At 41.1% G+C, this 144179-nt stretch overlaps 2 protein-coding genes across 5 annotated transcripts; one reads left to right on the top strand and one right to left on the bottom strand.

The window, feature by feature from the left end:
* The first annotated feature begins 65358 nt into the window (after positions 1-65358).
* On the top strand, positions 65359-109385 carry neil3 (nei-like DNA glycosylase 3). Of its 4 annotated transcripts, XM_063049450.1 has the most exons (11): positions 65387-65512; positions 65880-65927; positions 70102-70229; positions 74946-75080; positions 77315-77528; positions 79390-79464; positions 81924-82090; positions 87997-88169; positions 88836-89274; positions 93128-93302; positions 109187-109385. In XM_063049450.1, the coding sequence occupies exons 4-11, from the start codon at positions 74959-74961 to the stop codon at positions 109367-109369; spliced, it is 1548 nt and encodes a 515-aa protein (XP_062905520.1). In that variant the 5' UTR covers positions 65387-65512; positions 65880-65927; positions 70102-70229; positions 74946-74958; the 3' UTR covers positions 109370-109385. The 4 variants fall into 4 exon arrangements, with proteins under 4 accessions (XP_062905519.1, XP_062905518.1, XP_062905520.1 ...); XM_063049449.1 differs by lacking the exon at positions 65880-65927 and having other exon boundaries at positions 65359-65512; positions 89016-89274; XM_063049448.1 differs by lacking the exon at positions 65880-65927 and having other exon boundaries at positions 65359-65512.
* Positions 109386-109445: 60 nt separating this feature from the next.
* On the bottom strand, positions 109446-142018 carry LOC134347190 (N(4)-(beta-N-acetylglucosaminyl)-L-asparaginase-like). Its single transcript, XM_063049452.1, has 9 exons — positions 141839-142018; positions 130595-130748; positions 129735-129847; positions 120934-121046; positions 120674-120791; positions 116172-116247; positions 114496-114603; positions 112740-112873; positions 109446-111114 (listed from the first exon to the last, which is right to left on the bottom strand). The coding sequence occupies exons 1-9, from the start codon at positions 141954-141956 to the stop codon at positions 111020-111022; spliced, it is 1029 nt and encodes a 342-aa protein (XP_062905522.1). The 5' UTR covers positions 141957-142018; the 3' UTR covers positions 109446-111019.
* Positions 142019-144179: the final 2161 nt, after the last annotated feature.

The raw sequence follows: 144179 nt of genomic DNA, 5'->3' as shown, positions 1-144179 counted from the left end.
TTGCTTCTGGTCAGAGGTGATGGCTGAGAAGGGGTAACCTCGGGATATTTTGAGATTTGCTGTTTCCAGCTGGATAATTTTCCCCATTTGTTGTGTTGCTGTCCTGTGATCTTTTTAAAAACTGGTTCTGATATAACTTTCTTCCAGAATAATTCACCGGGCCAAGATATTCAGAAGTATAAAATTGACTAATGCAGAATGCAATCAATCACTGTCTTTAATCTGTCAGTATAAAGTTGCTGCAATTGCATTTTTATGATTGCATCTGGGCACATTCTGTGAAAAACCAATCCACAGCTAGGTATAATAATGAACATTTATTTAGCTCAATGATTGTTAGGCTGTGGCAAGATTAGTTTCCATCTGCTGTGTCTGGTCCCAGTGGCCTCCTTCGCCAACTGCATTCATGACCGTACTCTTCTGATTACTTACAAGAAGGATAAAATATGATTCACTTCACATGGAGTCTTCTTATTTTATGATCTACACAATCTATCCTGGTTATTCATGTGTAAATATTTCATAATCTTTATTCCAGGCAATTTTATACTGCCTGTCGTTCCAATTAAAATGTTAAAACACAGTTCAGAAGCAGGCCTCAAGAAGCAAAATGAAATGTAATTAGAATCATATACTACGTCACTGTTATTTTGCTCTCTGTTTGCACTAATTTAATGAAATTTCTATTTCTATATATTTCTTACTGTAACTTACAGTTTTCGTTGTTATGTATTGCATTGTATTGCTGTCACAAAATGACAAAGTTCAGGACATATGCCAATGATATTAAACCTGATTCTAATTCATAGTCATGTAGCAGAGAAGCAGATCACCGTGTCATGATAACCCTCACATGCCTATCTATACCAATCCCATTTGCTCCAGAGCCAACCATGCTCTAATGTTTGTTCTGAGGGCACTTCCTTCCACGACTTCCTTAGATAATGCATTCCAGATTGCAACCACCTTCTGGGTGAAAAGGAATTCTTCTTAGAACCATTCTAAACCTCTTACTCATCACCTTAAATCTATTCCCTTTGCATGGAGAAACTTCAGAAAGTTGTGGACACAGCTCAGCACATCATGGGAACCGGCCTCTCCTCCAATGGACTCTGTCTATGCTTCTCGCGGTCTTGGTAAAGCAGCCAATATAAGCAAAGACGCCAGCCACTGCAGAATTTCTCGCTTCTCCCCCTTTCTATCAGCAGAAGATACAAAAGCCTGATGGGAAAGGTCGGGGGGAGAGGGAAGAGAGACTGCCTGTGGTGGGAGGGGTCTTTTGTTATGTTAGCTGATTTACTGAGGCAGTGAGAAATTACAATAATAAAATAATTTACCAATTTCTGGTCTTTAACACTTCAATCAATTTTCAACCTTTATTTCTTTGCAGTCTCTGTCAATTTGAGCCAGTATCTGGCGCCATTGCCTCTATTGGGTTCTCAGCCAAGCAATCCTTTCTGTACCACACTGTCCGCTAAAAATAAAAGTGAGGTCACATCTTCAGAGCCTCCGCCCGGCAATGGCAGAGGCAGATGATGAAATTTATCTTTGCCTTCAGTGCACTTCCACAACCTCTGGTTGATTGAGGAAGAGTGTATTCAAACATCAGGAAATCAGGATTGGCACAGCTTTTGAGTTTTAACATGCACTAGTCTCTCATACAATTCTCAGTCCTGGACTACCTACATGCAGACCTCATATACACCAACTCTGTTTCCTGCAAATTCAACAGAAGGATAGGGAAACAAACATCAGTGGCTTCTCCCAGGTCAACATCCGCAGTGTTTGGGGCATAGCTACACTCATACTTGGTCAAGTGACCGGGCCACGTAGTTTTTGTGCTTGACATCAGATTCGCAGATCAGACAAGCTCTGTCATGTGAAGAAAGCATCAGGTGAAAAGAGAAAAAGATTCAAGGCTCAGACTCCTTGTAGAAATGTAACGTTTCCATTAAAGCTGGAACCTCATGAATGGACCTTTTCTCCAATGAAGATGAATTCTTGATCTCCTAGTTGACCTTGTCACCGCTTTTGCTCTTTATTTGTCGACCTGCGCTACACTTTCTGGGCAACCATAACTCCAAATTCTGTTTGTTTGTTCCTTTTGTACTACCTTAATGTATTTATGTGTGAAATGACCTCTATGAATGACATGCAAACTAAAGATACTCACTGTGCCTCAGTACACATGACAATAATAAGCCCATTAACATTTACAAGTATCCATTTGAAGAGGACAAGAAGCATTTGGCACAGTATTGAGAACCTTCAGTTAATGCACTTTGAACACACAGAGGTCCTATTGAAAGAGCAGATCTCCTCACAAACATACACTTCCCTGTCCCACTGGACCACCAGTAGTCCCAGTCATGGAACGGGCTGCAGTTCCTACATTGGCTTTCGTGGTGACCTCAAAACACCCAAAGACCAAATGACAGTAAACCATCCATTATGCCAAATGACAGTTTAAGAAGAAAGAGGATTCCATGCAGACTATTGAAAGTGCAGGTTAGTTGCGCTGGATATTTTCCCTCATTCTGCATAAGACCATAAGTTAGAGGAGCAGAATTAAGCCATTTGACCCATTGAGTTTTCTACGCCATTTCAACATGGCTGATCCACTTTTTCTCTCAGCCCCAATCTCCTGACTTCTCCCAGTATTCCTTCATGCCCTGATCAAATAAGAATCTATCAAACTTTGCATTAAATATACATAAAGACTTGGTCTTCACAGCCTCCTGTGGCAAAGAATTCCAGACTTACCACTCTCTGGCTAAAGAATTTCCTCCTCATCTCTGTTCTAAAAGGATATCCCTCTATACTGAGGCTGTGTCCTCTGGTCTTAGACTCTCCCACCATAGGAAACATCCTTTCCACATCCACTCTGTCAAAGCCTTTCACTATTTGATAGGTTTCAATAAGGTGATCCCTCATTCTTCTGAAGCCCAGAACCATCAAACACTCTTCATATGACAAACCATTCAATCCTGGAATCATTTTTGTGAACTTCCTTTGAACCCTCTCCAGTTTCATCACATCCTTTCTAAGATAAGGGGCCTAAAACTGCTCATAATACTCCAAGTGAGGCCTCGGCAGTGATTTGTAAAGTCTCAATGTTACATCCTTGCTTTTATATTCTAGTCCTCTTGAAATGAATGCTAACATTGCATTTGCCGTCCTCACCACAGAATAAACCTACAAATTAATGTTTAGGGAATTCTGCATAAGGACTCCAAAGTCCCTTTGCACTTCAATTTTTTGTGTTTTCTCTCCATTTAGAAAATTGTCAACACTTTAATTTCTTCCACCAAAGTGCATGACCATATAGTTTCCAATACTGTACTCCATCTGCCATTTCTTTGCCCATTCCCCTAATGTCTAAGTCCTTCCATTCATCAAAACTACCTGCTCCTCAACCCGTCTTCATATCATCCGCAAACTTTGCGAAAAGTCATCAATTTCATCATCCAAATCATTGATATGCTCTGGGCTCATAGCTTGTTAAGCAGCCTCAGGTGTGGCACCTTGTCAAAGGCCTTATGAAAATCCATGTGCACAACATCAACCAACTCTCCTTTGTCTATATTGCTTATTTTTTCAAAGAATTACAACAGATTTGTCATGCAAGATTTTCACTTGTGAACAATATGCTGACTATGACTTATTTTATCATGTGCCTCCAAGTACCTTGAGACCTCATACTTAATAGTTGACTCCAACATCTTTTCAACCACTGAGGTCAGACTAACTGGCCCCTCTGCCTTCCTGCCTATCCTTTCAATACAATGTGTATCCTTTGACATTAAGCTCCTAGCTATATTCTTCTTTCAGCCATGACTCAGTGATGCCTACAGTACCATACCTGCCAATCTGCAACTGTTCTACACGTTCATGTTCTGTATACCACGTGCATTCACATTTAATACCTTCAGTCCTGTATTCACCCTTTTCGATTTTGTCCACTTTTTACATTGCAACTCACCCTGTTGACTGCAACTTTGCCCTATCAACAGCTTCTCCTCACTACACATTGCTTCTGTTTATAAACCAGCTCTCTCATCTTCCTAGTTCTAGCCTCACTAGCACATGGCACGGGTAGAAATCCTGACATCACAACCCTGGAAGTCCTGCCCTTTAACTTAGCATCTAACTTTATGAACTCCCTATGCAATACCCCGTCATTTTTTCCAACCATGTCATTGGTACCTACATGGACCATGACTTCTGGCTGTTCACCTTCCCACTTAAGAATGCTGAAGACTCAGTCCAAGATATCCCAGACCCTGGCACCCAGAAGGCAACATACCATCCGGGAATCTCATTCTTGCCTACACAACCTCCCGTCTGTTCCCCTAACTAACAAATCACCACAGTGTGCCTCTTCATCCCCCCTTCCACTTAATATGGTGACACGCGAGTACCTATCCTATCTCAAGTCTGTTTTACAGTCATGTAATCCATTGAGAGGTAAAATCCCTCTTTGCCAACCATGAGAGTGCACAATAAACTAAATCAAACATAAACCCACATGTGTTACATTTGTAACAGAATAGTTTACTTTCTATTCTCATTGTTCAAATGTAAATAAATAGAAGAGTGTAATTAAATACCACTTAAGAAAACAATAGCACCAATAAATACTTGAAATGTTTTGACACTATCTTTGGCAGAACAAGTGTTTTTTTTTGCCTGAACATTATGTGGGACATTCAATAGGCTGCTGATACTGAAGACAAAGTGCAGCTGCACAAACACCCTCAGCATGAGGCAAAAATCACGGACCACTGTGGCAAAACAAAGTTTTTCCAAATAACTTATTTGATACCTGCTATAATTTTCCATCCATATTCACATTTATTTGAAGTCGTCATCGTCATGGTGGCTATCCCTCGAGGTCGAGGATGATGGTCTTCGTTCTGAAGAAGTGGCCCACAGAGTGAAGACGCCTATGCATGTATTTGTTTAACGTGTACTTGATGTTGCACTCCAAGAAGCACACGATACTTCACAAATCAACCAACTGATTCCAATGGCATGGAAACCACGACGATTGGAGCTGATGGATTTGTTGCAGCCTTCATCCGCCTTCACAGCCGTTGAGTTCAAAGTAACTTCGTCCGCCTGTTCCACCATTGAGGTCTTGGTTGGATTGTTCTTTGTCAGGGACCTCACCCTCGACCTTACTGCCATGGGTGACCCTACCAGGAGCATAGCTCCAGACGGCATTGCTCTCGGGATCACAGGACCACACAAGCTTCTCCACCACGACAAGGTGACAATCCATGGAGAAGATTATTTGAAGTGCTCTGATATAAATCTGGGAAGCCTCCGAAACTAGGAACAACAGCTAATTTCAAATTATTTCCAAGCTTGCTTATTTCTTGGCCTTATGTGAGAGTGTGATTTGCAAATTTGCAAATGAAAGACCTGTATCATCAAGAAACATTGGTCAGTTTAGTAGTTCCCTCAAAGCAGCATCCACTATGCAAGGAAAGGAGGGAAGGACAAGGTTGTTTTTTTCCACAATGATATAGTGAAGACATGATGTCATTGGTGCACCAAAATCCAATTCAGTAATTTACTAAGAGATTGACACAAATTTCTTTCCCTTGAGCACTGGAGGTTGAGGGCTGACATTATAAAGATATACGAAATCATGAGAATTGATGAGATGGACTTTTCTTCCTTTTCTTTTCCCAGGGTAGGCGACCTGAAAACTGGAGGACATACAGGATTATGCAAAAGCCTTAAGCACACATATATAGCCAGGGTGCCTAAGATTTTTGCAAGGTACTGTAGTAATTTTATGTATTGCACTGTACTGGTGCCACAAAAAAAAACATGTCATAATAAACCCGATTCTGATTTGGGTCTTTGTTGTGGACTGAGAGTGGGAAGGGGACAAGGAGTGGGGAATCAAGATTGGGAAAAGGGGAAGGAAGAGGGGAGGGAGCAGGAAACTCCCAAGAGACATTCTGTAATGATCAATAAACCATTTGTTTGGAATCAAATTACCTTGCCTGGTGTCTCAAGGATGGGTGTGTCTGCACCCGCACTAACCTCTGCCCTGGAACTCCTCTGCCACCTGTCCCATGCCCCTCCTGTGGCATACCTTTGCCATTCCCAATATCCTTTGCTCCTGCAGAGTTACAAACTTGTTCTCTGCTCCAACGTTGACAAATACAGTATTCTGCAGAAGTCTCAGTCACCCTTGCAACACATATATATGCACCTAAGACTTTTGCACAGCACTGTATATTTAAGATGAGAAGCGAAGCATTGAGAAGAGAGCTGGGAGGTTGCTTTTTCACACCAAGGGAGGTGGGTATATGGAATGAACTGCAGAGGAAGCTTTCATAAGGTACAATTACAATGGTTAAAGACACTTAGATGAATACATGGACAGAAAAGGCCTGTAGGGATTTAAGATAAACACAAGCAAGTGAGTCGATCTCATGTAGACATTTTGAAATGGCGGATAGGACTGAAGTATCTGTTTTTGTGCTGTATAACTTTAAGGTACTCCAAGTAAGTGTTGTTACTCAAGATTTGATGCCAAGCTTCAAAATGCAATATCAGGGCAACTGAACAAGGCTTCATTAAAGGGGTAGGATTAGAGCACATTCTGAAGGGGAATAGAGAGAAGGAAAAGCAGAATGGATTGGGAAGGTCAATCACAAACAAGAGAAAATCTGCAGATGCTGGTGCAGCAGAGGGAGGGAGGTGATAGGCTGGTGAGATGAGGTGAGAGGGGAATGGGTAGGGGGAACGGTGACATCGTGACAGTAGAGGAGGACATGAACTGACATGTTGGAATGGGAAAGGGCAGTGGAATTAAAATGGCTGGCCACAGGGATAATCTACTTTTTCCTTGTATATGGAGTGTAGATGCTTGGTGAAGCAGTCTCCCAAACTGCGTCAGGTCTCACTGATACACAAGAGGCCATACCGGGAGCACCAGATATGGCAGATGACGCCTACAGACTCACAGGTGAAGTGGCGCCTCACCTGGAAGGGCTGTGAAGGGCTCTGAATGATAGTGAGGGAAGGGGGTGTAGGAGGAGGTGTAGCACTTGTTCCACTTGCAAAGATAAGAGCCATGGAGCTCAGAAAAATTGAGGGCTATGGGTAACCCTAAGTAATTTCTAAGGACATGTTCGGCACTGCTTTGTGGGTCAAAGGGCCAATATTGTGCTGTAAGTTTTGTATGTTTCCATGAGGGAGATCACTGGGGAAGAATGAATGGACAAGGGAGTCCCATGGGGTGTGATCCCTGCAGAAAACAGGAAGTGGGGTGGGGGAGGGAAAGATGTGCTTGGAGGTGCGATCCTGCTGGAGATGGCGGAAGTTACAGAGACTTATGTGCTGTACCGGAAGCTGGTGGGGTGATGACGTAGATAGGGAGACAGGTTAACTGAGCACCTATGCTCCATCCATCAGTAAAAGAGGGATCTCCCAGTGTCACTGATTGTAATTAACTCCACTTCCCATTCTAATTCCAACATGTCCATCCATGATCTCCTCTACTGTTGTGATGAGGCCACACTCAGGATGGAGAGCAACACCTTACATTTTGTCTGGGTAGCTTCCAAACCGATGGCATGAACATTGAATTCTTGAGCTTCTGGAAATGCCCCCCCTTCTCCATTCCATATTCCCATTTCCCTCTCTCACCTCATCTCCTTGCCTGCCCATCGCCTTCCTCCATCTGGTGCTCCTCCTCTTTTTCCTCTCTTCCATAGATTAATCTTATCAGATTACCCCTTCCCCAGCCCTGCATCTCTTTCACCAATCAACTTCCCAGTTCTTTCTTCACTCTTCACTCCCCTCCAAGTTTAAACTATCACCTTATAGTTCTTCCTCCTCTCCCCCACCCCCAACTTTCTTATTCTGACTCCTCATCTTCTTTTCCAGTCCTGATGAAGAGTCGCAGCCCAAAATGTCACCTGAACTCTTTTCCATAGATATAGTTTGGCCTGCTGAGTTCCTCCTGCATTTTGTGTGTGGTACAAGGACTGGGAAGGGACTCCCAGAGTTTAGGGACTTGGCAGATGAAGGCAAGACTGTCAGTAGTTGTGATTATATTTGAGGATTATAAATGACCTGCCCTGGGCCAGGAACACAGATGCAATCACAAGGAAGGCATGTCAGAGTTTTTACTTTCTTGGAAGGTTAAGGAAGTTCTGTGAGTCACTAATCACTCTAACAAACTTCCACAGATGTTCTGTTGAAAGTATTGTGACTAGTCCGATACTGTAATTTAAATGAACAGGGATGTAAGAAGCTGCAGAAAGGACTCCATCATTGGTATTATCTACATGAGACACTGCCTTAAAAAACAGCTCCTACCATCACAGATCCCCACCATCTAACCCATGCCATCTTCTCTCAGCTATTATTAGGTAGGAAGTACAGAAGCCTGCAGTCTTAAACCACTAGGTGTGAAAACAACTTCTTCCCTTCAACCATTCAGCTCCTAAATCAACCTGCACAAACCTAATCAACACCTCAGTATGGTAACACTCGAACCACTTTGTCCATTACAATGCAATGGGCTTTTGTTTTCGTTTTGTTCTATTGTGCTGTCTCTTGTATAATTTACGTTAAATTCATGTGTTTCTCATGAATATTGTCTCTGAAGTTAATTAATTAATTTATTTTTATTGATTTACAGTGTGGAACAAGCCCTTCTGGCCCTTCAAGCCACACCAGCTAACGACTCCCGATTTACTCCTAAGCCTAATCATGGGACAATTGACAATGATCAATTAACACCCAGAGGAAACCCACCTGGTCTCAGGGGAAAACACACAAACTTCTTTCAGAGAGCGGTGGGAATTGAACGCAGGTTGTTGGTACTATACAGCCTTGTGCTAACCAGTGCACTACGGTGCTGCCCCGATCGCCTGTGATACTGCTGCAGGTTGGGTTTTCATTGCACCTGCGTATTCATGCACATCAAAGCTCAAAGTTCGAAGTAAATTTATAATCAAACTCACTATATACCACCCTGAGGTTCACTTTCTTGTGGGCATTCACAGTGAATATGAAGAAATATAATAGCATCAATGAAAGACTGTACACAACAAAGATGGGTAAACAACCAATGTGCAAAAGACAACAAACTATGCAAATGCAAAAAGAAAAAAAGATAAATAAGCAAACAAACAAATAAATAAATATCGAGAACTTGAGTTGAAGAATCCTTGAAAAGTAAGTCCATAGGTAGTAGGAAAAGTTCAGTGCTGGAGTAAGTGAATTTATCCCCTCTGGTTCAAAAGTCTGACGGTTGAGAGATAATAACTGTTCCTGAACCTGGTGGTGTGAGACATGAGGCTTCTGCACCTCCTTCCTGATGGCAACAGTGAGAAGAGAGCATGGACCGGATGATGGGAGTCTTGTCACAACCACAGACTCGGCTGCGCAGCAGATTCAGCAATTGCGCTCGTGAATGTGCACATGTCAGCTAATTATTATTTCATTATGGTGGTATTTAACTCACTTTTTTCATTGTAGCACTTGTCGAGATTTGAGCAAAGCATAGCAATGTTATGCTGCCTGCTTGCATTTGGCCTGGTCTGAGAAAATGAACTATTGAGTCGATTGACATTGAAGACTAGCAGTATTCATTTTATCAACACACACAAAATGCTGGTGGAACGCAGCAGGCCAGGCAGCATCTATAGGAAGAAATACAGTCGGCGTTTCGGGCCGAGACCCTTCGTCAGGACTCACAAAGGATCTCGGCCGGAAACGTCGACTGTACTTCTTCCTATAGATTCTGCCTGGCCTGCTGCGTTCCACCAGCATTTTGTGTGTGTTGATAAAATGAATACTGCTAGTCTTCAATGTCAATCAACACACACAAAATGCTGGTGGAACGCAGCAGGCCAGGCAGAATCTATAGGAAGAAGTACAGTCGACGTTTCCGGCCGAGATCCTTTGTGAGTCCTGACGAAGGGTCTCGGCCCGAAACGCCGACTGTATTTCTTCCTATAGATGCTGCCTGGCCTGCTGCGTTCCACTAGCATTTTGTGTGTGTTGCTTGAATTTCCAGCATCTGCAGATTTCCTCGTGTTTGCATATTCATTTTATACTTAGATATTCCTTTCAGCCACGATGTTGGCATCTAGTTTTCCATTTGAGAGTTTTAGTTAGCAACCCTTTTTGGCCTTGCACTTATTGTTTTCTTTTCCCTTAAAATACTGTTCGCATTAAAGTCTGTGAACGATCGACCCACTTCAGTGTCACTCTCTCTCTCTCAGCACTTGGGACATATCTGAATATACTGACAGCAAGTATCTGACCACACGCAGATGGACCCAACAGAAAGAGACTAGCTGACCTTGGCCCTGAGAAGCATTAGTCAGGTAGGGAACAAGCTACAGGCAATTGAATCTGTTTTGGATGAAGTTACTGAAGCAACGAGACAGATAATCTTGTGCCAACAAGCCTGGTCTCATCTAGAGGATAGGTATCATCCATCACATCATCTGCTCCGCAACTCATCATAGACAGTTGGAGTCAGGTGTCTGCAATTTCTGCTACCACAGCTGCCATTCACAAACTCGCTGCAGACAGCTGGTGTCAGCTAACAGCAATTAGTGTTCTCACCCATGCAATTCAGCAGCCTCTGTCCGTCTCAGTCCCACTCCCAGTATCTCACAAGCCCTCCTTTTCTGCTGCCCTGGCAACTTCCGCCAGTACTGCTCCCACACCCATGCCGGGTCTCTTTGGTGACACTCTCTTTCGGACCATCACAGACTCCCGTGTCTGTACAAGAACAGAGTATTCCACCATGAAGCAGATCTCTGGTGATCCCGATGGCTGCAGAAGTTTTATTACCCAAGGCCAGCCGACCTTCCAAGCCCAGCCTGCTCGTTTTGGTGATGATGCATGAAAACTGGCGTACATGGTCAATCTGCTAGATGGACCTCCAATCAGTCTGTTCAACGCTTTATGGGAACAAGGATACCCTGCAGCCCAGTTGTTCCAACATGTTGTTCTAGAGTTAAGGAGGGTTTTTGACCTTCCAGTATGGGATCAGGAAGCTGCCCACCAACTCCTGGACCCACGCCAAGGCCGAGCCATGGTGAAGGCCTGTACAATCAGATTCCACATGCTTGCAGTAGAGACAGGATGGAATGAGAGATTTCTCATCACTGCCTTCCAGCATGGTCTGAACACAGGGGTCTGGCACAAGATCGCTGTCCGTGATGAGCAGGATAGTCTAGATGATCTGATTAATCTGGCTATTCAAGTTGACAACGGGGTAACTGAGTGGCACAGGGAAAGAGTATTGCAAGCTTCCTACGCTGTCTAGTCACTGTCTTTCCTCACCCTCTTCCTCATCACCCATCAGACGGTCCATGCAGGAGCCTATGCAAGTGAGGCGCATGTGCCTGTCTCAGGAGGAATGAGAGCAGCACAGGAGGACATATTCCTGCCTGTATTGTGGAGATCCAGGGCTTTTCTGGGTGGCATGTCCCGAGAGTCCAGTAAAAGAGGATACCGGTCAGCAGGGGAAAGGAGTCCTGATGGGTTGATTCACTCTGCAGTCAGCTACCCCTCGTTGTATTATGCCTACAGCTTCCTTGTTGTGTGGATTCGAACCCATGTACTTAAAGCATTTATTGACTCTGGTGCAAGCAGGAATCTCATTGACAACTCTCTAGCTCAAAGGTGGAAATTTCCAAATCAGGATTTGAGAGAAAAGATCAATGTCAAGGCCCTAGATGACAGACCTGTGGACATTGGCCAGATCCACCTTTCCATTGAACCAGTCAAACTCGTGCTCGAATGCAACCATAGTGAAGAACTCTCCTTCTATCTGGTTGATTCACTGAATTGCCACTGGTGCTTGGCTCCCCTGGTTATCCCTACGTAACCCATAGATCAATTGGTCTCTTAAAGCACTCCAAGAGTGGGGACCAACACGCCTGTCTACCTGTCAAGGTCCAGTTCAAGTTCCGTTCTACGAATCCCCTCCTGTGTCAACTAAGGATGTGGATCTGTTGGCGATTCTGGCTGAATATGCTGATCTTGAGGTCTCCAGTCAAGACGACCACATCCCTGCCTCTTCACTGGGCATATGACTGCGCCCTAGACCTCCTACCTGGCATTATTCCTCCCCAGGGCTAGCTCTTTTCCCTACTTCATCTTGAAATGGTGGCCAGAGAAGAGTACATCAAAGAGGCATTGGCCTAGGGTTTATCCATCTGTCAACCTCTCCCATAGGAGCAGGCTTCTTTTTTGTGAGCAAGAGAGATGGCAAGCTCCATCACTGAATCAATTTATTATTGTTTTGTATGGCAGGTGATTTTAGAAACAGGGAAACATAGAAAACCTACAGCACAATACATGTCCTACGGCCCACAATGCTGTACCAAACATGTACTTACTTTAGAAATTACCGAGGGTTAACCACAGCCCTCTATTACTCTAAGCTGCATGTACCCATCCAAGAGTCTCTTAAAAGAACCTATTGTATCCGCCTCCACCTACGTTGCATGAAGCCCATTCCACACTCACCACTCTCTGCATAAAAAACTCACCCCTGACATCTCCTCTGTATCTACTTACAAGCACCTTAAAACTGTGCCCTCTCATGTTAGCCATTTCAGCCCTAGGAAAAAAGCCTTTCACTATCTACACAATCAACACCTCTCATTATATTGTACACCTCTATCAGGTCACCTCTCATCCTCCATCGCTCCAAGGAGAAAAGGCCAAGTTCACTCAATCTATTCTCATAAGACATGTTCCCCAATCCAGGCAACATCCCTTGTATATCTCCTCTGCACCTTTTCTATAGTTTCCACATTCTTCCTGTAGTGAGGTGACCAGAACTGAGCACAGTACTCCAAGGGGGACTTGACCAGGGTCCTATAGAGCTGTAACATTACCTCTCAGCTCTTGAACATGGTTGATGAAGGCCAATGCACCGTATGCCTTCTTAACCACACAGTCAACCTGCACAGCAGCTTTGAGTGCCCTATGGACTTGGACCCCAAGATCCGTCTAATCCTCCACACTTACAAGAGTCTTACCATTAATACGATATTCTGCCATGATATTTGGCCTACCAAAATGAACCACCTCACACCTATCTGGGTTGAACTCCACATGCCACTTCTCAGACAATTTTGCATCATATCGATGTCCCACTGTTACCTCTGACAGCCCTCCACACTATCTACAACAACCCCAACTTTTGTGTCATCAGCAAATTTACTAACTCATCCCTCAACTTCCTCACCCAGGTAATTTATTTTAAAAAAATGAAGAGAAGGGGGTCCCAAAACAGATCCCTGAGGCACACCACTGGTCACTAACCTCCATGCAGAATATGACCCATCTGCAACCACAATTTGCCTTCTGTGGGCAAGCCAATTCTGGATCCACAAAGCAGGATCCCCTTGGATCCCATGCCTCCTTACTTTCTCAATAAGCCTTTCATGGGGTACCTTATCAAATGCCTTGCTGAAATCCATATACACTACACCTACTGCTCTACTTTCATCAATGTGTTTAGTCACATCCTCAAAAAATTCAATCAGGCTCTTAAGGCACGACCTGCCTTTGACAACGCCATGCTGACTATTCCTAATCATATTATGCCTCTCCAAATGTTCATAAGCTGGTGGGAAGATGGCAGCGCGACGCAGCTCGCAGCGGCCTCACTGGTGGTGATGTCTGTTATTTGTCAAGTAGGGTGCCGTGCACAATCCTGATTTGATGGAGACGGACGTGAGAGCACAGAGGAACATTTGGTGAAATTTCTGAAATGTCCGTTTCGCTGCTGCTGCTACTCTGTGGTCCGGAATCTCCGGAGGAGAAGGCACAGAGTCCTCGGCTTTGCTTGTCGCTCGGCGGCCGGGACGGGGTCGAAGCACTCAGCAGAGGATGGTGCTTGGTGTCGGAGGGGCTGGTTGGAGGCTCGAAGTTTTCGGACGGACTCAGAGTCCGCTGCGGTCAGGTGCTTCTAATGGTGCTGCATCGGTGAGTTGGCGGTGCTTGGAGGTTTATGGCGGGGAGAGTTCCTCCCTTCTGCCGCCTGCGTGGGATGATGAGGCTATTGGGACTTTAAGACTTTTTTTTTTACCGTGCCCATGGTCTGCTCTTTATCAAATTATGGTATTGCTTTGCACTGTTTTAACTATATGTTATAATTATGTGGTTTTGTCAGTTTTAGTCTTGGTCTGTCCTGTGTTTTCCTGTGATATCATTCTGGAGGAACGTTGTATCATTTTTTAATGCTTACATTTCTAAATGTCAATAAACGAAAACTGAACAGAAATGATAAATCCTGCCTCTCAGAATTTTCTACATCAACTTATCAACCACTGAAGTGAAGACTCACTGGTCTATAATTTCCAGGGCTATCTCTACTCCCTTTCTTGAATGAGGGAACAAAATCTGTACCCTCCAATCCTCTGGAACCTCTTCCATCTCCATTGATGATGCAAAGATCATTGCCAGAGGCTCAGCAATCTCCTCCTTCGCATCCCACAGTAGCTTGGGATACATCTCGTCTGGTCCCGGTGACTTATCCAACTTGATGCTTTCTAAAAGCTTCAGCACGTCCTCTTCCTTAATATCTATATGCTCAAGCTTCTCAGTCCACTGTAAGTCATCCCTACAATCACCAAGGTCCTTTTCCGTAGTGAATACTGACGTATTCATTAAGTATCTCTGCTATCTCCTCTGGTTCTGTTCACACTTTTCCACTGTCACACTTGATTGTTCCTATTCTCTCATGTCTTATCCACTTGCTCTTCACATACTTGTAGAATGCCCTAGGGTGTTCCTTAATCCTGCTCATCAAGGCCTTCTCATGGCCCCTTCTGGCTCTCCTAATTTCATTCTTAAACTCCTTCCTGCTAGCCTTATAATTTACTAGATCTCTATCATTACCTAGTTGTTTTGAACCTTTTGTAAGCTTTTCTTTACTTCTTCACTAGATTTTCTACAGCCTTTGTACACCATGGTTCCTGTACCCTACCATACTTTCCCTGTCTGATTGGAACATATGTATGCAGAATGCCACACAAATATCCCCTGATCATTTGCCACATTTCTGCCGTACATTACCCTGAGAACACCTGTTCCCAATTTATGCTTTCAAGTTCCTGCCTGATAGCCTCATATTTCCCCTTACTCCAATTAAACGCTTTCCTAACTTGTCTGTTCTTATCCCTCTCCAATACTATGGTAAAGGAGATAGAATTGTGATCACTGTCTCCAAAATGCTCTTTCTACTGAGAGACCAGACACCTGACCTGGTTCATTTCCCAATACCAGATCAAGTACAGCCTCTCCCCTGTAGACCTATCTATATATTGTGTCAGGAAACCTTCCTGAACACACCTAACAAACTCCACCCCATCTAAACCCCTTGCTCTAGGGAGATGCCAATCAATATATAGGAAATTAAAATCTCCCACCACGACAACCGTGTTATTATTGCACCTTTCTAGAATTTGTTTCTCTATCTCCTCCTCGATGTCCCTGTTACTATTGGGTGGTCTATAAAAAAAAAGGAGAATTATTGATCCCTTCCTGCTCCTAACCTCCTCCTACAGAGACTCAGTAGACAATCCCTCTATGACTTACTCCTTTTCTGCAGCCGTGACACTGTCTCTGATCAGCAGTGCCATGCCCCACCTCTTTTTCCTCCCTCGCTGTCCTTTCAGCAACATCTAAAGCCTGGCACTCTAAGTCGCCATTCCTTCCCCTGAGCCATCCAAGTCTCTGCAATGGCCGCAACATCATAGCTCCAAGTACTGATCCATGCTCTAAGCTCATCCACTTTGTTCATGATATTCCTTGCATTAAAATATACACATCTCAAACCATCAGTCTCAGCACATCTCTTCTCTATCACCTGCCTATCCTCCCTTTCACACTGTCTACAAGCTTTCTTGATTTGTGAGCCAACCGCGCTTTTCTCTGTCTCTTCAGTTTGTTTCTCACCCCCCAGCAATTCTAGTTTAAACTCTTCCCCAATAACCTTAGCAAACCTCCCTGCCAGGATCTTGGTCCCCCTTGGATTCAAGTGCAACCCATCCTTTTTGTGCAGGCCACACTTGCCCCAGAAGAGGTCCCAGTAATCCAGAAATCTGAATCCCTGTCCCCTGCTCCAATTCCTCAGCCACGCATTTATCCTCCACCTTACTTTATTGCAATACTCACAGTCGCGTGGCACAGGCAGTAATCCCGAGATTACTACCTTTGAGGTCTTGCTTCTCAACTTTCTTCCCAACTCCCTGTAGTCTGTTTTCAGGACCTCCTCTCTTTTCCTGCCTATGTCGTTGGTACCAATATGTTCCACAACCTCTGGCTGTTCACCTTCTCACTTCAGGATATCATGCACACAGTCAGAAACATCCCAGACCCTGGCACCTGGGAGGCAAACTACCATCCGTGTTTCTTTCCTGCATCCACAGAATCACCTGTCTGACCCCCTAACTCTAGAGCCCCCTGCCACAGCTGACGTCTTCTTCCTTTCCCTACCCTTTGAGCCACAGGGCCAGACTCTGTGCCAGAGGCACATCCACTGTTGCTTCCCCCAGGTAGGCTGTCCCACCCAACAGTATTCAAACCGGAGTACTTACTGTTAAGGGGGACAGCTACAGGGGTACTCTCTCGTATTTGTCTCTTTCCCTTCCTTCTCCTGACTGTTACCCACTTATCTGTCTCCTGAGGCTTCTTGCCTATAGCTCCTATCTATCACCTCCTCACTTTCCCTGACCAGATGAAGGTCATCGCACTGCATCTCTAGTTCCCTAACCCAGTCCCTAAGCAGCTGTATCTCGACGCACCTGGCGCAGATGTGGCTGTCTGGGAGGCTGGGACTCTCCCAGACATTCCACATCCGACATCCAGTACAGAACAGCGACCTCACAGACATACTTCCTATTCCTATTCTTCACTTACCTTGCCTTGACCCGTTATTACCCAAGCCCTATTGGGCCAAAGCCCTCCTTCTCTGACTCCCTCCACTCTGTCACCCACTCCTCTGATGCCCGCTCTTTAAAGCTGTCTTCTTTTTAAATTCTTCCCATCGGTCTAACTCGCTGACATCCACATGCTTGTGCAGTCACGCCTCGATCAAACCGCTGAAGAAAAAATGGCCTCCGTTTAAATTCTTCCCGCTGGTCTACCTCGCTGACACCCACGCGCCTGCTCAGTTGTGCCTCTTCACACTTCGTATTGGGTTTTGTCAAGCCGCTCCTCCAGCTCTTGGCCACATTGATGGACTACGGCAAAGCCCTCTTGTATCTCGGTGAGAGAGCACGTTTGGAAGAGGTGGAGGGACCCTGGGTTGAGGCACCACAGGGGCAAGCTGGAGTTTGTCAGGGGCCTCATCGGTGTAGTGTTTACACTGCTTTTGGCATGTCAGCTTCTGAGTTTATTTGCTGCTGTCCATTTTTTTCCTGGTAGCTGGAGTAAAGCCTGGGAGGAGCAAGGTAGGGTCCCTGATCAAATTTCCACCAGAGGGTGGAGGGGGCGTGTTAGTGCGCCAGTATTGTCACCATTCAGTGTTTTTGTCACAGGAGTTGAGGTTTTTAAAGTTGCCGAAAGACTTTCGGGATTTGCGTCAGGCAGTTGAAGGAGCATTTCCGATTCGTTTACGAACTGGAATGTTGTTGGGCACATTTTGGATACACTTGTAGAATTTTGCTGAAGCTGCTCTTCTACGGGTCTCTGGGGATGCTATTTCACTCACTGTTGGGAGCCATTGGACTGCTGTGGATTTCAGGGCACCTGAGATTGATGATGTTTGTGTGAGCGCTTCTCTCCCAAGTGGCAATACTCGGTGACTGGGAAACAGTGTTAGGCTAGATGTTCGCAGGACTGTATCGACTATCGGCCCCCCGAATAAAATCAATGTGTAGAACAGCTACCTTCTTCCCCTGCTGGCATCTACATTCGAACATCTCCAAGGAGCAACCATATTTTCCAAAATTGATCCGCCCAGTGCTTACAATCTGGATCATATGAGAGAAGGAGATGAGTAGAAGGTGGCTTTCAACACCTCTAATGGCAACTATGAGTACCTTGTGAAGCCCTTTAGTCTCGCCAACGCCCCACCCCCCACTGTTTTCCAGGCCTTAGTTAACGATATGCTCAGGGACACGTTCTCCCAGTTTGTTTTTGTGTAATTAGACGATATGCTTATCTATTCCCGCTCTCACCAAGAACACATCCAACATGTCCACAGGGTTCTTGTACAGCTCCTTGAAAATAACCTGGTGTCATTTTTGGGCTATATGCATACATTATCCAGTGTTCAACTGGACCCTAGTAAGAGGTAGTTAAAGAGTGGCCCAAACCATCTACAGTCAAACAGGTATGGCACTTCATGGGGTTTGCAAACTTTTATTGTCGCTTCATCTGGAATTTCAGCTCTACTGCGGTTTCCACACACGTACTCACCAGGAGGGCCTCTGCGGGATTCCATCTGACAGATGATGCTCACCAAGCATTCTCGGAGTTGAAGTGACGTTTCACCACTGCCCACTGCTGCAACACTCAGACCCATCATGGTCGCGGTGGATACATCGATGTCAGCATTGGAGCCATCCTCTCTCAGCGCTCTTCAGTAGATAGCTGGCTGCACCCTTGTGCTTTTCTTTCCTGGTGCTTGTCTCTGGCTAGCTGAGAGTAATTATGACGTAGGCCCTACATTGTAGGGAACTGGGAACTTCAGTCTGTCGAGGAGGCCCTGGAGTAAAGGCAACGTTAGCTGAAGGGGGCAGAGCATCCTTCCTTGGTTTGGACAGATTACAAGAACCCCTCCTACATTCAGGACGCAAATAGACTCAAATCCCATCACGCCAGGTGGGTTGGCTTCTTCACTTAGTTTAACTTCATCCTCACCCATCATCCTGGCAGCAAGAATACCAAGGCTAAAACTTTCTCCCAGCAATTCAATGGATCTGAGGATAATGGTGATCCAGAGCTCATTGTCCCTTGCTCGTGTATTGCTGCTCCAGTAATCTGGGGAATAGAGGCGGAGGTGAGGGCCACCTAACAGACGGACCCAGGCCCGTGTGGGGTCCTCCCAACCTGCTGCTCGTCCCTGCCATGGTGCGCTCCAAACAGTTGGAATGGGTCACTCCTAACATCTGGCTGGCCATTCGGAATTTCAACGGAACCAGGAGTTTATTATTTTCTTTTCCCTTAAAATACTGTTCGCATTAAAGTCTGTGAACTATCGATCTGCTTCAGTGTCTCTCTCTCTCTCCACACATGGAATGCACTGACAGGCCTTGATGATGAATGCTGCTTCCCTGCGACAATGCTCCTTGTAGATGTTCTCAATGGTGGGAAGGGCTTTACCATTAAGAACTGAACTGTATCCACTACTTTTTACAGACTTTTCCATTTAATGGCATTGGTGCTTCCAAATTAGTCCATGTTGCAACCAGTCAGTCTACTCTCCACCATGCATATATACAATTTATCAACGTCTCACATGACCTGCCAAATCTTTGTAAACTTCTAAGAACATAGAGGTACTGCTGTGCCTTCTCACTTGCTGGAGCCAGGACAAATCCTCTGAAATGATAACGCCAAGAAATTTAAAGCCATTCACCCTCTTCCCCTCTGATCCCCTGATGAGGACTCGTTCATGGACCTCTAGTTTCCTTCTCCTGTAGTCATAATATATGACAATAAACTCAACTTTGACTGTGGCAAATAAGCCAGAAGTGGAGGAGCCAGTGATTTGAAAAGAAGTTTGGATACTTTAAGACTGAAGTATTGCTCATTGAGAATCATCTGGAGTCAGTAAGCACGATAATGAATGAATGAGACTTGGGGCAAGTTAAGGCATGCACTGCAGGGATTTAGTGATCTCTGATTTACAGAGTGAATTCAGACAAATGTCAAATACAAGAGGTAAGTGTACAATAGAAGTGGAATGTTTTGGAGCATTGACCTATGGATGGATCTTAGGGTGCAAGTCGCTAGCTCACTGAAAGTGGCTGCACAAGTAGAAAGGGTAGTAAAAAAAAGGTGTGTGGTATACCTGCCTTCAGCAGTTGGGTCACTGAGTACAAAAGTTAGCAAGAGCATATGTTAGAACAGGCAACAGCAGATTGAGGAATTTCACATGCATATAGGAGCAGAGCTCATTTTAAATAATGATAGCAATTTAAAGGAAATATGAGAAATATTCCAGTAAGAAGATATCCATCTAAACAAGAAACCCAGAGACCCAAATAGATTGTGAATGAAAAAGCAAATGAGGTGAATAAATAGCAACCACAAAAATCAACAACAACATTTGTTTGTCCATCAAGTCAGTGCTGGCCCTTTAGATCCTCTTCCCCGCATATTTCCCTCTGGACTATTCCATACTTACAAGCCCAAAAGTGGCAAACACATCAGAGAATCTGGGAGTAAGTTCGCAGATTGGTGGGGTCACTGAACCTGAGGCAAGACAAACTCATTAAAAGTTGTGTTTGAATGTGACATTGGGAAAACATCATGTGGCAGACCACAGTACATGGGCTTGCAACACTGTGTGTCCAACAGAGTGATCAGCAGCACTGGGGCTCCACAGGGGACTGTCTTGTCTCCCTTTCTCTTCACCATTTACACATCGGACTTCAACTACTGCACAGAGTCTTGTCATCTTCAGAGGTTTTCGGATGACTCTGCCATAGTTGGATGCATCAGCAAGGGAGATGAGGTTGAGTACAGGGCTACGGTAGGAAACTTTGTCACATGGTGTGAGCAGAATTATCTGCAGCTTAATGTGAAAAAGACTAAGGAACTGGTGGTAGACCTGAAGAGAGCTAAGGTACCGGTGACCCCTGTTTCCATCCAGGAGGTCAGTGTGGACATGGTGGAGGATTACAAATACCTAGGGATACGAATTGACAATAAACTGGATTGGTCTAAGAACACTGAGGCTGTCTACAAGAAGGGTCAGAGCCGTCTCTATTTCCTGAGGAGACTGAGGTCCTTTAACATCTGCCGGACGATGCTGAGGATATTCTACGAGTCTGTGGTGGCCAGTGCTATCATGCTTGCTGTTGTGTGCTGGGGCAGCAGGCTGAGGGTAGCAGACACCAACAGAATCAACACTCATTCATGAGGCCAGTGATGTTGTAGGGATGGAACTGGACTCTCTCACGGTGGTGTCTGAAAAGAGGATGCTGTCTAAGTTGCATGCCATCTTGGTCAATGTCTCCCATCCACTACATAATGTACTGGGTGGGCACAGGAGTACATTCAGCCAGAGACTCATTCCTCCGAGATGCAGCACAGAGCGTCATAGGAAGTCATTCCTGCCTGTGGTCATCAAACTTTACAACTCCTCCCTTGGAGGGTCAGACACCCTGAGCCGATAGGCTGGTCCTGGACTTATTTCATAATTTACTGGCATAATTTACATATTACTATTTAACTATTTATGGCTCTATTACTATTTCTTATTTATGGTGCAACTGTAACGAAAACCAATTTCCCCCGGGATCAATAAAGTATGACTATGACTATGTGATAGAGATGCATAGTTATTTACAAAGTTAGAAATGAGAAATGACAAATAGTATGTTGAATGGGAAAATACTGTCAATAACAATATGGCAATGTGCTTCCCTTTCATGGGAAAATATGAAAAGTAGATACGAGTTGATGCTAAATATGGCACACATGCAATTTTAATGATACAAATATGAACAGAATATGCTGAAAACACTGAGCAGATCAGGCAGCATCTGCAGTTTTTCTGTTTTCATTTACAAACTGAGGAAGCAGTTAATTTTTTGGATCCAGACCCTTTTGTCAGAATCATGATGAAAGGTCCTGGAACCGTATGTCAATTCTTTTCACAGATGCTGACAGACTTGCTCACTGCTTCCAGCATTTTCTGTTTATATTACTGTGGCCCTAATGTAACTGGGAATGGGTCCGATTTTTATTTTAAACCCAAATGCATTAGAGAAACAACGTGAACTGAGCTGTTAATGTGTAATAATGCTTCAGATATTCCTTATCGCTGTTCCCTGAGCTTAAGCAGGCCGTCAGAGTGCCGGGAAAGGAATAAAGTCGATTAAAGGACTGATTAAAATTCAGGTAAGAAACGTTGCAGACAATTGAAGCAGTTGGTCTTATACCTGTGAGCAACTCACCTGCTCATACATGTATGGAAGAGAAGTATGTTGGGTAGGGGGAAAAGTTTACTAGAAACAGGAGACTAAATCAATGAATGAAGATAGTCGGATAAAGGACTGGTTATTGGCTATCAAGGGGGAGGTAAAGATTGTTCTGATTAAATTAGGATCTTCATCAGTAACTGATGAATCAACATAATTAAGAGCACAAATAAGCATTCCTTTCCTCAATGTGGTTTTGACATGATGGCCCTATTTAAATTAATTTTTCAAGGTGTGGGTGTCATTGAAAGCCCAGGATTCATAAATGCCCTTGAGAAAGAGCAGATGAACCGCCTTCTTGAACTGCTCCAGCCTTTCTGGTAAAGCTATTCCCATAGTGTCGTTGAATTGCGAGTCCAAGATTTAGATCCAGCAATTTGAAAATTTTTTAAAAATTTTATTTTGTTTATAATTAGTTTGTTTCTCCCTCAGGAGAGGTGTGATAAATTACTGCTAGCCCCATCTGTGTTCTTGGAACGAAATTCCTGGCGGTTCATGATAAACAGACTAAATGAACCAGATGCCAGTTCAGACAATGTCCAGAATATAACATGGAATCTCAGAGATACAGAAAAAGGTTTGGTAATTTGCAAAATCTTTATCTTAGCAGTGTTTGAGAGAAATTAAAAGTGGACAAAACGCTGTTGTTTTTATGTGGATTTTCAAAATCTTCCGATTAATACATTTTTGAACACCCAAACACACACAATGGACTTATATATCATTTTCTGTGTTCTGTAATTACTTTAGATCTGTCAAGATCTGTCATCTCTGTAATTGTCTCTGAACCCTTTTTGGCTTACACATCTTAATAAGCTGTGATTACTACTGTAATTCTTTGAAAAGCACACCATTGCTGCGTGTTCACATGGTTGTAGAAGATAAAATAAGGTGGAAAGAGCCACATGTTACTTTTAAAATTAGTCAGCTCACAGATAAGTTATAGAAGCAGCTCCTGTCTATCAAACATAAACAACACAGTATTACAGAAGGGATAAGAAATTACCATGATAACATCAACTTGCATGGATAAAGCAACTTAAGAGTTAAAATAAAATCACAAGATATTTTATAGTGACTCAAAATCACAACAATTCTCCAGGGCAGAAAAGTAGAAAAATCAGGTTCAAGTTTATTGCCACCCAACCATATACATATATAACACCAAATAAAACAACAATGTTCCTCCTAAGCATGGTGTATACCAGAACATATAACTCACACACAACCCAAAGGTAATATTACCACAAATAAATTACAGATAGAGTGCATTTACAACACAGGTCAAAAAGTAAACAATGGTAGATAGATCAAGGCATTTGGGGGCCAAGTGCAAGATGTTAGGATCTGCCTAGTAAAACAATGCCTACCAATGGTGGGACAAGTAAAATTAGGGATAACTAGGAGGCTAGAGATGGAAGAAAAGAAGAGTCATGAAAGATTGTGGAGATGAATGAAAATACAGGGGATGGACTTGGAGGGAAATGCAAACAAGAACGAGAATGCAATCAAAAACTATTACCTCCTCTCCATGGAGCATGATGGCAAGAGAACTTGTGTTATTGTTTCATATTTAATTAAATGTTAATTTAATGCAAAAGAAAGACTGCACACCTCATAATACAATGCAGACTGAAACAAATTTCATCTTACCACTGACTGCTAATTAAGGTTTGGCATCATTTCACGAGTTTATATGAATAGAGACAATTTTAAATAAGTTTGAAATTACTTCATATTCATCCAAAGGATGTGACTCAGTGCGTCTGTGCCTGAATTTATTCAGCTCTGGGATACTGCTTGTTTCTCAAGGGATGGAGGAATTTGAAAAGATGTCAAGGTGCCTACTCATTCCCTGTTACTGTGAGAAAATTAATACAAGCTGGCTGGTATTGAAACGTGCACCTACAAGATTAGTGCTCAGCCAGGAAGCCAAACCCCAGTCAGAGAGTATGTGAATACTGATGGTTAGGAGGGGAACCATAACCAATTATCCCTTAAAAGCAAATTAACAGGTAGCTTTGATGTTGATAGTCATTATTTGAGAGCGAACGTAATTATATAATGGATGCAACAACATTAATCACAAGTTTGTGAATGGCCTTAGGGCAGTTCAACTATGTGAAGGGTGTGAAAGGAAGGTCATTGTTGTTGCATGTAAAGAATTTTAAAAGTTTTCTGAATGCATAGTTGATCATATTCATTTGCCTTTACTATGGGAAAATTAAGCAGGCTGACTGGTATTTGAAACATGCAAATACAGTTCCCAGCCATAGCAAACCTCAATCAGAATCTTAAAACTGCAGTCGTCCCGTAATTTTTTTCTAGGTAGTAATTTTCTTAAAAATGTTATACTCCGTTGTATTAAGTGGTGACAGACTTCTGAAAGAAGGATTGAAGCAAAAGATCATATTTTCCTCTACTCAAATGGTTATAAACTTTAAGATCATTATCTTCAGAAACAGCCTCAGATGAATATCCACGCCCCCCCCCACCATTTTCCAAAATCATATCTTGTGGTATCTGCAGCCCTTCTGGTTATAAAGGAGAATAATAAGAATACTTGCTGTAATTCATTAATTTCTAAGTATTTGCACAGAAACATGATTAAGAAAACAATTGCATAAAATTTCTTAAAACTACTGAAAATGATTCATGAATGGTTCATGCAGATATAGCTACAGCTGGTATAACTACTGTCCCTCAACTTTAATGATCTGGGTTCAATTCTGTCCTTCAGTGTTCTCTGTACAGTATTTACATAACCTCCCTGCAAGAAATTCCTCTGGATGCTACCGTTCCTAACGTGCCAAAGAGGTGCAATCTGATTGGGTAGTTGGCCAGAGTAAATTGTCCATAGTTAAGGTGGTATGGGAATGTGTGAGGAATAGATTACCACTCGAAAATGCGATAGATCTATCAGTTGGCAAAGACTCAAGTGCTGAACAGGCACCGTGGTAGCATCGTGGTTAGTGCAATGCTATTACAGCTTGGGGCGTCCTAGAGTTCAGAGTTCAATTCCGGTACCTCATAAGGAAACTCTGTATGTCTTTCCCATGGATTGCGTGGGTTTTCTCTGGGTCCCCCAGTTTCCTCCCGCAGTCCAAAGACATACCAGGTAGGTTAATTGGTCATAATAAATTGTTCTGTGAATAGGTTCGGGTTAATTGGGGTTGTAGGACTGTTGCTGGGGTGGCATTGCTCAAAGGGCCTGAAGGGTCTTCTCCCCGCTGTATCACTAAAATAAAAAATAAATAAACCAGTCTCCTTGATGCTGTTTGGAAATCATAATGCATGGGCTCAACTCAAACAGGAACTGTTGACAATTCCTTTCCACCCCACAGATGCTCTTGTCCTAATGAGATCCTCCAGCAGGTTGTTTGCCATTGACCAACACCTGCATAATAAAGATAGGGGCAGATGTTCAAATGATATGGCCCTTAATTTATAATATTTACTTCACACTTAATAAAGCTAGCCATGTGAAAACAGAACACATCTCTGTGTCTGAAGGGAGAAGGGAAATCCCTTTTTAAATGTGGCCAATGTGTATGACTTCATTTAATAAATACTGTTGTTGTTGTCAGTGAGATCACATGAAAGGAGTACTTTATTCACTTTGTTCCATGGAGTTATTGGGCATTCCTTTGTGAAAGCAGTGAACAAAACAATCAGAAGAATGCCTGACTCCCTGACTTTTACATCAGATTTGAAATGACTAGAGCAAAAGTTCAAAATCTACTGCCATGTAAATTGAATCCATAATGCAGATTTAAGAAAAAATAACATCAGTAATGAAGTTATTAAAAATCCATCTGATTCACTAATGTCTCTTCTCTTAGTAGAGGAAGTCCGCCACCATTTTATTGTTTGTAACTGCAGATACAGCAACGTACTTAACTCTGAACCGCTCTTTGAAACAACTTTGCAAGCCAATTGGGAATGGAAATTAAATTCCCGTGACTTCTAGATCCCGAAAGAAAAAGGACTCCTATTTTACACTGCACTCTTAAGCTTACAAAAGTTCTCCATACTGGAATCAAAAGCATGCCTTTTAATGGATTATATAAATGAATACACAAGCTTGATCATCAAAGCATTCTTTGATAAACATAGTATTTAAAATTATTGTATAAAGTTGAAGGACCTAATATGGGTCCAAATGCTCCAAGATGAATTAAACATTTTCAAGGATCTAATGGCCCACTCTGCCATTCGTTGGAAAATTAAGCTTTTGATTCCACAATGTATTAACGTTCACATGCATGCATCATTGTAGGTAATTCCAAGCTTGAGTTTGCGATAAAACACTCAAGATCTTATATATTTTTCAACTGACTTCTAAAGGAAGTACACTTCATTTATCTTTAAATTTTCCATTTGAGTCTGTTCTCTGCTGACAGCTGACACAAAACATTACAAGTTTTATCCCCGCTGCTAAAAATAACCAAATAAAATAAAATATCCTCCAGATGAAATATCATTTGTACAGGCTTCCCAAATGAGTCTGTCTCTTTGCCGTGGGCTATTCTTTCACTTGTAATATTTACTGCACCTGTAAGATCATTAGGGCATCATGTGCTGTCGGTTGAGGCAAATGATTTGTTTCACTTTCAGAGAACTGGGATCCTCTGTGCAGGTGGTCTAGCAGAGTAATGCTCCAAGCAGTGTAAAAACAGAAATAATTAATACTGTGTGCCTTACATGTATATTTACAGGGTGGGGTGATCAAGGAGAGACCGAGAAAGCAGAATCACACACAGTTTCCCGCCCTCCTATGGTCGTTTCCCAACATTCTCCAAGACAGGAGACTAACTTACTTTGCACTCAATCCTCAGACAAGAGAAAATTTGCAGATGTTAGAAATTGAAGCAACACACACAAAATGCTGAAGGAGCTGAGCAGATCAGGCAGCATCAACAGAAAAAAGTACTGTTGATGTTTCAGGCCAAGACTCCTCATCAGGACTGGAGGGAAAAAGGGATGAGGAGTAGGTTTAAAAGGTGGGGGACGGATCGGGAGAAACATAAAGTGATAGGTGAAAGCAGGAGGGGGAGGTATGAAGTAAACAGCTGGGAAGTTGATTGGTGAAAGAGACACAGGGCTGAAGACAGGGAGTCCAACAGGAGAGAACAGAAGGCCGTGGAAGAAAGAAAAGCGGGGAGGAGCACCAGAGGGAGCCGATGAGCAGGGAAGGAGATAAGGTGAGAGAGGGAAAAGAGGATAAGCGGAACAAGTGCTACACCTGCCCCTACACCTTCTCCCTCACTACCATTCAGGGCCCCAAACAGTCCTTCCGGGTGAGGCGACACATCACCTGTGAGCCTGTTGGGGTCATACACTGTGTCCGATGCTTCCGGTGTGGGCCCGTCTATCGGTGAGACCCAGCGAAGATTGGGAGACTATTTCATGGAGCACCTATGCTCTGTCCACCAGAACAAGTGGGATCTCCCAGTGGCCACCCATTTTAATTCCACTTTCCATTCCCATTCCAATGTCAAACCATGGCCTCCTTTACTATTGTGATGAGACCACACTCACGTTGGAGGAACAAAACCTTATATACCGCTTGGGTAGCCTCCAACCTGATGGCATGAACATCAATTTCTCAAACTTCTGGTAATGCCCCCCCCCCCCACCCCGCCCCATCCATCACCATTCCCCATCCCCTTTTCCCACTCTCACCTTATCTCCTTGCCTGCGGATGTACAACAACTCTGGCAGGTTTGCAAGACATCATTTCCTACAAAGCAAAACCCAATAGCATGAATTGCAGCGATGCTTCACTACCAGATGAACTCAGCACCTTCTATGCCCGCTTTGAAAGGGAGAACACAACTACGGCTGTGAAGATCCCTGCTGCACCTGATGACCCCGTGATCTGCATCTCAGAGGCCAATGTCAGGCTGTCTTTAAAGAGAGTGAACCCTCACAAGGCAGAAGGTCCAGATAGAGTATCTGGTAACGCTCTGAAAACCTGTCCCAACCAACTAGCGGGACTATTCAAGGACATTTTCAACCTCTCACTGCTATGGGCAGAATTTCCCATTTGCTTCAAAAAGACAACAATTATACCAGTGCCTAAGAGGAATAATGTGAGCTGCCTTAATGACTATCACCCGGTAGCACTCACATCTACAGTGATGAAATGCATTGAGAGGTTGGTCATGACTAGACTTAACTCCTGCCTCAGCAAGAACCTGGATCCATTGCAATTTGTCTATCGCCACAATAGGTAAAGGCAGACTCCATCTCAATGGCTCTCCACACGGCTTTAGACCACCTGGACAACATGTTCATCAACTCTAGCTCAGCATTTAACACCATTATTTCCACAAACCTGATTAAGAAGTTGCAGAACCTGGGCCTCTGTACCTCCCTCTATAATTGAATCCTCGAATTCCTAACCGGAAGACCACAATCTGTGCAGATTGGTGATAACATCTCCTCCTCACTGACAATCAACGCTGGAGCACCTCAAGGGTGTGTGCTTAGCCCACTGCTCTACAGTCTATATATACACGATTGTGTGGCTAGGCATAGTTCAAGTATCATCTATAAATTTGCTGATGATAGAACCATTGTTGGTAGAATCTCAGGTGGTGATGAGAGGGCGTATAGGAGTGAAATATGCCATCTAGTGGAGTGGTGCCGCAGCAACAAACTGACACTCAACAACACTAAGACGAAAGAGCTGATTGTGGACTTCAGAAAGGGTAAGATGAAGGAACACATACCAACTCTCCAAGGGATCAGAAGTGGAGAGAGTAAGCAGCTTCAAGTTTCTGGGTGTCAAGATCTCCGAGTTCCTAACCTGGTCCCAACATATTGATGAACGCAGCAGGCCAAGCAGCATCTATAGGAAGAGGTGCAGTCGACGTTTCAGGCCGAGACCCTTCGTCAGGACTAACTGAAGGAAGAGTGAATAAGGGATTTGAAAGCTGGAGGGGGAGGGGGAGATCCAAAATGATAGGAGAAGACAGGAGGGGGGGGGGGATAGAGCCGAGAGCTGGACAGGTGATAGGCAAAAGGGGATACGAGAGGATCATGGGACAGGAGGTCCGGGAAGAAAGACAAGGAGGTGGGGGTTGACTCAGAGGATGGGCAAGAGGTATATTCAGAGGGACAGAGGGAGAAAAAGGAGAGTGAGAGAAAGAATGTGTGCATAAAAATGAGTAACAGATGGGGTACGAGGGGGAGGTGGGGCCTTAGCAGAAGTTAGAGAAGTCGACGTTCATGCCATCAGGTTGGAGGCTACCCAGACGGAATATAAGGTGTTGTTCCTCCAACCTGAGTGTGGCTTCATCTTTACAGTAGAGGAAGCCGTGGATAGACATGTCAGAATGGGAATGGGATGTGGAATTAAAATGTGTGGCCACTGGGAGATCCTGCTTTCTCTGGCGGACAGAGCGTAGATGTTCAGCAAAGCGGTCTCCCAGTCTGCGTCGGGTCTCACCAATATATAAAAGGTCACATCGGGAGCACCGGACGCAGTATGTCACCCCAGTCGACTCACAGGTGAAGTGATGCGTCACCTGGAAGGACTGTCTGGGGCCCTGAATGGTGGCAAGGGAGGAAGTGTAAGGGCATGTGTAGCACTTGTTCCGCTTACACGGATAAGTGCCACGAGGGAGATCAGTGGGGAGGGATGGGGGGGACGAATGGACAAGGGAGTTGTGTAGGGAGCGATCCCTGCGGAATGCAGAGAGAGGCGGGGAGGGAAAGATGTGCTTAGTGGTGGGATTCCGTTGGAGGTGGCGGAAGTTACGGAGAATAATATGTTGGACCCGGAGGCTGGTGGGGTGGTAGGTGAGGACCAGGGGAACCCTATTCCTAGTGGGGTGGTGGGAGGATGGAGTGAGAGCAGATGTACGTGAAATGGGGGAGATGCGTTTAAGAGCAGAGTTGATAGTGGAGGAAGGGAAGCCCCTTTCTTTAAAAAAGGAAGACATCTCCCTCATCCTGGAATGAAAAGCCTCATCCTGAGAGCAGATGCGGCGGAGACGGAGGAATTGCGAGAAGGGGATGGCGTTTTTGCAAGAGACAGGGTGAGAAGAGGAATAGTCCAGATAGCTGTGAGAGTCAGTAGGCTTATAGTAGACATCAGTGGATAAGCTGTCTCCAGAGACAGAGACAACACCTTATATTCCGTCTGGGTAGCCTCCAACCTGATGGCATGAACATCAACTTCTCTAACTTCCGCTAAGACCTCCCCCTCGTACCCCATCTGTTACTCATTTTTACGCACACATTCTTTCTCTCACTCTCCTTTTTCTCCCTCTGTCCCTCTGAATATACCTCTTGCCCATCCTCTGGGTCAACCCCCCCTCCTTGTCTTTCTTCCCGGACCTCCTGTCCCATGATCCTCTCGTATCCCCTTTTGCCTATCACCTGTCCAGCTCTCGGCTCTATCCCTCCCCCTCCTGTCTTCTCCTATCATTTTGGATCTCCCCCTCCCCCTCTCAAATCCCTTACTCACTCTTCCTTCAGTTAGTCCTGACGAAGGGTCTCGGCCTGAAACGTCGACTGCACCTCTTCCTATAGATGCTGCTTGGCCTGCTGCGTTCACCAGCAACTTTGATGTATGTTGCTTGAATTGCCAGCATCTGCAGAATTCCTGTTGTTCCCAACATATTGATGCAGTTATAAAGAAGGCAAGACAGTGGCTATACCTCATTAGGAGTTCGGAGAGATTTGGCATGTATATAGATGTAATGCGGAGAGCATTCTGTCAGGTTGCATCACTGTCTGGTATGGGGGGGAGGGGCTACTGCACAGGACCGAAAGAAGCTGCAGAAGGTTATAAATCTAGTCAGCTCCACCTTGGATTCTAACCTACAAAGTACCCTGGCCATCTTCAGGGAGTGGTGTCTCAGAAAGGCAGCGTCCATTATTAAGGACCTCCAGCACCCAGGACATGCCTTTTCCTCACTGTTACCATCAGGTAGGAGGTACAGAAGCCTGAAGGCACATACTTAGCAATTCAGGAACATCTTCTTCCCCGCTGCCATCTGATTCCTAAATGTACATTGAACCTTTGGATACTAACTCACTTTTTTTAAAAAATACATAGTATTTCTGGTTTTGCACGATTTTTAATCTATTCAATACTGTACTGTAATTTATTTATTCTTCTTCTATATTATGTATTGCATTGAACTGCTGTTGCTAAGTTAACAAATTTCACGTCACATGCCGTTGATAATAAACCTGATTCTGATTCATCTCCTTGCCTGCCCATCGCCTCCCTCTGGTGCTACTCGTCCCTTTTTCTTTCTTCTGTGGCCTCTGTTCTCTCATGTCAGACCCCCCCCCCCCCCGCCAGCCTTGAATCTCTTTCATCAATCAACTTGCTAGCTCTTTACTTCATCCCTCCCCCTCCCAGTTTCACCTATCACCTTGTGTTTCTTTCTGCCCTCCCCCACTTTCTAAATCTACTCCTCAGCTTTTTTTCCTCCAGTCCTGCTGAAGGGTTTCAGTCCAAAATGTTGATGGTACTCTTTTCCATGGATGCTGCCTTGCCTGCTGAGTTCCTCCAGCATTTTGTGTGCGTTGCTTGTGCTCTATCCTACTAGTTTGTTCACCACTTTTTACTATGCACCCCCTTCTCTGAAATATCTATTTTCCACTTCAGCATCTAAATAAATTTTGATAAAGTCTGGAACCTGGGACAAAAACATAGGCATAAATTCAGTCTTCATTTAACATGGTACACTCAACATCATTTAGATCAAGTAACTGATTGTGGACTTCAGGAAGGGGAAGTCATAAAAACACATCCCAGTTGTCATCAAGCACTCAGCAGTGGAAAGGGTGAGTACCTTCAAGTTCCTGGGTGTCAATATCTCTGAAGATCTATCCTGGACCCAACATATTGATGTAATTGTGAAGAAGGCATTACAGCGCTATATTTCAGTCGGAGTTTGAAGTGATTTGGTAGGTCATCAAATACTCTATGAAATTTTTACAAGTGTACCGTGAAGATCATTCTGACTGGTTACATCACTGTCCGGTACGAAGATGCAAGTGCACAGGATGCAAAAAAGTTGCAGAGGGTTGTAAACTCAGTTAGCTCCGTCACGGATACTAGAATGAACCATGAACCCTACCTCACATTTTTCTCTCCTTTAGCACTACCTATATATTTTTAATATATTTATCATTGCAACTGATAGCATTTTTATTGTATTGCAGAGTATGGCTAATTTAATGACAAAGCAACAGTGTAATTCCCAGTCAGTGCAGAGATGACCAGGCAGAAATACTTCACCTTTGGTAACGTCCTTGTAGCTCTTCCTTGCCTGTTCCTGGCTCTCCAAATTATGGTTGCTCCTTATTACCAGATTATATATCCCTGAGGTATTCATACAAGTGCAGAAGAGCTTAATATCTAAATCACAAGATGATCAATCCAGAGGTCAAATCACTGATGCAGAAAATATGCTCAAATTCCCTCTGAGACTGTGGAAATTATATTCAAGTACTTTATTGAATCTATATTAAAAATCACCATTAATCATAATGATCAAGAAATGACAGGATTGGCATTAAAACACATCCACTTCACTAATGTTCTTCAGAGATGGAAATGTGCTGCCATTGACTTTAGCTTGCTTTTGTAGCTGTCTCTTCAGTTGACTGACATTTAGCGACAGACAAGATATGTTGGCATCAGCAATGAGGTACGTGTGTTGTGAAAAAAATTAAAAACTTTTAATGTTATTATTAGGGGATTATGGAAAAGTGTTAAACATTGACCTACCAGCATTACATTGGATACAAAGCAAGTCTACATGTTGATTCTCTCCACCACCCTGCCACTCCAACAATTTTAGCATCATTGCTCTGTGTGGGCAGCAATTTACTGATTTACTGGGTTGTGCATGACATCTTCATACTCAAGACACAGTCAACAGTCCTTCAGTTTTGGTCTTCTCAAGCTTTGCAGTGGCTTTTGGTACAATGTGTTGCAAAGTCTTCTCTGCATGTATAGCAGGGAGGATTTTCAAGATGGCACTGAGCTGCGTTGTCCATCGGGTTTGTGACTCAGACTTAGTTTATTAGGTTTGTGGGGATGGTTTTGCGAACAGCATTCAAATAAACGGTTCATATGAGCTGAGTGAAAGGTCAGGGGCAGTAAATGAATTGGTGGAAGGACCGGTGGTTAAACTCAGGTCAGTGCTGAGAATGAAGGCCAGTGGTCCCCAAAGACAAAGGTTTGAGGTCCAATGACTCCGAGAATATCGGCTGATAATTCCCAAAGTCAGCAAATCTCAGGGATTGGAACCCCAAGGTGAGTTGGCGGGCCCTGAGATCAGAAGTTCATGTTTGATAAGTCCTGGAGTCAAAGCCTGAGGTTCACAAGTTCAGAGGTTGAAGCCTGAAGGTCGAAGCCCCTAGGCTGGCAAGCTGGGTGGCATGAGGCCTGATGTCCAAGAGTTTGGGGCCACGGTCTGGAAGTCAAAGACCAAAAGTGGCTTATCCTGGGGTTGGAGGTCCAACTGCTTGTGTGGGTAGGAAAGGGTTTGTTCTGTTGTTGTTGATTGTTGTACGTTGATTACATGTTGTTCTGCTGAACATTGCGGGCACCTTATGTTGGCACCAGAATGCATGCCAACACCTGCAGGCTGCCCCCAGCATTCCCAGATTGTTTAATTTTTTTTAAACACAAGTGACACATTTCAGTGTATTTTTTGATGTACATGTGATTAATAAATAAAATATGAAATGTGTGGCATTTAACAATGTGAAAAAAACATGGGTTAGATTTTACTGGAGCAAGTTATCTTCCATGTGATCTATCAGATAAGTGGTTAAGTTACAGGACCAGCATCTATGAAGCCTGGAAAATTGATCCAGAGATGAGTTCAAACCTTACTATGTGAGGTGGGGAATTTAAATTCAAATAATTAAATATCAAACAACAGGAATTCTGCAGATGCTGGAAATTCAAGCAACACACATCAAAGTTGCTGGTGAACGCAGCAGGCCAGGCAGCATCTCTAGGAAGAGGTAATTGATTAAATATCAATTTCGTGACATAACACTACTGTATTGTCAAAAATAACTGGCTTATTAATGTCCTCAGAGTTCTGACATTCTTATTCAAACTGCTCCATCTGTGAGTCTAAGCCTACTAACGTGGTTCACTGTTTACTGCTTCCCCATTTGAAAATTAGAGATGGACAATATGAACAAATAAGTCAGTTAACTTAGCATATTCATAATTTCTTCCAAAAGCTATAGCATAAAATTTAACGATTTGTGATATCCTTATATTTTCTGTACAAAGGGTGAAGCGTCAGTTTAAAAACAGAGACACCACCAAATTCTATTATTTTCTTTGAATAGCTAATCTTGCTAACAGTCATGAGTTATTTTTAAATTCTGATGATAAATGAATGCTGAAAACTGAGAAACTGTATCTGAGAAGCATCATAGCAACACAGATTAATGAGGGAAGTATAATGAGAGCAATTTTAACAAAAACTATGAAAGTCATAGTTTTCCTGAGAGCATTTTGTTTTTTGTGCTTAATCATATTACGAATCTTATCTTCTGTTTTAATGCTCAGTTAATACAAAGCTATAGGTACAAGCCAAGTGAGTGCCAAATCCATTGTGAATGATCAAATTGTCTGCTTTCTGTTTTATACAGCTGATGGCCTGTTTTGATTTGGAGTTAATATGAATTTTATACTTTGTGTTTATCATTTATAGAAATATAGAGGCAGAGTATTGAAGAAGGGCCTTAGTGTATAAAACAGATACCCTGGGAATGCCTTCATGTGAAAGAGTTAGAGAGGTTGAAATTTTCAAAGTGCATTCAAGAAGGCTTTTGGAAGCAGAATATGAACACTCCTACTACAGAACAGGCAGTACTGTACCTACTCATGGGAAGGTATCCATGCAAGTTGTTGGAGTGTCAGCATGAGAACATTTCGGCAATGGTAACAAAGATTCTAGGTAGTTTTGCAGATGCTGGAAATCCAGAGTAACACATACAACATGCTAGAGGAATTCGGGAGGTTAGGCAGCATCATGGAGAGGAATAAACAGCCTATATATTTAATGGGATCTTACAACCAATCATATCTTAGCCTTACCTCCCTCACACCTCTCCACTTTCAACCCTCCCCACTAATCTCCCTTCTGGCACTTATCCCTGAAGATGAAAGAAGTGCTACATGTGCCTATTCACTTCCTCCATCAACTCCTTTCAGAGCCCTAAACAGTCCTTCCAGGTGAGGTAAGACTTCACCTGCAAATCTGTTGGGGTTGTCTACTATACCTGGTGCTCCTGATGCAGTCTCCTCTACATTCATGGGACCAAGCATAGATTGGGAGACCACCCTGTTGAGCACCTTTGTTCCATCCACAATCATTTTAATTACAATCTCCATTCCAACATATTGGTCCATGACCTCGTCTATTGCCACAATGAAGCCAGACTCGGGGCAAAGGAGAAACACCTCATATTCCGTCTGGGTAGCCTTCAACCTGATGACATGAGCATTGATTTCTCTAACTTCTACAATTTTTCTACCTCCTCCTTCCCTCTTCTTCCATTCCCAACTTTGGCTCCCCTCTTACCTCTTCTCTTTTTCCTCACCTGCTTATCACCTACCATGTCTCCACGATCCACTCTCCTTTCCTATCAGATCCTTCCTTACTTAGCCCCTTACCTTTTCCACCTACCACCTCCCAGCTTCGCACTTCAACCTCCTGTCTCCACACACCCAGCTTCATCTATCAACTTCTAGCTTGTACTCCTCCCCCCCCCCATCTTCTTATTGTCTTCTTCCTCCTTCCTTTCCTGTCATGATGAAAGGTCTCGGCCCGAAACATCGACTGTTTAATCCTTTACTTACATGCTGCGTGACTTCCTCCAGCATGTTGAATGTGCCACTTGTAAGTGAATCCACATCTGACTTGTGTGAGTCATTTAAGAATGAAATAGTGACTGTTTTGAGTCAAAGTTTTAGGCTTTCCTACACTGGGAAGATGACTCTGACTGATAATCTTATCTCATCATTCCTTTCCTTTACACAATTTACTTAATTTTTTAATTTATAGTTATTTTAAATAATTTCACTGTACTGGTTCTTTAAGGCTGTTGTAGCTAGGGGTGTAATGGGGATAAGCTCCCACTACCTATTAAATTCCCCCTATGGCGTGCCTCTCAAATAGCCTCTGATAACCAAGTTCAACTCCTGGCCTTCACTAATGGCTTAGCTACTAAGCCCTGTGGTACTGTTTCTATTGGCTGGAGAAAGGGCAAAGACAGACGACTGGTTCTGGGCAGATGGGGCCCAGCAGCCATGGTTGGTAGCTCATCTAGGAGAAGGAAAACTCTGATCTCAATCCTCCGCTGCCTTTTGACTATATTCACTCATGGGAAGGCTTCAGGAGTAAACCCCGAGGAAACATCTGGAGCTGGAATCCCCTAGGCAGTCCTGCAACTTCTGAATGGCAATTCCTTCAAACAATGCTGGTACCAAATTATATCAGTCTCTCTCATTCCTTTGGATTCACCTGCTCCGTAGAGATGGGCAGCCTGCTGCATGGATAAGTTTGCTCTCCATATCATACTGCCCTGGCTTGCATATTGATTTTGACAGCTAGAACACAACATCCACAGTCAACCCTGACCAACAAAGGGGCATCATCACCACTACAAAGCAACAAACTTCATGATAAATAAGTCAGTGATAATAATCCAATCCCGATGTTCCTCACGATTTGATAAAGGTTACCCCTCAGCTTCCTACTCTCACACACACAACACATAAAGTATACCGCCAAACAAAACAACGTTCCTCCGGACCAAGGTGCACAACACAGTACGTATAACTCTCTCTCTCTCACACACACACACACACACACACACACACAACTCAAAGTATAGCACCAAACAGCCCGAGCCTATCCAATCCCTGCTTATAACTCAAGCCCTCCAGTCCCAGTAACATCTTTGTGAATGGAACCACAAGACATAGCAGCAGAATTGAACTATCTGGCACACTGAGTCTGCTGCGCAATACGTACATCTTTCTCACTGCAATGTACCCTGTACTAACTTAGTGGCCTTCAGAGTTGCTGTTATTTATGACAATTATACTCTTTAGTACCTTGTTAAGGAGAGATAAAACACCTCTGTGTTGTGCAAGTTGCCACCTTAATCAAATTCTAATTCAATTTATCCACCATATTTCCTTACTTCTTATTGCCATTTAGCAACCTCATTTAGTTTCCCAGTTACCATTCAGCTTTAGCAGTGGCTTGGAGGGATGAAGCTCCATACTGTTATTAATGCAAGGAAGTGCTTCAGTCTGAAGATGGAAGCAGCTGCACCCTGTTAATGTTGGGAAAATGCAGCCAGCAACTCTGATCCAAATATTCCACAGGCGAACACAGTAGAGTGATAACATGCTGCTGTGTTTTACATCCAAACAAGTTTCCCTGCCCTTTACAATTAACAGAGAGGCTGCTTAAATCCAATTTGCGAAGTTCTGGGAAAATTTAAGTTCCTTGCCAAGGCCCTCTTCTGGCTCCCAAGTGCAGCAGTAAAAGAAAAATATATCTCACAATGGGAAAGGATCTGTTTGTTTGTTATCAAACAGATGGTGGGTAAAGACAGGTCAGGAATCAGATTGTTCTTACACACATAATTTTGAACTGCACTTATATTTGAGAGAAAGTAATGTTCTCCTTTCAAAAAAGTATTTCAAAATATACAAGTGGATACTGTTTGGTATCTTGTATGAAATCAAAGTGGGGTGGCAGGGTAGTGTAATGATCAGCGTAGTGCTCTACGGTAGCAGCAATCCAGGCTCATTTCCCACTGATGCCTGAAAGGAGATTATACATTCTTCCCATGACTGTGTGGGTTTCCTTTGGGTGTTCAGGTTATCTCTTACAGTCCAAAGAGGTAGCAGTTGGTAGGTTAATTGGTCTTTGTTCATGGGTTTTTTATTGTCACACATGAAGAGTTAGTGAAAATTTTATTTAGTGTGCCATTTATATAGATCATTTCATCACATCAGTACATTGAGGTAGCAGAAAGGAAAAACAATTAAAAATGCAAAATACAGTACAGGTATTAGTTACAGGGAAAGTGCACTGCAGGCACACAAGGTGCAAGTCCATAAAGAAGTCAATTGTGAAGTCATGAGTCCATCTGATTGTGTATGAGGTCTGTTCAATAGCCTAGCAGCAATGAGATAGAAATTGTCCTTGAACCTAGTAGTAAATGATTTCAGCATTTGCACCTTACTGAAATCTGGTTATCGTACACGAATCAAAATGAATGGGTCTTTTAAAACTCGAAGTGTGTAACTAGTAGAGTACCCCAAGAATCAGTTCTGAGCCCTCAGTTATTTATTATCTATAAGACCATAAGATATAAGAGCAGAAGTAGGCCATTCAGCCCATCGAGTCTGCTCTGCCATTCAATCATGGGCTGCTCCAATTCTTCTAGTCATCCCCTCTACACTGGCTTCTCTCCATACCCTTTGATGCCCTGGCTAATCAAGAACCTATCTATCTCTGCCTTAAATGCACCCAATGACTTGACCTCCATAGCCACTCGTTGCAAAAAATTCCACAGATTTACCACCCTCTGACTAAAGTAATTTCTCTGTATCTCAGTTCTAAATGGACGTCCTTCAATCCTGAAGTCTTGCCCTCTTATCCTAGAATCCCCTACCACGGGAAATAACTTTGCCATATCTAATCTGTTCAGGCCTCTTAACATTCAGAATGTTTCTATGAGATCCCCCCTCATTCTCCTGAACTCCAGGAAATACATCCCAAGAGCTTCCGGACGTTCCTCATATGGTAACCCTTCCGTTCCTGGAATCATTCTTGTGAATCTTCTCTGAACCCTCTCCAATGTCAGTATATCCTTTCTAAAATAAGGAGCCCAAAACTGCACACAATACTCCCAAGTGTGGTCTCACGAGTGCCTTATAGAGCCTCAACATCATATCCCTGCTCTTGTATTCTACACCTCTAGAAATGAATGCCAAATGATGGAGGTTAATCTTTAGGGTATCTTGCACAAGGACTCCCAAGTCCCTTTGCATCTCTGCATTTTGAATTCTCTCCCCATCTAAATAATAGCCTGCACGCTTACTTCTTCCACCAAAGAGCATGACCACACACTTTCCAACATTGTATATCATTTGCCACTCCTTTGCTCATTCTCCTAAACTATCTAAGTCTCTCTGCAGGCTCTCTGTTTCCTCAACAATATCCACTCGTCCACCTATCTTTGTATCATCGGCAAATTTAGCCACAAATCCATTAATACCATAGTCCAAATCATTGACCTACATTGTAAAAAGCAGTGGTCTCAACACTGACCCCTGTGGACTGCTTGGCCTGCTGCGTTCACCAGCAACTTTGATGTATGTTGCTTGAATTTCCAGCATCTGCAGAATTCCTGTTGTTTACCCTTTATTCCCACTCTGTTTTCTGCCGGCCAGCCAATACTCCACCCATGCTAGTAACGTCCCTGTAATTCCATGGGCTCTTATCTTGCTAAGCACCCTATGTGTGACACCTTGTCAAAGGCCTTCTGAAAATCCAAGTACACCATGTGTACTGCATCTCCTTCGTCTATCCTTCTTGTAATTTCCTCAAAGAATTACAGTAGGTTTGTCAGGCAGGATTTTCCTTTCAGGAAACCATGCTGGCTTTGGCCTATCTCGTCAAGTGCCTCCAGGTATTCCATAATCTCATCCCTAACAATCGATTCCAACAACTTCCCATCCACTGATGTCAGGCTAACAAGTCTATAGTTTCCTTTCTGCTGCCTCCCACCCTTCTTAAATAGTGGAGTAACATTTTCAATTTTCCAGTCATCTGGTACAATGTCAGAATCAATTCTTGAAAGATCATTGTCAATGGCTCTGCAATCTCTCCAGCTACTTCCTTCAGAACCCAAGGGTGCATTCCATCAGGTCCAGGAGATTTATCCACCCTCAGACCATTAAGCTTTCTGAGGACCTTCTCAATCGTAATTTTCACTTCACAAACTTCACTTCCCTCATACACTTGAATGTCCAGTATACTGCAGGTGTCTTCCACAGTGAAGACTAATGCAGAATACACATTCAGTTTCTCTGCCATTTCTGCATCTCTCATTACAATATCTCCAGTGTCATTTTGTATTGGTCCTTTGTCTACCCTCGACTCTTTTACCCTTTATGTACTAAAAAAGCTTTCAGTATCTTCTTTGATATTAGTCGCCAGCTATCTTTCATAATTCATCTTTTCCTTCCTAATGACCTTCTTAGTTTCCTTCTGCAAGTTTTTAAAAGCTTCCCAATCCTCTATCTTCACACTAGCTCTGGCTTCCTTGTATGCCCTCCCTGTTGCTTTTACTTTGGCTCTGACTTCACTTGTCAGCCACGGTAGTGTCCTTCTTCACTTTGAAGATTTCTTCTTATTTGGAATATATCTGTCTTGCACTTCCCTCAGAAGCCTTGAAGGATGTATCACCACACTCAAAGACAGCTTCTACCCTGCTGTTATAAGATTATTAAATAGTACCTAGTACAATGAGTTGGACTCTTGACCTCACAAGCTATCTCGTTATGATCTTGTACCTTAATTTTTTATCAGTACTGCACTTTCTCTGTACCTACTCCACTTTATTCTGCAATGTATTGTTTTATCTTGCTCTACATTTCTTTGAAGTCGTGAATCAGAGAGCAACATCATAGCAAGCAAGAGCTATTTGAAAGGCAAGTCTCATGGGGAGTCACTCATTCTTTGAGTAGCGAGTGAGAGAGCAGGACAGGAGCAATTTGAAATGAACAAGTTTCATTGGAAGTGAGTTTAAATTGAGCTAATGAGAAAAAGGGGTGTAATCAGTGCAGCAGTTGTGGGAATAGCCATTGTGTGAGTGGGCCAGTGTTAGAGTGGTCAGCCTTTGGCTAGTACAGGTGGAAACTAGGGGGCTGAGTTGTTATCATTTTTTTTTTTGATTGTGGAACTCGGACTTGAGAACATGGAGCCAAAGGTATAAGAATTTTGGGGAAAAGAGGCTGAGTAAGTGATCTAGGTGAGTGTGAAACTCAAAGGTTTCAGACAGAATGCACAGGTAAGAATAGATAAGCTGTTTTTTAATTGCTTGTAAACCCTTAGTCATTAGTTCAGTATAGGGACGATGGTTAAGGCAGTAGAATGCTCCTCCTGTGAGATGTGGGTTTTCAAGGTACCTAACAGTCTCCCTGATGACATTTGTAGGAGATGCACCAAACTACAGTTCCTGACTGATAAGGTCAGGGAACTGGAGCTGGAGCTGAATGTACTCAGGACCATCCGGAATGCTGAAAAACTCATAGGTGTACTGCACTCAGAGCAGACATAATGTAAGGCCTGTCCACTGAATCTATCTAGGTAGAACTCAAAAATAGGAAGGGTGCAATCACTCTGATGGGATTGTACTACAGATCACCCAGTCACCACCGGGACATTAAGAAACAGATATGTAGGAAGATTAAGGAAAGGTATAAAAGCAATAGGGTTGTTGTCATTGGTGTCTTCAACTTCCCTAATATAAACTGGGCCCTTCTTAGTGCAAGAGGTTTAGATGGGGCAGAATTTGTTAGATGCATCCAGTAGGGTTTTTAAAATCAGTTTGTAGATAGTCCAACAAGAAGAGGGGCTGGACTGGATTTGGTGTTAGGTAATGAGCCTGGCCAGATGACCAACTTCACTGGGCGAGCAGTTACGGAACAGTGACCACAATTATTTAAGTTTTAAGATAGCTATAGATAAGGATCAGTATGGAACTTGCAGGAGAGTATTAAACTGAAGCAGGGCAAATTACAAAAGCATTTGTCAGGAATTAGGGAGAGTTAATTAGGAAGAGCTGTTTATGGGCACGCCCACATCCGATACGTGGAGGGTGTTTATACCATCTGCATATACTACAGGGCAGGTATGTTCCAGTCAGAAGGAAGAACAAGTATAGCAAGGTAATAGAACCTTTGATGGAGGTGACCCTGGCAGACTTACCTTGTGTTTATAAACAATAAATTACCTTGCCAGCACTTCTGACAAAGCTTGAATGGATTTTGTTATTGTGCTGAACCTGGCTCACCACTTGTATTACAAAGCCCAATCACAAGTATCTGGCCTGGGTACAGAGGACTGATCTTACTGATCCTCTACAGCTGGAGATGGGTGGCAAGATGAGTTGCAGCTCAACAGCAAATAGGTCTCAGGTGACTGAGTCCCAAGACCATGACCTTGACAGCCTTTAAGAGGAGACAAAGTTTGGGGTGAATTTTCAGAAACAGAATCAGGTTTAATATCACCAGCATATGTCATGAGACTTGTTAACTTAGCAGCAGCAGTACAATGCAATACATGATAATATAGAAAAAATAAAAAAAAATTAAATCACTAGCAGTAAGTATACATATGCACATCAAATAGTTACACTAAAAATAGTACAAGAGCAGAAATAATAAAAATGAGGTAGTGTTCAATGGATTCCATTTAGGAATCGTATGGCAGAGAGGGAAGAAACTGTTCCTGAATCACTGAATGTGTGCCTTCAGGCTTCTGTAACTCCTTCCTGAGGTAATAATGAGAAGAGGGCATGTCCTGGGTGATTGGGGTCCTTAATGATGGATGCCACTTTTCTAAGGCACCGCTCCTTGAAGATGTCTTGGATACTATGGAGGCTAGTACCCAAGATGGAGCCGACTAATTTTACAACTTTCTGTAGCTTCTTTTAATCCTGTCCAGTAACCCAACCCCCCATACCAGACAGTGATGCAACCTGTCAGAATGCTCTCCATAGGATATCTGTAGAAGTTTGAGTGTCTTAGGTGACAAACCAACTTTCCTCATACTGCTAATGAAATATAGCCACTGTCTTGCCTTCTTTATAGCTGCATTAATATGTTAGGACCAGGTTGGATCCTCAGAGATCTTCACACGCAGGAAATTGAAATTGCTCACTCTCCACTTCTGATCCCTCTATGAGGATTGGTTTGTGTTCCTATCCTTTTTGGAGTCCACACTCAGCTCTTTGGTCTTACTGATGTTTAGTGCAATGTTGTTGCGGCAACACTACCCAACTAGCTGGTATATCTCGCTCCTGTACGCCCTCTCATCTCCATCTGAAAATCTGCCAACAATGGTTGTATCATCATCAAATTTATAGATGGTATTTGAGTTATGTCTAGCAACACAGTCATACATATAGAGTAGAGCAGTGGGCTAATCACACATTCCTGAAGTGTGCCAGTGTTGATCGTTAGCAAGGGGATATTAATACCAATCCACACAGATTGTGTCTTCCGATTAAGATCCCATTGCAGATGGAGCTACAGAGGCCCAGGTTCGTAGCTTGTTGATCAGGAATGTAGGAATGATGGTGTTAGATGCTGAGCTATAGTCAATGAACAGCATCCTGACATAGGCGTTTGTATTGTTCAGATGATCTAAGGCCGTATGAAGAGCCATTGAGAATGTGTCTGTCGTAGACCTATTGGGACAATAGACACATTGCAGTAGGTCCAGGTCCTTGCTGAGGCAGGAGTTAATTCTGGCCACGACCAATCTCTCAAAGCATTTCATCACTGTACATGTGAATGCTACTGGATGATAGTCATTAAGACAGCTCACACTACTCTTCTTGGCACTGGTATAATTGTTGCCCTTTTGAAGCAGGTGGAAACATCCGACTGTAGCAATGAGAAGTTGAAGATGATCTTCAATATACACACCAGTTGGTTGGCACAAATTTTCAGAACCTTACCAGGTTTGCCTCATCAGGGCCTGCCGTCTTGTGCATGTTCACCCTCCTGAACAATAACCTGACGTAGCCTCCGAGACAGAGATCACAGGGTCACCAGGTGCAGCAGGGATCTTCACAGCTGTAATTATATTCTCCCTTTCAAAGCAGGCATAGAAGGTGTAGAGCTCATCTGGTAGTGAAACATTGCTGCCATTCACGCTATTGGTTTTAATCTGTGTTTTAAACACCCATGTAGCATTTTTTTTATTCATAAAGCTAAAAATAATTAGTGTCATAAAATTACTCAACACAGAAACAGGTCCTATGGCCCACCTTGTCAACCATGCCGACCATTAAAATCAATGCAAAAAGTGAAAAAAAAATTAAATGAAAACACGCTGATTCTTGCAAATTAGAGTAAACTTTAAATTAAATAAAATAATCTGTAAATTTAGCACATGCGTTTCTTAATCATCATGGGAAAAAGGCCATTGAACTGAATTGAGTCTCCAATTCCCTGTCTTATCTGACTGGTTTAGGACTGGAGACTTGTGATTCATAATAATGGGAAATCTGTCACAACTTAGCTTTGTAATTGGAGTCCATGCACGGTCCAGCAATAGCGCCAGTGATCGATGCTTTCTATCACATGGTAAGAATTAAACTTAGAATGGGTCAGAATCTTTAAACCACCACTGTGCCCAGATGACAAGAGGATAGACTTCTAGATGGCCCTGTTTGAGGGCCGGGCAAATGGCAGAATGAATAAATGTTAAGAGCTCCCTTCAGAACTTTTGATCACAACTAGCACAATTTAGCCTAACAGGCCTCCAGAGATTTGTATACAGGGAAAGGGTGAATAATGAGATAAGTAAATGGCCTGCTATGTTGTCAGAGGTGAGGGAACTACATGGCATTGTACTTCTCTGGCGCCTCTTGTCTTACAGCTGGTCTTGTGTGTTGATTTTAGTGTGCATGAGTGACATTCTACCTTAAACAGCTATTCAGTCTTACGAGAAATGAGACTGAAGAATACACGGAAATATTGGGAAAAAGGAAAAGGTGGAAGTTTCCACAAATCCAATGAATCCATTTCATTTTAGAATGTGCATTCCATGAATTTTAGGGGAGTGAATAATGATTATGGCTATTTCTTCCTGATGTTGTGCCAAATGCTGACACACCCTTCTCTGTCGGTCCCAAATTTAATGACATTGAATGTGTCTTTTAACTGTTAAAGCTTTCTGATCCTATATCGATAACACAAATGGTATTTATGATGACAAGTCTCGTTGCAGTTATGTCAAAATACAAAAATCAAATTATGTAGATGAACTTAACTCCAAACTGAAACTAAAGAAATAAACAGAGCATATCCCTAAATATTGGCTGAGGAATAAGTGTTGGCCAGAATATCATAAGATATAGAAGCAGAATTAGTCCATCTGGCTCATTAAATCTGCTCCTTCATACCATCATTGCTGATCCATTTTCCCTTTCAACTCCATTCTCCTGCCTTTCCCCATAACCTTTCACTCATTGACTAATCCAGAACCAATCCACCTCTGCCTTAAATACACACAATGACCAGGCCACTCACCCGCTATAAGAAACATCCTCTTCACATCCACTCTTTCTAGGCCTTTCAATATTTGATAGGTTTTAATGAGATCCTCTCATGAATACTGCAAGACCTCCACATTCTTATTTAAGAATGACATAAGATCTCTTAAAACTGTCATAGCAGATATTAGAAGTGGCACTAGTGAAAGATGGCAACATCTTTATTCTATCATCAATCAAATAGTTCACAATCATCAATGAATTACTCAGGTTTTAGGAATGGGACTTAAACCCTTGCCAACTTCGAGCCTAAACAAAACTCATAGAATAAATAACAGCAATAATTCGAAGCAAAGAATCTGGATAGTGAGGTTTCTGAGTGCCAGCAGCATGCATTGCAGATCTTAAAGACGTGTGAATTTGTTTCTGGGACAAGATATGCGGCAATGCTTAAAGTTTACCCTAGTGCATTATTAGGCCCTACTCTGTGACTGTGTTATTCGGTATGTTGTTCATCTGAAAACAAATGCTTGCATATGCAACCTTATAATGTCATTGAACTTTAGGAAAAGCTCCTTTAGAAGCCTTAGTCATGGTCAGTTATGTCCTTCCATCTAGTATGTGATGAATTTTCTAACTTTTTAATTATAAATTTAAGCCCCATCTTTAACTTCAGTCATCTCTTTTATCTAAATATTTACTCAGCCTTTAGAATTTACAATCCTCGTTCTCTCTTATTCTCTCATCGGCTCTTCGATGTCAACAATATTTGAATGAGCTGCCCTTGATTTTTACAGCAGTGTCCTTCTCTGATGTGACCGACCAGTTACAATGCATCCTAACCTATTTATACAGGTAGATTAGGTACCCCTGAGTTAATAGGCTCATAAAGATTATCAAGGTAACAATAAACCCAATACAATTTTTTTAAAAGTTTAATCTGCTGTTTGAATATGCAACAGTTTCAGGGTGCAGGAAGCAGAATCCATAATGGCTTTTAATTAGGAAGTGGACAAATATTTGGAAATGAAAACTTTGCAATGCTATTGGAAAAACAAAGAATTAAAACTTAATTGTTTCTAGATATCTACAATTTATCAGCTGGATATTACACTTCATTGAGCAATATCCTGTAGAGAAGTATTTTCAGGAAATAGTGGGTTTTCTTGTACTACGTTAGACCCTTTGCTTTGGTTCATTTAATTAATTCATTTGTCTGTGAGGATTTTTCCAAATGACATCAATATTATTTCTAATCTATCTGAAAACTTTTACAAGGCTTTGGAAAACCTCCGAACATTTTGATGTTATTCAATTCCTGTCGATGTTTTTAATTGGAAAATAGAACTGAATCCATGAAGGTACATAGATGTGGTTATTCACAATTTTGCTAGGCAAAAGCTGCACTCCACACCCTGAATGCACAATATATATTTCATTTCGTTTCAAGTTAATTTTTCTGTGGGAATGTAAAATTTGCTAATACTTATGTTAACCTTAATAGCAAAACAGGATCTTAAAATTTGTCATAACACCGAAAGCATTTCCTTCAATTCACTGGATTGTCTGTTAAAACCAAGATAAGAAAGGAACTAAAACAGTAATTCTGTATTCACACAGAATGCTTATTTGTCTTTCTTATAGGAGTTGATGATATTCTGCTGAAGTTCAAAGTGACATTGCATGAACTTTGTTATTATCTGTTTTTATACTTTCAGAATCCAACCTACATAGAGTCATTGAAAAGTACAGCACAGAAACAGGTTCTTGGATCCATCTCATCCATGCCAAACTATTTAAACTGCCTATTCCCATCAACCTGCACCGGGACCATATCCCTTCATTCCTCTACCATCCATGTACCTATCTAAACTTCTTTTAAATGTTGAAATTGAGTTTGCATGCATCACTTGCGCTGGCAGGTCGTTCCATGCTCTCACAATCCTCTGAGTGAAGAATTTTACCCCATTTTCCCCTTAAACCTTTTACGCTTAACCTAGTTGTATTCCCATCCAATGTCAGTAGAAAAAGCCTGCTTGCATTTACCTTAACTATAGCCCTCATAATTTTGTATGAAGAAGAAGAAAGCCCATAACTCAAAGTGGAGTCATCGGGACGCGGTCATGATGGCGTTTTTTTTAAGCAGGCTTTCTTATTTTTATGAGACCGAGTTGCTAGCTCGACGCTCAACCCTGCATGGATGGAAAGCATGCAAGGGAGTCGGCTGGATTCGAACTCTGGAGCCTTCGCTCCGAAGTCCGGCGCTGATGCCACTACACCACCAGCCGGCTTCATAATTTTGTATACCCCTATCAAATCTCCCTTCAATCGTCTACATTCCAAGAAATAAAGTCTGGACCTATTCAATCTTTCCTTGTAACACAGGTCCTCTAGTTCCAGCAATATCCATGTAAGTTTCCTCTGTGCCCTTTCAACCTTATTTACATCTTTCCTGTATGTAGGTGACCAAAACTGCACATAGCTCTCCAGATTAGGCCTCACCAACATCTTATACAATTTCAATATAATATCCCATCTCCTGCACTCAATTTGTTGATTTACATAAATCTTGGATAAAGATTGACTTTTCTGGACTCTATTACAAGCCTAATATATTTTCTCTCTCTATCTCTCTCATATACTGTATATATATTATGAATCCTCCTCAACGGAACACAGAAATTCAAAGTGAAGCCCCAAAAGCACCAGATTAACCATGGTAAAAATCAGAGATTAGTAAAAATCCACAAAGAGCAATTCAGCACCTTTTTGAACAGCTGCAGCTTGTGAGGAAGGGACTTTTATAATGTTTACTGAACACCAATGAAAAAGTAAGTAAGGATGCTGTGCAAGGATGGGGATTTACAAGTCATGATGTTCCCTGTTCTTGTCCCTTCTACCATCTAGGTGGTAAGTTCACGGGTTAGGCGAATAGGGGTTATCAAAGTACGTATTTTTCATATGGGCATACTCAATAAATCCATGATAGAATAACCATCGTAGAATCAATGAAAGACCGCACCAACTAGGTGTTCCACCAATGTGCAAAATAACAAACTGTGCAAATACAAAAAGAAAGAAACAATAATAAAAATAAATCAGCAATATATAGTCCTGAAAGTGAATCCATAGGTCATGGGGTCAGCCCAATGATGGGGCAAATTAAGCGAGTAAAGTTATCCCCTTTGGTTCAAGAATTATGGTTGAGGGGTAGTAACTGTTCCTGAACCTGGTGGTGTGAGTCCTGAGGCTCCTGTACCTTCTTCCTGATGGCAGCTGCAAGAAGAGAGCATGGTCTGGATAGCGGGAGATCCCTGATGATCGATGCTGCTTCCCTCCACATGTGTTCAATGGTGGGGAAGGCTTTACCCCTGATGGTCTGGGCCGTATCCACTACCTTTTTGAGGATTTTCTGTTCAAGGGCATTGGTGTTTCCATACCAGGCTGTGATGCAGCAGATCAGTATTCTCTCCACTACACATGACAGAAGTTTGTCAAAGTCATGCTGAATCACACAAATTCCTAAGGAAGAACAGGCACTAATTGGCTAAAGCAGTGACTCAACACAAAGACAAACACCATTCTGCAATGTATAAAGGGAGCTAGATAAGCAACACACCTCACTCAAGTACATATGGTCACTAAAATAAATCAACCAAAAGAATCAGCAATGATACCACTTACCTCCCTTTCTGGACTAAACAATGGCCGAAGTACAAGTGAAGGTATGCTTTTAAGGCCACCTGGGGAGGATGGTCCTACGCTACTTCCCATCCTGCCGGAAACAATAGTCACACTTCTCTGCCCCACCTGGCTATATTATGACACCACTCTACACTAAAATTAGACTAGTAAAGATTACTGCAAGTATTGACCAGAGGAAATTGAACAAGCGGTTTGATATTAAATCATACAACAAAATAAATGAATTTCTGAATATTTCTGGCTACGAGCAAATATTTAGTGAAAAAATATGTGCCGTGGTAAAGGTAAGGGAGCAGTAAGGGGTTAACTGTTATCAAATATACTTTATGGAAAGTTTCAGTCTGAGAAGGATAAAGGAAAATGTGAATACTCTGTTAGTTATATTCCAACTTCTTAATATCATGTTGATCTTTCCTTCCAAGACTTTAAAAAGTAGAAACAATTTTTGTTAGGAAGCTGATACACTCTTATGCAATGTAGAGTTCATTGCTCTGCTTAATAGTTTCCTCCTTGGGATACTAATGAAAAGATATAAAGAAAAGCCAGCTGGCTTGTAAACTAGTAAACTAACGCTGAAGCAATGACAGATAATAAGTTGTCCACGGTCTTCCCTTTCTTGCCTCAGGACCTTGCAATATAACTCCCCTTCAAGTTATATGACACATTTTTCAAAACATTTTAAAAATGTTGAATATTTGATGGAGCAGTTAAACTGTAACGTGCATGTTGATTTATATACTAGGTGTAACTATCTGGAAGGCAAAAAGAGAAAGAACGCAATATTTTAACCATAAGAGAGATCGAGACAGACAGGGAGTTCGAAGCATTAACTGCTCCCAATGTGGTCCCCTCTACATCAGCAAGACTGAGCACAAACTAGATAATCAGTTGGCAACGCAGGCCTGAGTTCCTGGTTGCATGCTATTTCAAATCCACTTCTCATTCATAGTCATAGTCATACTTTATTGATCCCAGGTGAAATTGGTTCCCACACTGACCTCTCTATCCTCAGTCATCTCTACAACCAACATGAGGCACAAAGTACACTAGAAGATTGACACAGTGTGTTCCACCTGAGTAGTGGCACGAACATCACATTTTACAATTTCAGTAACCCTCCTACATTCTGCTGACTCTCTTCTTCCAATCCATCTGTGGTCCTCCCATTTTTTGCTCCTTTGCAATACTCCCACCCCACACCAATAGCTCACCATCACAATTTTTGTCCCTTTCGATTCCTGCTTCCATCTACCTACTACCCACACACTTTATGCACCGGATCACCCAACCCCACTCCCGCCCCCAAGCATTGATTCATTTTGATTCATTTAATTATTTTATTATGGCTATTATTCTAATATGGATTTATTGAGAATGACTGCAAAAAATGCCTATCAGTGTTAAGTTCACCTAGCAGTTGGCTTTTTTACACTCAATCCTATTTTTCAGTCCCCTGCCACTCTGAGATGCTCAGTTTACAATCTAAGCCTAAACAGAGGTTATTTGTAGTAAGTCATGAGTTTAACTAGGAGCGTTTCGTAGTAGATAAAACTAGAGCTGGAGATACAGAAACATTTTGGACAAAAATACATAGCAAAAGTAAGGGCACAGCTTATTTTGTGATACCAATATTTTCTTTTGTGCTAAAAAAAATACATGATCTCAGCTTATAACAATAAACTTACTTCATTCAATAGTTCAAAATCCTATTCTAAGATCCTAAAAAATCTCGCACCATGAGCCACACAAATGCATTTTGTGCCTGACTCTGGAGCTACACAGGTATTTTTATACCGCAGTGAAACTTAATTCTTTTTACAAAAGAAGAAATTAATAACCTACGCTGAAATGTCTTTAATTATTTTTAAGACAGTGAAATTTAAGGCAGTATACACTTTCTTTAAAATATGGCCTTTCAAATTAAAATTATCATTTTTCTACTTTAATTTAATTGAATATACACATTATATATACAAAGATACGCTAAAATCTCAAAAATTCAGAATAAAAATGCTTGAATAATAATCAAGTTAGCAGGACAACTCTTCCAACCTCCAAATTCAGGAAATAGACCAATAAAAGACTATAAAAACATTACTGGGTTGATAGAATCTTCTTGTAGATAAGGTAAGGTTAAAATATACAAAGTATATTTGATAGGTATTGGTGCAATGCACCTGTTCAAATGAATTCTCACCAAGATTGACTGATGGTCGAGCACCCAGATCAGGTTTGCCTGGAAACATGGTGGTATGGTTAATACTACATCCTCAGCAACAGAAAGAGGAATAGCATAGCATGAGGCAAAACATATTGTATTATTGAGTTTGTGGTACGTTAAAAGAAAATCTGCTTTTGTAGTTTTTAACATTTTGAAGAAGACTTCTTAAAAGAAGTATGTGGAGCTTAGAAAAAATAGAGGGCTATGCGGTAGGGAAATTCTAGGCAGCTTCTAGAGTAGTTTACATGTCGGTACAACATTGAGGGCTAAACAGCCTGTAATGTGCTGTAGATTTTCTATGCTCTATGTTCTATCTGTTGGGATTTTCAAAGTGTTCTTCACTCTTTTTCCTTCCAGCTAAGTCAATACACACCGGTAAAATTAATCATATTTCCCATCTGTGTTGGATGTGGTACAGGATCAAAGCCATTATGAGTTGATCCACATTAATGATGTGTTATTCCGTGTTTGGAAACACAATGAGGACAACAAACGTGGAAAAGTATGTCTGCAGCTCCCTCTACAGTCACAATTCAGCCTTTCTATCAGGACAATCCTCTGTTTTGGTAAGTCAATATCAACCTTCATCATATAGTGGATACAATGGATTACAGAAACATTGATGAATTTCAACCATGCCATTGACTTTGGACGATGGAGGCAGGAGATCATTAATGGCCTATGCTCCATGGGGAGCTAAGGGCCCGAGAAAAAAAAATTAGTGTTTATACTCTTTCAATTTACACCACAATACCTGGAATTAATTTTTCACACAGCGTTGCAGCTACAGAACAGTTGTCTCATAGCTCAAGTTGTCCAGGTTCAATCCTAACCTCTGCTGCTGTCCACGAGAAATTTGTACATCGGTATTGATTACTGTCACAAGTACTGAGATACCTGTATAGGGAAAAGCTTTTGCTAGCATACCATCCAGTCAGACTATGCCATAAATATGTGCATCAAGGAATTTTTTAAAATGTAGAATATAGTGTTGTTGCTAATGAGAAATTGTTGCACAGATAAAGATATAAAGCGCAAGGGCTCATATTCTTGCTGAACACATTGGCTTCCATCCATATCCAAAAACTCTGCAGATCTGTAAGTTAATTTAACACTGTAAAATGCCCCAACTGTGCAGATAAGAGGTAGAATATGAGCAGAGAGGTAGGAGTTGAAAGAAATATGAGATGGGTAAAATGGGTTAGAGTAGTATTATTGTATTAAGGATCAATATGGATCTTCTGGGCAGAGGGTCTGTACTGTGCTGTTTTAAAGTTATACAAATGTTATTTGGAGGAGAAAAAACTTAACAAAGCCATTGGATTTTGATGCATTTTCTCAGAATACCATGAATTTATTTAACCTATATCTACTGTCATGGTAAGCAGAAGGAACATTCTCCAAGCGATGCCTCACTAATAAACATATGAGTCTTTAATATTATAAGGACGTTTGAAACTAGAACAGAAAATTTCAGAAATGATCAGATTAGGCAATATCTGTGGAGAGAGAAGCAGTTCCTACTTCAGGTTGATGATTTGAATGATCATTGACTTATTACCTATTCCGCAAATATTGAGTGCTCTGCTGACTGTTTTCAACATTTTTTTTATTTCAGATTTCTAGCATCGACAGCATTTTATTTCTAAATTAATGCTCATGATTTATTTATTGATAGGATTGGTTGGACTACAGCGAAAAATAAGGTAGTTATTACTTTTTGAATTATTTGTAGCTTTCTTTATTTTATTACTTTTGTAGAAAACCTTGTATGTTTCTGAAACTCTGGCAGGAAGAGAGAGAGCAGAGCACCGCGCGTGCACAGCCCTCCAGTGAAAAATGATATTGTATCCGTTAAATAGGGGCCGTGGACAATTCTGATTTGATGAAGACGGACGTGAAAGCACAGAGGAACACCTGGAGATATTTCTGAAACGCTCGTTCGCTGCTGTCGTTACTGTGCAGTTGGGAATCTTCTGGAGGGAAGGCCTCAAAATCCCCGGCTTTGCCTGTTGTTGGCGACCGAGATTGAGGTCGAATTGTTCGGACAGAGATGGCGCTCAGTACTCGGTGTCGGAGAGCTGAATCGGAGGCTCGAAGTTTTCGGATGACTCAGAGTCGGACTGTGGTCAGCATGGCAGGGAGAGTTTTTCTTCCTTCTCCCGTCTGCGTGAGACGTGGGACATTTGAGAGACTTTGAACTTTTTACTGTGCTTATGGACTTCTTCATCAAGTTATGGTATTGTTCCACTGTTGTAACTATATGTTATAATTATGTGGTTTCGTTAAGTTTTTTCAGTCTTGGTCTGTCCTGTGTTTTGTGATATCACACCGGAGGAAATATTGTATCATTTCTTAATGCATGCATTACTAAATGACAATAAAAGAGGACTGTGTGTCTTCATAATCTAAAAACTTCCTACTGAAGACGTTAGGTTTAAGAAAAAACTGCCATTGTCTCAATTTTATTGAATGTTGCCAGTTTTTATGGAAATTGGGCCTAAATATTAAGACACAAGACTGGCGACTGTCTATGCACTCTGCATACATGAATCTATCCTAGCCAAATTTGAAAAGCTCGTCTCGCCTGATCAGGTGGTACCAGATTGGAATAATAAGAATAATATCAACATTTAAAAGATTTTTGAACAGGGGCATGGATAGGAAAGGTTTAGAGAGATATGTCTCAAACACGGACAAAAATGAGTAACTTAGATGGGATTCTTGAAGGACATGGGTGATTTGAGCTGTAAGACCTGCTTCCATCCTATGGGACACCATGACTCTATTAACTTAAGTGACAGCAAGGCCTCGAGTGTCAGAGCAAGTTATCTTATAACCATAGAATAGCACAAAAGGAGACCATTCAGCCCATTACACTTACACCAGCCCAAGACTTGTGAGTTCTGAGTTCATGTGTTTTAAAGCATGTTAAAACACCTTGATTAAAATAATAAACAAAACAAGTATTTCAAAAAGCAGTAATTACCTTATTTTTCATTTTAGCACTACAATCCCTTTTGAAATCAATGATCCCAAGGAAACTATGCTAGATCTTCTTGGCAATTCCCAAGCTGCACGCTGGCTGGCAAATCTCAGCCAGTAAATTCAGAATTTATTAGAAATATTGGTAGTTGTGTACGGAACTATTAACATTTGTCAATAAAGTCCTGCGCACTTTGTCTTTACCTTTTAATAACTTAAAATCAGGAAATAATGCAGCATCGTGAGGAAAGCAATTTTTCACTCCAAAACAAATTGGTTAAGGATCACTAAAGTTGATTCTAATTCACGTCAGCTTCTGTTTCCTTGTTTTATAAAGGAGGAACAATTCAGAGATGCAAAAATTAGACTCCAAAACCAAAGAATTCATTAAAAGTCACCTTCATTTTAAACATTGTTTAAACTCTTAAAAGCAAACAATGAACTTTAAATAGACAGTCAGGCTAAATGCTAAAATACAATGGCTTATACAAGTCTAGATGTATTAGGACACTGCCTGGATTAGAGGGCATGTGCTATGAGGAGCAGTTGGACAAACTTGGGTTGTTTTCTCTGAAGTGACAGAGGCTGAGGGGAAACCAGACAGGAGTTTATAAAATTATGAGAGGCATGAACAGATAGCCACAAGATCAAACCTTCCCTGGTAATGCTCCCCATCTCTTCCTGTGCTAAATTGGCAACTGCATTGACGTTGCTTTATGCACCCATGCTGATCTCATAGATTTAATCAACGGTGCTTCCTACTTCCACCCTGCCCTTAAATTCACTTGGTCCATTTCTGATACCTCTTTCCTCTTTCTCGATCTCTCAATCTCCGTCTCTGAAGACAAACTGTCTAGCAACATCTTTTATCAACTACTGACTCCCATGCTATCTTGATTATACCTCTTCCCATCCTGTCTCCTGTAAAATTGCTATTCACTTTTCTCAGTTTCTTTGTCTGCACCGCATGTAATCCCAGGATGAGCCTTTCCTTTCCAGGACATCAGAGATGTTCTCCTTCTATGAAGAACAGGTTTTCCCTTCCTCCACCATTGATGCTTTCATTTCCCAGACATCCGTGTTCACCCCATCTTCCCGCCACATTAACAGGGATAGAGTTCCTCTTGTCCTCACATACCGCACCATGAGTCTCCGCATCAAACACATCTTTCTCCATCTTCAATGGAACCTTACCGCCAAACACATCTTTATCTCCTCCCCCACCCCCCCGCCACTCTCTGCGTTCTGCAGGAATCGCTCCTTTTGTGATTCCCTTGTTCATTCATCCCTCCCCACTAATCTCCCTCCTGGCAAATATCCCTGCAAGTGACAGCAGTGCAACTCTTGCCCATCCACCTCCTCCCTCAACTCCATTCAGTGCTCCTCTGCCTCCTCATTAGTACTGCCACATGTTTCCACCAATGCACTGCCACAAATTGTTACACGTGTAACTATGGTGTAACTGATGTATAACATGATTATTGAATTATATTCTTGTTTCCAGTCCTTGTCCAGCAAATAAAAGCAAGTGTCCTGAGGTCTTAATCATCTTTTTCACTGTCTTCAGTGGTCATTTAGACATGCATGCTAAAAATCCAATGTTCTTGTACACTTGGTAATCTACCATTTATTATCCATTTCCTAATGCCACCCCTCCCCCCCCCCACCCCACTGGTTCCTTAAGGTTGTCATAGCTGGGGGAGTTAGTAGGAATAAGCTCCTACTACCCACTATATACTCCCAAAGGCATGCACCTCAGATCGCCTCTGACAACCAAGTCCAGCTCCTGGCCTTCACGTGTGGCTTAGCTATTAAGCCTGGTGGAACCATTTCTACTGACAGGAGAAGGAGCTATTTGCACCTTAAAACCAGTCACTTCAGGCAAATAGAGTTTGTTAGCCATGGTTGGCAGCTCATCTAGAACAAAAACTCCGATCTCAAACTTCCGCTACCTTGCAGCTATACTGTAAAAGCTTTTATAGATATGTGAAAAGAAAAAGATTGGTTAAGACAAATGTAGGTCTCTTACAGTCAGAAACAGTTGAATTGATCATGGGGAACAAGGACATGGCAGACCAATTGAATAACTACTTTGGTTCTGTCTTCACTAAGGAGGACATAAATAATCTTCCGGAAGTAGTAGGGGATCGAGAGTCTAGTGAGATGGAGGAACTGAGGGAAATACATGTTAGTAGGGAAGTGGTGTTAGGTAAATTGAAGGGATTGAAGGCAGATAAATCCCCAGGGCCAGGTGGTCTGCATCCCAGACTGCTTAAGGAAGTAGCCCAAAAATAGTGGATGCATTAGTGATAATTTTTCAAAACTCTTTAGATTCTAGATTAGTTCCTGAGGATTGGAGGGTGGCTTATGTAACCCCGCTTTTTAAAAAAAGAGGGAGAGAGAAACCGGGGAATTATAGACCGGTAAGCCTGACATCTGTGGTGGGGAAAATGTTAGAGTCAGTTATCAAAGATGTGATAACAGCACATTTGGAAAGTGGTGAAATCATCGAACAAAGTCAGCATGGATTTGTGAAAGGAAAATCATGTCTGACGAATTTCACAGAATCTTTCGAGGATGTAACTAGTAGAGTGGATAGGGGAGAACCAGTGGATGTGGTATATTTGGATTTTCAAAAGGCTTTTGACAAGGTCCCACACAGGAGATTAGTGTGCAAACTTAAAGCACATGGTATTGGGGGTATGGTATTGATGTGGATAGAGAATTGGTTGGAAGACAGGAAACAAAGAGTGGGAATAAACGGGACCTTTTCAGAATGGCAAGCAGTGACTAGTGGGGTACCGCAAGGCTCAGCGCTGGGACCCCAGCTGTTTACAATATAGGAGCAGGGAGGTACTACTGCAGATTGTACAAGGCCTTGGTGAGACCACACCTGGAGTAGTGTGTGCAGTTTTGGTCCCCTAATCTGAGGAAAGACATTCTTGCCTTAGAGGGAGTACAAAGAAGGTTCACCAGATTGATTCCTGGGATGGCAGGACTTTCATATGATGAAAGACTGGATCGACTAGGCTTACATTCTCTGGGATTTCGAAGATTGAGGGGGGATCTGATTGAAACGTATAAAATTCAAAAGGGATTGGACAGGCCAGATGCAGGAAGATTGTTCCCGATGTTGGAGAAGTCCAGAACAAGGGGTCACAGTTTGAGGATAAAGGGGAAGCCTTTTAGGACCGAGATGAGGAAAAACTTCTTCACACAGAGAGTGGTGAATCTGTGGAATTCTCTGCCACAGGAAACAGTTGAGGCCAGTTCATTGGCTATATTTAAGAGGGAGTTAGATATGGCCCTTGCAGCTAAAGGGATCGGGGGGTATGGAGAGAAGGCAGGTATAGGGTTCTTGGATGATCTGCCATGATCGTACTGAATGGCAGTGCAGGCTCGAAGGGCTGAATGGCCTACTCCTGCACCTATTTTCTATGTTTCTACGTCACTCAATCATGGAGAAGGCTTCAGGAGTAAACTCCAAGGAAAATCCAGAGCTGAATCCCTCAGACAATCCTAAGTCAATCTCAGTGCTAACTGAAACACCTGTAACAACGTTGGTGCCAAACTGTATCAGTCTCTGCTGTTCCTTTGGATTCATCACCTGCGTGGAGAGGGGCAACAGCTTGCTCTCCATATTGTACAGCCCTGGCTTGCATATCATGTAGAAAGCTAGGACGAAATATCCATGGTCAACCCCGACCAGTGGAGGGCTTCAATGCCACATCTTCATATTCAAATCTCCAACTGTCCCAGCACACTCATGAACTTTTCATTGACTCATGCAACATGGAAGGTAATTGGTAATTAGTTTATTGTCACATGTACCAAAATACAGTGAAAAGTTGTATTTGCATGCCACGCAGACAGATCATTCCATATATAAGTATGTCAAGGTAGTACAAAGAGGAAAACAAACAGAATGCACAATATTGTGTTAAAGTTACACAGGTAGTGCACAGCACACTCCACAATGAGGTAAATTGATAGGTCAAGAACTCATCTTTGTCATATACAAGGTCCATTCTGAAGTTTAATGACTGTGGGTTAGAAACTCTCTTCGAGTACAGTTGTACACATTCTTAAGCATTCGTAGCTTCTGCCAGATGGGAGAGAAGAAAGAATTACTTGCGTGAGAGGGTCCCTGAATTTGTTGGCTGCATTCCTGAGGCAGAAGATAGTATAGAAAGTGTTAATGGAGGGGAGACTTGTTTTATGATCAACAGCTTGGGGCATTTTGGAGTTCAGAGTTCAATTCTGGTGTCGTCTATTAGGACTTTGTACATTCTACTTGTCAATTGTGTGGATTTCCTCCAGGTGCTCTAGTTTATCCCAGTCCAAAGACATACTGGTTAGTACTAATTATAAATTGTTCTGTCATGAGGCTAGTGGGTTGTTGGGCCGGAAGGGCCTGTTCTGTTCTATTTCTCTAAATGTTAAATTAATTACCATATAATCAATCCACTTTCAAACAGAATTGAATTGCCTTTATTTCTTACATCCTTCACATGCATGAGGAGTAAAAATTGTTATGCTACGTCTCTGTCTAAATGTGCAATGTGCAATCATAGTAATTTATAATAAATAGAACAGTCCATGTAACATAGAGTACACTCAAATCAGCGTGAGTTAATCAGTCTGATGGCCTGGTGAAAGAAGCTGTCCCGGAGCCTGTTGGTCCTGGCTTTTATGTTGTGGTACCATTTCCCAGATGGTAGCAACTGGAATAGATTGTGGTTGGAGTGACTCGGGTACCCAATGATCCTACGGGCCCTTTTTACACGTCTTTGTAAATGTCCTGAATCATGGGAAGTTCACAACTACAGATGCGCTGGGCCTGCGATTGAGGGAAGTACAGCTCCCATACCAGGCAGTGATGCAGCCAGTCAGAATGCTCTCAGTTGTGCCCCTGTAGAAAGGTCTTAGGATTTGGAAGCCCATATCAAACTCTCTCAACCATTTGAGATGAAAGAGGCACTGTTGTGCCTTCTTCACCGCACAGCTGGTGTGTACAGACCACATGAGGCCCTTGGTGATGTGGATGCTGAGGAACTTAAAGCTGTTTACTCTCTCAACCCCAGATCCATTGATGTCAATAGGAGTTAGACCGTCTCCATTCCTCCTGTAATCCACAACCAGCTCCTTTGTTTTTGAGACATTGAGGGATTGTTTTCTTGACACCACTGTGTCAGAGAGATGACTTCTTCTCTGTAGGCCACCTCGTTATTGTTTGAGATAAGGCCAATCAATGTAGTGTCACCGGCAAATTTTATTAGCAGATTAGAGCTGTGGGTGGCAACACAGTCATGGGTATACAGGGAGTAAAGGAGGAGACTTAGTGCACAGTGCTGAGGGCTCCTGAATTGAGAGTCAGAGGGGTGGAGGTGAGGGACCCCACTCTTACCACCTGCCAGCCAGGATCCAGCTGCACAAAGCAGGGTCAAGGCCGAGGTCTCTGAGCTTCTTGTCAAGCCTGGATGGAACTATGGTGTTGAATGCTGAAAAGTAGGCCAAGAACAGCATTCTCACATAAGCATCCTTCTTCTCCAGATGTGTAAGGACAGTATGTCGAGCAGTAGCTATTGTGTCGTCTGTTGATCGGTTGTGATGGAAGCAAAGTGATGGAAGAACCCTAACCCTAACCCTAATATATCAATGAGTAATTTCTCCTTGAAAACATTATCTTGGCCTAGTTTGGGTTAGGACTATTTGGCTTCAAATTTTATCTCTGCTTTGATCCAAAAAAAGACCAAGGAACTGAATTCTAGATCCCTGACATCAACGCATCTTTTGACTGAATGCATCAACAAGGATCAGACTAAAACTAAAATCAATGGGCAACAAGAAGAAAATATTTCAAGAACGGAAGTCATATCCCACGCAAAGGAAAATGTTTGTGAACATTGAGGGTAGATCATCAAAGCCACAGTTTACCACAGCAGGAGATCTCTAGTTCAGCATCCAAGACCAAACCATCTTAAGCTGCTTCACGATGATCTTCCTTCCGTCGGAAGTGGAGTGGTTGATGCTGGTTGCACAGTATTCTATTTTGTCTGCAAATCTTCAATATAAGAACTGGTCAATGCAAAAATACAGCAACATCTAGGCAATATTTAGACATGGTAAATAACACTTTCTCCACAAAAGTGTTAGGGGTGACCATTTCCAACAAGCTTACCTTTGCATTCAATGATATTATTCATCATTGGCTTCACCACCATCAACTACCATTAACCAGAAATTCATTTGGCTAACCACACAAATGCCCCGCAAGAGCAGAGGCTCTTAGTCACAAGACACTGCTCCCATGAATGACTCAATTTAGACACCTCAAAACCTTTCCAACATCTACAACCATGTTAGATTTATGACAGAACATTTTTCATTTACCTGGATTGATGTAGATTTAACAACTCTCCACAAGATTTATGACAGAACATTTTTCATTTGCCTGGATTGATGTAGCTCTAACAACTCTCCACAAGCTCAATATTATCTAGGATAAAGCAGCACATTTGATAGCATTCCACCGTCCCCCCCATTCTATTCATTAATTATTTCCACCACCAATGTGCTTTGGCATCACTGTATACCATCTAGAAAAGGCAGTGCGATTGCTCTCCTAGACTACTCCAGCGGCACCTCCCAAACTCCAATATCAAAACCTCTAATAGCAAAAAATTACCTAAAGCATCAAGCACATGGGAAAGCCAATATTTGCTTTTTACTGCTCCAAGTCATACAGTATATTGACTTGAAAGTTTATTTCTGGCCTATACATTGTGGAAATCATGGCGCTCCCTCGCTACTGGGAAAGCCATGAACAAGGACCACAAAATAAGGGGCCAATCATTTAAAACTGGTGTATGTAGTAATTTGTTCTTTAAGAGGTAGTCAGTCTCTGGAAATCCTCTGCATCTAAGGCTGGTGAACGTCAGATCATTACTTAAGGTGGAGATAGATAAATATTCAAGATAAATAGAGGTATTGATGATAATGGAAGAGAAATTGAGGCCAGCATTAATCAGCCATGTTCAATGAATGTCAGGGCAGGCTAGAGGGGCCTGCTGGCCAAGTGTTGCTACTGTTTTTTTTTTGAGTTTTTGACAGTACTGTAGGAGCATTCAGCAGCAAACTAGACTAATTCAAGAAGCAGCATATCACTCAAGGACAATTAGGAATGCCAAGAAACATTGGTCTTGCTAAAGACACAGAGATCCTGATGGATAATCGACTAAAATGTTCTCCATAAAATCTGCACATCAATAAATATCAATCTCCAGTTACATCCATTTTCTGACATTTGGTTTCATTGCCTTCAGGGAGCCAAATGATGTTCTGGCCGCAGTTTGAGCATGGAAAACATAAATAATCATTCTCTCTTCACCCTTTCCACACACAGGATGGCCAGTCTGGAAAATGTAATGTTATTCCAATATTTTGAACAGAGTTGAGACAAAACTGCTGATATATTGGCTCTGGATTCATTCCAGCTTGACCTGATGCTCATGTTAGGTTCTGACAGTCACATATTTTCCAGAATCAAACATCCTCTCTGTAGTTAAGCATTTTGTCACAGAAAGTACAAAAATGGTTCCAATTATGCCCCAGTAAAACGTATTAATTCAAAACATTGATGCAGAACTGAGAAAAACACTGGTGTGGTACAGAATGAAGTGGAAAGAAGCCAGTCTGACATTAAGCAATATGTGAAATGTTTTAAACAATTGATATAAACAACACTAATTGAAAGTAAATCACTGGAAATCTAATTCTTTAAAATATAATCTTGATTTATGAAACAGCAATAGAAGCATAGATCCAAAGCAAATGTTTTTGTTACCAACTGAAAGACCTACATCCTGATGCATGGACAATGTTATCCTCAAATTGACAAAAACTATTTAATATATTTCAATTTATTTTGTTTGCTGTGAGGTAACTTTAGCTAAGTTCCTGAAAAAAAAACTTAGTAACACATATTGAGGGCTGAAGATGGAGAAAAATAAAAATAAAAGAATTAATTGGCATATATATAATTTGCCAGTTTTCGCAGTAAAATTAAAAATGTAGCTAAAACACTTGCAATTTACATAAAGTAAGTTTACATAAAGTAAGACAACAAAGAGATGGGACTATTTACGTGAGCCGAACAGTTTTTAGCTGGACACAATTTTAGTTCCTAATGACTAGAATATTTTTTAAAAAAGCACAAAAACTATTTAATTTCCATATAAAAATACAAAAAATACATAGCAAGTGCTTTGAAAATGATTCTAATGCATCCCAATTATTTCAGAGTTTGAATATAAATTTGTTAAAATACAATAGTGCAGATAAAATACTCAAAAACATATTTAGAGATTTAACACAAAGTGATCTTGTTCACTTTGCTGCAGGTGTCCTAATTGTTATCAAGGCGGTTTTGCCCTTGTTCTCACTGATCTACTTTGAACCTTAAATTTAAAACCTTAACAATTTAAAAATTGTTATCCTTGCCTTCAACTCCTCAAAGGCCCTGTCTCACCTTTGCCACAGATGCTAATTTGCAATTCTCCTGAATCTCACATTTCATCCAACTCTGTACGCTTATTTCCAAATGTAATTGCTCCATTATTACTAGCTATGCTTTGAGCTGTCAAGCGCCCAAGTATCGAAATTCCCTTCCTAACCAACACCAAAGCCATCATATAAAGATCTCTGCCAAGGTCCCAGAAACCTCTCTTGTCCCTGTAGATAATCTAGGATAAATCCCATCAGAAGTTGGAATGAATCCTACTTAATATTCTTCAGAAATTCAACCTTTCCTCCTTGACTTGAGATATCAGCATACCTCTCCCTGATGTCACTATCCCTATGTCCTTCTCCTAAGTGAATATCTATGCAAAGTACTCATTTAGTATCTCACCCTCCTTCTTTGGCTCCAGCCAAATTCTCTCCTTTGTCTTTGTGATCAAAATCAGAATTATTATCAGATTTATTGTCACTGACTTACATTATGTGAAATTTGTTGTTTTGCAGCAGCAGTACAATGCAAAGTCATAAAAATACTATAAATTATAAAAATATGCATTTAAAAAAAGGAACAAGGTTTATGGACCATTCAGAAATCTGATGGCAGAGAGGAAGGGGTTGGTTCTGAATCAGTGAGTGTGGGTCTTCAGTGTGCTACCCTCTCCCTGGCTAGCCTGTTGTGTTTTGTACATGTGTAAAATGCCTGCGGGTCTCCTTAATCCCAATCACTAATGATATTTCATGGCCTCTTTTAAAAACTTCCAGCTTGGTTTGGCAACATCTCCTCCATCAGCACATGTGCGGCACCTGGTTGTGTGCTTAGCCCGCTGCTCTACTTGTTTTACACTGGCTGTGTGACTACACACAGCTCCAATGGCATTTTCAAGCTTACTGATGACACCACAGTCATAGGTCAAATCAACGTTGGTGACCAATTAGCACATTAAAAATCTGGCTGAGCGATGCCATAACCTCTTACTCATCTCAGCAAGATCAAGGAGCTAATTATTAACTTCAGAAGGAGGGGACCAAAGGTTCATGACAATCCTCACCAGAGGATCAGAGGCGGAGAGGGTCAGCAGCTTTAATTCCTTGGTGTTATTATTTATTCCGAAAAGATTCTATTTTATATTTCTATTTGAAGTCTGCCTTCAAATCTCTTACTATCTCTTCTTTCAGTTAGTCCTGACAAAGGGTCTCGGCCCGATACGTCAACTGTACCTCTTCCTATAGATGCTGCCTGGCCTGCTGCATTCACCAGCAATTTTTATGTGTGTTGCTTGAAATTCCAGCATCTGCAGATTTCCTCATGTTTGCGTTTATAACTCTTCCCAATCTGTCTCATGTAGAAATATCATTCCATTTTGTCTGATCCTTTGTCTCCACCATATCTGTTCCCAGGATGAGGCTTTCCTTTTCAGAACATTCTTTGTCCTTCTTCAAAGAATGGGATTTACCTTCCTGCACCACTGATCCTGCCTTCACCCTCATCCCAGGCATCCACACTCACCCCATCTTCCTGATTGTCTTTATAGAGATAGCATTCTTCTTGTCCTCACCACATCCAACACATCAATCTCCACAACTTCCTCCATCTTCAACAGAACCTACCACCAAACACATCTTCACCTACTCCCCTTCCTCTCTCCACTTTCCACAGGGGATCGTTCTCTCCATGATTCCCTTGTCCACTTGTCCCTCCCTACTATCTCCCTCCTGGCATATCCTTCCTCACCTCCATTCAAGGCCCCAAATAGTCCTTCCTGGTGAAGCAGCATTTTACTTGTGAATCTGTTGGAGTCGTTTACTATATCTGGTGCATTGGTAAGCACCAATGTAGAATGGGGGTCTTCTTTGTCGAGCATCTTTGCCCCATCCTTACTAAGCAGGATTTCCTGGCAGTAAACCATTTCAATTTCAATTCCCATTCCGACAATTCTGCCACAACGAGGCAACTCTCAGAAGGAGCAACACCTTATATTTCATGGGTAATAATGGCATGAACATCCATTTCTCCAACTTCCATTAATTTCCTTCCCCTCCTTATTCACTCATTCCCCATTCTCTTCTCTGCTGCCCTAACGTGTTCCTTATCTCCCATGGTCCACTTTCCTCTCCGATCAGATTCCTTCTTCTTTGCTTTTTACCTCTTCCATCGCCACCCAGTTTCTCACTTTACCCCTTTCCTCATCACCTAGACTCACTGCTCACCTGCCAGCTTGTACTCTTTCCCCTCCGCCACATTCCTATTTTGCCTTCTTCCCCTGAAGAAGGGATTCGGCCCGATACGTCGACTGTTTATTTCTCTCCACAGCTGCTGCTGAGACCCCTCAGAATTATGTATGTGCGCGTTAACAGCCGAGAGTCTCGGTTCCGCCGCCGACTCTGCCGAGCCGTGACTGCGCCTGCGCAGCGGTTGAACAAATTTGGCGGGTTCCGCACCTGCTCCGCCTCCGGTTGTTCCGCCGCTGCTGACGCCGGCATCGCCATGGTGGAGGGACCCGGGTGTGCGCTGAATGGGGAGAAGATCCGGAGCCGTGTCCGGACGGGACAGCGGGTGGTGGGGCTGCGAGGGAGCGCGGTGAGTGGCCGCCCGGCGAGGCCCGGGTGTTCGCGGTCGGTCGAATGCTGAGGGAGACAGGAAAACGGGAGCAGGCAGACTGGGGACACGGGCTCCGGGAAATGACAGGAGCCACAACAGGCAGAGAATGGTTACTGGAAGTTAGAGAAGTCGGCGTTCGCGCTCTCACGTTAGCGGTCCAGGTCGCATAGATTCTTTCGGTGCTGGCCACTTGTTCATGGCTGGTCTGCCTTTGAGTGTAAATAGAGAAAGAGACAAAACATTTCTCTTTCTCCGGCAGCTCAACAGTTTTTTTTTAAAAACTTAACATTTCTAGTTTTATAGAGGGTTATCAATCTGAAATGTTAATTCCGTTTCTCCCAAACAGGCAGTGGGTGATGACAAGAAGCAGGTCCACGGACAGTTTTGACAGCAGGTACAGGCGGTGCATAAGACAATCAAGATGTACATAAAGTGGTTAGCTACTTTTACAAAAAAAAATCATGTATGCTCCACAAGTACATTACTATGAGCAGAAAATTGCAAATAGAGTAATGTAAGTAGAGAAAGTTATATTTTGGCTGTGTGCTTTATAGAGTGAAGACAATGAAATCTAAGAAATGGAGTACTGCTATAATAACATTTAGAATATTACAGTAAAGTGAGTTCACTTTGTTTATTGCACCTTTGATTTCACTTACACCATTGACAAAACCAGCATTTATTGGCCTTTATTTTCACCTGATAAATCCTGTCTTCCTCTATGTACAATGGCTGGAATGGTTGGCCCCTAGGGAGTATTGAAGAACTACTGGTCCTTTGGTGTACCAGTCCAAGGGTCCCTGAAGGCAATAGCATTACTAGATATGGTGGTGAAGAGGGCATATAGGATACTTGCATTATGTAGATCTGGTATAGTATATAAGAACAAGAAGGTTGTGGTGCAACGTTAAAACATTGCGCAAGGCACAGCTGGAGTATTATATACATTTTGCTGGCTATGCTTAGAAGAATGTGATTTCATTAGAAAGGATGCAGTAATTATTCACTGAGACATTGCTTGAAATGGAGTGTTAGTTAAGAAGAGACTGAATTAGGTGGTTTTATTTTCCTTTGAGTGCAGGAGCTGAGAGGGACCTGATAGAGGTACCTAGGATTTGGACTTGGGGTTGATAGTAGGAAACTTCTCCCTATAGCAGAGGGTACATGTTTCAATTGCAGTCTTAGAGGTTTAGAGAAGACCTGAGGAAGAATTTCTTAATCCAGAGGGTGGTTGAAACCTGAGCTCTTATTTTGTGTGGGTAGTGGAGACAAGTATGCTAACAATATTTTTAAAAAGTATCTGGATGATAATTTGAAACTGCTGGGACATTGAAGGCTATGGCCCTAAGACTGGTAAATAGGATTAAATTGAGGGAGAAGTTGTTTTCTTGACACCACTGTGCCGGGGTGATGATATCTTCTCTGTAGGCTGCCTCGTTATTATTTGAGATAAGGCTTATCAATGTAGTATCGTCTGCAAATTTAATTAGCAGATTGGAGCTGTGGGTGCTGACATAGTCATGGGTGTACACACAGTAAAGGAGGGGGCTTAGACACAGCCTTGGGAGGGCTCCTTTGTTAAAGGTTAGAAAAGCAGAGGTGAGGGAGCCCACTCTTACCACCTGCCGGCGATCTGACAGGCAGGGTGAAGGCCAAGGTCACTGAGCTTGTCAAGCTTGGAAGGAATTATGGTGTTGAATGTTGAGCTGAAGTCCAAGACATAAACATCCCTCCTCTCCAGGTGTGCAAGGACGGTGTGCAGACCTGTGGCTATTGCGACCTCTGTCAATCGGTTGTGTCGGTGGGCAAATTGTAGCGGATCTACTGTGGGTGGTAGCATGCTTCAGATGTAGTTCTTGAACAGCCTCTCAAAGAACTTGCTTATTATTGAGGTGAGTGCGACAGGACGCCAGTCATTCAGTCATGTTACCTTGGTCTTCGGGCTTTTTTAGGTACAGGGACAATAGTGTATGTTCTGAAGCAGGAGGGCACTCTCCACTGGGAGAGGGAGAGGTTAAAAATGTCTGCAAACACACCAGCCAGTTGTGCTGCACACACTCTGAGTACCCGCCCTGGGATGCCGTCCAGTCCTGCAGCCTTGCGGCTGTTCACTCATTGGAAACACCTGTGTACTTCAGCTTCAGAGAAGACCAAAGTGCAGGTCGCATCGGCGACTTTCCTTAGGGGCTCAGTGTTGGCTACATCGAACCAAACATAAAAAAGGTTTAGCTCATCTGGGAGAGAGGCAGCGATGTTAGAAACACCACTGCACTTAGCTTTGAAGTCTGCGATGGTGTGCAGACCTTGTCGTGAGCTGCTTGTGTTGTTGCTGGAGAGTTGTATCTAGATCTTGTCCTTTTATTATTTCGCTGCATCGATGACCGCATAGATCGTAGCTGCATTTCTTGAGTTTCCGGTAGTTTCCGGTGAGGAAAACTCTGTGTTGTGCGGTGAGTGCAGCATGCATGGAACTGCTGATCCAGGGTTTCTGGTTTGCATAGACCCTGATTGAGTTTTGGGGGACAATGTCCTCGATGCACTTCTGGATGAAGCTCGTCACCCCATCATCATATCGTACAGGACATCCATTCAATAGTCTTATAACTGAGGTAGAAGCTGTCCTTAAGCCTGGTGGTATGTATTTTTAGGCTTTTGTATCTTCTACTCAATGGGTGAGTGTGAAGAGAGAATGTCTGGGTTGGGGTTGGGTTGGGTGGGGTCTTTGATTATGTGGCCTGCTTTTATGAGGCAGTGAGAAGAGTTAACAGAATCCATGGGATGAAGGCTGTAGTTTTGTGATGTGCATAGATGTGTAGCAATTAGTATACATGTGTACATGATTTACATGGACATAATGGACGTTTGTTATCTTATCCAATTGCTTCAGCAACAGAGTGTAACTTGCTAGATCATTTTTGGGAGATTCACTCAGTCAATTGTATTTCTGTGGGTCTGGGGTCATCCCACAAGGTGGACCAAGTAAGTGTGGCAGTTTAGTAAACCAGACGGGTTTTTTTTTAATAACATCCTGATAGTTTCATGGTCAAAATTATTATTTTTTTAAAATTCCATTTAACTTAAATTACTAACCTGCTATTTGTCTGGTGTGATAGAGGTGTGTCTCTGCCAAAGAAGGTGTAAGGCGCTCCTACTCTCAACTAGCCTGCAGGTCACCCATGGGCAAGGTGTAGCAGTTGCTTAGCCCCTGGTAAAGGTCGTGAGCAAGTGGTGGATGCTGTTATGAGCTGCTGGTGCATATCACAAGTCCTGGTTATATGACCACTGATACAACGCAGATAATCTCTGAAGAGTATTGATAATGGTTGAGGTCACCTGTCTTGTAAATACACTAACCAGAAGATGGTAATGGCAAACCACTTCTGTAGAAAAATTTGCCAAGAACAATCAGCATCATTGAAAGACCATGATCATCCAATTCATTTGACATGAACATAACAAATGACCCTGCTGCAGTGGTATTTAAATTCATGCCTCTAGATCTGTTGTCCAGCCCTCAGCATTACTGGTACAATAATTATACTCTATTCGTGGTTGGTGCAACTGTAACGAAAACCAATTTCCCTTGGGATCAATAAAGTATGACTATGACTAATTTAACCAAGGTGCATTGGTTTCCAGTGCTGGGATTAATTGGGATTGACAAAATCAGTCTTGCTCCTCTTTTTCCTCCTCAGCTTGTCACTATTTAGTCAAGTTTGAGCTAAGGAACAGAGTGTTTCATATCAAGACTGCAAGTAAGCTGGCATAGTAATCATGTTAGATGGCAGTACGGAGCTTCAGGCAGCAGAAAGGCTAAGTGAGGGGTTGACTGGTTTACTGTGTTTCTATATCTCCAAATTTGATATTTGGCTTTAAGTTACTTGTGGCTAAAATGAGAAATGATAGGTGGCTTTGTGGGATGATTCATGCCTTTTAACCACCACATTGAATATAAAATATATGTTTGCTTTGAAAAAAAGCAATAAATGCTAGAAATATTCCACAGGCAGTATTTCAAAGTTCAAAGTAAAATTTATTATTAGACTATGTACGTGTAACCACATACAAGCCGGAGATTCTTTTTCTGTGGGCATACTTGTAGAGCAGTAACTGTAAACAGGATCAATGGACAACAAATTCTAGCAAGAGAAACAGTTTCCTTTTGTTGCCCTTCATCAGAACTGGAAAAGTCCCCCTTCCCCTTACCCCTTCTTTCCCCTCCCCAACTTGCCTACCACTTTTACTTTCCTTCCTCTAGTACCGCACCTCCACCCTTTGTTCCATGGTCTACTGTCCTCTCTGGCAGATTCCTCCTTCAGCCTTTTGCCTCTTTTCCCAGCTTCTCAATTTCTTCCCTTTTATTACCCCTTCCTCCATACACCTACTGTTTCCCCCCCCCAACCTAGATTCACCTATCATCTACCAGCTTCTGTTCTCTTCCTTTCAATCCTGATGAAAGGTGTCGGCCCAAAATGTTGACTGTTCATTTCCCGCAGTAGATGGTAGTTGACCCTCTGAGTTCCTTCAGCATTTTGTGTGTGGTGCATTACCTTTATTGTTTCTTTCAGGTTACTCAGCTAAGTGGACGGAATGATTCCTGTTTGCAAGCAATCGAATTGCTGAAAGGCAAGATTTACACTGGTGTGAAGACACTGGGAAAGGAGCTGTTCATATATTTTGAGAAAACTGCATTAAGGTTGTGTATCTGTTGCAATTTCCTTCTGCCAAATTGGTGGGGGGGGGGGAGATCTGAACTTTTGATTAAAATCTTGGGCAGTTATGAAAAGTAGATTATCTTCATGTGTTTCCCAACCTTTTTTGGTTCAACGCTCCTTCCAAAAACACTTTCATACTTGCGAATGCCCCACTAAAGCACTATCATATTTGCCAACGCCTCTCTTAGATACAATATACTTTCTGGCCCCCCCATAGTGGAAAAACAGGTCTATCACTTGCTAACATGAGAAAAATGATTCTGCTTTAAATTTTTATTTGTCTTTAAACCTAGCTTACACAATACCTGTGTGCTGATATCAAAGCCGCTGTACAATGTGATACTTCAGCTTGATGGTTTTTAGCAAGAGTTGAAATACCTGATTCAAGTGGTGACAGCAAAAGCCTTGAGTCCCCATGCGTAACATTGTCCAAACGGTTTCTCTTTTTTGTGAGTATGTGGTTCACTGCACTGAAGCCTCTTTCATCAAGGTTGGAGGATGGAAATGCAATGAAGAGCAGTTTTTCTCTTCTCCAAAGAGTAGAAAACTTTGTGTGACACTGTAGCCACATACCAATTGTATACCACAAATCCCAACATTTTTGAAAAGCATTTTTGCTGCTTTATCATTCTGAATTTTGATCCTTTCTTCTTGCAAGCTCTCTTCCTTTCTTCTACCTTGCCAAGAAATGGCATAATTACATAGTCAGGAATTTCAAGCTCGTTCAAATTCTTGGATCTATTCTGAAAATCCTTCTTCATTGACTGCAGGTATAAGCAGTACTCTTGCAAATCACCATCTATGAAAAATGCCATGCTTTCCGTGCAGGGAAACTGAAAACATTCTCCTCCCAATGTTTTGCATATATATTTCCAATCTTCTGATAAAAGTGGATTCTGCACTTTTTGCCTGGATTAAATTGAAATTCTCACCTTGTAGTTTCATATTTAAAATATTCATTTTGTCATACAGATCGACTAGGTATGCCACATCTCCATGTGGAATTTCAATCATCTTACCTTGTCGACTTTGAGGAAAAATTCAACCACGGTGTCAAAAAGACCAATGAAACATTGTAAGCAGCAGCCTTTTAACAGCCAACGCTCTTCAATGTGAAGAAGCAAGCATTCAAACTCTTCATTATCTTGGCATAACTGGCAAAATATTCTACTATTTAATGGCTTTGCCTTAATTTTCTTGATAACAGATTACAAGAGTCATGCTTGAAAAAAGTCACTGGCTGAGGTTTTTGGCTGCGGGATGTTAACAATGAATTGCACAATTGATTGAAACAGGCTTGGAATGCCACTAAACCAGTATGGTGGCCTGTCATATATGGTGCTCCGCTGTGTACGTACATCTATTGATGCCTCTGGACACATCTTCAGTGATGTTCCTGGAATCATCAGGTGTTTCGGGTCTTTCAACATCATACAACCTCCTCCAGGTGACCCAGCCCGGGCTGATCAGACCCCAGCTTGTGTCTAGATGGCTAGCTACTTACGACTCCATGGCTCCCCTCTTTTGAGCCAAAGCCATCTTGAGGCCCTCTCTGCCACATCGGTGGTACTGCGGATGGCTCTCCTCTTCCTCTCTCCCTCGATGCCCAAAATGCTGAAGGCTCTAACTAAAGAACAGACTACGAATCCCCTACAACCAACCTCCACTGGGATACTGACAATAATTGTTGTCGTGGCTTGCAGATTCCTATCAACCCCTCCCTTCGCAGTTGCCTCCAGAATTTGGTTAACATCATAATCAAACTGCTTCCACAGTGAAGTCATGTTAGCTGCAGGCCATTTGATCCGCCTCCTGTTAGACTTCATGTTAGAGGGATTAGTTTACAACACTTGGAGGTTCCGGGCACTATGGGGTGACTCCGGGCCTGGCCCCTCCTTCGTCTCACCAGTTTGGATACTTCCACGTTGTGTTGCTCCTGCTCCCGCCAAACACTTCATCCTCGCTTGGTGGATCTTCAAGCCGTGATCGTTCTTGCAGATTTTGCCACATGCACACTGCTTCCTCATCGCCGTTTCTTCATTGCCTAGGTCTGATGTCGTTGTGTCCATCCCAAATGTTGCACAACAAATTATGTTCCTAATTGGAATACTTTTATCCTCAATATACATTTTGAGCTCATTGTAGATTAATTCTCTATTGATATTTGTTTAGCTTTTTACAAAAGAGAACCTCTTGATAAACTTTTCCGTTTTTGACAAACCATACATGTGCCTTTAGTAATACCTTGTTGTCTCGCACAGTTGTCTCATCCAATTGTATCCCAAATTTTGTTTTTTTGTAGCTCTGTGCATAGGTAGTACTCAATGTCTTCACTCATTTTGTCAATACAACAAACTACAGAGTTATTACTCAGAGGAATTGATTTTAAAATACTGGTATCCATTTTGAGAACACTTCTGATGCAGCAGGCATTATTAATCTTTTACCAATTTTATAAGATTTTCCACACATTGCTATCATTTTGGAAATGTTACAAGAAGCTATGACACCACTATCAAAGTCATTTTTAGCTTTCTTGGCAAATGACTTGAGTGTGTAACACTTTTCAAGTGCTTTTACTGTATCTTCTGAACCTGAGTAATACTATAAGTAGCCTTTACAGGGTGTCTTATATGGAAGTGTTCCTGCAACCGTAATGGTTACATGGCTTCATTAGACAGCACAATATCACAAATAAGATACATGGGTATTGCTGATCTGATAGGAATGGAATAAAACCATATTTCAGGTAAGTAACATTGCATTGTTTCTGTTCCTTAGCACGATTAGAATTTCAAGGCTTCTCCGCTTTCAGACTCACGGAGGTTGCGCCGTACATATTTATCCACCATTAAAATAAAAAAAACTAACACAACTGGGAATGCCTATCAGATGTTGACGTCAACAGCAAGTTAACACAGAACAACGGTAGTGGGACACAAAGGAATGGCGAGGCAAAAATGAAGATGACCACAACAGCGAAAATCACATTGACAATGACTCAGATTGGAATCTGAATGTTAGTTGGGAAAGAGCTGGTGTTCGGCAAGCTACCTTTATACTATTCCTGTTGGTGCGTTTGACCGATCATGTAAGGTCTCGTAATCCCCAAAGATAGTTCTTGACTGCATATATGCGGCTAAGGTCACTTCGAACACCTCGAAGAAGCCTCGGGGCTGGCAAGTTCATTGATAGGCTCTATTTCACCATTTTGTTCCAGCCAGTGCTGTATCATTGTGCGACCTGTTTTCTGTAGATCCGTAGAGAAAGTTGAGATGGTGTACCTGACTTGCCATTTGTTAAATTGTATGAACTCGTTCCGTGCTATGAGTCAAGAGGAACTGTTGGGCATCCTGGTTGCTAATTCCAAATAATGTCTGTTGGTTGGATAGTCGGATGAGATTGCCAAGTTTCAGAAGCATTGTGATGACAAGTGCTCACCACCTGCAGAGCTATAGTTATTCTTGTATTCCAGTTGGGCATCACTGATCTACATCCAGACTGACTATATTGATGACATAGTCTGAGATCCCTGAAAACCATTGGTAGCTGTGCCCTAGGTTGTTATTCTTTTACATCTCTTAATTTTTAAGAGGTGTCGCAAATAAAATGAGGACACTTGGAAATTAAGCCATCTACCGAAATACATTAAAACTATGATAACTTGGCCCCCTCAACTTGGGTGCTAGATTGGTATACTTTCTGGACTACCAACACACCTTCTTTTGATATATGTGTCACTGAGTAAAATTTATTTTCCAGTGAACAAAGTGAATTTAAAGCGAACATTGAGAAGGAAGCCATGGTGAGTTTAAACAGGGCATTGGGAGCAGGTCCCAGTGAATTTAAATAGAGCATAGGGAACAGGATCCAAGTGCATTTAAAAAATGAGTAGGAAATGGGGACTTTCTGAGTTTAAAGGGACTGCAGGGAACAGAGCCATGGTGAGTTTAAGAATACATGAAACAATGCCCAGTAAGTGTTGGGGGGAAAGCAGGCAAGTCAAATAGAGAGCCATTGGGTTTTCCAAACTATAAAATAGGAAATTATGGCTGTTTTACTGTAAATGTTAGCTCTTAAAGGAACTTTCATCATTTTGTAGGTACTGGGTGAGACAAAGAATTTCTCTTAGATTTTCATCCTTCAGACGAAATTCCCTTTCTTCCACCATCACCTTCTGCCCATTTTCTCTGTTAGTTTGACTAACTTTTTTCCCATCGGAACTGAGAAAGAAAGAATCTTTCCAAAGATTTTGCCTGAGTTTTCCCACATCTATTTTTGTTTGGGTATTGTTCAATGTTTAGCGTTATGACTCATTCAATGTGAACTTTTAGAATAAGCTTTGTCTTTTTTTGTGCTTCAGACGTCAAATGCTGTTTTAGATTTCTGAAATACAGGAATACTCAATTGGCGTGCGTTCAACTTTCAACTAATTGAGAATCGGACATCAGTCTTTGCTCAGTGGCAGTAACTACATTCAAGTGCTGGGCTGGGTGGGACAAGGCAAGAGGACAAGATCTATAAATCTAATAATCCATGTAGTGTTCTGTTGAAAACTAAACATTTTATATTGAAGAGAGCACCGTTTGCTTAGTGATTGACAAGTACTTTATATTTGATTTTAAAACTCATATATAATATGCAAGAAGATATCTGGTGCATTCTTGATTTGAAGTATCAATTATATATCATTGCAGGATACATTTTGGAATGAATGGTTCAATGCGGATCAATTCATCTGAGAGAAAACACAGCAGTCGAGCCCCAGCAGTCTTGGAGATTCAGCTAACCAGTGATTTTATTTGTTTCTTTGAGTCTACGTTCGATATCAGGTAAGTTATTGGGTATAAGATTTGTGTTTACGTTTATTTTCATGCTTTTAGATTTTGCTCATGATAATCTATTTTGCATTGATCGCTGATAGAAGTGAGTTTCATATGTCATTTCCAGATTAGTTAAAACTTAAAAATAGAATTACATTTACTGTGTACATAATGCACATTTTGAAGCTATTTAGTCAATTGGAACATTGGTTAATCAGGGCAGCTGCTTATCTGGAACAACGTTTAAAGACTGAAAACTAATTGAGAAAATATCTGAGATTCCCTTTGTTTATTTGGGACACTATCCCGTTTAATTGGACTGGAGACTTGCCAAACAGTTTCTAACTAATATCAGTCGTGTGCACCTACGTGGCTGTTAGACACTGTACCGTGCTTAGAGTGAACAGTTATGAAATGGCATCAGTTACATATGTTTGTGTTCAAAAAGCAGTGATTTTCACTGATAGTTGGTGAGAAATAAGCAGCAAGACAATTCAAAACTGTTTTGCGCACTGCAGTTTCAAATATTCAGGCTTGGAGATGCCAGAAACGGCCAGGAGTGAAAAATGAAACTATTTCACTACTTCAACAAGTAGAACTACAAAGTATTTGAAGATATTGGCAATCATCTTGTATGTTACAATAAAAATGAATATTTGGAAGACTCAATTGTCAAAAGCAGTCCATTATCTGCACTGGAAGGGCACTACGAAGACAGTCCATTATCTGCATTGATTTTGTTCATTTACAGTCAATCAACAGTCATGGCAGCGTAACTGGATGAATTTGTCTGTTGATAACTATTAGAAACCAATACACAGTTTTATACCACACAGTATTCGTAATCTTCTAATTTGTTCTGCATTTCATTTAAATTCATTATTTGTAACTCAGTTAAATGGTAGTTTGTCTTTTTATGCCTTTATAATTATATCAATGAGACTGGCTAATTGGGACATCTGCTTAATTGGGCCAAAATGTACTGTTTGTGATGTAGCCCAATTGACTGGAATCCACTGTATTGCATAAATAGAAATGTCATGGGTATTCAGTTAAGTTGCTTTTAGGTGTTGGTTAAGGACTATTTGTTTGGAAACCTACTTTTTTTTTGAAAGTGTTCCAAAAAAGTTGTAACTATTTGAACATCTGATATTTAAGAAAACTGACAACACAGTATTTTTTTCAATGCTGCATGGTATCTGGCCTGGATATTGTCATTAATTCCATAAAATTAATGATCTTTGTAAGATTCAGTTTTAAAATTTGCTTTTCAAAATTGAAATTACTATATACTATCTTTGTCTTAACAATTTGCATATCTCAAAGCTTGCAAAAATCACGTTGTCATTTATTATCAAAGGCTATTTTTGTTGCCTTGCACCTTAGATTAATTAAGTTTTTGAAAGCTGATACAAATCTCTCCCCATTAACGAGGGCAGGGTGGGGTGGGTTAGGTTCCTAGAGAACCCTTGGTTATGCACTAACTTGCGCAGCAGGCAGTTAACTTTTGTGGAGGATAGCATTTGCCCAGCGTAATAAGTCAGAAATGAGTCCGTCCTCTCCCACTTAAGATGCAGTAAATTAAACTTCCTTTTTTTGACCAGCTGAAATGTCCAAATTGAAACTTACTTGTTCATTCATCCAGTGACTATTGTTGCCAGATGGAAGTTCCCAGTTGTCTTTTTTTTCACCCATTTCAACTAATTTATTTCACATTCGTTCCCATCAACCAGGTTAAATGTTGGTGCTTTTCATGAATCTGTATTTTATACGTTTTCCAAATATGTTCTTTATGTTGCTATGTTGAAAATATTTGTTACGTAACAACTGAAATGAAATAAAGCCCTTTCTTATACACTTCTTTAAGTGAATGTTTGCTAATTGGAAGAGAATTTTATTAGGAAATGGTTTGGAGTACATAGTCTTTGGATAAAAATAAAAAATGGTTATAAAAATAAATGTGAAGAGAATTTTGAACATTACTGCTGTTATATTTCTGCTTTTAATCTGAATATTGAGAATTACAGCATTAGTTGCAACCAAATTATGTGTTTTCCTTAAAGTCATATCCAGTTTCTCTGATAACTTGACTGGTTCAAATAAGTTTCTTCTCGGAGGGTCAGACAAACTTTACAATTAAAACAAAAGCATTGCTGCCTAGCTGAGTTTTGAAATTTTGTAAGTTGAATGCTTCATAATAAACATTTTCAACATAATAGGAATATTTTTGTATTACCTGCTAGGAGTACTTCAGAATGTGAGGAGAAAGTAAAAATGATGGAAGAACTGGATATTTGCTCAGTAAAATTTAGTTTTTCCCGAGCTGAGGAAGAGCTAAAGCGACATGGTGCCCGCATGATATGTGACGTTCTGTTGGACCAGGCTGTGCTGCCGGGAGTGGGAAACATCATCAAAAATGAATCAATATTTGACAGTTGCCTTCATCCTGCTATAAAGGTAAAATCCTTGTGTAGCAGATTCCATTTTCTTACTTTTTATTATTTACTCCTAGTCCAATTTCCCTCCTGATTCTGTTGAAAGTTCTTACGAACACACTGTACTTTCACCTCAGCTCAGTCTAGCTGTCTAAGGAAGAAAGTGAGCCATTTGACCAGGACCCTCATGGTAGGCTGATCGACATAATAAAAATGCATGCTATCCACAAAGACTTGGAAATGACAGAGGATCATGGTGCAAGGGTGATATTCTCGCTGGAGGTCCATGATCCGTGATGTTCTGCAGAGATAGGAGCTATGAGTCATAAAATTATAGAGCATTACAACACAGGAACAGGTCCTTTGGCTCATCGAGTCTGCCAATAAATAAATATATATTAATTACTTGGTGGAAAATGTGAACAGGTGATTTAGTAAGTTTGCAAACAAGACAGATGGAGTTGTGGACAGCATAGAGGGCTATCAAAGAATACGGCAGGTTGCAGATATGGGCAGAGAAATGGAGTTTAATCTGAACATTGTGAAGTGTTGCATGTTGGGAGGTCAAATATAAGGGGGAAAGTACTGTATGCAATTAATGGTGGGACTTTTAACAGCATTGTTGTTCTCTGTAAAGGTGCTGCCTGATCTACTGATTGTTCAAATTATTTTAGTTTTCAGATTTCCAGTTGCATTTGTGACGAATCTTTAATTTTCCTATTATCCTATTTATACTATTTTACTATTTATTCAAGTTTCCCCTACCATAACTTCCTTTCCTCATATCTTTTGGCTTGTTTTTTTTTTACTGTGCCTCAATACTATATTTAGAATGTGAATGGATTAAAATGAGAGGTATTTTCCATTTGGTGTGAGAAATACAGAATTGGATTAATTTCTAACAGGTCTAAAGCTATACAACTGATGTTGAATTGATGGTTATTGAATGGAGTGTATATAGTTATAAAATCAATAAACAGTGAATAAGTTATTTTGATTTACTGTATAAAAATAGAATCAAATACTGATATTTTAGTATGACTTCTCGTCCATTAGAATTGGTCCCTGGCACCAATTATTCAGTGCTTCAGAATCTTTCTTGTACTGATTTATTGTGACCCCTGTTAAATTTTACATTTCAACAGAAGATTGTTATTTCTATTTCTTGTGCAATTTTTGTTTTAAGGCTGTGCAAGGACTCTAAAATGGTACAGCATCTTGTTTACACTGTACTAATTTGAGATGATGCAAGAGCGAAGCATCTTTGTGCTGTCTACTATTAATTACCACAGTTTCTTCAGAAGGAATTACTAGAAGGACTAATAATCGGGTCTGTGACCACAGCTTAATAACTAGTGTACACCTTTTGAAGGGAAATTCCACAGTGGTAGAACAGATGCCAGACCATCTGTGTGAGCTGATTTGACCTAGGAAAGTATCAAAATGATTGAAGGTGGGAGAGTGTGAGGACTTCTTACTTCTGATGACACCCTGGTTATTGTAAGTGAAAAAGATGGAATAGTTTTTTAATTAAGCAAGAATTGTAAGTACTTAAATAATAGCATTTCATTAGCAGCTAAAAGGGAGAATTTTGTAGCCAAAGTGTCCATTGTTCATCTTTTTAAATAAAGTGGATTTGAGCAGAATGGAGAATGGATGTCCAAGTACAAGATGACTTTTTCTTTTACTTCACCAACTGACTTTTTATGTCATTTCTATGGCTATCAATTGCACTTTAAGTTGAACTGTTTAGTTATTACCAGGTATTATTTTAAAAAAAACTTAAATTGTAATGCCATTTAGTGGTTTCTAATAAGTTTAACATGAAATATTTGGACTTTATTAAGTAAATCATTAACTGGGATGATTGTTCTTTCTTGCAGATTTGTCAGTTATCAGCTGAGCAAATACGTCACCTTGTAAGAGTAGTTCGAGACTTCACAATTCTCTTTTGTAAGGTAAGAGTATGTATATTTCAAGAAATTATATTGTTTTCTAATTATTTGAAAAGGGTATAATATGTAGTTCCATAGTTGAGCACTTAGTGTAGAAGATGAGGGATGGTTCACAGTTAGAGCTTTCTATACATTTGCCAGAGAATTTGGATCAAAATGCACCATTTTAAAATTATACACTGCATATAAATTATTTTAACAAAAACTTTTTTGGTATTAAAGTACACTAGTGCTTTATATTTTTAAAAACAATCATTAATTAGATTTCCAGAATAAAATAGAAGTAGAGATTTGGTCATTTTTGTTCACTTTTTTTCCCCTTGAACAGCATTACTGCTCTAATATTCCAGAAATGGTTGAGTTTAGTGAAATCAAAACTGTTATTGTTATGAGGTAACACACAAAATTCTGGAGGAACTCAGCAAGTCAGGCAGTATCGATGGAGGGGAATAAACAGCCGATGTTTATTCATCAGGACTGGCAAGGAAGGAGACAGAAGCCAGATGGAGGGAGGAGAAGGGATACAAACTGGCAGATAATGGTTGTACTTCTGCTTTAATAAAAAAGCAATATTTTCTCTGAAACCATCATGTGATTTATGACTTCAGAACCATTATTAATATAATACAATTTGATCTTGCACTGGACATGCGTATTTTGCTTGTCTGCTTTTTTAGAAAAAAAATCCCAACGTGTGCCTCAGTGCCATCTTCTACCATTCAGACAAAGCTCTGTGCGGGCTCATCATCTTTAGCTCTTTTCAATTCAGTGCAGTGCTGTAGTTAGTGTTTTTCCTTTTGTCTTTTGAAAAAGCCACCAATTCCTGAGATAAAACTATACGCATAATGCATGTATAGAAATAATATCTGAATGTGTCCTTCGTCTTTTTCTTTAGTTTTCTTCAAGATCTTGTCCTTGCAGCATTAAATTTCTAACCACATTCAAAGTTCCTTCCAAAGTTTGGAACTCAAAGTTTCAAATGAACACTCCTGCTTCACTTATTTAAAAACTTCAAGCAGTTTTCATAGCTTTAAACTGATGATAATCTTATTTAAGCAAGGATTATGAAAGGCTTTTTAAATATGTCCTATACTGATACAAAAACAATGCATTAAAATTTGCAAAAGCCATTGAACGTGTACCACCAGGCTTAAGATCAGCTTCTATCCTGTTGTATATTAGAATCTTTGACGGATATCTCGTACTCCAAAGATGAGTTCTTGATCTTTCAATCTACCTCCATAAATGGCCCTTGCACTTTATTTGTCTACCTGCACCATACTTTCTTTGTAACTAACACTTTCTGTATTGTGTTTTTCACCTTTTGTGCTACATCAATGTACTTGTATATGGAATGATCTCTGTGGAATGCATGCAAACATTTTTTTTTACTGTACATGGGTAAATGTGAAAATAAACTAATTATCAATTCAGTTAAAAGTTTGCTAAAGAAGATCTTTGCATATTAACAAGTTAAAGCAAAGGTAAGGAAGGTTTGTTGATCACTAAACATTAGGGCAACTCAGAGTTGGCTATTTAGCTTGGGATATCTTGTTCAGACTCTGGAAAAACAATGAGCGGATACAAATTTAAATGGAACATGTGATTTTTTTTAAATATTTGGAGATGCAGTATGCTAACAGGCCATTCCGGCTCAATGAGTCCCCACTGCCCAGTTACACTAATGTGACCACTTAACCTGCTAACCTGTATCTCTTTGGATGTGGAGGGTGGTGGGAACAAGGGCATGATGCGGAAACCCATGTGGTCATGGGGAGAAGGTACAAACTCCTACTTGTAGACAGCAGTGGAATTGAACCTGGATTACTGGCTTTGTTAAGAGCATTATGCTAACTGCTAGACTACAATCCTGCCCCACCATTCTTGAACTTAATTGGTTAAAATGAACAACAAGCTGTTTTGATTTGAGAGGGCAAAGAGAAACTCAAAAAATCATGTTTTTAAATTCAAGCAAACATGGTAAGATTGAAAAATATATTGATTGGAGTCAACTTGGCTAAATTGTTATTGTATGAAACTATAGTGCAGATTGGAAAAAGACTGCAAAGAAAATTGAAAAGGAGGAGTGGTGCTGTTAGTTAAGTGCCAGGTACAATGCAGAGAAATGATCTATATTCAGGAAACAAGGATTATCATTCTTAATTTTTGGATTTCCTTTTACAATTATTAGTGGTTTATTATGTTTATATTAGAGTAAAAGTTTAATTAATGCTCTTGTCAGTTTTAGTCTTAACATTTACTTCCTGTCTGAAGTCCCAACTTTTCCACATGGTATCAAAATTTTCTCTTTGGCGCCAGGACAACTATTGAGGGACAAACCAGAAATCTGCAAGTTATTGGCACAATTTGAGCTCTTATTTTAAACATTGGAAGATGTTTGTTTCTCTCAATCAGTCTGACCAATCTTCTGTTATGGTTTATTTCATTTTCTGTTATTTTAGTGTCAGAAGATTGGGTCTGCCTTGTATAAACACTTCAGAGTTTACAAGCGTTCCACGTGCAGACAGTGCAATGGTAAAATTATTGTCTGCCGCCTTGGTGAGAATAATCGAATGACATATTTCTGCTCGCACTGTCAGACGGAAGATCCCAGCCAAGTTAACAATGGGTATTGAAAATATATATTTTGTAGTAAAATACAACTTTTACCAGACTGAGAGCTGAACTGGGCTGATGTGATTTTATGTTTTTTTAAATATTCTTTCATCAATTTAATTCTGAGGTACAACTTTTATTTTAACTTGGGATGACTTAAATTTTATTGCAAACTTATTTTTCACATGGGATTTTGAATTTACAAACCCCAAAGCAATCTTTTGATTTAGCATCCCTCCATTTGCTTCATCAATATTTTTTCTTTCAGTATAAGATGAGAAGTGAGGATGTTTGCTGATGTTGCATAATGTTCCATTCTATTCACATCTCCTCAACAGATCTATCTGTCCATGCCTGCATACTGCATGACTTGGACAACATTCAAGCATAAGCCTCTACAGCAATGGCTCTACCAAAGTGCCAGGCAATAATCATCAACTTCAAAAAAAATATAACAACTTTGTCTTGACACTCAAAGGTATTATCATGACTGAGTCCATCCATCAATATTTGAGGGGGTTACTAGTGAGCAGAGCATCAACCTCTTATTAGGAAAGCAGTAAGAACAAGTCAGAGTTTGGGTATCCTGTAGCAAGTGACACCCTAAGGTCGCTCTACCTTATACAAGGCTCAAGTCAAGTGCATGATCGAATACTATCCACTTACCTGGTTGAGTTCTGTGCCAATAACTCAAGAAGTCTGAGACATCCCATGATAAAATGGACCACTTAATTGAAACCCCATCAAACTGCCTTAAATGTTCATTCCCTCCAGCATTACTGTACTATGGCTGCCATGTGAACTGTATAGAAGGTTCACTGCAGTTACCTGTCCAGGCTAGTTTGACAGCATCTCCCAAACCTTTACTGTACCTCTATCACCAATAAAGGCAAGGACAACAGACAACTGGGAAAATCTGTACTATCTTGGTCTTGAATTATATTTCACTGTTCTTCATAATTTTCTGGACCTGAATCCTAGAATTCCCTTTCTGAATAACATTGTGGGAGACCTTCACCTGAGATAATGCAGCGATACAGCTCACCATCACTATCCCAACAAAAATAATAGATGGACAGCAATTGGTGGACATAGTCCAATGATGTCCAGATGCCAAAGATGAACATTTAAAAAAAACTAAGTTGTGTAATGGTTTTCAAACTCGTTTCCGTCCTTATTTGTGGTACACACTTTGCTGCATTGACTTACCTTGTTTATGCTAGATGTTTCCTGTCACACTTAGTCTTACAGTGTTGTGGGCGTAGATCTGAGGAAAAAGGCCTGACGTTATTGAGCATTTATCTTGGTGGTTTGTGGTTGGTCTGAGTGTTGCAAGTCTCATTTCCTGAACTAAAAATGTGATTATGATACACCTGAGGAATCAGTTACCCGAAGTCTGACCTAATCATCTTCTGGTCTTTGTCAATTGCTTCCCCAACCCCCACTTTCCCTCTCAAATTCCTCATAGCTATTTTTTTTTAATCTTGGTGTTGAACGATATTGAGCCATAGGATCGAGTGCTGTGTGTATTTTTGGTTTCATTTTCTAGTTGTGACATGATCAATACATCATTCCTGAGCTTACTTTAGGAAGGTTCTAAATCACTGCTGTCCATCTGATGAAAACATTCCCTCTGTGAAGGAGTTGTATAATTTGACCCCATACTTATGTAAATCTAAGTCGTGATGGTGTGAACATTGAAGGAGAACTGGCAAATTAGCCCCTGGTTCCTTTTGACTTTGAAGAAAAGATGGTATTGAAGAGGCCTGGGTGTGTTGCTGTAGTACATCCAGTAGCAAAAGATATGTCATAGTGTTGAGATTAATTGCTTTGACTTGTTTTTCATCTAGATATTTCCCATCCTGCATAGTCCTTAAATTTATGCTTGGTTTTGAGGGGCAATACTCTATGGAGCATTTATCTTGGTGCTTTCTGATAGTAATTTATGGTTTGTCTAAGTGTTGAAGTCACAAGAAAATAGGAGTAGGACACCAAGCCCCTGAAACTTGGTCTGCCGTTCAATGTGATTATGGTTGATCTACACAGGTCTCCATAGAAACATAGAAAACCTACAGAACAATATAGGTCCTTCGGCCCACAAAGCTGTGCCAAACATGGCCTTACCTTAGAAATTACCTAGGATTACCCATAGCCCTCTATTTTTCTGAGCTCCATGTACCTGTCCAGGAGTCTCTTAAAAGACCCTATCGTGTCCGCCTCCACCACTGTCACTGGCAGCCCATTCCATGCACTCACTACTCTCTGTGTTTAATAAAATAAAAACTTACCCCTGACATGTCCTCTGTATCTACTTCCAAGCACCTTAAAACTGTGCCCTCTCATGCTAGCCATTTCAGCCCTGGGGAAAAAGCTTCTGACTATCCACATGATCACTGCATCTCATTATCTTGTACAGCTCTATCAGGTCACCTCTCATCCTCCGTCGCTCCAAGGAAAAATGGCTGAGTTCATTCAACCTATTCTCATAAGGCATGCTCCCCAATCCAGGCAACATCCTTGTAAACCCCCACTGCACCCTTTCTATGGTTTCCATATCTTTCCTATAGTGAGGCGACCAGAACTGAGCACAGTACTTCAAATGTGGTCTGATCAGGGTCCTATATAGCTGCAACATTACCTCTCAGCTCCTAAACTCATTCCCACGATTAATGGAGGTCAATGCATAGTATACTTTCTTAACCACAGAGTCAACCTGCACAGCAGCTTCGAGTGTCCTACCGACTTGGACCCCAAGATCCCTCTGATCCTCCACACTGTCAAGAGTCTTGCCATTAATACTAAATTCTGTCATCATATTTGACCTACCAAAATTAACCACTTCACACTTATCTGAGTTGAACTCCACCTGCCACTTTTCGGCCCAGTTTTGCATACTATCAATGTCTCGCTGTAACCTCTGACAGCCCTCCACACTATTCACAACACCTCCAACCTTTGTGTCACCAGCAAATTTACTAACCCATCCCTCCACTTCCTCATCCAGGTCATTTATAAAAATCACGAAGAGTAGGGGTTCCAGAACAGATCCCTGAGGCACACCACTGGTCACCGACCTCCATGCCAAATATGACCTGTCTAGAACCACTCTTTGCCTTCTGTGGGCAAGCCAGTTCTGGATCCACAAAGTAATATTCTCTTGGATCCCATGCTTCCTTACTTTCTCAAGAAGCCTTGCATGGGGTACCTTGTCAAATGCCTTTCTGAAATTCATATACATACCATCTGGTCTACCTTCATCAATGTGTTAAGTCACATCCTCAAAAAAAATTCAATTAGGCTTGTAAGGCACAGCCTGCCTTTGACAAAGCCATGCTTACTGTTCCTCATCATATTATGCCTCCAAACGTTCATAAATCCTGCATCTCAGGATCTTCTCCATCCACTTACCAACCACTGAAGTAAGAACTCCACTTTCATTTTATGTGAGTTCCTTGTAACCCTTTATCCCTTAAACTCTCAAAGGTATTTCAATCTCCACTCTATATACTGTATATCGATTGATCTGGACTCCGCCACCCCAAAGGTCTTAGAATTCCAGATGTTCATTCTCCTCTAAAAGAAGAAATTTCTACACACTTCTATTTTTAAATGACAAGCCCCATAGTTTTAGTTACTTCCCCTTTGTTTGTGACTTTTCCATTGGTGAAAACATTTCAACATCAATCTGTCAATTCCCTTTAGGGCTGGTGAATGGTCTTACCATTCAAAATGACTTTCCTGAATGCTATTTGGTTTCTTGACAATTACAACTGTAGTCATTCGGAAAGATGGAAAGTTCTCATAGTTTCCTCTTCCCATTCTCTGTCTTTGTCTCGGAGATCGACGTGATTTATCTCAGAAGCTGATGTTACAGCATCTTACAAGAGGGTGAACCCTCGCAAGGCATTACCTTTGTACCTCGTAGGGTTCTGAAAACCTGTGCCAACCAGCTGGCGGGAGTGTTGAAGGACATCTTCAATCGCTCACTGCTGCAATTGGAGGTTCTCACCTGCTTCAAAAGGGTGACAATCTTACCAGTGTCCAAAAAGAGATGGGTGAGCTGCCTCAAGAACAATCACCCAGTGGCACTCACATCTACTGTGATGAAGTGCTTTGAGAAGTTGGTCCTGATTAGAATCAACTCTTGCAAGGACCTGGACCCACCGCAATTTGCCTATCGCCACAGTTGGTCTACAGTGGATGCATTCTCACTGGCTTCCCACTTGACCTTCAATCACCTGGACAATAGTAAAACTTAAGTCAGGCTGCTGTTTATTGACTACAGCTCAGCATTCAACCTAATCATAACCTCAGTTCTAATCAAAAAGCTCTAAAAGCTGGTCCTCTTGAACCTCGCTCTGTCAATGGGTCCTTGACTTGCTCACCTGGAGAGCATAGTCTGCAATTAGAAATATCATCTCCTTGCTGACAGTCAACACTGGCACACCTCAAGCATGTGTGCTTAGCCCATTGCTCTACTCTCTCTAAATCCGTGACCATATGCTTAGGCACAGCTCAAACACCAAGTATAAATTTGCTGTTGCCACAATTATTGTTGGCAGAATTTCAGATGGCGACGAGGAAGTGTACGGGAGTGAGATAGATCAGCTGGTTGAGTGTTGTTGCAACAACAGGCTTGCACTCAAAATCAGTAAGACCAAGGATTTGATTGTGGAGTTAAGGAAGGGTAAGTCGAGAGAACACAGAACAGTCCTCATCAAGGGATCAGAAGCAGAAAGGGTGAACAAGTTCCTGTCGTTAACATCTCTGTGGATCTATCCTGGGTCGAACGTATTGGTGGAATTACAAAGAAGGTATGACAGCAGCTATATTTCATCAGGAGTTTGAGGAGAATTGGTATGTTGTCGGACAAATTTCTACACGTGTACTATGGGGAGCCTTCTAACCAGTTGCATCACTGTCTCATGTGGTGGGGCCACTGTACAGGATCTGAAAAAAGCTGCAGGAAGTTCTAAACTCAGCCAGCCCCACCATGGCCACTCCCCCCCCCCCACCCCATCCAAGACACCCTCAAAGACTATGCCTCAAGAAGGTGACATCTATTGTTAAGGACTTCCATCACCCAGGAGATAACCTCTTATTGCTACCATCAAGGAAGAGATGCAGGAATCTGAAGACACACGCTCAGCATTTCAGAAATAGTTTCTTCCCTTCAGCCATCAGATTTCTGAATGGAGAATGAACTCAGGAACACTTCCCTAGTACTTTTCTCTCTTTTTGCAGTAATTATTTTTTAATATATACTTATATTTTATATTTTAAATTTATATTTTATCAATATATATTTCTATCGCAAAACAACAAATTCACGACAGAAGCCAGTGATATTAAATCTGATTCAATTCGATGTATGAAGAGCCTCATTAAATCATCTTGGCTGGAGCACAGACCATTACACATGTAAATCTTTATTTTAAACTCTTTTTTAATTGCTTTGTCTGTAAATCCAATATACATTAAGTACAATCTGCTAGTGGAGCAGCATTGAGTGGGAGTTAAGGAACTGTCGAAATTTCATTTTGAAACTCTTCATTTTTCATCTCTCAATCCAGCAATCACCTTGGATTAGTGCCTCATTACTGTCCTTGTAGTGACCTTCTTATAGTGACCATCTTGCTTCTCTAATCTCAAAGCTAATGCAAAGTTTTGAACCAAAATGTCAACAATTCCTTTTCTTCCACAGATGCTGCTCAACCCACTAAGTTCTTCCAGCTCCAGTCACTAACATCTGAAGTCTCTTGTATATGCATTAAGCACATTGCATTTGTTAAAGAAAATTGTTGTTCTGACATTTTTCCAATAAGGTGATGGGGGTGGGGTGTGGGCAATATTATTCAGAACAGATTTATTTTAATAACAATGGCACTATTTGGATTTTGAATATCTATTTCTAAACAGTAATTTCCCTAAACGGAATAGCCTGATTAGTTGGACCCAGGGCTCTCGAGATCAATCTATTGATGATACCATTGCCAAGAAAGAAGAAGAGGAATGGACATGTCCACTTTGCACTTTAGTAAATGCACCATCGTCCAAATCATGCGATGCCTGTTTGACGCAGAGACTTGTCAGTAAGTACATGCTGTATTGTGGACTAAACCAATTTTAATCATTATTATTGATTTAACTTCAGTAAAATTTATTTAATGCCTTACCATTCTGTGGCTTTTAGAGAGAGGATTTACTGCTAAGAATGTAACATTATTGGAAATTTCAAGTGAAGTTTCAATTATAGTTTTCATGCTGGATTTTATGTTGCACTATTTATATGGAGAGTGAAGTATTAATGATTATCTGATAATGACAATTTCAATATTTCACCCATAATAGTTTGTAGAGATTATGATAGTCTTAACATTGGTTTCAGCGATTGTTTGGGGAGAAAAGATTTTTTTTAACGTGAAAATGACTTCTGTTATTACATTTTTATTGAGCAGGTGAGACTCTGAACTTTCAGTTTGCAGTGCTTCTTGCTACAACAATAAACAATCTGTTGGAGGAACTCTGGTTCGAGCAGCATCTGTGGGCATGGGGGGGGGGCACTGTTGACATTTCAAATAGAAACCTTGCATTGGACTGCTTGTTAAGCGGTCTACGGCAGCTAAATCAATTAAAATATTTTAAAATCTCCATAAGAAAATTAAAGTTTTACATCAAGTAGGAATAGTAAAATCTAGCTTCATTGCGGTTTTGCAAATTAATTATATTGAATAATATTAACTGTTTTCTACTTTTAGAGGCAGCATCACCTCAGAAGTCTGGTTTTGATACTAATCTCATAAAGTACCAATGTAATAGTTTTGGTAAACCCCTCATAGAATGGAAGCTCAATCGGAAAGCAGCATTTGGCACAACTACACTGGTTCTCACGTCACAAAGGAGTTCTCAAAAGAGTCCTACATTCTGTTTCTCTGCAGACAATGAAGTGAAAGAGAACCCACTATTAACAGATGGGGATCCTTCTTCTTCAGCCTTAGTTAAGAAGTGTCCTGCAAGTGCATTGAACTCTAACATTTTGATAAAAAGCCCCTTTAATAATTATGCCGATCAACCAACCAATAACTCAACGTTATTTAGTTACACCAACCAAAGTTTATTTTTTCACCCTCCTAAAAGACTGAAGAAGGACCATAGTTCTTTTGATTCCAACACAAATACTGCAGTTTCTGTCTTCAGGTATGTCCATTATTCTAACTTTTAAAGTTAAACCTTATGTGCATGAAAGCATCGTAGCAATGTCAGTATTAAAGTTAATTGCTTTTTTTAAAAAAAAAATGGAATGGTATTTAGTATATTTGCAATTTTTGAAAGACAATCCCATCTTTCCTAATATAACTCATCGTCTTAAGCTCCTCTGAATGATGCGCTTGATGCATTATTACATTCATCACTTCACAACCCTATTTTTGGGGAATGCAAATCCATTTAATGTTCTTAGTCAGTGAACTGCTTAATTGACCTCTGAGTAGCTCTTAAAAATTTAAATAGCAAGCAATTTTTCTTCTATGGAAAATAAAGTTTTCACAAATTGTAATTGGTTTGTATTATACAAATAGATGTTGATGTAGTTCTAATTGTGGATTTAGTGTTTTACATGCTGGCATTCAGGTGACAGAATATTTAAAGAATTATTAGAACATGACAGTTTAAAAGATGATGAGTGAAGTAGTAGAATCAGAAACTAGGTAATGGGTGGTGGTGGTGGTACAACAACACTGAAATCTTCATACCTAGCACATAATTAAGTTGGGAAAGAAATCTCAACCATTAGGTGTACAAAGAATATTAGGTGCAGTATTACATCCAAAGAGGAGCAAGCCTGAAAGTTGGAAGCAGTTAGTAATTAAGCAAGTGAGAGCAAGTAAGCTTGAGTGAGTTTATGGAGAATATTTAAAAAAGAAACACAAAAGCATCTATTAATACTTGAGGAAAAAGATTAGTGAACTCCATTCCCATTAGGAGCAAGCCAGATTATAATTTGAAATGAAGACATGGCAGAATGATTGAAAAGGTCAATAGAGACAAGCCTGACATTGAAGGATGATGAATGGTAGTGACATTATTAGTGAAGATTCTTGGGATTAGGATTTACAAACGTTTGTACTTACAACTGGAAAAGAATGGGTATTAGGAATAGTTAAGCATGACTTTGTGTGGGGAAGTCATGTTTTACAAATTTGATTGAATTCCTTGAGGGATGACAAAGGTGATTGGTAAGAATAGGCCAATGAATATTGTCTACACAGATTTAAATGAAACTTTTGACAAGGTCTCTCATGGTAGGCTGATCCAAATATTACGGTACATGGATCCATTGGGACTTGATAGATTGGATTCAAAATTGATTTGGTGATAGAAAACAGAGGGCAATGGTAGAGGTATGTTATTCTAGGTGGAGTTCCCTGCTCAGTAGTCTTCCACAAAGAGCAGTGTTCAAAATATATTAACATTATTTGGATAGAAATGTAGTTAGGCTGATAGTGAGTTTGAGGAGGGCACAAAAATTGGTAGTTAGGAAGGTTGTCAAAAGATTCAGCAGGATATACACCTGTTGATAGTATGGGTAGAGAAATGGCAGATACTTCAATCTGGGGAAGTGTGTGGTGTTGAACTTTTATAGGTCAAATATAAGAAGAAATTAAACAGCAAACAGCAGGACCATAAGGTGCACTGGTACAGAATGGATCTTGGGTGGAAGTGTATAATTCCCTGAAAATTGCAACATAAGCACATAGATACAGATGATTTGCGTAAAAGTCAGGAAGCTGCCTTTCAGCTGTGTAAAGCTCTGGTTAAGCTATGTTTGCAGTCTGGTTGCAGCTTTATGGGAAGGATATGGAGGCTCAGGAGAGGGCGCAGAAGAGATTCACCAGGATATTGTCTGAAATAGAATTGGCTACAAGGTTGGACCACCACATCTTTCCCTCCGCCCCACTGATCTCCCTCCTGGCACTTAACCTTGCAAGCAGAACAAGTGCAACACCTGGCCCTACACGTCCTACCTTTCTACCATTCAGGGCCCCAAACAGTTCTTCCAGGTGAGACGACACTTCACCTGTGAGTCCGTTGAGGTCGTCTATTGTACCTGGTGCTCCCAGTGTGGCCTCCTGTATATTTTGTGTATCGGTGAGATCTGATGTAGATTGGGAGTCCGTCAGAAAAAGCAAGATCTCCCAGTGGCCATCAATTTTAATTCCACTTCCCATTCCAATTCTGACATGTTAGTCCACGGCCTCCTCTCCTGTTGCGATGAGACTACACTCAAGTTGGAGGAGCAACATTTTATAGTCCATCTGGATAGCCTCCAACCCAATGGCACGAACGTCGATTTCTCAAAACTTCCGGTAAAGGAACACCATCCCACACTCTCAATTCCCTATCCCCTTTTCCCTCTAACCTGCCCATCGCCTTCCTCTTTTTATTATTTCTCCCTCTTGGTGCGTCTCTCCCTTTTTCTTCTATGGCCTTCTGTCCTTTTCCATTAGATTCCCCCTTCTCCAGCCCTGTATCTCTTTACTTCAGTCCTCCCTCCCAGTTTCACCTGTCACCTTGTGTTTCTCCCTCCCCTCACTTCACCCTCGAACTCTGACTCCTCATCTCTTTTTCTCCAGTACTGCTGAAGGGTCTCGACCCAAAATGTTAACTGTATTCTTTTCCATAGATGCTGCATAGCCGACTGAGTTCCTCCAGCATTTTGTGTGTGTGTGTGTGTGCTTGGATTGTTTTCTCTCGAGTGTTGAAGACTGACTGACCTTGTGTAGAAGTACATAAAATTATAATGGGCAGATGTACAGTCTTTTAACAAGGGTGGAAATGGTCACGTACTTTAGGGTATAGTTTTAAGGTGAGAGATAGAATGTTTAAAGGAGATTCATGAGGCAGTTTTTCTTTACACAGTGTGAGGTGCTCTCGGAAAGTAGTAGAAACATTGTCTGAGATTGGGAATTTGCAGAATCCGTCAAGGAAAGCAATGGAGGCAAAGTCTTTTAAATGCATTCAAGGAAGAGGTAGATATATTTCCTAATGCTAATGGGATATGGAGTGAAAACAACAACAGTGCTGATGTGAATGTTTGATCATGGTCATATTGTGTATTGGAGACGAGCGGATTAGCCTATTGTTTTCTATGCTAAGAGCAATTATTCTCAATTGTACTATTGTTATAGCAGTGTATTCAAATACACTTAAAATGGATTGTTCTGATAGGATTGTTGGATAGATGATCTTTTATGGTTGACTGACTGACATAAGTTTATTTTCACAATCTTGGAGTGTTCCAAGTATTTCATGGAATATGAAGTTAAATTAGTTCAAAATTTAAGCTGCTGTTGGTTAATTTGGGAAAGGTTTGCTTAACAGCTTCCATCATACAAATATACATTTGTAGGCACAGCTGATCATCTTTTTGTGTGGGCATCTGATATCATTGTGCAGAAATCAAAAAAGAATTTTGACTTGGATAATCTGGAGAAAAACGTATTGAACAAGTGTGAAATCTAGCGGATGGAAGGTTGATGTGGATGTGTTATGCATAATATATCTGAGTTTGTGTTGATGGGTCAAGAAAACTTGATGGGTTTCAAAATATCAGGCAATCTATTGTCAATTAGTGGGATTTAGAAAGAGGATTGCTTACTAGGTCCATTGGCCACTGAGCCACTTGGTGTATAAAAATTGAGTTCCAGCTTTTGATTACTATGTTTTGATCTCTTGATATATGTAGTCATTGATTACTTACATATTACTTAAGTTCATATTTGAGGTTCTAATGGTGCAAGCTTTTTGCTGTTTTTGTTATTGATTTACTAATCTAAAACAATAAAATTTCTACTCCTATAAATATGTAAGTCTACTTCACTTCGGAATCATTTGTAATCCAGGAACTTCTTGCTGCAAAATGGTGATTATCTCTTGCTCTTCAGTCCTACTGGCTGGTTGATATGCAGGCACTACAGTTCCTTAGGTCTAGCTTTATTTCATAGTTTTGATTAAAAAGTAAATTGATATTTAAAAAATCTTCTGTTCCTAGGGACTCTAATAATGTCAATGGTGGTAATGGTCCTGCTTCAAGTCCTAAAATCCCATGTTGTCAAAAACACGGTCATCCCTGTACAGTGAGAGTAGTCAGAAAAGAAGGTGACAACAAGGGGAGGCAATTCTATGCTTGCTCAATGGCTCAAGCTCAACAGTGTAACTACTTTCAGGTGCGTATACTTGTGCACTCCTAAGAAATCTAAATTACCTGCTATCATGAAAGTGTTGTGGCAGTTTAATCATTTGATAACCATAAATATACTGCTTATGCTATGGTGTGTATTAAATCTGCAGTCACTATTCACTTTTGCATTCATGTGCTCTTATCAAAAATGCTGAGTCAAATCCTCACACATATCTGGTGGGTTTTTTTTTGCTGGTCTTGCTGTTGATGAATTGAATGAAGGCCGAAGCGGTTTGCACAATAACAATAGCAAGACCTCCATTTTCAAAGTGTACTGAATGTCTTGTATTTCCAGATATGTATTCATTTTCAGTATTTGGTTGTTACCTGGAAGCCCAGAATTTATTGCCTATACCTAATTGTCCTTGACAAAGTGATAACAGACACACAAGAGACTGCAGATGCTGGAATCTGAAGGTTCATTACTTGCTCCAACAACTCATCCCTCACAATATCTGAGGACCTATACAGATTTTAAGTTGAGGCAAAGATTCCCATGCACCTCCTCTAACATTCAGTGCTTCCAATGTGGTCTCTACTTCATCAGTGAGACCCAGTGTAGACTAGGCAACTGATTTTCAAAGCACCAGTGTTTTGTCTGTCACGAATATCTCAATCTCCCAGTTGCATGCCACTTCAACACTTCCCATTCCCACGTTGACCCATCTATCCTCCGCCTTTCCCACTGCAAGGGTGAGGCCAAACACAAGCTTAAAGAACAACACCTTGTCTTCTGCCTTGATAGTTAATAACCCAATATAATGTAGAATTTTCAAGTTAAACTTTCCTCCCTTTCTCACTTTCTAACCCATCTCTGATCTTTCCATTTTTCTTCCCTTTTCCACACCATGTACCACATCTTGTCGTGAGAGGCCCCTTGGGTAAGAGTGACCATAATATGGTGGATTTTTTCATTAAGATGGAGAGTGACATAGTTAATTCGGAAACAAAGGTTCTGAACTTAAAGAAGGGTGACTTTGAAGGTATGAGACATGAATTAGCTCAGATAGACTGGCAAATGACACTTAAAGGGTTGACGGTGGATATGCAATGGCAAGCATTTAAAGATCGCATGGATGAACTACAATTGTTCATTCCAGTTTGGCAAAAGAATAAATCAAGGAAGGTAGTGCACCCGTGGCTGACAAGGGAAATTAGGGATAGTATCAATTCCAAAGAAGAAGCAGACAAATTAGCCAGAAAAAATGGCTCACCTGAGGACTGGGAGAAATTCAGAGTCCAGCAGAGGAGGACAAAGGGCTTAATTAGGAAAGGGAAAAAAGATTATGAGAGAAAATTGGCAGGGAACATAAAAACTGACTGTAAAAGCTTTTATAGATATGTGAAAAAAAAAAGACTGGTTAAGACAAATGTAGGTTCCTTACAGACAGAAACAGGTGAATTGATTATGGGGAGCAATGACATGGCAGACCAATTGAATAACTACTCTGGTACTGTCTTCACTAAGGAGGACATAAGTAATCTTCCGGAAATAGTAGCGGACAGAGGGTCCAGTGAGATGGAGGAACTGAGGGAAGTACATGTTAGTAGGGAAGTGGTGTTAGGTAAATTGAAGGGATTAAAGGCAGATAAATCCCCAGGGCCAGATGGTCTGCATCCCAGAGTGCTTAAGGAAGTAGCCCAAGAAATAGTGGATGCATTAGTGATAATTTTTCAAAACTCTTTAGATTCTGGACTAGTTCCTGAGGATTGGAGGGTGGCTAATGTAACCCCACTTTTTAAAAAAGGAGGGAGAGAGAAACCGGAGAATTATAGACCGGTTAGCCTAACATCGGTGGTGGGGAAAATGCTAGAGTCAGTTATCAAAGATGTGATAACAGCACATTTGGAAAGTGGTGAAGTCATCAGACAAAGTCAGCATGGATTTGTGAAAGGAAAATCATGTCTGACGAATCTCATAGAATTTTTTGAGGATGTAACTAGTAGAGTGGATAGGGGAGAACCAGTGGATGTGGTATATTTGGATTTTCAAAAGGCTTTTGACAAGGTCCCACACAAGAGATTAGTGCGCAAGCTTAAAGCATACGGTACTGGGGGTAAGGTATTGATGTGAATAGAGAATTTGTTGGCAGACAGGAAGCAAAGAGTGGGAATAAACGGGACCTTTTCAGAATGGCAGGCAGTGACTAGTGGGGTACTGCAAGTCTCAGTGCTGGGACCCCAGTTGTTTACAATATATATTAATGACTTGGATGAGGGAATTAAATGCAGCATCTCCAAGTTTGCGGATGACACGAAGCTGGGCGGCAGTGTTAGCTGTGAGGAGGATGCAGGGTAACTTGGATAGGTTAGGGGAGTGGGCAAATTCATGACAGATGCAATTTAATGTGGATAAATGTGAGGTTATCCACTTTGGTGGCAAAAACAGGAAAACAGATTATTATCTGAATGGTGGCCGATTAGGAAAAGTGCAGATGCAACGAGACCTGGGTCATTATACACCAGTCATTGAAAGTGGGCATGCAGGTACAGCAGGCGGTGAAAAAGGCGAATGGTATGCTGGCATTCATAGCAAGAGGATTCGAATACAAGAGCAGGGAGGTACTACTGCAGTTGCACAAGGCCTTGGTGAGACCACACCTGGGGTATTGTGTGCAGTTTTGGTCCCCTAATCTGAGGAAAGACATCCTTGCCATAGAGGGAGTACAAAGAAGGTTCATCGTTATGCTGCCTGGCCTGCTGCATTGACTGTACCTCTTCCTAGAGATGCTGCCTGGCCTGCTGCGTTCACCAGCAACTTTGATGTGTGTCACCAGATTGATTCCTGGGATGGCAGGACTTTCATATGATGAAAGACTGGATCGACTAGGCTTACATTCTCTGGAACTTAGAAGATTGAGGGGGTGATCTTATTGAAACGTATAAAATCCTAAAGGGATTGGAGAGGCTAGATGCAGGACGATTGTTCCTGATGTTGGGGAAGTCCAGAACGAAGGGTCACAGTTTGAGGATTAAGGAGAAGCCTTTTAGGACTGAGATGAGGAAAAACTTCTTCACACAGAGAGTGATGAATCTGTGGAATTCTCTGCCACAGGAAACAGTTGAGGCCAGTTCATTGGCTATATTAAAGAGGGTGTTAGATATGGCCCTTGTGGTTAAAGGGATCAGGGGTTATGGAGGGAAGGCTGGTACAGGGTTCTGAGTTGGATGATCAGCCACGATCATACTGAATGGCGGTGCAGGCTCGAAGGACCAAATGGCCTACTCCTGCACCTATTTTGTATGTTTCTATGTTTCTACCTGCCAGGTCCCCCATTACCCATTTTCATCCCCCTCCTCCTAGTTCCATCAATTTATTCCCCATACACTTCACCCACCTAATCGCCCCTTCGCCTCCCAACCTGGTTCCACCTCTTTTTTTTTTTCCTTGCCTGCTTCCACCTAACTAACTGCCTGTCTCAACTCCACTGCACAGGGATCAGTAGACCATAAGACCTGGGAGCAGAATTAGGCTATCTGGCCCATCAAGTCTGCTCTGCCATTCAATGATGGCTAATCCTTTGTTCTTCTCCTCAACCCTATTTCCTAGCCTTCTCTCCATAACCTTTGATGCCAGGTCCAATCAAGAACCTATCAGTCTTTGCCTTAAATACATCTAATGACCTGGCCTCGAGCTATACATGGCAACAAATTCCACAAATTCACCACCCTGTGGCTAAAGAAATTTCTGCACATCTCTGTTTTGAATGAATGCCCCTCTATCCTGAGGCTGTGCCCTCTTGTCCTAGATGCTCCCACCATGGGAAACATCCTTTCCGCATCTAGTCTGTCTAGGCCTTTCAACATTCGATAGGTTTCAATGAGATCTCCCCTCATCCTTCTAAATTTCAGCAAGTATAGTCCCACAGCCATCAAATGTTCCTCATATGATAACTCTTTAATTCCTGGAATCATCCTTGTGACTCTCCTCTGGAGCCTCTCCAATGCCAGCACATCTCTTCTAAGCTAGGAGCCCCAAACTGTACACAATATTCAAGGTGAGGCCTCACCAGTGCCTTATAAAACCTCAGCATTACATCCTTGCTCTTGTATTCTAGACTTCTTGAAATGAATGCTAACATTGTATTTGCCTTCCACATCACTGACTCAACCTGCAAGTTAACCTTTAGGGTGTTCTGCACAAGGACTCCCAAGTCCCTTTGCATCTCAGACTTTTGGATTTTTTTTTTTGCCATTTAGAAAATAGTCCGCACATTTATTTCTACTACCAAAGTGCATGACCATGCATTTTCCAGCATTATATTTCATTTGCCACTTTCTTGCCCTTTCTCCCGATCTGTCTAACTCCTTCTGCGTCCTACCTGTTTCCTGAACACTACCTGCCCTTCCATCAATCTCTGTATCATCTGCAAACTTAGCAACAAGGCCATCTGTTTCATCTAAATTATTTATGTACAGCACGAAAGGAAATGGTCCCAACACTGACCCCTGCGGAACATCACTAGTCACTGGCAGCCAACCAGCAAGGATCCTTTTATTCCTACTTGCTGTGTTCTTCCAATCAGCCAATGCTCTGACCATATTTGTAACTTTCCTGTAACACCACGGGCTCTTAACTTGGTAAGCAGCCTCAAGTGTGGCACCTTGTCAAAGGCCTTCTGAAAGTCCAAATATACAACATCCATATCCTACTTGTAATCTCCCCAAAGAAATTCAACAGGTTCATCAGGTAGGATTTTCCCTTAAGGAAACCATGCTGACTTTGTCCTGTCTTGTCCTGTGTCACTAAGTATTCCATCACCTCATCCTTAACAATTAACTCTAACATCTTCCCAACCACTGAGGTCAGGCTAACTTGTCTATAATTTCCTTTCTGCTGCCTTCCTCCTCTCTTAGTGGAGTGACACTTGCCTATCAGTAGGTGATAGGTATACCAAGAAGGGATAAAGGTTGATAGCGGAAGGAATCACATAGAGAAAGGGTGATTCCTTCTGCTATCATCCTTTATCCCTCCTTGGTATACCTAGCACCAACAGATGCCTGTCTCAGCTGTACCTGTGTCCTCTATATTTTGGCTATCTTCATTCTCCACGTTTAGTCTTTATGCAAGGTCTTAGCCTAGAACTTCAACTTCCCAGTTAGAGGCAATCACACGTGCCTCACCTCTGAAATTCAGCTCTTTGATACGTATTTGAACCAAGGCTGTGAAGAGATCTGGACTTGAGTGATCCTGGCAAAATTCACACTAGCCATCAGTGATTAAATCATGGGTGAGTTAGATATCACTGCCAATAATGGAATCCATCATGTTGCTAATTGGGCAATAATTAGCTGGACTGAAATTTGTCCTGTTTCTGGTGAGTGGACATACCTGGGCAATGTTGAACTTTGGTAGATGCCAAGGCTGAAGCTGCATAGCTTTGATTAGAGGTCTATTTAGTTCTGGAGCATAGAACTTCACCAAAACTACTGGGATGTTTTTGGGTCCTGTGGCTTTTGACTTGTCCAGTGTTTTTTAGCCTTTTCTTATTGCCTGTGGAATAAATCAGATTAGCTGAAGACTGGCTTACGTGATGAGGGGTTATCTGGAAGTAGGAGATAGATCATCTATTGACAATCTTTGGCTGTACATCAGGCTTTACTTGTATGACCACTAAGGACTGTAGATCTTCTCTGCAGGACATTAATGAAACAAAGTAGGCTGGTTAATTAATTTTCAAGTTCGCAGTTTCACTAAGACATGTACTGCAGAGGTTACCAAGAAGATTCCAGAAATTAATGTGCATCTCATTAGTGAACAACTGTTGAACTGATCATCTGTCTTTGGGGTTATATTGTAACAGTAAAATACAGTACTGATGCTCTTGAATTCTACTGGATACCAGTTTCTGCAAAAGTTCTTAGATAATCAAGAAAACAAAAAGATTTTTGGGCTGGAAAATCAACATGATCCCTCCTTTAGTTGAACTATCTACATACTGATTTAACCCTCCTGGATGCACCTAACAAAATCTTCTTGAATTGATAATGGAATAAAGCACAAGTCAAGTCTGCCCAGCTGATTGACCTTTAATTGGGAAAACATTTCAGGCACAGTGACCACAACTCCTTAAATTGGAGGAATTTAATGTGGGGGGTTATATGGGAGGCAGGGTTTAAGGGTGGGCACAACATTGTGGGTCAAAGGGCTTGTACTGTGCTATACTATTCTATGTTAACTTTTAAGATGCCTGTTTATAAGTATGGATCTAGTGGGAGAGTATTAGTGGGGCAAATTATAAGAGTGTTGGGCAGGAAACTGGAGAGTTAATTGGGAACCTCTTTTTCTGGAGAATTTCACATCTGACGAAGTTTTTTTTTAAAGACCAAATATGCAGAGTACAGAATGGGTACGTATGTTCCAGTAAAAAGGAAGGACAAGAATGAGAAAGTAAAGGAACTTTGGATGATAAGTGAGGGGGTAAATTTAGTCAGGAGGAAAAAGGAAGTGTATATAATGTTTAGGAAGCTACGGTCAAAGAGCCATTGAGGATTATAAAGAAACTAGAAAAGAAATCTAGAAGGGAATTAGGAGAGCCTGCAGGGACAATGAAAGATTAAAAAGAATCATTGGTAGGTAGCTAATGTTTCATTATTCAAGAAGAAAAATGGGTATACTCCATAAACAATAGACAGTGGCAGGCCACTCAACAGGATTCTTAGGAATAGGATTTATGATCGTTTGTTAATCCATGGCCTAATTAGGAACAGTCTGTGTTTTTTGTTTGTGTGGGGGAAATTTGTTTATTGAGGTTACAAAGGTCGGAGACTTCCGGTAGCGCTCATGGAGTGAAGTCGCGTTCTTGACTCGCTCCATTACCTCTGAGTTTTTTCTCTCTATGGTCAGCTATACTTTAATTAACTATTAAGGCATCAATTTTTACAATACTTTGAATTAAACTGAATTCTCTGACAATTGGATGGAACTTAGATCTGCTATGTCTAAGAACGGGAAAGACGGCAAGGATGGTAAACCTCCGGTTAAACCGAAAGCTACGGATCTCCCTCCGACTGAATCACCGGTGACTTTGGAAGCTATATCGGAGTTAATTCAGAGGGAAATTTCAACCTCTGTTAGGGAGATGATTCGTACAGAAATTATGGGCTTTGTTAAAGACCTGATTCATATGGAAATCTCAACTAAGTTCCAGAAAATTGCCGATTTAATTGATAAGATGCAAACATGTATTGCGGAACATCAGTCGGCTATATCTGGTCTTCAAAAATCCGCGCAACAAAGTGAGCTTAAGATGGGGAAAGTCGAAGAAACAATTAATGTAATGAAGAAGAAACTTGACTTTTTGACTTTTAAAAACTCTGACTTGGAATCTAGAATGCGACGGCAGAATTTACGAATGATTGGCGTCAGGGAAGCCGTGGAAGCTAACAACCCTATGAAATATTTCTCCCAACTTTTAAAAGATGCATTCCCTACTGTATTTCCTGACCAACCACCGCTACTGGATCGTGTTCACAGAATCCCATCATACTCGTCTAGGTCAGATAGACCTAGGCATGTTATCTTACGTTTTCATTACTTTCAAGATAAGGAGAGACTGTTTCGATTCGCTCGATCTAAAGGTTTCATTGATTTTTCGGATCTTAAGTTCCGATTCGTGGAAGATTTCAGTAAACCAATCTGGGACCAACGGGTCCGTTACAGATCCGTGATGTCGGAATTCTATAAGATGGATTTAAGACCAGCGCTGCTGTACCCTGCACGTCTAAGGATTCGCATGTTAGATGGAGCTCTTCGTTTTTTTGATTCTCCATCGGATGCCCAGAGTTATCTGGATCAACTTTCATCTTCAACATCTTAATTGCCTTTTTTTAATTTTCTCCGTTGATCGGAGGCTGTGAATTGGTTGGTTTTAACTTTTCTGTGCCCTATTTGGGCAGAAAAGTTTACTTTCGATTTCTTAATATGGCTGCTAAACTTTCTTTTTAACTGCGTCATTTCTTTCTTTTCCCAGGGGATTCTGGGTGGTTACTTCCCTTTTGTCATCTTACGTATTTCCTGTGCGGCCTTAAATTTTGTAGTTTTTTTTAAATTTTATTCTGTTTTGCTTTTTATAATCATTTTATGTTAATAATCCTATTTTTTTTGTTGCTGTGTCTATTCATGAGTTTGAGGTTTATTGTGGTTTTTTTTAATATATACTTTCCGGCTTTTGTTCTGTTCTGTGTGTATTTTAATTGAGCTAACTTTTTTTTACTTATTTTTTACTGTTTTACAATTAGCTGATCCTTTTCATATTTATACCTTTTTTTTAGGGAGCGTATACCGGAAGTCATGGGGGTAGTTTTAGCGCTTGCTTCTTTCTGGCGGGTCTGCTTTAGATTTCGCCTTGGGGTCCTGGGGTGGGGGGCGGTGGGAGGGGCTTCACGTTTTAGTTTGTTTCTCTTTGGGCTATATACATTATTGAAGTATTGGTTACGTCCTTTTCCCCGGTATCTTTTGTATGTTCTGTTTCCTCTCCGGGTCTGTGGGTCGCGCCTATTGTCAATCCTCCTTGTTATGGGTTGACTTTAGGATTTATGGAGTCTATTATTAATTTTGTCTCCTGGAATACTAATGGTCTTAATCATCCTATTAAAAGGAAAAAAGTTTTTAAAGTGTTCCGGAGACTTAAAGCACAAATTTTATTTTTACAAGAGACCCATGTACGGAGGGGGGACAGACTACGTTTTTTCAAATTTTGGAAGGGACAACAATTTCATTCGAACTCCAATGCTAAGATTCGAGGCGTCTCTATCTTTATAGACTCCTCAGTTACTTTTATACAACAGGATATTATCTCTGATCCGAATGGTAGATTTTTATTGGTTAGTGGTTTATTATTTAATAAAAAAGTAGTTTTGGTTAATGTTTATGCTCCTAATATGGATTGTCCGGAATTTTATAAATCATTGTTTGATCAGTTTCCGAATTTGAACGAGTTTTCATTGATTTGGGGCGGAGATCTTAATACCTGTTTATCTCCAGCTTTGGACCGTTCGGCTCCTTTACGGACTTTACCTAATAAATCTGCAAATTTGATTAATTTTTTCCTTTCTGATTCTGGGTCGACGGACATTTGGCGTTTTCTGCATCCTCAGGAAAAAGATTTTTCCTTCTTTTCACATGTTCATCATTCCTATTCAAGAATTGATTATTTTTTCATTGATTCTCGTCTCATTTCTTCAGTGATTAAATGTGATTATGATTCTATAACCATTTCGGATCATGCTCCACTTAAGCTTTCTATTAAAATTATGGCCAATATACCAAACAATAGACAATGGCGTTTTAATTCGCTGTTGCTTCAGGACTCGGACTTTGTTAATTTTATGAATGAACAGATTGAGCTTTTTTTTACAATTAACCATACAGAAGATATTTCGGTTAACACTCTTTGGGACACTTTTAAAGCCTATATTCGGGGTCAGATTATTTCGTATTCCGTTGCTTTGAGGAAGAAACAGAAGCAGGAGGAGATGGTAATTGTGGACAAGATTAAAGAAATTGATAAGAAATATGTTATGGCTCCTTCTGAGGAGCTATACAAACAAAGAACTGAACTTCAAATGGAACACAGTTTACTACTCTCGTCCTCGATTGTAAACCAATTAAAGAAAACAAGAAGTGATTTTTATGTTCACAGTGATAAAATTGGCAAGCTGCTGGCTAATCAATTGAAATCTAATTATGTTAAATCTCAAATCAATCAGATTTATAACCAAAATGATCGATTGATATTGGATCATGTGGGGATTAATCAAACCTTTTGTGATTTTTATTCTTCTTTATACCAATCAGAGTCTCCTCGAGATTCTAAATATATGAATGATTTTTTTAGATAAGTTAGACTTCCCTCTGATTTCACAGGATATGTCTTCTTTATTAGATACTTCCATTACAATGGATGAGATTAAGAATGTTATTTTTTCTATGAATCTGGGGAAAGCTCCTGGCCCTGATGGGTTTACCGTTGAATTTTATAAATGTTTTGCTTCTTTATTGATTCCTTGGCTCTATAAGGTTTTTGAGGCTTCTTTGAAACTTGGTAAACTTCCGGAATCTTTTAATAGAGCATCAATTTCTTTAATACTAAAGAAGGATAAAGACCCTGCTCAATGTGCATCTTATAGACCAATATCTTTATTAAATGTTGATTCTAAAGTTTTTTCTAAGTTATTAGCAAATAGACTAGAAAAAGTACTTCCTTCTATTATTTCGGAAGACCAAACGGGTTTTATTAAAGGTCGTTACTCTTTTTATAATATTCGTACATTGTTAAATATCGTTTATACTCCCTCACAAAATGTTCCTGAGTGTGTTATTTCTTTAGATGCCGAGAAAGCTTTTGATAGAGTAGAATGGCCTTATTTATTTAAGGTGCTTGAAATGTTTAATTTTAGCTTGAAATTTATATCCTGGATTAAACTGTTATATTATTCCCCTGTAGCCTCGGTTCGTATTAACTCCTTAAACTCACCTTTTTTTCCTCTCTTTCGTGGTACTCGACAAGGCTGTCCTCTTAGTCCCCTATTATTTGATATTGCATTAGAACCTCTTGCAATTGCTATTCGAGAATCTTTAAATATTACTGGGATAACTCGGGGATTAAAGTCCCATAAATTATCACTCTATGCTGATGATTTACTTTTATATATTTCTAATCCTGAGAGATCCATTCCTGCTGTTTTAGAGTTATTAGCACAATTTGGTCTTTTCTCAGGTTATAAATTAAATCTTAGTAAGAGTGAACTTTTTCCGATTAATAAACATCTTCCCTTATATTATAAATTTCCATTTAAATTGATTAATAATTACTTTTCATATCTTGGGATTAAAATTACTTGTAAACATAAAGATTTATTTAAGACTAACTTTTTACCATTAATAGACCATATTACTCAACTTTCATCTAAATGGTTTCCCTTATATTTAACTTTGATTGGTCGTATTAATGCAGTTAAGATGTTTTTTTTGCCAAAATTTTTATATGTGTTTCAGGCATTACCAATTTTCGTTCCTAAATCTTTTTTTGATAAAGTTGACTCTAAAATTTCTTCATTTATTTGGCAGAACAAGAATCCGAGACTGGGTAAAATACATTTACAGAAAGCTAAGAGAGATGGAGGTTTAGCATTACCTAACTTTAGATTTTATTATTGGGCTATTAATATTCGACATATGAAATTTTGGTTACTTGATCGGGACATACTATTTATTCCTAAATGGGTAGCATTGGAATTACAATCTGTTCAGGGTTATACACTTGGTTCTATTTTAGGTTCCTCTCTTCCTTTTGATTCGAAACGTCTTAAGCAGGTCTCTAACCCGATAGTTAAATATGCTTTGCGCATTTGGTTTCAATTCAGAAAATTTTTTGATCTTAATCAATTCGGGTTAGCGATTCCTATTTTAGGTAACATATTTTTTCCTCCCTCTTTTACGGATCGCGCTTTTCAAACTTGGAAGACTAAGGGTATTTTACGGTTTTTGGATTTATTTTTAGATGGTTCCCTTATGTCTTTTGAACAATTATCTAACAAATATAACTTATCAAGAATACATTTTTTTAGATATTTACAAGTTAGAAATTTCCTAAGTACTATACTTACTTCCTTTCCAATGCTTCCTCCTATATATATTTTAGATTCGATAATTAACCTTAATCCATGTCAGAAAGGTGCATCGGCTATGATTTATAATATTATTATGAAACTTAGGAAAGCTCCATTTGATAAGATTAGGGTAGATTGGGAACAGGAATTGGGGCTTACCATTTCTGTGGATGATTGGGGGCAGATTTTACAATTAGTTAATACTTCCTCTATTTGTGCTAAACATTCCCTAATTCAATTTAAAGTGGTTCATAGAGCACATATGTCCAAAGATAAGTTAGCGCGTTTTTACTCGCATATTAATCCTTTCTGTGATAGATGTTCGGGGCAGATAGCCTCTTTAACTCATATGTTTTGGTCTTGCCCTACTTTGGAAACTTTTTGGAGAGATATTTTCAATATTATTTCTAAGGTATTAAATATAGATATCTCTCCTCACCCTATTACTGCTATCTTTGGACTACCTAAAATTTCTAGTAATCTTTCCCCTTCAGCCCGTAGAATGATTGCATTTCTTACTTTAATGGCGAAAAGATGTATTTTACAACATTGGAAAGAGCTTAATGCTCCAACTACCTTTTTTTGGTTTTCTCAGACGATTTTATGTTTGAATCTGGAGAAAATTAGAAGTAACCTTTATGATTCTTCATTTAAATTTGAACAGATTTGGGGACCTTTTATTCGATATTTTCATTTAATGTAATATTTACCCTTCTTGTTTTCTCTTCACTGTTTTAATGGAGGTCGGGATTGAGGACGTGATTTTAAGTTTAACTCTGTTTGGTTTCAAGTTAGCCCATTGCTTTGCTTTGCTTTTAGTTAGTTGCACGGTGGGTTTTTTTTTGGGGTTTTTTTTTTCTTTTTTTCCATTGATATATATAAAATCTAGTATACTATTATGTTATCTTGGTTTCTTATGCTTAAATTACATTGTTTGTAGTATTTTCTTTTTGGTATTGTTATCTTTTGGAATTTTATTATACTTTAACATTGTATTAATGTTTATATGGCTTACCTTTTTTGTATACTTACTCAATAAAAAGATTTAAAAAGAAAGAAAGAAAGAGGTTACAAAGGTCATTAGTGAAGGTGGAGCTGTGGATCCCTCATATTAGCCTCATGCAGAAGATTAAGATGCATGGGTCCATAGTGACTTGAGCATAGGAAACAGAGGGTAGTAGTTGAAACTTGTTCTGGCTGGAGGTCTGTGACTAGTGGTGGATCTGTACTGTGACCTCCACTGTTTGTGATATATGAAAATAACTTGGATGAAAATATCATTTTCAGTAAGTCTGTGAGTCAGTAAATTTGCAGACAATGCAAAGATTAGTGGCATTGTGGATGGATTACAAGATTAGAGGGCATATGCTTTGAGAGAAATTGGATAAACTTAGGTTATTTTCTCTGAAATTGCAAAGGCTGAGGGGAAACCTGCAGATTTTTTTTTATAAGATTATGGGAATATGTGGATAGACTTTATCCCAGGATTAAAATGTCTAATACTAGAGGGCAAGTATTTAAGGTGAGAGGGGTTAAGTTCAAAGAGGATATGCAAGGGCAAGTTTTATACACAGGTGGGTGTTGGACTGTGGTGCAGAGGTGGTAGTCCTAGAAGACATGATAAAGGCATTTAAAAGGGTTTTAGTTAGACACATGAATATGTAAAAAAGTAGAGAGGTATGGACATTATGTAGGCAGAAAGGATTAGTTTGGTTAGCCATTTAATAGAATCCGCTAAACATCTGTTCATGTGCTGTTCTACATTCTGAAGTCTAATAATTCAAATAACAATGTAACTATAAAATGCCAACAATTTCTAAATTGCCAGTTTTGTTTCATTATAGTAAAGTAGTCCAATCTATTTATTTTAAACAAGATCACATATTGAAGAGAATTATGTGCATCTGTGTTTATTGTAAATTAAGCTTTGTCATTGTATAGCACTACACCAAATGATCTGAAGAGGGCACTTCAGTACTGTTCAAAAGTTTGAGGTACCCAACACCACCAAATCAAACCTCCAGCAGCCCCTTTGCAAGTCTGAATTTTCTGCACAGTTTATGTTAAACATCAGCTGTACTTTGAATATTTGAATTGTTCAAAATGATATTGAAATTATAATGCTTTTTTTTAACTTGTTAATAAATTTCACTTCATAATGGATTGGAGTATATTGTTTAGAGCAGTATTTGACTGTAATTGGATTTGTTCAGCTCAGTACACAATATAACAGACTGGTAAATCTAAAGATTGTTAACAAGCTGAGGACATTAATTAAAATTATGTAGTGAACAACACTTGTATATCAAAAAGTAATAAATTAAATGTCTGTAATGGTCATATAGCTTTTTTCCAAGATGTTAAATTGGAAGTTCAACTATGGGGAAAGTGTTTTTTTTAAGAGAAAAGTTTTCGTTTAAGCTGTTTCAAAAAGATTATGGGACAAGTTTAATAAAAAATGTCCATGAGCAAGTTCTGAAAGTATTTGCCTTGTAGTGGCAAATATGCTATTAGCACCTTATGCTTATTTTGCAATTGTAATTGAATAAAATATTCAAATTGGTGTCATCAGAACATTAAAATATGACATGCAGTCATAAAAATGGATTCTGAAATACAGGTAGGTCCAGGATGACGTAAGGATTACGCTCTTAAGAATGTCAATTAGTTGATTTTAACCTGTCAAAGATTTTTTTTCTGTACCTATTTTGCACATCATATAAATATTGTGTGTGGCGCATGGTCAAGTGGTTAGGGCGTTGGGCTCACAATCTGAAGGTCGTGGGTTCGAGTCTCGGCCAAGGCAGCGTGTTGTGTATTTGAGTAAGGCACTTAACCACACACTGCTCCAGTCCACCCAGCTGAAAATGGATACTAGCAAATGCTGGGGGTTAACCTCGCGATAGACTGGCGTCCTATCCCGGAGGGAGTCCCGTACTCTCAGTTGCTTCACGCCATAGAAACTGGCATAAGCACCAGCCTGATGGGTTACAAGGCTCGGGACAGACTTTAACTCATCTAAATATTTCATTGAATATTCACCCTCGTGCTACCTATTAATAAAACTATTGGAATATACACTATATCTAGTTGTTATATCACAAAACATTTATCATTTATTGCTATCTTGAAATTTTAAGTTTCTGGGAACATTTGTGTAAAGTTTGATTTTGGGTAATTCAGGGAGGCCCTAGCGATACTTTGCTGAGTGAGGTTTCTCAGGGACAAGCAGAGTAATTTAGTGATCTTAAGACAAAAGGTGATGAAGGCTTCTCTGTAATGAAGCAATGAGAAGAAGTGATGTTCAGGGGTCCAAACTGGAAAATAGCTGAGATGTCAAAGGATTATAAAAGATTACGTCAAATACTACACCTTTTTCCCCAGAATGGCAATGGCTAATAGGAGAAGGCATACTTTTAAGGTGAATGGAGAAAAGTATAGGGGTGATGTCAGAAGTAAGTTTTCTTACACAGTGGTAAGTGCATAGAATGCACTACTGTGGGGGAGGGGCCTGCAGATGTAGATACCTTAGGGACATTTAAGAATCTCTTAGATAGGCACATGGATTAAAGAAAAATGGAGGGCTATTCAGAAGATGTATAGATCGGGTGGTTGGCCTTCATATACTTTTCAATCAGCTGATTGGACACCAACTATTTGAAGGATACACCACAATCAACAATGCACTGACAATGTCTTGTCACATAGTGATGGAATGCTTGTATATAAATTGCCAAGATTGGAGAGCAACTCAACCCCAACCATGGAGGGCTATGTGGATTAGATTAATCTTGGTATAGGTTTTTTAAAAAAAGACAGCACAACATTTTGGGCCAAAGGGCCTGTACTATGCTGTACTGTTCTATTAATTTGAAGGAACAGTCATGGAAGAATTTGCAATAATAAAAAATGAGCAATTTATAGTGAGATGTGTTTTTAAAATGGGTGATGGATACTAGATAAACAAGCAAACAAACTTGCTTGTCTCTGTGGTGATAATAAGCATTATAGATGCCTTGATGCTGCTGGCTTTGACCTACAGTAGCTTTTTTCCATGGCAAAGGATTTGCTGTTCTTGCTACCCTACCTCAACAATTTTTGTAGCAGTAACTAGAATTTCAGCAAGCACTCTTGTAAACTCATTTCACAACTTTCAGAACAATACGTTTAGAAATTGTTGTAAGTTTCAAATTTATTGTAAATGCTGATGTGCTTCAGAAGCCAATGAATACAACTGTGCTTTTCTTTTTCCCCTAGTGGGCTGACTTGCATTTTCCAATCTGTAACCATGGAAGGCGATGTATCATGAGGACCGTACTGAAACTTGGTCCTAATAATGGACGCAACTTTTACGTGTGTTCACAAAGCATGGACAAACAGTGTAATTTCTTTCAATGGGCAGAGGGTGGACCAGGTACTAAGATCACTCCAGGCTACTGAAACTTAAGTTGCTGTGTACAAGACTTAACTTGGTCATAATGGTGAAGAGACTTTAGAAATTGGCATCACAAAGCCAAAAGCTGCATTGACAGTTGATGATTGCCATCTGTGGTTATGTTCAATCCACACAGCTGTATATTTGATACAAATGTTTTATTTTGTATATCACCCATGGTTTTATGAAATTTATTGATTCAGTATATGGAAAAAATTTCACAAAGCCACTTTTTCTTTTCTATCATTGTTGTATTGTTTCAGTACCTTTTGTCCCTGATGCTTTGTCAATCTATTGCAAGTAGCTATTAATAAATTTAAAAATCAGTTTTAAATTTCTGACATTACTAGCTTTCTTTATAATACATTTAAGTATAAATGGTTACTCTATGTACTTTCTGTATATTATTATAAATTTTACCCTGCACCGCTGATTTGATTTTCTTTAGAGTTGTAACAATTGAACTCCAGTCTGATCTGTCCAATTAATATCCTATTTCCACTTGCTCATCACAGATTAGAATTGTTTGGGACCAGCTGTGTACTTGAAGCTATAGTCCCAAGAGAGGACTTTCATGGATTTGGTGTGGGTTGATTTCTGATGAGCACTGAAGATAGCTATGGGAATACTACTACTTCCAGGTCCCCTTCCAAAATGCACATCATTCTAGCTTGGGAATATTTCAGTAGACTTTTACCTAGAACCCCCCACCCCACTACTACTACAGCATTGTAGGAGTTCCTTCCTTCACCAGAGAGCTGCAGTGTTTTACCAATTAGGAGAAGGCAATAAATACGGTCCCTGCCAGTGACACCCAGATGAATATGAACTTTCAAAAGTTGTTGGCTAATCTATAGAGTACTAAAACAATGCTTTACAACTGCATTGTTCAGCAGCTTCATCAATTGCCTCCCTCCATTACAGCAGAAGTAGACAGATGCATGCTAAGAAGGCAGTTTCAGTGGTGCAACTCGATGAAGATGATAATTAGAGTTTAAACAATAATTAGCAAGTAACAGTATTCCCACAAGCTTGCCAGGAAAGGATAAACTCCAACAAGTGAGATACTAATCAAAGTTGTCAGCACAATCCCCATTGTCCCCTACTCATGTGACATTAACCCTAACCCAAGGGTCCCAGTTGGTCAGAAACTAGCCACATTGGTACTTTTGCTTAGATATCAGGTTATATAATGCTGTTTATAACTGAAAATATTCTTGCCACAAAATGAAACACCATAACAATCATTCTTATAATGCCGGAAGTTTAAAATTCACTTCTTGGGATGAGTCAAGAGTGCAAGTGATATAATTCCCACAAAGGCATAATATCTTCATTAAAATGAATCTGGGGGATCCTAATTTACTGGGAAGTAAGGACATCAGGACGATGATGGCACTAAGCATGCTTATATGCCACGTTGTGCTGCTGTGTTGCAGTTTTACCATGTGATGAACAACAAATACAACATGCAATGGACACAAAATTCATAAATGGTTCTAAAGTCTTGAAGCTTAGCCCGCAAGTACTTAGTGCACGCAGAACACTGTAGGAACACTAGCAGAATTTTTGATTTATCATTTATATTCACAAGATGATTTGAGTTTCACAAGTTGTAGAATTCTTTAGAAAATGACGAATGGATGACAGCAACTTTAAATGCAGTTCACCATCTTTTCTGAAGCTGTTGAGGGATTGTAAATCATAAAATGAAACTGATCTAATTTTGAAGATTTGCTGCATGCAACACCTAAAAGAAAGAAGAACAATTTCAGAAAAACTCATTTGCAGATAATTTAGTGCAGGGGTCAGCAACCTTTTTGCCTCTGTGGGCCGGATCATGTATTAATGAGCGGACAGTGGGCCAGATAAATGCCATTTTAAAAAAAACTTGAAATATGGGAATTATCCATTTAAATACATCTAGTTATGTTTTGCCTCAAATTAATGAATAACGCATGCTAGAAAATCATTTGTGCTCAAGGTTGCCTACCCCTGATTTATTGCATCTGAACGAGGCTTGAATCACTCTTTTAAAAAAAAAATGTCAAAGGATCTTGAACAGTATATATTTCTAAATTAATAGAATGAACTGCTCTCGGTTTTGCATCACACAAGAAGTAAAATCATGAAACAAAATATCCAGCAGGTCAATCAGTATCAATAGGAAGGAGAGAAGCAGAGTTATTGTTTCAGATCAATGATCTTTCTTCAGTGTTAATGACTCCAAAGTTTCCATCTAGGGATGTACATAGTGTACATATATACACTTCTCACAATGTTTTTAATGTTCCTTTTATTACCTCTTGAAATTTCACAAGATGATACTAAGCTTTCACCAATAATATTGGTCCCAAATTCAGAGAAGCATTCACCTTGTAAGTGGTTATTGATTAGCCTATTGGGTCACATTTTGATAGCCCATATTTTTGCTTACATTCTTAGTTCAGCCTTTATCTGTGGTATGCAACTACTGTTGGGTTAGGTTTTAAATAACTCAAGATAATTAGCTGCAAAGGAGATACAAAAATCCTGCTTAAACTAATACAGTAGTGTCCCTGGTCACTTAAATTTAAGTATGTTCTTGCTGTCCAATCTCCAAGTGTTACCAACCAATTTTCAATGTAAATACTGGTGAAAACTACTTAATTATTGTATCATATTTCACTGTGTAATAATAGATTCATGTATTTACGATTAGCCAGTAGAACAAATTACTGAACACATTATTCAGAAATGGGTTGTCACAGTGCTTTAATAAAACACCAAAGTGCTTCACAGTAGAATTCCTAAATAAACTTTGACACTAAGCCACATAGAAGAAAATGGGCCAGCGGTTACTGGAATATATTGGCAGTTCAGAGTCAAACTAGGTTTCCCACATGAACACTGGTCCAGAACATGGTGGCCTCAGACTAGGACTAAAGACCTTATTGTATCAGATTGGACCCTACACAAGAACAACATTCATTGGTTTCAGTGGAGAAATGGAGATGCAAGGAAGGTAGGCAAGCATCAATACAAAGAAATTGCAAACTTGTTTTTATAAGCCATACCTGGGTACAAATAATTTGAATTTTTATAGATGTCCATTCTTTTATTTTGTCAAGTACACAAAAAAATTGCTCAATCTAATAACTGTACCTCCACAATATTGTAATGAATGGCACCAAAGGCATACAAGACTGATACAAAAGAAAAGTCAGTGTCCAGATGGAAGGGAGAGAATTCCTGCCATTCATAGGAACAGACATATATTGAACAGGACGGATTTGAATGCAAGAACAGATCACTCATGGTTATTTAATTCCTACATGGCTTTAGCATTTCTTCAAAATACAACAATTTCAGATTAACACTATTTCAAAGACTTACCATAATCCCCTTTTGCATTGGCACAAATTAATGCCCCAAAAAATTTTGGGTAATGCTTTTGGATTCTTCTAATAACTCTCTGGCAAGCCGTGGTTGGGTCTATCCCCATTCTCATATATTCAACTGCCTGGTAGCTTATTTGTAGGGCAAAGAAAAATAATCAAATTAAGATCGAGTGAAAGTAGGAAGAAGCCATGAAAGTATTTTCAAACACTGATTTTTTCCCCCCCAGAACAAGCTTACCGTTTATTTCCTGCAAAGTCAGCAGCATTTAGTATAACTAAAGACATACTAGTTAATTGAACATAATAAAAACATTACTCCAAATGTTTGACCTTTGGCGGTGGTGTACTGCAGAAAGATCTACTGGAGATTTGGACCTTGTAGAAACCAATATCTGCTGACGTTAACGGTGAGGTTTTATAATATTTAATCAAATAACTCAATCTCTATTAATGCCATTGCCTGTCAAAGGGTGAGATACAATTCATAAATACTGTATACCCAAAAAACTTAAATTCTGTTCGCTCTGCTTCTTTCATTCCAGAACAAACATTTTTGCTATTTTTTTGTTCTAAGCCTAGACTTTCAATCCCAACTTTTTCAATGTTGAAGTCAACATTTTGCTATTTTTTCCCCCCAAGGAATTTCAAAATAAAGTTGTCTGACTTCCTCACTGATTGCTGCAGTTCTACCTTCTTCCCTATAACTTCAACGAGCATCTCAAACCCAAAATCTATTTACAAACAATTGAGTATCTTGGCTCCTTTAAGAGTTCCTGCTCTTTAACTACCATTCATTAACTAATCTGCTTTCTTGTGTACGGGTACCTGTCAAATAAGGAAAGGTTCAGTTCCAGCTGTGATGCACTCATCATCTAGACTAAAAGGAAGGTGATCAGCCAATGGAAGTAAAAGGCATGAGTTTTTTTAAATTGACACGTGGGCAAGAGGACCTGCATTTTGGCATATGTACTTGAGGAAGTCTATTGAGACTTCAGGGTACTGCAAATAAATGTTATGCTATAATATTTAGAACCTAAACATGCATTTGATTCAATATATTTATGTAATTTATCAAGGAATCAAAGTGGTTTCACTGTAAAACAGTGCTTTGTGCTAGACAAAGCAGAATTTACAGAGAAGACCCGACCCCCAAATCCCAGGCTGGCACTGCCCACAAACACCAAGCCTGATTCTCCTCTCAGGTCAGCTGGATAGAAGAATACAAGGAAAAGTAAACAGAACTCCTTGGCATCATTATCAGATTTGCATATGATATGGGAGTTCCAAGAAGTTACAGCACATGAAGTCAACGATATTGCTAGCAAAACTGGTAATTTTATCTCTTTGCAGTTTAATAAAGTGTAATTGCCATCCCACCCATCCTAAACTTTCACTGATCCACTGCAAACATTTGAAGATGGTATTTGAAGATGATTTAAGATGGTATGATTTATCTCTTGTGCTTGTATTACTATTCCCAGCTCTTGCCTTATTGTAATTCATGATTAGTATAATAAAAAGCATTAAAATCGCTGTTATTCACCTTGTCCTTTGATTAAATGGCAGTCTTTCCTTCCCATGCCAATCTTTATGCAGAAATATGGACACATAATTTTAGATAAAGACTGTCTCTGAGGCAGCTAAAGTCATGTTTTCAAGGAATGTTTCACTTCTTTGATCAAAATTAAGTATTTCAGCTTAACTAATTGTTCACAATACCAAATGCAAATATAGTCAATAATGATATATACCTTGGAAGGAATCGCATCATAATATCACCATTTCCAGTTGCCGCTGCAGCTCCTGCTGTGCTATCGGCATAAGCACCTGCTCCAGCTACTGCTGAATCCCCGACACGGCTGGGGAAGTACAAATAGAACATCCAATAATTGCCATTTTGTACAAATTATTGTTTCTAGATATTGGAGTGCATTGTTGTAAGTGGTAGAGATAGTATCCAGGTTCAACTACACAAGCAATATTAAATTAGGACCAGAATTAGGCTATTTGGCCCATTGAGTCTATTTCAATATTCCATCATGGCAGGTTTATTTCCTCTCTCAACCCTATTCTCCTGCTTTCTCCTTGTAAACTTTGACACCCTTCCTAATCAAGAGCCTGCCAGCCTCCATTTTAAATATACCCAATGACTTGAGCTCCACAGCCATCCGTGACAATGAATTCCACAGATTCACAACCCTCTGGCTAAAGAAATTCTTCCTCATCAGGACTGATTTAGGAATGAATATGCATCAAGATCACCACCACCCAGGCCATGCTCTCTTCTTGCTACTGCCATTAGGTAGAAGGTACAAGTGCCTCAGGACTCACACCACCAGGTTCAAGAACAGTATCTACCCCTCAGCCATTAGCCTCTTGAACAAAAGGGGGTAACTTCACTCACTTTCACAGCCCACCATTGAACTGATCCCACGACCAATAGACTGACTTTCAATAGACTGTTCTCATTAGATATTGCTATTTATTTATATTTACATTTGCACAGGTTTTTGGCTTCTGCACTCTGGTTAAAAGCCCTAGTTGGGCAGTCTTTCATTGACCCTGTTATATTACTATTCTATAGATTTGTTGAGAATGCCCACAAGAAAATAAATCCCAGGGTTGTACATGTTGGCATATGTACTTTGATAATAAAATTTACTTTGAACAGTTTAATTATAGACTAACAATTTAGTAATGCATTTTAGATATACAATTCTTAAAAATATAAAAAGTTGGTCCTGAACTTGGGATGTTCAAGACAACTGCTAAGTGCTCAGGTATATTTAACACTGCCTCAAAACAACCTTTGTCAATTAATTTAAAAGGCAATGGATCTCATCTAATTGTCCTGTAAATTTGCCATAAAGTTCCTATGTGGTGCAGGATCATACCAATTCAGTTGTCTCTCAAAACAGCATTATAGATAGGGTTTGAATCCATTTACTCATTAACCAAAGGGATCTTCATGTATGCACTGGGTACATTTGAGGATATTAATGCACTCGAGTGTCATCCTGTTCTCTAAGTATGTTGAATGAGGCTGCTGCAGCCAGCACCAAGAACAGGCAGCAGGCGGGGAGAGTGCAAAAACTTGAAATTGCTCTGCTCCACCGAGTTTTATCAGGAGTTCAGTATTCCAGCAGAGTGATAGACTCTCAGCACAGAGACCAAACACACCAGCAATTAGGGTGCTTGCAAAGCAGTGTCAAAATTGCAAATGGGGAAAAAAAAAGCGCTTATGTATCAGTAATGCAATTCCAGCTTGGCACTGCAAGCTCTGGTTCAGGATTAATATAGACAAGCATAGTCAAAGATAGTGTAAGTAAGATTAAAAATAGCATTTGGACCAGCAGCTCTATCTATCATAAGACCATAACATGCAGTAAGAGAAGTTGTTTACTTGTCACAAATCATAAATACGTACCCTGGGATTTTATAGATGAGACCATTAGTCGATGCCCCTGCAGCAATAGTTCCATTGCTCTGAATCACAATTATACCTAAATTCAAAATCTGGATTAAAGTGAAATCCTGGATAAATCCCCCCTTTTTTTTAGATCTATACATCTTGAAGTTAAAAATACCAATCATTTTTATATCCACAAAAATAATAAAAGGAATAAGTAAAATTGAAGTAAATGGAGATCAGTTGAGAAACTTTCCATTAGGTAGAATAATACCTTGCACAAATAAAGATGGTTGCATTAACTGAAGGCCAAATCATCTTAGATCCAGGACACTCTTGCAAGAGTTCTTCAAGACAGTGTCCTATTCCGTTGGCTCTGCTTACTTTTCCACCATTCATTATAATTCCAGAAGTGAGGAAATTCACTGATAATTTCAGGTAAAATTGCATGGATCAGGAAGCAGTTTATGTCCAGTGTAGCAAGGAAATGGGTATCATTCAGTCTTATTCTGGTACATGGGAGCTGGCAACTCGGCCTCGTAAACAAAAACCGCGCTGTGAGAAGGACGTGGGGGAACACTCACAGAATTTTTCCTCCAAGACAACCACTTGAAAAAAAGTGGTCGCCGAGGCTCTGGCAGAGTATGGCACACACACAAAAAAAAAATCTGCAATGTAACTCTTTTCCCAGTGCCTGAAGGGCTTGCTACCAACTCAAAAGGTAGAAGTTCGGAGTGCCATGGAATGTTTCCCACTTAACACAAAATACTGGTGGAACTTCTGAAATGCCTGTTTCGCTGCCACTGCTACTGTGTGATCCAGAATCTCAGGAGGGGAAGGCCCCAAGTCCTCGGCTTTGCTTGTTGCTCGGTGGCCGGGGTGGGGTCGAAGTGCACGGTGCTGGAGGGCTGGTCGGAGGCTCGAAGTTTTTGGACAGACTTGGAGTTTGCTGCAGTCGGGTGCTTCCAATGGTGCGGCATCAGCAAGTTTGCGGCGTTTGGAGATTCATGGCAGGGAGAGTTTCTCCCTTCTACCGTCTGCATGAGATGATGAGGCTATCAGAACTTTGAGACTTTTTTTTTAACTGTGCCCATGGTCTGCTCTTTATCAAATTACGGTATTGCTTTGCACTGTTGTAACTGTATGTTACAATTATGTGGTTTTGTCAGTTCCAGTCTTGGTTTGTCTTGTGTTTAAACCATAGAAACCATAGAAAAACTACAGCACAGAAACAGGCCTTTTGGCCCTTCTTGGCTGTGCCGAACCATTTTCTGCCTAGTCCCACTGACCTGCACGCAGACCATATCCCTCCATACACCTCCCATCCATGTATCTGTCCAATTTATTCTTAAATGTTAAAAAGGAACCCGCATTTACCACCTCGTCTGGCAGCTCATTCCATACTCCCATCACCCTCTGTGTGAAGAAGCCCCCCCTAATGTTCCCTTTAAACTCTTCCCCCTTCACCCTTAACCCATGTCCTCTGTTTTTTTTCTCCCCTTGCCTCAGTGGAAAAAGCCTGCTTACATTCACTCTATCTATACCCATCATAATTTTATATACCTCTATCAAATCTCCCCTCATTCTTCTACGCTCCAGGGAATAAAGTCCTAACCTATTCAACCTTTCTCTGTAACTGAGTTTCTCAAGTCCTGGCAACATCCTTGTAAACCCTCTCTGCACTCTTTCAACCTTATTTATATCCTTCCTGTAATCTGGTGACCAAAACTGAACACAATACTCCAGATTCGGCCTCACCAATGCCTTTCAACGTTCCAGCTCTTATACTCAATACTTTGATTAATAAATGCCAATGTACCAAAAGCTGTCTTTACGACCCTATCTACCTGTGACGCCACTTTTAGGGAATTTTGTATCTGTATTCCCAGATCCCTCTGTTCCACTGCACTCCTCAGTGCCTTACCATTAACCTTGTATGTTCTACCTTGGTTTGTCCTTCCAACGTGCAATACCTCACACTTGTCTGTATTAAACTCCATCTGCCATTTTTCAGCCCATTTTTCCAGCTGCTCCAAGTCCCTCTGCAGGCTCTGAAAACCTTCCTCACTGTCTACTACACCTTCAATCTTTATATCATCAGCAAATTTGCTGATCCAATTTACCACATTATCATCCAGATCATTGATATAGATGACAAATAACAATGGACCCAGCACTGATCCCTGTGGCACACCACTAGTCACAAGCCTCCACTTGGAGAAGGAATTCTCTGCTACCACTCTTTGGCTTCTTCCATTGAGCCAATGTCAAATCCAATTTACCACCTCTCCATGTATACCTAGCAACTGAATTTTCCTAACTAACCTCCCATGCGGGACCTTGTCAAAGGCCTTACTGAAGACCATGTAGACAACATCCACTGCCTTCCCTTCATCCACTTTCCTGGTAACCTCCTCGAAAAACTCCAATAGATTGGTCAAACACGACCTACCACACACAAAGCCATGTTGACTCTCCCTAATAAGTCCCTGTCCATCCCTGCTTGTAGATTCTGTCTCTTAGTACTCCCTCCAATAACTTGGCCACTACCGACATCAAATTTACCGGCCTATAATTTCCCAGATTACTTTTCGATCTTTTTTTAAAACAACAGAACAACATGAGCCATTCTCCAATCCTCCGGCACCTCACCCATAGGCACCGACATTTTAAATATATCTGCCAGGGCCCCTGCAATTTCAGCACTAGTCTCCTTCAAGGTCCAAGGGAATACCCTGTCAGGTCCTGGGGATTTATTCACTTTAATTTGCCTCAAGATAGCAAGCACCTCCTCCTTTTCAATCTGTACAGTTTCCATGATCTCACTACTTGTTTCCCTTAATTCCATAGACTTCATGCCAGTTTCCTTAGTAAATACAGACGCAAAAAACCCATTTTAGATCTCCTCCATTTCTTTTGGTTCCTCACATAGCCAACCACTCTGATCTTCAAGAGGACCAATTTTATCCCTTACAATCCTTTTACTCTTAATAGACCTGTAAAAGCTCTTTGGATTATCCTTCACTTTGACTGCCAAGGCAACCTCATATCTTCATTTAGCCCTCCTGATTTCTTTCTTAAGTATTTTCTTGCACTTCTTATACTCCTCAAGCACCTTATTTACTCCCTGTTTCCTATACATGTCATACAACTCCCTCTTCTTCTTCATCAGAGTTGCAATATCCCTTGAGAACCAAGATTCCTTATTCCTGTTCACTTTGCCTTTAATCCTGACAGGAACATACAAGTTCTGCACTCTCAAAATTTCTCCTTTGAAGGCTTCCCACTTACCAAACACATCCTTGCCAGTGAACAACCTGTCCCAATCCATGCTTTTTAGGTTCTTTCTCATTTCTTCAAATTTGGCCTTCTTCCAATTTAGAACCTCAACCCTAGGACCAGATCAATCTTTATCCATGATCAAGTTGAAACTAATGGTATTATGATCACTGGAACCAAAGTGCTCCCCTACACACACTTCCGTCACTTGTCCTAACTTGTTTCCTAATAGGAGATCTAATATTTCATCCTCTCTAGTTGGTTCCTCTATATATTGATTTAGAAAACTTTCCTGAACACATTTTACAAACTCTAACCCATCTAGACCCCTAACAGTATGGGAGTCCCAATCAATATGTGAAAAATTAAAATCCCCTACCACCACAACTTTACGTTTCCTGCAGTTGCCTGCTATCTCTCTGCAGATTTGCTCCTCCAATTCTCGCTGACTATTGGGTGGTCTATAATACAACCCCACTATTGTGGCCATACCTTTCCTGTTTCTCAGCTCCACCCATAAGCACTCAGTAGACAAGCCCTCTAATCTGTCCTGCCTGAGCACAACTGTAACATTTTCCCTGACAAGCAATGCTACCCCCCACCTTTCATTCTTCTGCATCTATCACATCTGAAACATTGGAACCCTGGAATATTAAGTGTTTCTGTGATATCATTCTGGAGGAACGTTGTATCATTTTTAATGCATGCATTTCTAAATGACAATAAACGAGGATTGAGTATCCTCCTAATCTAATCTAATCTAACTCAACAGGTCAGGCAACATCTTTCTGTTGCTCTAGATTTCCAGCATCTGCAGAATCACTTGAGCTTACTAATGCTTTCAACAAAGCTCAAAATCATCAACAACTTTCATATGAAGCGACCTGTTTGATTGGCACTCCATCCACTGGACTATATAATATCACACACTACCAGTGACTAAATAACATGATTCTATTGCGTACCATGTGCAAAACACTGCATTAGCTCACACCTTTGACATTCAGCAGGAACTATATGAGGACCACATTCTCCTGACTTGGAAATGTACCACTGTTTCAGCATCATGCCTGTGTCAAGACCCTGCTACTTCCTTCATTGCGGAAATGGACAAATAACTAAATCACACAGACTGCAATGGGGGCTTACCACCATCTTCCCAAGGGAAATCAGACATAAAAAGCTAGTCATGCCGGTGATAACTAGATACCAATCAATATAGAATAATAAGAATAAATTACCAATGGTGTCATGGCTCTGAAATTTGATATGCGGTGCTAACTTTACAGGTCGTTCTGGTCCTAGATCCTTCACTGGTTTGTAGGGGCCACATGAAGTTTCAGGCTGTGGTGAGACATTCTGTGAAAGTCAATCATTTTCATACAGCAGGTTAGCCGTCAACAGTAGGGATGGACACAATTTAATTTCAATGCTGGCTTCTCGCTTTAAGTTTCTCTAAAATATCAAGCAGCAGTTATCTTTCAAGGAAAATGCCACTTACCCTCCTGAAGTTGGGCTGGCAGTTTTGATTCAACCAGGCTGAGAACAGGGACAAAGACCGGTTTGTTTTCAGATCTTCACTGAGGAAACCCATATTTTGAGCAAAAATTGATGCTGTCAGAAAAATATTATACTTACATTAGACCTGATTTGGTATATATGGAGTGAGGAAAAGTGAGGGTTGACCTGATGATGAGGGGAACAAATAGGATAGATAGTGAGATTTTCTTTCCATTAGCATAGATGTTTATAGCAGAGGATCTAGCTTTAAAGATCTTGAAATTTAGAGAGAGTCTGAGAAAGCACTTCTTCACCTAAAGGGTGATTGAACCCTGGAATACACAGTTGAGGGAATGTGGAGCAGAGGTACTCTCATATTTAGGAAGTATTTAGATGAGCACTTGAACTTTCATGGTAAAGAAGACTGTGGGACAAGTACTATAAGCTAACAGTGCAGCCAGGGACCCATGGTAGCATCGTAGTTAATGCGACACTATTACAGCTCAAGGTGATGGAATTCAGAGTTCAATTCAGGTGTCCAATGTAAGACGTTTATACATCCTTCCAGTGAACATGTCAGTTTTCTCCTACAGTCCAAAGGTGTACTGGTTAGTAGGTTAATTGATCATTATAAATTGTCCTGTGACTAGGCTAGGGTTAAATAGGTGGGTTGATGTGCTGTGGGGTTCGTTAGGTTGGAATGACCTGTTCTGCGCTGTATTTCTAAATAAAATAAAGGTTCTCGATGGTCAGCAGGTCAAGTGGGCTAAAGGGCCTGATTATACTGTTACAAGTACACGTTATTGTTTGAACATTTCAAGTTCACTGCCCTTCAGACACTGAAAATACAATTTTACAAATACAGAAAAGACTTGAAGATTCTCTAGACTGGTTGTTTGAGAGTACTTCCCCACATAGAATCATAAAATTTACAGCACAGAAATGGGCCTTTTAGTCCATCTTGTTCATGCCAGCCATGCTGCCTATCTTGGTTAATCCCATTTATCTGTATTAATAACATAGAATAGTACAGCACAGTACAGGCCCTTCGGCCCACATTGTTGTGCTGACCCTCAAACCCTGCCTCCCATGTAATCCCCCACATTAAATTCCTCCATATACCTGTCTAGAAGTCTCTCAAACTTCACCAGTGAATCTACCTCCACGCACCAACCACTCTCTGAGTAAAAAACCTTTCTCTAATATCCCCCTTGAACTTCCCACCCCTTACCTTAAAGCCATGTCCTCTTGTACTGAGCAGTGGTGCCCTGGGGAAGAGGCGCTGGCTATCTACTCTATCTATTCCTCTTAATATTTTGTATACCTCTATCATGTCTCCTCTCATCCTCATCCTCTCCAAAGCAGTAACTCAAAAAAAAAGACTTTACAATGGCGGGATGCAGACGAGCATCTCTGAACACAAAACATGTCCAACCTCAAAGTGGATGGGCTACAGCAGCAGAAGATCATGAACATATACAGAATGGCCACTTTATTAGATACAGGAGGTACCACTGAGTATATTTTAGGATTTCCCTTAATCTAACCTGCTCGTCACTTAACTCCACCCATACCGCTCCCCTACCTGGTTCCCTCTGCCCATCATTCATCAACATTCCTCCTCCACTATCACCAACTGGCCCGTGCCTCACACCTCCCACTCTTCTCTTTATACCGGCCATCGCCCGTTCCCACTCTCATTCGTGATACAGGGTTTCAATCAGAAATGGTGACAATTCTTTTCCTTTCCATATATACTGTTCAAACTGCTGAGGTACTCTAATAGTTCACATTTACCTCCTGAATCATATTTGCTGAAGTTACTTTATGACTCCTTTCTACCCTCTTCATTATTTTGTTTTAAAAACACCTCCCTCTTGTCAGATTTGTTTTCGTCTTTCTTCATTACAGAAACACACAAAATAGGTGCAGGAGTAGGCCATTCGGCCCTTTGAGCCAGCACCGCCATTCAGTATGATCATGGCTGATCATCCAACTCAAAACCCTGTACCAGCCTTCCCTCCATACCCCCTGATCCCTTTAGCCACAAGGGCCATATCTAACTCCCTCTTAAATATAGCCAATGAACTGGCCTCAACTGTTTCCTGTGGCAGAGAATTCCACAGATTCACCACTCTCTGTGTGAAGAAGTTTTTCCTCATCTCGGTCCTAAAAGGCTTCCCCTTTATCCTCAAACTGTGACCCCTCATTCTGGACTTCCCCAACATCGGGAACAATCTTCCTGCATCCAGCCTGTCCAATCCCTTTAGGATTTCATACATTTCAATAAGATCCCCCCCCCCCCGTCAATCTTCTAAATTCCAACGAGTATAAGCCTAGTCGATCCAGTCTTTCATCATATGAAAGTCCTGCCATCCCAGGAATCAATCTGGTGAACCTTCTTTGTACTCCCTCTATGGCAAGAATGGCTTTCCTCAGATTAGGAGACCAAAACTGCACACAATACTTCAGGTGCGGTCTCACCAAGGCCTTGTACAACTGCAGTAGTGCCTCCCTGCTCCTGTATTCGAATCCTCTTGCTATGAATGCTAGCATACCATTCGCCTTTTTCACCGCCTGTTATACCTGCAAGCCCACTTTCAATGACTGGAGTATAATGACACCCAGGTCTCATTGCACCTCCCCATTTCCTAATCGGCCACCATTCAGATAATAATCTGTTTTCCTGTTTTTGCCACCAAAGTGGATAACCTCACATTTATCCACATTAAATTGCATCTGCCATGAATTTGCCCACTCACCTAACCTATCCAAGTCACCCTGCATCCTCTTAGCATCCTCCTCACAGCTAACACTGCCGCCCAGCTTCGTGTCATCCGCAAACTTGGAGATGCTGCATTTAATTCCCTCATCTAAGTCATTAATATATATTGTAAACAGCTGGGGTCCCAGCACTGAGCCTTGCGGTACCCCACTAGTCACTGCCTGCCATTCTGAAAAGGTTCCATTTATTCCCACTCTTTGCTTCCTGTCTGCCAACCAATTCTCTATCCACATCAATACCTTACCCCCAATACCGTGTGCTTTAAGTTTGCACACTAATCTCCTGTGTGGAACCTTGTCAAAAGCCTTTTGAAAATCCAAATATACCACATCCACTGGTTCTCCCCTATCCACTCTACTAGTTACATCCTCAAAAAATTCTATCAGATTCGTCAGACATGATTTTCCTTTCACAAATCCATGCTGACTTTGTCCGATGATTTCACCACTTTCCAAATGTACTGTTTTCACATCTTTGATAACTGACTCTAGCATTTTCCCCACTACTGATATTAGGCTAACCTGTCTATAATTCCCCGGTTTCTCTCTCCCTCCTTTTTTAAAAAGCGGGGTTACATTAGCCACCCTCCAATCCTCAGGAACTAGTCCAGAATCTAAAGAGTTTTGAAAAATTATCACTAATGCATCCACTATTTCTTGGGCTACTTCCTTAAGCACTCTGGGATGCAGACCATCTGGCCCTGGGGATTTATCTGCCTTTAATCCCTTCAATTTACCTAACACCACTTCCCTACTAACATGTATTTCCCTCAGTTCCTCCATCTCACTAGACCCTCTGTCCTCTACTATTTCCGGAAGATTATTTATGTCCTCCTTAGTGAAGACAGAACCAAAGTAGTTATTCAATTGGTCTGCCACGTCCTTGTTCCCCATAATCAATTCACCTGTTTCTGTCTGTAGGGAACCTACATATGTCTTAACCAATCTTTTTCCTTTCACATATCTATAAAAGCTTTTAGTCAGTTTTTATGTTCCCTGCCAGTTTTCTCTCATAATCTTTTTTCCCTTTCCTAATTAAGCCCTTTGTCCTCCTCTGCTGGACTCTGAATTTCTCCCAGTCCTCAGGTGAGCTGCTTTTTCTGGCTAATTTGTATGCTTCTTCTTTGGAATTGATACTATCCCTAATTTCCCTTGTCAGCCACGGGTGCACTACCTTCCCTGATTTATTCTTTTGCCAAACTGGGATGATCAATTGTTGTAGTTCATCCATGCGATCTTTAAATGCTTGCCATTGCATATCCACCGTCAACCCTTTAAGTGTCATTTGCCAGTCTATCTTAGCTAATTCACGTCTCATACCTTCAAAGTTATCCTTCTTTAAGTTCAGAACCTTTGTTTCTGAATTAACTATGTCACTCTCTATCTTAATGAAGAATTCCACCATATTATGGTCACTCTTACCCAAGGGGCCTCTCACGACAAGATTGCTAATTAACCCTTCCTCATTGCTCAATACCCAGTGTAGAATAGCCTGCTCTCTAGTTGGTTCCTCGACATGTTGGTTCAAAAAACCATCCCACATACATTCCAAGAAATCCTCTTCCTCAGCACCCTTACCAATTTGGTTCACCCAATCTATATGTAGATTGAAGTCACCCATTATAACTGCTGTTCTTTTATTGCACGCATTTCTAATTTCCTGTTTAATGCCATCCGCAACCTCACTACTACTGTTAGGTGGCCTGTACACAACTCCCACCAGCGTTTTCTGCCCCTTAGTGTTATGCAGCTCTGCCCATATCCATTCCACATCCTCCCGGCTAATGTCTTTCCTTTCTATTGCATTAATCTCCTCTCTAACCAGCAATGCTATCCCACCTCATGTTCTTTCATGTCTATCCCTCCTGAAAATTGAACATCCCTGAATGTTGAGCTCCCATCCTTGGTCACCCTGGAGCCATGTCTCTGTGATCCCAACTATATCATATTCATTAATGACAATCTGCACTCTTAATTCATCCACCTTGTTACGAATGCTCCTTGCGTTGACACAAAGCCTTCAGGCTTGCTTTTACAACACTCTTAGCCCTTTTCCAATATTGTTGAAAAGTGGCCCTTTTTGATTTTTGCCCTGGATTTGCCGGCCTGCCACTTTTACTTTTCAACTTACTACTTTTTGCTTCTACCCTCATTTTACACCCCTCTGTCTCTCTGCACTGCTTCCCATCCCCCTGTTGTGAACTAACCTCCTCTCGCCTAGCCTCTTAAATTTGATTCCCACCCCCCCCAACCATTCTAGTTTAAAGTCACCTCAGTAGCCCTCGCAAATCTCCCCACCAGGATATTGGTCCCCCTAGGATTCAAGTGTATCCCGTCCTTTTTGTACAGGTCACGCCTGTGCCAAAAGAGGTCCCAATGATCCAAAAACTTGAATCCCTGCCCCCTGCTCCAATCCCTCAGCCACACATTTATCCTCCACCTCACTGCATTCCTACTCTCACCGTCGCATGGCACAGGCAGTAATCCCGAGATTACTACCTTTGCGGTCCTTTTTCTCAACTTCCTTCCTAACTCCCTATATTCTCCTTTCAGGGCCTCTTCCCTTTTCCTACCTATGTCACTGGTACCTACATGTGCCACGACCTCTGGCTCCTCACCCTCCCACTTCAGGATATCTTGGACATGATCAGAAATACCCCAGACCCTGGCACCAGGGAGGCAAACTACCATCCGGGTCTCTTATTTTTCATGTGTAGCTCAAAATACACAATGAAAGTCTGTCTTTGCTGTTGCTTTGCTACACGCTTAAGTGCTTGGGGGTGGGCACTGATGCTTTTTGTTTTGCTGGTGGAGGGCAGGAAATTGTTGCTTGCTGCCGCATAAGCGTGGAATGGAGGGGAGCTGGGGGTGGGGGGGGGGGACCTCTGTCATTCATTCCAGGTGGGCACTCCTGTTTTTCATGGATGGTTGCAAAGTAAAAGCATTTCAGGATATAGGTTGTATACATTTCTCTGATATTAAATGTACCTTTGAAAACTTTGAAATGTGTCGTTTGTGTAAACAACCAGAAGAATCTAAGGATGCAATAATATGCCCACAATGTTCAGCAGAACAACAACAACAACGGCAAAACAAGCCCCTTTCCTCAATCCCAGACAGACACATACACACCTGGAATAGCTGCTTCCTATCTACCTCTCCCAAGTCTTGTCCTATACCATTAAAATCCACCTTCCCTCAGTTTAGGGCCCCAACTCAAGGGCCAACTTTACCTTCCCAAATGACTGCTTTGAGCTTGACCACACAATGATCATTGTACACAGATACACTTCAATCACTTGCCCATTTTCCTTTCCTAATATAAAGTCAAGCCCCTGCCCTAGTATGTCTCTACATATTATTTGGCACAAACTAGATGGGCTGAATGGCCTGATTCTGTGCTGTAGCACTCAATGACACAGAAATAGGACCTTTAGCTTATCAGTCCATGCCAAACTATTACTCTGCCTAGTGCCATTGACCCATACTTGGATTATAGTTCTCCATACCCTAGAAACAGGACTGATGAAGGATCCTGGTCTGAAAGGGCGACTGTTTACACCTTTCCATAGATGCTGCCTGACCTGCTGAGTTCCTCCAGCATTTTCTGTGTGTGTTGGGTGCAGCCTTTCATTGATTCTATTGTGTTTCTTGTATTTACCGTGAATGCCCACAAGAAAATGAATCTCATAGGCTACGTCCACACTGGACCAGATAAATCCATAACCGAAACTTTTTCTCTTCTTTTTGACTCTCCATCCACACTGAAACAGCACTTTCCTCCCCCGAGAATGGAGCTTTTCTAAAACGCTCTCCAGATTGTTTAAATCTGAAAACGCTGGTTGGGTGTTGTAGTCTGTACGGGGCACCCGGAGGTTTTAAAAAAAACCTGTCGTCCCTTTTATCGGTGAAGAGACTATGGCTGTAGGAAATGTTACCAGGTTGACCCCTCTGTGGGAGTGGGGAAGATGTTGGTGGGGCGACCCGGGGGTCTGTGTGTCTGTATGTGTAGCTATTGTAGTGGCTGTGAGGCTGGTATTGTGGCGGTGGAAAGTACTGGGGGGAGCCATTATATTCCTCATCATTGTAAATCCCTCTGCAACAGAGTTAGTCAGTTTTTCAATGTCCGTCGTCAGCCGGGTCATACTGTCCGTGAACTTCCTGTCGGTTGCCTCCATACGCTCCAGTATTTGTTTTTTTAGTTTTAAGTCCTCCTGCGCGAGAGCCAACAGCTCTCCGTCGTTTGGCAATTTCCTTTTAAGTTTTTCTAGTCTGTAACTGGACAAACGTGCACCAAGTATACAGTTTCCTCTTCGCTTATTTTCTGTAGATGTGTCCTGTGCATGCCGAGGAGAGGATATTCGCCCAAATACCTGTTTTAATGTGGACGGAGGCATTTTAAAAACCAGCGTTTTCACGCGAAACCAGCGTTTTCAAGATTATCCGGTCTAGTGTGGACATAGCCTCAGAGTTGTATATGGTGACATAGATATTATCTGATAGTAAATTTAACATCCTTTAACATCTGCCGGACGATGCTGAGGATGTTCTACGAGTTTGTGGTGGCCAGTGCTATCATGTTTGCTGTTGTGTGCTGGGGCAGCAGGCTGAGGGTAGCAGACACCAACAGAATCAACAAACTTATTTGTAAGGCCAGTGATGTTGTGGGGATGGAACTGGACTCTGTCACGGTGGTGTCTGAAAAGAGGATGCTGTCTAAGTTGCATGCCATCTTGGTCAATGTCTCCCATCCACTACATAATGTACTGGTTGGGCACAGGAGTACATTCAGCCAGAGACTCATTCCACCGAGATGCAGCACAGAGCGTCATAGGAAGTCATTCCTGCCTGTGGCCATCAAACTTTACAACTCCTTCCTTGGAGGGTCAGACACCCTGAGCCGATAGGCTGGTCCTGGACTTATTTCATAATTTACTGGCATAATTTACATATTAATATTTATGGTTTATGGTTCTATTACTATTTATTATTTATGGTGCAACTGTAATGAAAACCAATTTCCCCCGGGATCATTAAAGTATGACTATGACTATTTACTTTGCACTTTGAAAAAAGTTATACATCATCACAAAAGGGGTCTTGTCCAAAGTAAGCTCAACCCCAAGTTGCTGCCAATAAGAATTTTATATGTATGGAATTTGATGTCATGCGATATTTACTAATTTATGGTTTATCACTTTACATCAAATACAAATTCTTTCCAAAATATTATACCTGAAACATTGCTTCAAAAGATCAACAAGGAAACTGCTGGAGGAAATCATTGGTTTGAGCAGCAGCTGTTGGAAGAAAGGAACTCTTACTGTTTCAGGTTGAAACCCAGGATCAGGTCACTCTGCCTCTCACAGAATTATTTATTGCTAGTTAATTCAGAATTCATCTCCTTACAGTACTGCATATTTTTTTTTAAGAGTGGACGCCCAGACATTAATTAATTCTGGAAACCTAAGAAAAAAATCTAAATTCCTTTATAACCAGAAAAATGAAGTTCATGGTCCCAGTGCTTCAATGTTAAAAGCCAATGTAGTTTAAAAAACTGGGTCAAAGAAATTAAAAACACTTTTTTATTTTTAATGCAGACAATTCATCGCTTTAGAGATTAAAAGGATATTAAGTAATTTTTCACTTGAATTTATCTATTTCTGAATTTATCATTTTAAGTGCCTGTCGAGGTGTCAGCCATGGTTAATAAGCAGTGAAGTCAATGAAACAATGAGTCAGTGAATATAATTGGGACAGTACAGTGCAATACTTTGCCTGCCACAGAATAGAAGAAGTGCTGGTATGTTGGAGTGGCTATCAGAATCAAGGCTCAATCTGGAAAACTTAAAAGATCCCAAGGCACCAGTTCAGTGAAAAGCTATTAAGAGTACCAAGCCCTGTCTAACTTTAAAATCCTCAATAAAGGTTACGGGCAAACTGAGTAGTCCTTATCTTACTGCATGCATATCCCACTTTACCTAACAACAATGTGAATGAATAACAGCAAGGCATTACCTGACTCCCCTACCAACAGTGAATGAGTGGTACGTTCCATCACGGCCCGAGCGACGCTGATCGCACTCTTAATCCTTCGAAGGTCTCCAACTCCGCCAACCTCAATGGTGTCACTGGGGATGCAAAACGAAGATGGATCATGATGGTGAGTTGGAACATGAACTTGTGTGGCCTGACCTTTCCTCTGTGGTCAAGTTTGGCTATTGTCCTCCCATTCCGAGCTTTCAAACTTCAAAATGTTGACACAGGCAAGAAGATGATGTAGAAACACAAGAGGCTGCAGATGCTGGAATCTGACAAGAAAGGAAGGCGACAAATGAATCCAGATCAGGGAGCGATGATGGGCAGATGGAGCCAGTTGAGGAAGTGTTTAGGAGACCCAGTGGGTTAAGTGTGTGGATGATAGGCAGATAAAACCAGGTGGAGGAAGGGAATAAAACTGAGTAATGAGGAGTGGCAGGTTTACGGTACAGTATGGGGTGGCATGGTAGTATATTGGTTAGCACAACGCTTTACAGTACAGACGACACAGCTTCATTTCCCACTGCTCGCCTGTAAGGAACTTGAATATTCTCCCCCTGACCACGTGGATTTCCTCTGGGTGATCTGGTTTCTTCTCACAATCCAGATCCCGTTGGTAGGTTAATCGATCATTGTAAATTGTCCCAGGATTAGGCTAGGATTAAATCAGGAAATTGCTGGGCGGTGCAGCTCGAGAGATCGGAAGGGCCTATAATCTCTCTATCTTAATAAATAAATCAATAAACATTCGATAGGGCTTTACAACATTATTAGCCGTAAGAACAAGTTTTAAGTAAGTGTGTCTCACTCTATGCACAACAGCAAATTACATTTCTTACCCATTCATTATCAGTGCGTCCAACGTGGTCTCACCGGTTTCATCGGGACTTCCTCCGTATCCCACAGTGCCACGGCACTGGTCAATCTCACATTGGCTGCCACCTTTCTCCACCGCGTCCAGTGCTGATCCACCACTCATAAGAGTCTTCCATGCTAATCGCAACAAACATGCAATTTATTTCAACCTCTCTAATGAGCAGTAATGACATAAACCAAATTATTAGAAGCATTTACACTTGGAGGTGAGGTTTAGTTGTTTTATGAGAATGTGTGTATCCTTTACAATATTAAGGTAGAAATTAATTTTAAGAATCTGAACAATAAAGAACATGCTGAATATCACTGAAAAAGTACTTCGTGTTAGCAGAACAGATTCAATGGGCCAAATGGCCTAATTATGCTGTTGTCGTACATTCGTATGGTTAGAAAGAAATCAATTTCTAGTCAGTAACATTATACAACAACATCAGCTTGATCTTGATCCAAAAGTCCGATTCGGGTCAATGGAAAGAATTTAGAGCAGAGTACAATGTCCAACTATGCAGCACGTTGAACAAGGGTTTTCTACAAGAGAAACTGATGAGTTGACAAGTTCCTCTCATTCTCCTCCTGACATTCCCTCCAGTGTGGTATTTCAAAGAAGAGAATGTCAGAGAGGAAGGTAGGGAACACTGTGACTGGCAGACACCAACATTTTAGCAAGGAATTGGGAACAGCAGATTTGCAACATCTATTAAGTTTTGTTCAGAAAAAGCCATGGATAATATTTAGCTGTCTTTTTATTTTGAACTCAGGTAGTCAATCTAGAATATAAAGGCAAGGGTGCAATGCTGAGGCTTCATAAGGTATATATCAGGCTGCACTTGGGGGATTGTGAGTAGTTTTAGGGTACTTATCTAAGAAAGGCTGTGCTGGCGTTGGACATGGTCCAGAGGAAGGTCACAATAATCCTAGAAATAAAAAGGTTAGTATATAAGGAGTGTTTGGTGGCTCTGCGCCTGTACTCACCGGGATTTAGAAGAATGAGGGAGGATCTCATTGAAACTTATTGAATATTGAAAGACCAAGATAGAATGAATGTGGAGAGGATGGGGGAGTCTAGGACCAGAGGGCACAGCCACAGAATAGAAGTTGTCCCTTTAGAAGAGGAATTTCTTCAGCTAGATTGTGGTGAACCTGTGGAATTAATTCCAACAGACAGCTGAGGAGACTAAGTTATTGGGTATATTTACAGCAGAAGTTGATAGGTTTTGATTAGTAAAGGCATCAAAGATTATGGAGAGAAGGCAAGGGAATGAGGTTGAGAGGGATAATAAATCAGCCATGTACACTCCCTCACTTTTTTAAAATTTATTTTTGCACTTAATTTTATATATATATTTCTTATTGTAACTCATGTTTTTTTAAAAAAATTATGTATTGTCATGTACTACTGCACCAAAACACCAAGTTCCTCAACATATGCCAGTGATATTAATCCTGATTCTGATTGAGTGGAATTCTCTGCCCTAGAAGACTGCTGGCCTGTTCTTAAACTGGTTAGTTGAAGGTCCTGGAAGGTGTTCTTCATCTTGAATTGGGCTGCAATGGAAGAATGGAAGACATCGGCGGGTGGGGTGGGAGAATGTTGATAGAAGCCATGAGCAAATGCGTGCTCACAAGTCACCCTTGGAATATTGTATTTACCTTATTGAATTTATTCCATTTACCTTTAGGAATGATTGGAACTGTTCCCGCACAAACTGTGGTCCATTGTCACTGACTAGGTGTTCCTGAACATTATTTCTTGCAAGGAGTCTTCTCATCCCATCAGCAGTTCTCAAGGCTTTAGTGGGTGGAGGCTACTGGGAATACTGGCCACTTTGTAGTTGCGTCTACTACTACGAAGAAATATGTACTCAGGATTGTTCCAGCAAAATCAACATGGACCCTCTGCCAGGGCAATGCAGAACATTCCCAGGGATAGAAAGGCTCTGCTCTTGGAATCTTGTGGACATGTTGGCATATCATACGGTGCATTGAAAACTGCTCAATCCACTGATTTATCCCAAAGCTTTCATTTTAACCATGCCTACATGACCAGCATGTAGCTCCTCCAACAGGCTCCTCTCAGCTTGGATGGTACAGTACCTATGAGGCAACCACCATCAAGGGCCAGTTCAAAAAAAAATGATGGATCTTGAGTTTCTGCTGGCAATTCCAGCCACTTTGGGTGACCATGTAGATCTGAAAGAGTGAGGTTTCCCTTTGGATTATCTCTGCCATAATAAGAAGGCTTTTGATTTGTACTGGGGAGTATATGTCAAGAGGAGTGTTTTTTTTTTTGTAAATTTTTCAAGTATTCCCTTTTCTAATGGATAGTCAATCAGCATTTCCACAATTGGTTGTTCTCTAGATTTCAATCTGGCAACAGTGTCCTCCAAGAAACGGAGTCCATTTCTGCATTGGTGCTGCTGCTGGTGGAGGAACATATTTCTGTAGATTGAAAATGACACTAGTGGTTGATGAGCAGAAATGAAGGTAAACACTCTCCCATACAAGTACTGGTTTAATAGGTTTTACACCCCAAACTAGACTCAAGCCCTGTCTGTCAATCTGTATGTAACTTTTCACAGCAGTGGCAAGGGAACGTAATGCAAAGGGTATGGGATGTTCACTTCAATCACTCATAATATGTGACATGACTGTGTAGAATTTTGTAAATAAAATGGCATAAGAATTTTAAGATTATGGAAAACAGTAACAACTCTTTTATCGTCAACCAAACATAGAACATAATGAAGTGAAACTTTTACTGCACTTTATGTCAGACCAGCCTCTTAAAGTGAACCCCAACGCAATGCCAGTGGTTGTGATTACGCACATGTTTCTACCCATTACATTACCCTACACATGCCCCCACCCACCCCCACACCCCAGAATTCACCAAAACCAGTCCTGTGAGCCTGTTCGGAACTCAGCCAAGCCGCCCGGCTCAGGTCCTATGTTCCATGGGTGGAATAACTGCAGGTGCCTCTGGCTCATCCGCGTGTCGACATGCTCATGGTCATGTCATGACACCAGCAGCATGGTAGAGGAATCCTAAATGTCTTGGTGGGCCAGTTTAAAACAATCTTCCAAAATACATTCAGGTTTATCCATTCCAAAACATAGAATGGGCCATCGTAAGGGGGTTTAAGGGGATGTTGGTGTACATCATGGCCCACGAAAATAACAGAGTGTAGGTGAACGGGAACCCAAGAGTGCTGTACGCCTTGACGGGAGGTAGGAATAGCAGCGGAGGAAATGGGTTTACTGAGGAGGGCGAAAGTTGCTGAGGCCAACCAGGTGGTTGTGGCGTCAGGAATAAAATTACTTGGTACTTGTAACAGCTGCCTGTATACCAACTCAACCATGTACAACTTCAGGTCTTCCCTTGGAGCTATTCTGAGCCCCAGCAGGACCCACAGTAGAAGAACATGCCAACACTCCTCCGTCAGGGAAGCCCTCAGAGCAGCCTTTAAGGAGTAGTGAAGCCACCTGCACAGACCATTGGACCTACATGAGGTAGCCCAACACCAAGGTTCTGGGCCATCGCAGCCTAGAGGTCTGATGTGAATTGGGGACCAGAGTCAGAGAAAATATCAGATGGGGTGCCAAAATGAGCAACCCAGGTGTTGATGAACAGAGCCACGTCAGTGGCCGTCGTTGATGCTAGATGGATGATCTCTGTCCACCTGGTGGTACGGCCCACCACGGTAAGGAGGTGCATGAAACCAGGGGAGTGGAGAAAGAGGACCAACCAGGTCCACATTGACATGGTCAAGTCATCGCTCAGGGATCTCAAAAGGCGCCAATGGTGCCCGAACATGATGGTTAATTTTTGCCTGCTGGCATGCCACACAGGTTGCAATCCAATCACACACATCCATCTGAGGCTATGCCACACAAACTTCAGTGTAATCAGCTTCTGTGAGGCCATCCGCCCGTATGTCGAGAGGCCATGAATTGAGTCAAAATAGGCTGTCTCCAGTTTGCAGGCACTATGGGGCAAAAGTGACCGGTTGAGATATTGCACAGGAGAGCAACTTCAGCTTCCCCGACCTTAATACGTGTAAGATGATGAGAGGCATTGATCGTGTGGATAGACAGAGGCTTTTTCCCAGGGTTAAAACGGCTATCACAAGGGTGTACAATTTTAGGGTGCTTGGAAGCAGGTACAGAAGAGATGTCAAAAGTAGGTTTTATTTACGCAGAGAGCGGTGAGTGCATGGAATGGGCTGCCAGTGACGGTGGTGGAGGCGGATACAACAGGGTCTTTTAATAGACTCCTGGATAAGTACATGGAGCTTCAAAAAAATAGAGGGCTATGGGTAACCCTAGGTAATTTTAAAAGTAAGTACACGTTTGGCACTGCATTGTGGGCCGAAGGGCCTGTGTTGTGCTGTAGTTTTTCTATGTTTCTATGTTTTCTAATGTCAGCCAACCGCAGGTCCGTAACTGCTGCTAGGTAAGCCTAGAGTAGTCATAAGCCTAGATAAGTCAGTAGTCATGCCAGCATAATCAACCCCAGTGTGTATGGTCTCATTCTATGGCCACGAGAGGCAATCAGCCACGGCGTTATTTTTCCCCTTGATGTGCCGTACGTCATTCGGGAGCTTGGATATGTAGACCAGGTGGCGTTGCTGCCTTGCAGACCAACGTTCTGATATTCTGACCATTGCGTGCACGAGAGGTTTGTGGTCAATGAACACTGTGAAGTGACGACCCTCTGGTAGAAAACGAAAATGGCGGAGCGCCAAATAGAGACCAAGAAGTTTTCAGTCAAAAACATGCTGTACTTCCTTATGGGGAAAAGGTGCTGCTGGCTGAAGAAGGCAAGCAGCTGCCACACACCTCCGATCAACTGTTTGTGCACAGCACAATGTCAGTAGTGATGACTATAGGTGTGTTGGGGACCAGGTGCACCAGTAGGGTGGTGTTGGAAAGGGCTCGTTTGGTGTCATCAACTGCTCTGCTCATGTCCACTGACCAATCAGGCATGTGATTAGGTGCATTGCCTTTAAGGGCACTATACAAGGGGAGCATAAGTTCAACAGCTCGTGAAATGGTGATAGAAATTCACCATACCTAAAAAGTTTGTGGTGCGGGGTGGTGGAAAATTGATTGGGGGTGGGGGGTTGTAGTTTGCACCTTCTGTGGAGATGTGATGGCTGAGAAAATCAGTGGTTGACAACCCAAACTGGAATTTAGCAGGATTAATAGAAACACAGAAGACCTACAGCACAATACAGGCCCTTTGGCCCACAAAGTTTTGCTGAACATGTCCCTACCTTAGAAATTACTAGGCTTACCCATAGCCCTCTATTTTTCTAAGCTCCATGTACCTATCCAAAAGTCTCTTAAAAGACCCTATCGTATCCGCCTCCACCATCGTTGCCGGCAGCCCATTCCACGCACTCACCACTCTCTGCATAAAAAAAAATCAACCTGTTTTGGCTTAAGTGCTCAAAAAGTGTGCGAAATTGTGATAGGTGTTCGGATTTGGATGCACTGGCAACGACTATGTCATCCAGGTAAACAAAAAGAAAATAAAATGCATTTGAATACAGAGACCATCAGCTGTTGGAAAGTCTGTGCTGCATTTCTCAGCCCAAACATCATGCTCAGAAACTCAAAGAGGCCAAACGAGGTCATCACAGCCATTTTGGGAATGTCCTCCAAGCACACAGGCACCTGATGGTGGCCCCCAATTAAGTCAACGTCAGGAAAAATAATTTTCCTGCTAAACATGTCAAAAAGTGCTGGATGTGTAGTGCCGGATAACGAACGGGGGTGGTGACCTCATTGAGGTGTCAGTAATCGTCATATGGGTGGCAACCACAAATGCGCTTAGGGAACATGTGAGGGGACAAAGCCCAGGGCTATTCGACCTGCATAATAATGGTAAGCCTTTCCATGTTGGCAAATGGCCAGCTTTTCTGGGTCCAGTCTACATGGACCAGCAGGCCAGATGTGGAAATGTGATGCTGGTCCCCATGTTTTGTGACTGTAGCTGAGAACGTGGGCTTGCTGAGGTTTAGGAATTCGCCCAGAAGTCGAGTAAACTCACATGCGGTAGTGGCGCATGGGCTTGACAGAGTCATTGTGGGGAACTTACTGGGGGTGCAGGGTAAAGACCCAAAAGTCCTTGACAGACACAAGCCAGCAGATCGACTAACAGTCCTTGAGCACACAGGAAATAAGTGACAAGCAGAGGTCTAGCCAATTTAGCCAGGACATAGTCCAATGTGGTACGTGGTCTATCAGCTCTGAAGGCCTAGCGTCCCCCAGGCCGAGCAAGGACAGCAATATTTTTTGCGCTCAGACTCCGATAGTCTAATGGTCTGTAATTGGTGAATCTTCAGCGTTCCGTATTTATCACCTTTGTAATGTATTGTGTGAGTATTCGTAGCATTAGAGTGCGTATGACGTCAGGACGTGGAATAAGGGTTTAAAAAAATGGAAGTCTGGTGAATAAACGTTGGTTGTTCAATCTACATCGGTGTCCGAGTCACATCAATATTACATGGTGTCAGAAGAAAACGCGAAAAATAAAAAGGAAGAGAAGACACGTAAAAGATGTCACAGTTACAGCCTCCGTCAAGTTTCAGCCTACAAGGTAATCTTGCTGAAAACTGGAAAATATGGATCCAGAAGTTTGAGCTGTTTTGCACCGCTAGCGGCCTAGCTGAAAAGACGGAGAAAGTGCAATGTGCTACGTTTCTGCACGTAGCGGGAGAAGAGGCAACAAAGGTTTGCAATAAGTTTGTCTTCCAAGATGATGAGCAAAAAAATTGAGGTGCTCAAAAAAAAAGTTTCAAGATTACTGCGAACCGAGAAAAAACTTACCGTTCATCCGACACCGGTTTTTCACGAGGGCTCAAGGACCAATAGAGACCATAGATGCCTACGTAACAGATTTGAAGAGCAAGGCAAAAGACTGTGGGTTCGGATAACTGCATGATTCTTTAATACGTGACAGGATTGTATGCGGCATACGAGACGATCAAGTGAGAGGCAGGCTATTGAGAGAGGCAGATCTTACATTAGAAAAGGCGATTGATGTTTGCCGTGCCAGCGAGATCACGTCAAGTCAGGTTAAAGTGCTCAGTGAAGAGATTGAAGTGCACAAAGTAAAAACTGTGAAAACTAACAAGAGTAGGACAAAGCCAGCTCCACAGGATGATCAAAAGGAAGTTAATTGCAACAGGTGTGGTTATAAACTTGGATACAGAAAATGTCCAGCCTTTGGTCAGACATGCAAGTTATGCCAGAAAAGAAATCACTTTGCAAAGGTGTGCAAATCGAAGGAGCACGCAAGGAAAATGCATGCTGTGGAACAGAGGGAGGGCAACAGTGACATGTTCATTGGCACAGTTGAAGTGGAACAGGAGGTATGCATGAAGAATATTGACAATGCAGAGATGGAGGATGAAGATGATTGGACCCAAGAAAGTGACATTTAAGCTTGACACCGGAGCAAAGTGCAATATAATGTCGGCAGAAACATTCAACTCACTGGACATCAGAGGAAGACTGGAAAAATCCACCTGCAAGCTTGTTGCATATTTCGGCCACAAGACAGCGCCACTGGGCAAACAAGCACTCACCTGTGTGTACAAACGTCAAAAATACAAGATCGAATTGAAATAGTGCAGCAACATGTTCCAGCAATACTGGGCAAAGCAACATGCACAAAGCTAGGCCTGGTGAAGCGAATCTACGGTGTTGAAAAAGAAAATGACATTCTCAAAGACTTTGATGACTTGTTTTCTGGATTACGATGTTTACCAGGGAAACACCATATCCAGATTGATCCAACTATTGCACCAGTCGTGCATGCCACAAGAAAGATTCCAGTAGCTCTCAGGGATTGAGTAGTGGAGGAGCTACACAGAATGGAACAGATGGGGGTCATAACAAGACAAATAGAACCGACCGACTGGGTGAATAGTATGGTGAGTGGTCACAGAAAAAAAGACGAGGATTTGTATGGATCCATAAGATCTCAACCAAGCCATCAAAAGAGAGCACTATCCGCTGCTCACGGTTGAAGAGGTTGTCTCCCGCATGCCTAATGCAAAATACTTTACAGTATTAGACGCAAATCAAGGCTTCTGGCAGATCAAGCTGGATGAAGAAAGTTCCAAATTATAGACTTTTAACACGCCCATAGGGAGATATCGTTTCCTGCGTCTACCCTTTGGGATTTCTTCTGCATCAGAGGTATTCCAGAGTTCCGTGGCACAAATGATTGAAGACCTGGATGGGGTGGACAATATCACTGATGATTTGCTGATATGGGGTGATACAATTGAGGAACATGATCAGAGACTGAGGAAGCTCCTGGAGAGAGCACGTGAGTACAGCCTAAAACTGAACAAAAGTAAATGTAAGATCAGAACTACAGAGATCAAGTACATAGGTCATGTGCTCAGTGCTGATGGGCTAAAACCAGATGATGAAAAGGTCAGAGCTGTGGTACAGCTACCACCACCCGAAGACAAGAAAGAACTATTGAGCTTCATGGGCATTATACAGTATCTTGCCAAGTTCATTCCCAACTTATCAGAAGTAAGCACTCCACTCCGAAAGCTACTAGAGAGCAACACTGAATGGTATTGGGAAGACAAACAAAAGAAAAGTTTTGACACATTGAAGCAGTTGGTTACCAATGCACCAGTACTCAAGTTCTATGATGTCAACAAACCAGTGACGATGTCTGTGGATGCCAGTTCGGAAGGAATAGGAGCTGTTATATTGCAGGATGGGAGGCCTGTGGCGTATGGATCACGAGCACTTACGGACTGCCAACGCCGATTTGGTCAAATCGAGAAGGAATTACTCGCCATAGTTTATGGGTGTGAGAAGTTCCACCAATATGTATATGGCAAAGAAATCCAGGTTGAGAGTGATCACAAACCACTTGAGAGCATCTTCAAAAAGCCACTCCACCAAGCTCCTATGAGGCTGCAAAGGATACTTCTCAGGCTACAGAGGTACACTCTCACAGTCACCTATAAGCCAGGAAAAGAACTGTACATCGCTGATGCTTTGAGCCGTGTTTACCTCAAAGAGCAAAAGGAGGAGTTGCTAGGAAGAGAGCTGGAGGTCAACTGGGTTATACCTCAGCTACCCATCTCTGAGGAGAAGTTGAACATGTTCAGGAAAGCGACTGCAGATGATCCTAAAATGCAAATGCTAAGAGACCTTACAATGAATGGATGGCCAACAGAAAGATGTTCCAAAGGAAATGCAGAAATACTGGACATTTAAAGAAGAAGTCAGCTATGCATCAGGACTAATGTTCAAAACGGCAAAACTCATCGTACCAAACCAAATGAGACAGGAAATGCTCAACAGAATTCATGAGTCACACCTGGGGATAGTGAAATGTAAAGAAAGAGCAAGGGACATTCTCTGTTGGCCAGGCATGTCAACTCAGGTAGAGGACATTGTGTCTCAGTGTGCTGTCTGTAATGAAAACAAAAACAGCAATCCAAGAGAGCCTTTGCTTCCCCACCCACTATCAGGAAGACCATGGGAGAAGATTGGCACAGATCTCTTTCACTACAATGGTACAGAATATCTGCTTTGTGTGGACTACTATTCAAAATATCCAGAGATCACCAAGTTAAGTGACACGTCCAGTCGAGGTGTCATTACCGCAATGAAGTTGACATTCACAAGACATGGTATTCCAGATATTGTCGTTGGTGACAATGGTCCACAATATGCCAGTGGTGAGTTCAGAGGGTTCTCAGAAAGCTGGGAATTTCAACATGTTACTTCCAGTCCAGGGCACGCTCAGTCTAATGGACAAGCAGAGAGAACTGTACAAACTGTCAAGAACATGCTCAAGAAGGCACAGAGCAGCAACGGTGACCCTTACATCGCTCTGCTTGAATACCGCAACACACCGATTGAGGGTGAGGGGTTCTCTCCTGCGCAGCTGTTGATGGGACGTCGTCTGAAGTCCAGACTGCCAACATCCACAACTCTACTGACTCCTGAAGGTAATGCTGAAGTACATGACAAGCAAAAGTACAAGCAAATAAAGCAAAAGAGCGACTATGACAGACGTACAAGATAGTTGCCAGATCTGCATACAGGTGAAAATGTCAGAGTACAGAGAGGGGACACTTGGCAACCAGCTGTGGTCATCAGCAACCAAGATCCTTCGTAGTTCGCACACCAGATGGAGGAGTCTACAGGAGGAACAGGAAGCATCTGCTGAAGACAGGCGAGAATGAGTTCCAACGTACAGATGCACAGGACATTTCCACATATACAGACATACAAACCAACGACACCAAGAGTGATGCAGATCACAAAGACACAGAGGTCTCTCGAGAGACTGACACTGATGAAGGACGAGCACAGTCACAGTTGTATCACACACGGTCTGGGAGACAAGTCAAACTTCCAGCTCGATACAGAGACTAGACATACAGTTTGAGGCAAAGTCACACATGTCATAAGTTCCAAGGTGTGAAATAAAAGGTTTATTAGTCTATGTTAGCAAAAGAAAATACACTGCTGTTAGTATTGTAAAATACAATGCAGAATACAGCACAAGAAGGTAAGATTTTTTTAGTTTATGTCATGGTTGTTGCACTGTAAGAAGGGCACACCTAGAGGCATTGTTTTGGTAATTCACAGTGTTGTAAACAAATCTTGAGAAGGGGGATGTAATGTATTGTGTGAGTATTCGCAGCATCAGAGCGCGTATGATGTCAGGACGTGGAATAAGGGTTTAAAAAAAATGGAAGTCTGGTGAATAAACGTTGGTTGTTCAATCTACAGCGGTGTCCGAGTCACATCAATATTACAACCTTCAGGCGGGTGTACCATGTTCACTGCCACGGAACTACTGTCTGGTGTCGTCCACGGAGACTTCTCGCAGCGCCATTTGGGCCTCGGCTTATACTGACCAAGCGACAGCATTTACCACTCAGGCATCCCAGACAAACTTCATTGTGGATCATAATCTGTTTACAGTGTCTGACATCACTGCTTCCTCTCCCGTTTTAAAAGCCACCTTGCACTGCACTGTCCATTGTCATTTCTTCTGCGGTCATACATATATCCAGTAATTAATTATATAAAGAACAAAAATGATTACTCAAAGGATATATTTCCAATGCTGCTCGGACTACTGAAATATTAAATGCACAGCGGGGCTGTCCACGGACAGCGTGACGGCAGCCCCGGACACTCACCCTGATCCGCAGCGTCGTGGTAGGGCCAAGTAATGAGGACGAGGGGCAGCTGGGCGGCCGCGACCGAACGCCAGAGGCTGAGCAAAAGCACCAGTGGAGCTGTGCCCAGACAACCCATGGCAGTGAGTGCCGACTACCCTCTCCAGCACAACCGGCGTGTGCAAAGCTGCTTCCTTGGTTGGTCACAAGATCTACACGCAAGAAAGGACCACCCCCTGAACTACTTCAAAACCCCGAGCAAGTGTTACCTGCATTATATATTTTATTGCAAACGCAACATTACCAACACAAATGATTTTGCTTTGATTACACTTTTTATATTCGTTTCCATTTGAATCTTTTTCCTCCGCCGTCAAATTTCTGAACGGTGCGTGAATCAATGAACACGATATCGCTATTACGCTTTCGCGCTATGTATTTATTTATTGTAGCTCTTTGTATATTTTATTTCTTGCACAGCACTGCTGCCACAAAACAAATTTCACAATATATGCCAGTGATAGTAAATCCCCTGATTCTGAATCGGGGTTCTCAATGGACATCTAAGATCTTGTTCTAAGCACAAGCACGGGTAGTCCCGTGGAAATGTGAACCTTTGATCTGAGGACTAAAGGTATGATATTTGCCACATTGTTTTCTTACGGCAGAACGGGGCGTGCTAATAACCACAGAAGACTGCACATACCAACTAATCGAAGCAAGAGCGAATTGGTTCTAAAACTTAAGGGAGGGCGGAAACTCTATTGTATTTTTCTACAAAAATCACTGAAAGTTAACAATTGGGTCCAGCCGGCAATTCAGAAGGTAGATTGTATGTAGGTGTTTGATGGGTGGATGGCGTGTGTCTACTGCCTGGAAATGCACCTTCAATTTGCGGGACAGGTCATTCAGAGACTTGGGCAGTATTCATGTGTACTGTATAGTTGAATGATAATTAAACTTGAATTTGATTTGATTTTTGATTTGAGTTTTTCATCGCAGGTGGGATTTGGGTTCAAGAGTCTGCAGATACTGGCATCTGGGACGGCAAACAATCTGCTGGGGAAAGTCAGGAGAGTCTGCAGATGCTGGAAATTTAGAGCGAAACACACTAAACGCCGCTGGAACTCAGCAGGTGAGGCAACGTCTATGGAGGGAAATAAATTGTCCACGTTTCAGGCCGACACCTATCATCAGGACTGGAAAGGAAGACGGTAGAAGCCAGAATTTAAAAAAAATCCTGGTTGGGGGGGGGGTGGAAGAGCACAAGCTGGCAGGTGAGAGATGCAGGTTAGGAAGATGGGGGGAACTTCCGGTAGCGCTCATGGAGTGAAGTCGCGTTCTTGACTCGCTCCATTACCTCTGAGTTTTTTCTCTCTATGGTCAGCTATACTTTAATTAACTATTAAGGCATCAATTTTTACAATACTTTGAATTAAACTGAATTCTCTGACAATTGGATGATACTGAGATCGGCTATGTCTAAGAACGGGAAAGACGGCAAGGATGGTAAACCTCCGGTTAAACCGAAAGCTACGGATCTCCCTCCGACTGAATCACCGGTGACTTTGAAAGCGATATCGGAGTTAATTCAGAGGGAAATTTCAACCTCTGTTAGGGAGATGATTCGTACAGAAATTATGGGCTTTGTTAAAGACCTGATTCATACGGAAATCTCAACTAAGTTCCAGAAAATTGCCGATTTAATTGATAAGATGCAAACATGTATTGCGGAACATCAGTCGGCTATATCTGATCTTCAAAAATCCGCGCAACAAAGTGAGCTTAAGATGGGGAAAGTCGAAGAAACAATTAATGTAATGAAGAAGAAACTTGACTTTTTGACTTTTAAAAACTCTGACTTGGAATCTAGAATGCGACGGCAGAATTTACGAATGATTGGCGTCAGGGAAGCCGTGGAAGCTAACAACCCTATGAAATATTTCTCCCAACTTTTAAAAGATGCATTCCCTACTGTATTTCCTGACCAACCACCGCTACTGGATCGTGTTCACAGAATCCCATTATACTGGTCTAGGTCAGATAGACCTAGGCATGTTATCTTACGTTTTCATTACTTTCAAGACAAGGAGAGACTGTTTCGATTCGCTCGATCTAAAGGTTTCATTGATTTTTCGGATCTTAAGTTCCGATTCGTGGAAGATTTCAGTAAACCAATCTGGGACCAACGGGTCCGTTACAGATCCGTGATGTCGGAATTCTATAAGATGGATTTAAGACCAGCGCTGCTGTACCCTGCACGTCTAAGGATTCGCATGTTAGATGGAGCCCTTCGTTTTTTTGATTCTCCATCGGATGCCCAGAGTTATCTGGATCAACTTTCATCTTCAACATCTTAATT

Source organism: Mobula hypostoma, chromosome 5 (assembly GCF_963921235.1).
Source record: "Mobula hypostoma chromosome 5, sMobHyp1.1, whole genome shotgun sequence".
NCBI lineage: Eukaryota > Metazoa > Chordata > Chondrichthyes > Myliobatiformes > Myliobatidae > Mobula > Mobula hypostoma.
Note: the sequence above shows the minus strand (reverse complement) of the source record. Positions and strands in the feature narration are given on the sequence as shown.

Bases quoted from the DNA above. Each gene is read 5' to 3' on its own strand.
- LOC134347190 (XM_063049452.1), bottom strand. From the start codon at position 141,956: ATGGGTTGTCTGGGCACAGCTCCACTGGTGCTTTTGCTCAGCCTCTGG. The intron at 130,749-141,838 runs GTGAGTGTCCGG...TGTTGCGATTAG, and splicing joins CCACGACGCTGCGGATCAGG to CATGGAAGACTCTTATGAGT. The intron at 120,792-120,933 runs GTAAGTGGCATT...TGACTTTCACAG, and splicing joins GCCAGCCCAACTTCAGGAGG to AATGTCTCACCACAGCCTGA.
- neil3 (XM_063049448.1), top strand. From the start codon at position 65,420: ATGGTGGAGGGACCCGGGTGTGCGCTGAATGGGGAGAAGATCCGGAGC. The intron at 70,230-74,945 runs GTTGTGTATCTG...ATATCATTGCAG, and splicing joins TTTGAGAAAACTGCATTAAG to GATACATTTTGGAATGAATG. The intron at 79,465-81,923 runs GTAAGAGTATGT...CTGTTATTTTAG, and splicing joins TCACAATTCTCTTTTGTAAG to TGTCAGAAGATTGGGTCTGC.